The sequence below is a fragment of the Henckelia pumila genome, chromosome 4 (assembly GCF_033568475.1).
Source record: "Henckelia pumila isolate YLH828 chromosome 4, ASM3356847v2, whole genome shotgun sequence".
Lineage (NCBI taxonomy): Eukaryota > Viridiplantae > Streptophyta > Magnoliopsida > Lamiales > Gesneriaceae > Henckelia > Henckelia pumila.
The window spans coordinates 137457917-137594209 of record NC_133123.1 but is presented as its reverse complement, the minus strand read 5'-3'; the positions used below and the strand labels follow the sequence as shown (position 1 = coordinate 137594209).

Genomic DNA, 136293 nt, shown 5'->3' with positions numbered 1-136293 from the left:
AGCGGAGCAGGTCCTAGCCCGACTATCTTTAGAAAGTGTGGTGGTGTCCCGGTGGGATACCCCGGGTGGCTAGAACCCGCCGGGGTAGGGTACCCGAGCCGGAGGCCTTGGAAGCCCTGGAGATCCCGGGTGGTTGAAAGAAGCCCGGATAAAAATAGGGGAGCCAGGAATCTAGGAATAACCCTTCGGAGGGTAGAAAAGGAAGGAAAGTGGGTGGGGCCCGAGCTTTTCTATTCTTAGGGCCAGGGAACGGCCACGTTTACTTAGAGTATGTCAGGTTCAAAACACAGACCAAATCATTATTAACCACGTGCCAGCGGGATGGGCTCTTTTCGGAAGTGACGGGATGTCAAAATCACATGTGAAAAACATCCCATCCTCATGCAGGCTGTCAATAAACTCATACCCAATAATCATTAAAGACCCAGGCGGGCGACTATAAAAAGAAACCTAAGGAGAATCTCTCGAGGCATGATGATAATTCCGCACACACTCACTCTCTTAGATATCCGTATAAAATTTCATTTCCGAGGGGATAAGACATTCATCTATCTTCAGCACCCGGGTCCCCTGTCCATCATCCGGGTACTCATTTTATGATTATCGCATCAAATATATTTTTCATAAAACGAGCCAAATAAAATACATTTCTCACAAAATCGACTAATAAGATTGCTTATATGAGTTTTTGTGATCTTGAAAACACACAAAGTTGGGTTTCCGGGACACGAAGGTCCTAAATAAGATCGATAAAAATTTCTTGACAAATAAAAAAAATTAAAAAAAGGAGGCTGCTATTAAAATTCTGAGCTTGAATAATTAGTTTATTTACCAAACTAATTACAGTCTGAGCCTATAATCAGTACTTAAATCACTAAAAATTGAAATCTATGGAAGACTTTACCACAATCAGTGTCGCATGTTAAGCAGTAAAGGAAACGTCACCGAAAACGTGGGGCAATTTTGCAATTATAAACAGAAAAAAGGGGTGTTGTTTCTGTACAACAAAATGACCTGTCCTGCCCCTTTCACTGTCTGGAAAATTATCAAATCTCGTGTCTTAACTGTTTATAGCTCATCCTTGGGGTCAGGGGTATGTTTGCCAAATTGTATGTTCACATCGATCCGGCATGGGCTGAGTTCGAGGGGAGATGAGGTTAATAGGTTATATTTCGAGGATATCGATTTCAAGTTAAATATTCACTTTTAGACCTATAATTAGGTATTATTCTAAAAATATCATGAAATTTATCGTTTATGATATATTAGCTCCAAACTTTCTGATAATGCTCATATATGTAACTTTAAACTTAATGAAGTAAGAGATAACTTAAAAAGATTATATAATATCTCATGTGTATCTTGCTTTAATTTTTTAAAAAATAACGAGTAATGTGCGATAAGTGCTCTTCGGTAGTGTGTTGGATGCATATATATTCTTTTAATAATTGCTATGAATATAATCTACACGAAATCATCTTAATGATGCAAGATTGAATTATATCATTTCAATAATTTTAGCATTTAAAAACAAGTAAATTTTTTTATTATAAGTAATATATTTTTCATAAAATATAATAGATGTGATAAATAAATATATGTATGTAGTGATGCTATACGCCATGCCAATTGTATCATTCGAGGACAAATCAATTTTGTTTATATTTATCATAAATAATAATAATTTTTATATAAAAAATAATATTTTTTTACGGATGATCAAAATAATATATACATCTGTTTAAAAATTGAGTTGTAAGACCGATTTGTTGAACAAGTAATTGACATAAAAATAATTAATAACATATCATTTTCTCAAAATTTTAAATTTGTGCATGTAAAAGTTGCTAAATAATCAATGAATTGAAACAGGTAATAAGAGGGTGTTTGGGAGAGCTTAAAAGCTCTTGCAAACAGCTTATAAGCTGTTTTAAAGTTTTTAAGCTCTCAAATTTTGTTTCGCAAAAATTTTTAAAAACTGCTTATAAGCTGTCAAAATAAGCTGTTTGACAGCTTATAAGTTGTTTTTAAAAAAGTAAGGGGAAGATACTTTTTTCAAAAAGATCTTATTTTAATATTTTATCTCTCTAAAATATCCTTGATTATTTTCATAAATCTCCATCATATCCTCCACCCATTAAATATTAAATATTATTTTTAAAAAAATTGCAAATCACATAAATTTTTCTAAAATAAAATATTAAAATAATTTTATTTTTTTAATATATGTTTATTCTAAAATTATTTTCGTATGTGTATAACTCAAAATTTTATGTTCATAGAATTATACCATTTTTTGGTAATTTTGACAATAAAAAGATCTTATAATACCAAACATATCAACATCTTAAAGTTATTTAAAATAAGTTTACTCAAACACTTTAACAGTTTTTTTTTAAATAAGTTCTAACAGCTTATAAGCTCGTAAAACAGCTTTTAAACACTAGGAGCTTATAAGCTTTTTTTTAATAAGATTAGCCAAACACCCTCTAAGTTATATTTAAAAAAAGGTAACAAATTAAAACAGCTTCTTGATGTTTCTAAAAAATTTCAATACAAGTTAGGGAATACACCCAAATTGAATTAAATAAATCAAGAAGAATACTCGCAAAATAAACGAAAATTATATCTGAGGCTTCAATCTTAATCATTGAGCTAAGATCTGATCCGAAATATCTCAAATTTTCAATACAAGTAATTATATTTTCAATTAAATTATTTACTTCTACAATTTTCATTTTCATATTAAAAAAAAAATAAAAATTTTGTCACGCATTCACGCAGTGTCATTTATTCCCACATTTTCTATTTCTCACCAATCTTTTCTCCACTCCTTCATCGCCTCGCCCTTTTCAGATTCCTCTTATTCATTTCTTTCTTCTGTCTTTATCTCTCTCTACAAACCTTCCCTCTACACTACTGTTTACTGGATTCCCCAGCTTATTCTCTCCCATCACAAGTTACTCAAACTATTCTTCTTCGTCTCTTGGATTCAAGAAAAAATGGGTATGAACTAGTCCGGGAAATGCTGCCGGAGCTGGGTTTCCTCGCTTTTCGTCAAATTTCCCGTTCACGAAGCTGAGTGCAACGACCCAGCGGAGAGTTGTTGAATATCATGCAGGAAACCTTATTGTTTTGCTTGCCAGAAGAGAAAAAAATAATGCCAGAGCCGCTGTTATGCATAAAGCTTATAGAAAATGACAAGAAGAAAATGAGTGGGGAGACTTTAGATGCCGACTCGGATAAATTCCTTGATAATACTAGCACAACCATTACGCCGAGATCAGTTGTCATTATTCCAAGAAGCAAATCGCAAGGCACCTGCCGCAGGGTAACTCCCACCTCCATTTCAGAGAGCAACGCAGCTAATATCGTCGAGAAACATCTCCCAAATGGAGATCTGTATATTGGAACATTCTCCAACAATACGCCACATGGATCCGGGAAGTACTTGTGGAAAGACGGGTGTATGTATGAAGGCGAGTGGAAGAAGGGGAAAGCGAGCGGGAAGGGAAAGTTTTCCTGGCCTTCTGGAGCCACCTTTGAAGGTGAATTCAAGTCGGGTCGGATGGAGGGTACCGGTACTTTTATCGGATCCGATGGAGATATGTACAAAGGCTCGTGGTCCGGGGATCGGAAGCATGGCTACGGGGTGAAGCATTACAGTAATGGGGATTATTACGAAGGGCAGTGGAAGAAGAATCTGCAAGACGGCCAAGGGAGGTATGCTTGGAGGAACGGGAATGAGTATATCGGGGAGTGGAAGAACGGGATGATTAATGGGAGAGGCGTTTTAGTCTGGAGCAACGGGAATAGGTACGATGGAAATTGGGAAAATGGGATTCCAAAAGGGCACGGAGTTTTCACTTGGCCTGATGGAAGTTGCTACATTGGATGCTGGTCTGCTGATTATAGTAAGAATAGTAATAGAACCCAGGTTTTGAACGGTACTTTTTACCCAGCTCACAATTCCAAGAACAGGAATAGGACCGAAGAAGGTTTACAAGGGTATTTTGGCAGGAAGCTATCCGCTCCTTTGCTGATGGTGGGGGATGAGAGCGTAAATGTGGTGATTGGGGGCGGCGGTGGGAAGAAGAGGTCGTCTGTGGACGGTGGAGTTGTGACGGAGAGAGCTTTTCCGAGGATTTGTATCTGGGAATCGGATGGCGAAGCTGGGGATATAACTTGTGATATCATGGATGATGTGGAGGCATCAATGTTGTATAGAGAAGGGTTTGCGTTGGATCGAGATTTGATTAAACAGTTTCGTAAAAATCCGTGTTTTGGGGGCGGGGAAGTGAAGAAGCCCGGACAGACGATATCCAAAGGGCATAAGAATTATGATTTGATGCTCAATCTCCAGTTGGGTATAAGGTAAGAATTAAGCTAATAATTAATGAATTTCGTGTTTGGCTGCTGGTGTATCAATATTGGCGCAATGGCTTGAGTTTAATTGACCTTGTGATCAAAATTTTTTTTTAGATATTCTGTGGGAAAGCATGCTTCCTCTGTGCGAGATCTTAAGTTGAGTGATTTTGATCCTAAGGAGAAGTTTTGGACTAGGTTCCCTCCTGAAGGATCCAAATTGACTCCGCCCCATCAGTCGGTGGAGTTCCGATGGAAAGATTACTGTCCCGTGGTGTTTAGGTATTCGATCGTCTTCAAATTTAGTTTTTGGATTCGTGTGTAAATTGCAGTTCTTTCTATTACCATGAGAAGTTCAATTTATTTCCTCATTTGCATTTTTTTGTTATAGTTATGGTTATTTTGGAACGCTTTACTGTTTCTGCATCCTAAAATGGAGAATTCTATTTTGAATCATCAGACATTTAAGAGAATTGTTCCAAGTAGATACCGCCGATTACATGTTAGCCATTTGTGGGAATGATGCTCTAAGGGAGCTTTCTTCTCCAGGGAAAAGTGGAAGTTTCTTTTACCTGACACAAGATGATAGGTTTATGATCAAAACGGTGAAAAAATCAGAAGTCAAGGTTAGTTTCCTAAACCCTTGACTTGTTAAAAGTTCATAACTACGTTTATTCAGCATGCAAATTGTTTTTTTTTTATTCCATCATATTCTGGTTAATCATCACTGCAAATTTGAAGTTGGGTTATTTCTTTATTTAGGTGCTTGTTAAGATGCTTCCCAGTTATTATCAGCATGTATGTCGCTACGAAAATTCCTTGGTCACAAAGTTCTATGGAGTCCATTGCGTAAAACCTGTTGGTGGCGTCAAGGTACATATAGTTTTGAGGAAAATCATCTCTCTGTTTTTTGACCGAGTGTTTTGTCAAAAAGCTCACTTATCTCAAATTTTGGTCAATTAGACTCGGTTCATCGTGATGGGAAACTTGTTCTGCTCTGAGTACCGAATACATAGAAGGTTCGACTTGAAAGGATCATCCCATGGACGCTCAACAGAGAAGCCTGAGGGTGAGAGAGATGAAACCACAACTCTCAAAGATCTTGACCTGAACTTTGTATTTAGGCTTCAGACCAACTGGTATCAAGAAGTTATCAAGTATGGTACAATATCTTTTTGTTGCCGCAACATTATTCTATTTCACAATATAGTTTTTTTAACACGATAAATGATTTCTTCAGGCAAATCGAATGTGATTGTGAATTCTTGGAGGCGGAGGGGATAATGGATTACAGTCTTTTAGTTGGTCTTCATTTCCGTGACAATAATACTGCAGAAAAAATTGGTTTGTCACCTTTTTTGTTGCGCACAGGTAAACGTTCATAATTTTTTTGCTGTACCTAGAAAATGCCTTGGTAATTATTATTCACCATTTCTTGGATTTAAAGATTGCTCATATAAGCATCTGTGCTTCTCAGGTAACAATGGCTCTTATCAAAACGAGAAATTCATACGTGGCTGTAGATTCCTCGAAGCAGAACTTCAAGACATGGATCGGGTTTTAGCCGGCAGGTCTGCATGGTCGACATATTTCAATACATATTGGGGTCTTCATTGTGTGTTAACTTCGTCACGAGTACTTGGATACTTCATATTTTTCGTCTCGGATATTTATCTATAGTGTGAACCACCACCCCACGTCCCCACCCCAAAAAAAATCAAAATAAAATATTCTTCTAATATAATCGGGAAAACTGCAGATATGAATGTTTTAAATAGCAATATTCTTGTCATTTAATTTTCTTTCAATTATTTTAGCATGGTAGTTGGAATAATTGCAAGGTCATCTTGCTGTGGTGGCAATATTGTTAAGGCATTTTATTAGTAGACAGTTGTTTGTGGGGCACCTTATTATTGCCTTCTGGGATAAGAGCAAGATCTCAGTCGAGTCCTTTTAGTTTTGTTTTGACTCCATTTATAGCAAATATTGATGGAAATGACCCAGGATTTTGGTTTGAGGGTGGCGTGGCTATTATGCAACTTTTGGGGCAAATTTACATTTGTTGGCATATTTTTTTGTTTCTGTATATATATCTTTCATGACTGAGTTCTGAAGTTATGTTCGATTTTGCTCTTGATCAGGAAGCCATTGATCAGACTTGGAGCCAACATGCCAGCACGGGCAGAACGAGTGGTTCGGAGGAGTGATTTTGATCAGTACACACCGGGTGGATTCAACAACTTGAGACCTTCCCGGAGCGGTGAAATCTATGAAGTTGTCCTCTATTTTGGAATCATAGACATTTTACAAGACTACGATATTAGCAAGAAACTCGAGCACATGTACAAGTCCTTACATGTCAACTCTACTTCAATTTCAGCAGTTGACCCAAAACTATATTCCAAGAGGTTTCGAGATTTTATTGGGAGAATATTCATCAAGGATAGGTGACACTACGTAAGGCAATTCCAAGACGGATATCTAAAGATTCTTGGTTGAATCTCAGCTACCGGAGGACTTTTGCCATCACCTCAGGGATCGGGCGGAGAAGAATTGAGGTCTAAATTTGGCTGAATTTTGTGGATCAGCCGTAATTGGAAATAGGTCTGTTTTGCGCATCAAAACTCTTGCAAGAAAATTGGTCTTTTGGGACCTATTTTGTTGGTGTTGTCATCAAAGATAAGGTATAGTGAACAGAGCAAGTTCTTGCCCCAAAGAAAAAGATTCAAATTATGGGAGTGGGGATTTGAATAAATTAAAGTGTACAGTTTATAGAGGGAACAAAAAAAGAAAGTAGTGGAAATTATGAGATTTTTTTGTGAGATTTCCAAGCTTTTGTTTGTGAGAGTCCCCTCCCCCACTAGTCTTCTTGTCTGCCTCTTTTTTTTTGTTGTGAAATTGGCATTATTTTTGAAAAAAAAAAAAAAAAAAAGTTGTACAAAATTTACCAACAAATATATTGATCATGTACTTGATTTTTTACTATTCCATCATTCAAACCTCTTTGTTTTACTTGAATTGTGAAACTATATTGTTCCGACAATAAAAATTGGTAAATTGAAGTTTGTGTACTAAGCTAAGCTTTTGAACCCGCATTTGCTTTTTTCTTTTGAATACGACAGAAGAAGAGTTGTAAACACATAAAAAGAAGAGAAAGCAAATGTTAAAGAAACGATTGATAGCCACCCTTCTTCTTTTTACCGTACTTGATTGATTTTTTTGATAATTATATAATTCAAAATTGTAACTTAAAATAAAATAAGATCATGTAATCAGTAATTTCTCTTCTTTTGAAAAATATCCGATAGGCCCCTTAAATTATTCATGCCAAAAGCAGATGCACGGTATTGACTCACAGTCACATGCTGCTCTTGCTGAACACATACACACCACACCAAGAAGTGTTTAATTTTAGAGGGATGTATGTTTAATTGTGGGAAATTAAATAATTTTACCTAATTTTTTCCACTTCCTTTTACAATATATAAATTTAAAAGTGAATTGTGAATAAATTCCTAAACTCAAACCTAATTTCTTTATAAATCCCTACAATAAAAATTCTTTCTTAAAACTCCCTAGGACCACCAAACTTGGTCAAATCCAATGTTTAATTCTTGTACCCAATTTATGCATTTATATACTTCATTTATGCTATTTTTGTGCTCAATTATGGTACTTGAATCATCCGCAAAAATGGTATCTGGTTCAAAAACCTTTAACTGATGATGAAAGGATGATTAATCTTATAAAAGCAGTATCAGAGAAAAACACTATCTGATGACTACTTTAGAAAGATTAAATCTCGAGGATCTACAAGATCTTGCGGATTCTTTTGCGAATCTCAAAGTAGTAGATCTAAAAATGAATTTTCCTGAGGGTGAACAACCCACAGGGAATCCCACAAGATATGTGGTTAAAACAGAAGAACCACATAGTGAGTTTCAGATTGGAGAAAATTCACATCCAGCAGAAACCAGATCAAGAAGGAGTAAAATTCCACTCCATCAAACTCCTTACGGAAAAACTGTTTTAGATCCAATACATCCTTACGGGGTTATGCTAAACCTTGATGTTTTGGACTTCAAAAACAGAGAAGATCTTATAGATGATTGGATGTCAGCTATGAGAATTGCAGCAGGGACATTAGATCTCAATAAAGAAGAATTCATTAAACTTCTAGAAATGAGTCTAATGGGATCTGTCAAGATTGCATGGGAGATGACTATGCCAGATACGAAGGAATCAATCTTAGCAGGAGAATCCCTCAGCGAGATTGGAGAAAGAATGGCCACCCTATTTAAAGCACAATTCATAGGGGTAGACTATTTCAATAATCAAGATACAGAGAAAAAGAGAAGATATACTCAATCTCTGTATAGCCTCGAGTTACATGATATTTGTTTAGTTTATGAATACATTATGTTATTCACCAAATACAGATGGAATTCAGGAGTCGAGGAAAATATAGCTATTCAGCTATTTTTCGCAAAAATGTCAAGTCCCTGGAGAGAAATGCTGGTTAAAGAATACGTTCCAGGTCATCTTGATACATTGGCAAGACGCGCGTCTTTTTTGAAAGGAAAATTGGCAGAATGGTGCCATATGACAGCATTACAGAAGAACTACAAGAAAATAAGGGGTATAGATAAACGTACGCATTTATGTTGTAGAGAAAATGATCTTCCAACGATCATTGGAAACAGATCACAGAGATTTAAAAGGAAGAAATTCAGAAATAATCCCTATAATAAAAGAATGAGAAGTTCTTGGAAACCAAGAACATTTTGGTCCAAACAAAAGGCCAGATCTTATAGATCAGGAAGAAGAAGTGGACCTACAAAAACTTCCCCAGTAACAAGCTCATCACAAAGCAGGGGAAGAACACCATCAAGAAGAACTTTCAGAAGAACTCATACAAGAGCAAGTGAAAGTTTCAAGGATTGCAACTGCTGGACATGTGGAGCAAGAGGACATATATCTACAAATTGTCCAGAAAACGAGAAAAAAGGAGTTAAACTCTTTGAAGCAACACCAGATATGGATGATGCGGTCTTCTTTCAAGATCTAGTCCAAGTATATCAATTTGAGGATATCCCCTCAGATGAAAGCATATATGAAGAAGAGATATTGTTTAGTCAAGAAGATTTTGAGGATGAATCAGAATCAGAATCAGAATCAGAATCAGAATAAAGAAGAAGTGTTTCGGCAGGAAACACATGAAAGTTTGGCTGGATTCTTTAGCCAAACCACGATATCTCATAATATGGTCCAAAGGATTATGAGAGAAAATCCAACATTACAAAAGTACCAGGGATTTTCGGCAGGACAAGTAGAAAGAGTCTTAGGCAACCTAGGGCTTAGACAAAGAAGACATAATTTGATTTATAAAGTATCCAGAAGGGAAATGGCAATCCCCATGGAGTTAACAAGTAATCAAATAGAGATGCAGTTAATTCATTTTGAAGAAATAAGAGAGGAATTGCAAAAATTGAAAAGTGAGGTAGCAAGGACGATGTCTTGGATTCATATTGGAGCAATCCAAATAATGATTAAGGCAACTTTTAAAGAATGAATAGATTCACCTATAGATATCGTAGTATGCGATAAAAGAATGGGGAATATTCAAGATGCTGTCCTGGGTACTATCTCAAGAAATCTTTGTGCAGAAAAAATTGTAGGAGTTATTTATCCAAGAATAGCCTACAATTTAGCTGACAGGGTTTTTAGTCGAGCCTTGACGTTGCATCAAAACTTCAAGGAAAAAAGACTAATGAAGGAAGGTAATAGGCCATATTCTATTACATATCAAATTTCATATGCTCTTTCTAATACTCACCATTCTGAATTATTTATTAGAAATGAGTTCATTGAAATTCCAGAGATCTTTGGAAAAGTTGCTCATGCGATATACCCAGAAAGAATCGAGTTTTCTTTAATTCAGGAAACAGACATTCAAATTCAAGACAGACCAGTTCTATACAGAGACCTTAAAATAGAACCTCGAAGGTTATCTTTCCAAGGAAACCGAATGACAAGTAGGAGATGGAAAAAATCTCCTATTCAAGAAATTCCACCAGAAGAAAAAAAGTTTTCTATAATAGGAAAACTTAGATCTCCAGAAGGATGGAAAGAAATAAAAATAGTATTCGAAATTACAAGTCATCGAAACCAGTTCCCTTGTAACTCGATTTACTATTTGGAACAACAGGAAAAAGGAACTTACCAAGGATTGATAAATATTGGAGAATTGGAAGTTCAAATCTGTGGAATTCCAGGAAAAGAAGTGGATCAGCTCATTCTTGGCCTAGAGTTTTTGGAGGACCATAAACCATGGAAATGCCTTGAAAAAGGAATAGAGTTCATGGAAAAAGAAAAGATTTGGAGGATTCAATAAGAATCCTACGAAATGGAAAACCAAGAGAATTGGATAAGGAACAATCCCTTAATCAGATTCGAAAACTCTGTTTACAAACAGAGGAAGAAGCAATTGTTGAAATTAGTAAGTCATGAACATGATTTACTAGAACGCATTGAAGAGCTAGAAAGGAGTAACCATACTCTACCTTCTGAAGCCTTAGGAAGACTAAAGGTGAATACTCTTAATCGGATTACTGAGTTACAACACATGCTGTTAAAAATGGCAGGGCCATTTTGTAGCGCCCCACTGTATCAAGACGGGTCTTTTTAGCGTGCTTATGTTCTCACTCACACGCAACCTGGAAAACTTCCCAGGGGGTCATCCATCCTATAATTGCCCCAAGTCAAGCACACTTAACTTTGGAGTTCTTATGTGATGAGCTTCCGAAAAGAAGATGCACCTTCTTGATATGAATAGTACATATGAAATCTTTTAAGCTCTCCTCAACCATGTAGTCTCATACCTACACAGTCTCAGAATCCCTCTCATTCCGGCACGGGATCGGTTCATTCATGTCTCCCTCCGCCTAGAATCCTACCAGGAGCCGCTCATTGTCCGTGCAACCTCTTGGCACCGGCGATCACTCCCTGCCTCTTCAGCCCCGGGCGTCACATGCCCACCAGCTTCCGCTTGGTTCGTCCCCGAACCATACCGTACTAAGAGAGGTCGGCTCTGATACCATTTGTAGCGCCCCACTGTATCAAGACGGGTCTTTTCAGCGTGCTTATGTCCTCACTCACACGCAACCTGGAAAACTTTTCAGGGGGTCACCCATCCTATAATTGCCCCAAGTCAAGCACGCTTAACTTTGGAGTTCTTATGTGATGAGCTTCCGAAAAAAAGATGCACCTTCTTGATATGAATAGTACATATGAAATCTTTTAAGCTCTCCTCAACCATGTAGTCTCATACCTACACAGTCTCAGAATCCCTCTCATTCCGGCACGGGATCGGTTCATTCATGTCTCCCTCCGCCTAGAAGCCTACCAGGAGCCGCTCATTGTCCGTGCAACCTCTTGGCACCGGCGATCACTCCTTGCCTCTTCAGCCCCGGGCGTCACACATTTAGTAATCCCTTTAAAAAAAAGACAACAAGTCCATTCTCCATATACATTCCGATAGGGATGTTGTATGAACAATATAAGGCTGAATACTTTGCAGCTTATATTGATTCGGGAGCAGGAATTTGTGCAGCAAAAAGAGGAGTCTTCCCTGAAGAATGTGAAGAAGAATTACCAAAAATTGCTGGACGAGATTTCTCTAGAAGAATTTTAATTCTTTGTAAAGGAATAAAACAAGCAGAGATCCTTATGGAAGGAGCAGGTCAGACACCTTGGTACAAGGTAAAGACACCACCAATCTATTTCCATGATACAGGAGCTGATATCCTGTTGGGAAATAACTTCTTACAAATGTTTAAGAAGTACACACAAGACAAAGAGTCAAGAAGGCTTATGTTCACTACAATTTGTGATCATAAAATTATCGTTCAAAGACTCAAGGTTGCTTTTTATCGACAATTGCCGATAATATTTCGCAGCCAGCGTGGTGATAAAGGACAACTTTTTCACCCAAAAATGAAAGATCCAAGAAGGTTTGGAGAAACCATGTTGAAAATAACAACAGAACAAGAACTCCAAACAGAGGATATGGAGCTTCTCAAGGTAACTCTACATCACAGAGATATAGAGTTAGAAAATATGGTATCCCTTGAAGATGTCAAAAAGAGGCTCAAAGAAATTTATAACGAACATCCTTTGGCATGGTGGGATAGAAATCAACTCAAAGCCAGTCTTATTCCAAAGGAAGGCAAAGAGTATGAATTCGTCAGATATAAGCCTATCCCGATGAACTTAACAGATCAAAGGGATATGAGAATGATTATCAAGGAACATTTGGACCTTGGTCTAATCAAAGAAGGAGTTTCACCATATAGCAGCCCAGGATTTTTGGTCAGAAATCATGGTGAAATAAAAAAAAAAAAACCTAGGTTAGTTATTAATTACCAAGGTATTAATAAAATCCTGGAGTTTGATGGGTACTTCATACCCAGTAGAGAACATCTAATTAGTTGTGTACGAAATGCTAGAGTGTTCTCAAAATTTGATTGTAAGTCTGAATTCTACCAGATAAGAATGGAAGAAGGCAGTAAGAAATTCACAGCCTTCTCTACTCCACAAGGACACTATATTTGGAAAGTTATGCCTATGAGATTGGCTAATGCACCCCAGATATTTCAAAAAAAAATGGATAACCTTTTTAAGGATTATTTCAACTTTATGTTTGTTTATATTGATGATATTCTTATAGCATCAAAAAACATCGACGAACACGTTAAACATTTAGAGATTTTCTCTAAAATTTGCAAACAAGAGGGATTGGTCTTATCTGAAATGTAGTGACCCTTACCCGGATCACCTACTAAACAGAACTTATGCATGCAATTAACTTAATAAAACAGATATCAGAATAAAACTGCGAAAACCAATAACATTATACAATCCCAAGTAAAGGAATCTGTAATTATCCAAAAATATACAACCAAATCGAATAGCTGTATAAACCCAAACATCAGTAATAAAACCTAGACGAAGCTCCAGCTGGCCAACCACTGACTAGCCCCTTCTGGATCCACCCTCCTCGTCCAATCGCAAACCTGCCCCATGGAATAGGGTGTCCAGAAAATACAGAGTACGAGACGTGAGCATAAAACGCTCAGTGCGAGAGTATGAGTATACATGCATGCAAAGTGAACTCCCTATAGACTCGAGGTCAAGGATCAGATAACAGAGACAGACCGGGCCCTGGTATGTAGCACGCTGTGCCGTCGCTTCAGGAGGTGGCTCCCATACCGAGATAACTGTGGATACGCCGGACCCAAATCGATGGAAGTCCATCCACTAACAGGATAGGGTACAACCCTACTAACAGACATCTCGAAGGAGATACAGCAAGATGCAAATGAATGCAGCATAATATCATGGCATATAAATCATGCAGTCACATAATACATGCATACTCAGTCAGGATATCTCGAACAGTACTTTCGTACCTCAAATACCAGGTAGGCACTACCAGCTCTAAGTCCAAGCCTAAAGTCCGCCTACACAGCGAAATGATACTACTATCATTATAGCGCCCTAAAAGCCTTAACTAAGCTATAGCATACTCCTAAATATTTTTAGGAGCTCAAAGCTATACCTGCGTCCGTCGTTAGCCCTTTGATGTCGATGCCTCCAGAACTTGGGCACAACTCCGCTACGACTATCGAACGTCTAGACGACTCCCGGTTCAAGCCTAGGAAGGCTAGAACAACTCGAATATGACTAGAAATAGAGAGGAAATCCGAAATTGGCAAGGAGAAATGAAGCCTCGGCCTTCTATTTATAGACAACGATCGGAGCCTCCGATCCTTGATCGGAACGTCCGAACCTCGATCGGAACGTCCGATCCTGCCATCGGAGCTTCCGAAGATCCTGATCTGCCACGTGTCAAAATATCACTTGATGACTCCGGATAGGGGTGATCGGAACGTCCGATCCTGATCGGAGCTTCCGATCCAGCCACACGTCATGGATGACGTAATATCATCGGTGCCTCCGATCCTCATCGGAGCTTCCGATCCCGATCGGAGCTTCCGATCGTCCCTTCGGAGCTTCCGATCCGTCCGATGCCCAATTCAATTAATTAGCATTAATCCTTTAATTACTCAATTAGGGCACGGGCTACTACATTCTCCCCCACTTAAGATATTTTGTCCTCGAAATCAGATCTTAAGTACCGAATGCAAATACAGAAATCAGAAACATTCTTTATTCAATCAAACGTTTACAGAGTTTGCAACTGAATACAACTTAAAGAATGAAATCAAAACAACTCAGGATGGTCTTTACGCATCCTGTCCTCAAGCTCCCAAGTAGCTTCCTCAGTGCCTCGGCGCTGCCACTGAACTAAAACCAAAGGAATGACTTTGTTCCGTAAAACCTTATCCTTATAATCATGGATGCGAAGAGGTTTCTCAACATAAGTCAAATCCTTGTCTACCTGAACCTCAGATCGCTGCAGAATATGAGATTCATCCGCCACATACCGTCGCAACAGAGATACGTGGAACACGTCGTGAATGCTGGATAGATGCGGTGGCAATGCTAGTCGATAAGCCAAATCGCCAATACTCTCCAAGATCTCAAACGGACCGATAAATCTGGGAGACAACTTGCCTTTAAGGCCAAATCTGAGAATCTTGCGGAAAGGTGACACTCTCAGAAACACTTTCTCCCCGACCTCGAACTGCAAAGGCCTACGCTTGATATTAGCATAACTGGCCTGACGATCCTGTGCAGTCTTAATCCGTTTCTTGATTTGATCAACAATGTCTATCGCCTGCTGGATAAACTCCGGTCCTTCAGCCTGTCTCTCCCCCACTTCTTCCCAGAAGAGTGGAGTACGACAACGTCGCCCATACAACGCCTCAAAAGGTGCCATCCCAATACTAGTGTGATAGCTGTTGTTGTAAGCGAACTCGATCAACGGCAAATGATCCTGCCAGGCTGACCCAAAATCCATGACGCACGCTCTAAGCATATCCTCTAACGTACGGATAGTGCGCTCTGACTGACCATCAGTCTCTGGATGATAGGCTGTACTCAAACTGAGAGTAGTACCCATCGCACGCTGAACACTCCCCCAGAATCTAGAAGTAAACCTGGGGTCCCGATCGCTGACAATGCTCACAGGCACTCCATGAAGTCGAACGATCTCCTGAATGTACAACCGAGTCATACGATCCACATTGTACTCCCGGCTATAGGCAATGAAATGCGCTGACTTGGTGAGTCGGTCCACCACAACCCAGATAGCATCATAGTTCCTCGGGGATACCGGCAAATGGGTCACAAAGTCCATAGTGATAAACTCCCATTTCCATTCAGGAATAGGCAGACTGTGAAGCAATCCTCCAGGTCGTCGGTGCTCTGCCTTGACCTGTTGACACACCAAACATCTCGAAACAAACTGATAAACACTGCGTTTCATTCCCTTCCACCAGAAACGAGTACGTAGATCCTTGTACATCTTGTTGCTCCCAGGATGAATACTCAACTTAGTGCGATGTGCCTGAGACAAAATCTCCTCTCGCAACTCTTCATCCTGTGGAATCACAAGCCTACCAGACAAACACAGAAAGCCATCTGACTGATAATGAAATCCAGACGAGCTACCCTCGTTAGCTAGACGAGCTAAACGCTGGGTCTTCGAATCAGACATCTGAGCATCTCGGATCCGCGAGTACAAAGCTGGCTCAGATAATATCGCAAACATCTGGATACTCTGCATACCTTTCTTATGCTTGAAGGTAAAACCTGAAGTACAACAGTCACTGATCGCACTAGACATCGAACAAGTCTGAAGTGCGGATAGTCGCACCTTGCGACTCAAAGCATCAGCGGTGAGATTAGCAGCTCCCGGATGGTACTTAATCTCGCAATCATAGTCCTTAAGCAAATCCATCCAACGTCTCTGCCTCATGTTCAATTCTGCCTGAGTGAACAAATACTTAAGACTCTTATGGTCGGTGAAGATCTCAAATTTCTCGCCATACAGATAATGACGCCAGATCTTCAAAGCGAACACAATGGCTGCTAACTCCAAATCATGGACTGGGTAGTTGTCCTCGTGAAGCTTCAGCTGTCTAGAAGCGTATGCGATCACATGCCCATTCTGAGTCAGGACACAACCTAACCCCTGAAGAGAAGCATCCGTGTAAACTACATACCCTCCAGATCCTGACGGTAATGCTAACACCGGCGCAGAAGTCAACCACCGTCGAAGCTCACGGAAATTCTCCTCACACTCGGAGGACCACTCAAAATCCACACCCTTGCGGGTAAGCTGCGTCAATGGTCGAGCTAACTGAGAGAAGTTCAGAATGAAGCGACGATAATACCCTGCTAGACCCAGAAAACTACGGATCTCAGCAACTGTCGTCGGACGCGACCAATTAAGTACCGCTTCAATCTTGCTTGGATCAACAGAAATCCCCTCCCTGGATATGATATGGCCAAGAAAAACCACTCTATCCATCCAGAACTCACACTTGCTCAACTTGGCATACAACTGCTCATCTCGAAGAGTCTGTAGTACCAACCGCAAGTGAGAAACATGCTCTTCCGTATTACGCGAATAAACCAGGATGTCGTCAATAAAGACCACGACAAACTTGTCCAAATACTCCCTGAAGACACGGTTCATCAAATCCATGAATATAGTCGGCGCATTAGTCAAACCAAATGGCATCACTAGGAACTCGTAATTCCCATAGCGAGTACGGAATGCAGTCTTGGCTACGTCCTGATCACGGACTCTCAACTGATGATACCCAGATCTCAAGTCAATCTTGGAGTAAATTGATGTGCCCTGCAGCTGGTCAAACAAGTCATCAACACGAGGCAACGGATACTTGTTCTTCACAGTCACTCGATTCAGCTGCCGATAGTCAATGCACAGCCGCATCGACCCATCCTTCTTCTTCACGAAGAGAACAGGAGCTCCCCAAGGAGATACACTAGGACGAATGTACCCCTTGTCTAAAAGATCCTGTAGCTGATTCTTCAACTCACGCATCTCTGACGGAGCCAGACGATACGGTGCTCTAGAAATAGGCGAAGTACCCGGCATCAACTCTATGCCAAACTCGACTTCCCTAGCAGGAGGAAAACCCGGAATCTCATCAGGAAACATATCTGGAAATTCATCCACAACAGGAATGCTCTCTATCCCAATACTCTCAGCGGACAAATCAACTGCATAGATAAGGTAGCCTTCCCCGCCAGACTCCAGAGCTCGACAGGCTCTCAAAGCTGATACCAAAGGCATCGGGGGTCGCGCTCCCTCACCATAGAAAAACCAACTCTCACTCCCTTCCGGATGAAAGCGTACTAATCTCTGATAGAAGTCCACTGAAGCTCGATAGGTAGTCAGCACATCTATTCCCAGAATGCAATCAAAGTCGTCCATCGTCAGGACCATGAGATTCGCCAACAGAACGTTCCCTTCGACCTCTAAAGGGCAACCCATCACTAGACGCTTAGCCAAAGCAGATTGGCCCGTCGGAGTAGAAACAGACATCACTACGTCTAGTGCAATGCATGGTAACTTATGCCTCTTAACAAAACGTGCAGAAATGAAGGAATGAGATGCACCAGTGTCAATAAGTACAAGAGCAGGTATACCATAAAGCATAAATGTACCTGCGATGACTTTCTCATTCTCCTCCACAGCCTGATCATGTCTCAGGGCAAACACCTGGCCAGAAGCTCGTGGCCTCAAATGAGAACTCCCAGCAGACTGTCCCTGCGACCTCTGCTGAACGGTAGCCTGAGAACCCGATCCTGTACCTGAACCAGAACCACCTCCCCCAGACAGTGGACAATCCCTCCGGATATGACCAGTCTCTCCACAACGAAAACAAGCTCCAGAAGCTCTGCGGCACTTGTCGGATGGATGGTTCTTCCCACAGTGATCACACTTGTCCTTCTTACCATAACGGACAATACCTCCAGAACCAGAGGAAGAAGAAGATCCAGACTTCTTGAAAGTTTGGGCACGGGGACCCAAAGAACTAGCAGGTCTCGACTGAGAGAAAGACCTGTTCCGCCGAATGCTGTCCTCCGCCTGGTGACAACGGCTCACCAAACCCTCGTAGGACATGTCGTCGCCAACCGCCACACGGTCATGGATCTCAGGGTTAAGGCCCTGAAGAAACAGATTATACTTCATCTCTGAGCTATCAGCAATCTCGGGGCAATAGGATAGCAGATCAAAGAACCTCTGCTGATACTCATCGATAGACATGGTTCCCTGTCGCAGACTCAGTAGCTCGCCTGCCTTCGACTGTCGGAGTGCAGGAGGAAAATACCGCTTTTGGAAAGCTGTGCGGAACTCGGCCCAGGTGGCCACTCCTCTCGCCGTAACAAAAGGTGCAGAAGTAAACCTCCACCACCTGCGCGCACGCCCATCCAGAAGATAGCCAAGGGTCTCCACCTTCTGCTCATCGGTGCATTGGAAAGTCTGAAAAGTCGTCTCCATGCGGTCTAACCAGTTCTCCGCATCCTCCGGAGACTCACCTCCAACTAAGGGCTTAGGACCCATAGCTAAGAATCGACGCACAGTGAAACGCTCGTCGTCATGGTGACGATGACGCCGTTCTCGACGAGGCTCCCGGTCGGCATCACCCCAACGCCCACCAACACTGCCATGAGAACTCTGGTCGTCACGATTTGACATCTACAAAAATACCTCAAGATGAGACTAAATCCCAAGAAATCTTTTGCATGCTCTGATACCATAAATGTAGTGACCCTTACCCGGATCACCTACTAAACAGAACTTATGCATGCAATTAACTTAATAAAACAGATATCAGAATAAAACTGCGGAAACCAATAACATTATACAATCCCAAGTAAAGGAATCTGTAATTATCCAAAAATATACAACCAAATCGAATAGCTGTATAAACCCAAACATCAGTAATAAAACCTAGACGAAGCTCCAGCTGGCCAACCACTGACTAGCCCCTCCTGGATCCACCCTCCTCGTCCAATCGCAAACCTGCCCCATGGAATAGGGTGTCCAGAAAATACAGAGTACGAGACGTGAGCATAAAACGCTCAGTGCGAGAGTATGAGTATACATGCATGCAAAGTGAACTCCCTATAGACTCGAGGTCAAGGATCAGATAACAGAGACAGACCGGGCCCTGGTATGTAGCACGCTGTGCCGTCGCTTCAGGAGGTGGCTCCCATACCGAGATAACTGTGGATACGCCGGACCCAAATCGATGGAAGTCCATCCACTAACAGGATAGGGTACAACCCTACTAACAGACATCTCGAAGGAGATACAGCAAGATGCAAATGAATGCAGCATAATATCATGGCATATAAATCATGCAGTCACATAATACATGCATACTCAGTCAGGATATCTCGAACAGTACTTTCGTACCTCAAATACCAGGTAGGCACTACCAGCTCTAAGTCCAAGCCTAAAGTCCGCCTACACAGCGAAATGATACTACTATCATTATAGCGCCCTAAAAGCCTTAACTAAGCTATAGCATACTCCTAAATATTTTTAGGAGCTCAAAGCTATACCTGCGTCCGTCGTTAGCCCTTTGATGTCGATGCCTCCAGAACTTGGGCACAACTCCGCTACGACTATCGAACGTCTAGACGACTCCCGGTTCAAGCCTAGGAAGGCTAGAACAACTCGAATATGACTAGAAATAGAGAGGAAATCCGAAATTGGCAAGGAGAAATGAAGCCTCGGACTTCTATTTATAGACAACGATCGGAGCCTCCGATCCTTGATCGGAACGTCCGAACCTCGATCGGAACGTCCGATCCTGCCATCGGAGCTTCCGAAGATCCTGATCTGCCACGTGTCAAAATATCACTTGATGACTCCGGATAGGGGTGATCGGAACGTCCGATCCTGATCGGAGCTTCCGATCCAGCCACACGTCATGGATGACGTAATATCATCGGTGCCTCCGATCCTCATCGGAGCTTCCGATCCCGATCGGAGCTTCCGATCGTCCCTTCGGAGCTTCCGATCCGTCCGATGCCCAATTCAATTAATTATCATTAATCCTTTAATTACTCAATTAGGGCACGGGCTACTACATGAAAAGAAAGCAGTAATAGCAACAAGAAAAATTGAATTCCTTGGTATTGAGATTGATGAATCCGGAATAATTCTACAACCCCATATTGTGGAAAAGGTAAAGAATTTTCCAGATAAACTCAAAGACGTAAAACAACTCCAGAGTTTTCTTGGAGTAGTTAATTTTGCAGGGATGTTCATTAACAACCTAGCAATGTACAGAAAGGTGTTCAGTCCTTTGTTAAAAAATGATGCTAAGTTTATATGGACCGATGACCATACTAAAGGGGTAAACCAATTAAAGGAGATATGTAAGAATCTCCCAAAAATGGTTATACCCGTAGATGAAGATGATCTGGTGTTATTCACGGATGCCGGTGACGAATGGTGGACAACAGTCCTTACTAAGATCACCCCAGATAGAGAAATACCATGCAGATACTGTAGCGGTCTTTTTTCAGAATCAGAGCCATCAGATGGCATATCAACGAGAAGGAATTTTATGCAGATAAAAGGGCTTTCGAAAAATGGCCATTATTTTTACTTGCTAAAAAATTCACACTCAAGGTTGATAACACCCAGGTAAAAGCTTTCCTAAGAAATAAGATTGAATCTAAACCTGAGAAAGCTAGGTTATTAAGATGGCAAGCATTATGTCAAAATTATATTTTTGATATTGTTATTATTAAATCTCCTGAAAATATTCTTGCAGATTTCTTAACAAGAGATGGAAGGTAGTGACGTGGATTCCATCATGAAAATGCAGAGGCATCTCAGGGAACACCTTGGGTTGCTTCAAACCGAGTTCAACCAGTTAGCCATTAATGCTGAAATGGCCGGCAGGTTACAACAAGCTGATCGGATCAAAGTATCTAATCGAATTACAGGATGTATGCAGGCTCAAACACAACTTTGGGCTGCTATTCAAGGGCCAATTGTGAAGGCTATAGATAAACCATTGGTTTCTCATAAACAAGATATGCTAAAACCACTGGTTTTACAAAAACAAGAAATACAACCACCGGTTGTGAAACAAGATGTTGAGGGATCTAAAACTCAAGAAACAAGTGTGAATCTATCACCAGCCTTTGATGATTTGGATGAAGCAACAATTGATGAGGATAACTCATCAAGTCAACTCTCCGCCTCTGGGGTAAAAGAGAAAGAGATCAATCTTAGGCCCAACACAGACAAGGGTAAATCTAAGATCGATACTAACCCAGCTATTATTTCTCCATTTCAAGTTTATCAACAGAGGTGGGAGAAATTAAGTACAAGAAGTGAAATTAACCCTAACACTTGCAGGGTTGATGTAGCAGGGATATATCCAAGGGTTTGGCTAAAAAACAATGTCAATCCTAAGGATGTAAAGCTCTGATATGAATTTGGGGCTTTGGCATCAGTTTATACAACGTCACCAAGCTATCCGGAGATATCACAGTTACCAAAATGGATTCAGGAAGCAGTCCAAGAAACATGGGCAAATAACGACTATTTGTCCAGAGGAGATGTGCTTGAATTATATTTCTTTAGTGCAGCTCCAGAACCAACCGGGAAAGGATTACACGAGCCCTTTCATTTCATCAAGCTGAGGAGACCTGACATGAATAATCAAAAATTCATCAAGGATCCCCTATCTGAAGAAATATCATTGGTGTCCACTTTTGGAAAAGATGAAATTTCAACCAGAAGGGCATGGGGTATTTGGGTTTGTCTCACCGAGATGGACAAGGTTAAGTTTTCGTTCAAATTTTATCAGAATTCTGTGAACGGATCATTCCTGTTAAATACAATAACAGGAAAAACTACGGCTTTTGCGGAAGAACTCTTCGAAAAGAAGAGAAACTTTTTGTGGAACAACAAGGTGCCGGGGAGTAAAGAGACTCGCCGAAAATTTTGTAACATGACTCATATCGGAAGATGGTCAGAAAACATCTGCCCAGAGTGTCCAAACCAGAAGGAGCCAAAATTCGAAAAAAAACTTCAGACCCCGAACGGATCGAAAAGAATTTTCCGAGACAAGCAAAGGTGGACAGGGACCACCAAAGATGCATTTTTTTAGGGGACCACTGCAAAAGCAGAAGATGCCCCGATAACAATAAAAAGGGCATGTGAGGAAGATAGAGCCAAAAGAAAAAGGACAGCATGTGACTCCTCCACCAAAAGATGCCATCAATAATGGCATAACAGGACAAGGTGGATAACGGGTGACTCATCCACTAGCTAAAGATGCCATTAATAATGACATAAAAGGACAAGACAAAATAGCTGTAAGATTCCCTGAAATTTTTCGGTGAAACGAGTGGAACCTCAGCTATAAATACAAGCGTTCAAGAAAGCTGAAGATATCGAGCATTCCCTTCAGTTTTCTTACAAATAAATTGTTGTAATATTTCTCTTTCTATTGTAATAAGTTTTCTGTTTATGTACTTCAAGAAAAAAGCTACTATGAGTAGCTAAACAAGTTGTCTTCTCCTCTTCAAAGGAGTTGATTTATGTAATAATATTATGTCTGAATAATTTTTCTAAAGTCTCTTGTTCTTTCATGCTCATATTTTATAATTAAATTCATATACCATACGCCTTAAGGTAGAAAACGAATTAAGGCTGTAATGGGTGTCGTTGAAGGAGCTTGTGCAGAAACCATCTGTTGCGACTACATGGTTGGAGTGTGAGGAGCACTTAGTAAAACTCGGCAGGTATGACCCGACGACACTATGGTCAAAGAGGTATTTGAATTTAATTCATCTTACGAAAGCATGTTGGACCCTAATCCAGAGTATATCGGCTGGAAACCTTGCGTAACCGATAGTTCTGCTTGGCCTGAACTGGTTCGATAGGTAAAACAATGTCACGTACAAAGGATTAAATGCTAAACACTTTGTTAAGACAAATTTGGGGACCACTAGGGAGTTGAAACAAAGAAATTTGAGTGTATGGAGTTAAGAGAAAGAAATGTTTGGGTTTGGGGGTTTTAAAACAATTTGCCCTAAATTTAACCATATTTACGAAAATATAACAATTTTCAAACTCATTTTATAATTTATTATGTGTGTGTTTTGGAGGTTTTTAATTTTTATTTATTTATTTCCAAATATATTAATTAATATTAATATACATGTATAGATGGGGGCAGTAGAGTTTTCGAGGTCAAAGTTTTTGAAGTGGTCAAGGTTAGTGAGGCCCACCTATTTGCGTTTTTGACCTTTGATGCTCTTTTTTCAGGGGATCTTCTTTCTTCTGTTACCTCAGATCCTACTGTCTCACTCACTCCACTACTTTTTTTACTTGCACAACTCCCCACTACTTTTATAAATAAATAAATATAGTAAGTAAATTGTCAATAATTATATTATTAATAATCATAATCACACAACATTATGTTGCGCACTTTAATCTCCATCATATTCATGATTGCCTTTTGGGATCATTATTACCCTCTCATCCCCCACAACTACTTAACTGAGATATGCAACCCTCATTCCATTGGATACATTTCATTATTTATTTTAATAATATAATATACGTGTATCGGTATACATATATATATATATAATATCTTGTATTTTAGTTTCAGGTTGCTCCTTTAAGTCAATTTGGCGTCCTATATACAAATATGAAACATTATTTTGACGTCCAAGCATTGTGTATATATAAAAACCATTTTTTTAGTTAATAAAATAAATTTTACATTAAAAAATAATGTAGTGGAATTAAACAATTAGTGCAACGTGTTTCGCACTTTCTTGCTTAAGCCAACAATTTTCATATAAATATATATATTTGTTTGTTTGTATCGATAGAAATTTATCAACCACATCGTACTATTTTATTAACATTAATTAATGTGTTTTATTATTATTATTATTTAGAAAGGCATGCAATTAATATATATATATATATATATATATATATATATATATATATATAATATATATATACTAATGTCTATTTGTCAAATTACTCTAAACAGTTTTATGATGACCGAATGGAGATGGGCTTGGATTTTCTAGGACCAGTTACATTGGAGTAAGACAATTCATTGTATAGTTCAATAATATATCTAATTATTGGAATTGATGATGAAAATGGATTAATAGGCTCGGGTCCAATATTTTGTTGAAAGAGCCAATTCATGAGCCGAACGAACTCTTTCAGCCAGGAATTTGGCTCTTCTATATATGTGCTACTTGGCTGATGTTATTTAAACTATATAATCCAGAAAATATACAAAAAACTTAATTTGAGGTTCTTTTTCAATGGAGGCAGGGGTAACCCTACAGAGTTGAATGATGTGTGGCCAAAATGTTGGCAGAATTTATTCATATGTAACAAACATAAGGATTATCCAAGGTGGACAAAGCCACCATCAACATTTGAAACGAATCTTCAATTCATGACAATGCATTTAGTCTTTGCATGAAAATCGTTTTAGATATAATCTTTGTGTTCATAGTCATGAAACATTGGTTTATATTGGATTTTAGTCTTATTTCATCGAAATACTAATATGACATGGGAACATTACTTACGTTTTTTACAAGGCCAAAACCAATTTTTATAATCTAGAATACGAAAAGACCAAATCGATTGTTTTCACTTCTTTCTTAACAAAGACACTTAAAAGATGTTTGTTTTTTAATGAGAAAATTTACATCCTCTAAAAAATATGCATTTATTCTTATCTACCTCTGGATTATGATGATTCATCAACCAACCCTCCAAAACCTTTTGACATAATTAAATTCTAGATCAGCTCCAATGGCGAGTATACTTCTTTATTTATATATATATATTTTTTTTATCAATTGAATTTGAATAGGTGTATTTTGGACCACTAAATCCTTCTTATAAATGTCAATTTCAAGCCTGAAAGAGAGTTATCTACACGTAAGTGATTTGGAAATGAGGTTTAAAATGAGAATTATGGGGTACCATATCTCGCATCTGTTTCTTGTGGAGCTGCTTTGTTTTGACTTTTTCGTGATGATACTACTATGACATCTTGCAAATTGTTGGCTTCCACTCCTACTTGGCTATCTAGAATCTGGTCATATAATTCACAATTAAATGTAGAAACAAAAAAATGAAATATAAAAAATGTACGTGTTAATCTAGGATAATTTTTTTCGGAGTTGTGGGGAAGAAATTATTATTTTTTTAATAATGGGAAGAAATTATTATTGAAATTAGGCCTTGAGGAAAAAAAATCTTCTGTTATAAATTAGTGTAACATTGTCTGTTACACCAATTATTTCTTGACATATGTTTGGTGGAGAGAAAAAATAAACTTTGATGTAAAAAGGTAAGAGGCACATGTCAAAAAGTGATTAATAATGTTACACCAATTTGTAACCGAAGATTTTTTTCTCCTCGAACAGTAGAACTCGTCTTATACTTCGAATCTTTTTGTTCTAAATAAACTACACGTCATCAACATGTACTTGGGGAATTTTATATCTTGAATTTGTGGCTTCACACAGTGTGTATCAGTCCTTGGCCATCGAGTTTATACCAAATAGTCCATTTAAAGGGAGACCATTGGGCTTTCTAATTGAACCCATTCTTCAGCAGGTTTGTATATGGATTCCAGGGGCAGGCACATATCACTAGTATATCGAACGAGAACATTTGAGAAAGAGAGACCAAGCTAGGCCCAAATCAACAACTACATTTTAATTGAGTTGAACTAGCCCAAATTTAAGGTATTAATGCATTGTCTAACTTAACTTTTATAATAAGTAATTATTAATTTTCATCTAACTTTTTTACCGAAATATTCCATTAGAATATCAAAATCTCTTTCAAAAATATATATTACTAAAATTTTATTGCTCGTAAAACAAAGTTTATAAAATAGTAAGAACATAATCAACAACATTAGACGCAATATGTTAAACAATAAATTTAAAAAGTTCCTCTATGAATTGATGAGCACCACACCCTAACTAAACAGAACTTGTATGTCAAAAACTTGCTGCCCGAAAATATAGGCAAACAAAATATCAACAAGCAAATCTATTGCAATATCAACTTGTATGTGTTATTTGCACTAAACACCCCTGTGAAATAATGAAAATGTACAATTCTTTTTTGTCAAATAATAACCATTTTCAACCCTAATATTTTAAAAAATTAGCACACTCGTCCCTTCATATGAGTGATTGTTGCGCACGCGCCCCTCATGGGACTGAAGAAAGATTTTGATATTTGTTTTGCACCAAATACCCCTATGAAATATTAAAAATTCATATTTGACACATGTGGAAATAATTTTTAAATCTATTCAACCCATAATACACAATTTTTATTAAGATCTAATTATAAAATATTTAGCAAATATTTTTTTTATTAATTTTTTTTAATTTTATTATGATTATATAATTATTTTCTAAAAATTATTATTATTTTATCTTGTTATCATTATTTTATTAAACTTTTTTTTTGTTTCTAACTTTTCCATTAAACATGAATTTATAAACAAGTATTTAAATAATTTCAAGTACCAAAATATTAAACTAAACCGATAAATTCAAACATATTGCTTTTTCGATTCAGGACTATATATTATTGAACCAAAATTTAAATTTTTCGAGAATATGCATTGCACAATTTGTAATAAATAATAAAAAAAATAACATTCTTATATAATTATAAATCTAAAAAGTAACATTCATGAACTTATCATTTGGTTCAATATTTTTGTATTTTTAGATATTTAAATTCTTATTTATGAATCATGTTTAATGAAAAAGTTGAAAACAAGAAGTGATTTGATAAAATAATGATAATGAGATAAAGTAATAATTTTTTTAGAAATAAATTAGTTTAAAATTATAAATAAAAAATAAAAAATAAAAATAAATGAAATTAAAAATGTTTAAAAAATATTTTATAATTAGATTTTAATAAATATTGTGTATTATTATTTAATGCAAATTCTACAATGCATTTTAAAAAATTTAGATTTTAGTTCAAAAATCTATAATCCTAAATTGAAAAGTAATATGCAATAAATTATCATTTTGATTTAATATTTTGGTACTTTTAGGTATTTAAATCTTGTTTATGAATGCATTTTTAATTGAAAAGTTGGAAACAAGAAGAAAGTTTAATAAAATAATAATAACAAGATAAAATAATAATATTTTTTAGAAAATAATTATATAATCATAATAAATTTAAAATTAAAAATAAAATTAATAAAACAAAAAATGTTTGCTAAATATTTTATAATTATATTTTAATAAAAATTATGTATTATGAGTTGAATATATTTAAAAATTATTTTTACATGGGTCAAATATGCATTTTTAATATTTCATAGGGGTATTTGGTGCAAAAAAAAATCAAAATTTTTGCCCAGTCGCATGAGGGACGCATGCTCAACAACCACTCATCTGATAGGGCGAGTGTGCTAATTTTTTAAAAGGTTAGGGTTAAAGATGCCTATTAAAATTTCAAAGAGGAGAAGTGTGTATTTTCAATATTTCAAAGGGATGTTTGGTTCAAATAACTCCATAAAGTATATATCCAAACACACGCAACAATATATCTTTTCCGTCGCAAATAGTTATTAGGGCATGTTTAGACTAGTATTTATAATTTTGTTTTAATAAAATTCTATTTACAAAATTTGTGTTAAAGATATTAAAAGTTGATTTCTCGCATTGTCCGATATATAGTTGAACTTAGGAAATCATCCACTACCCCATTCTCAATTATATATATAGGTCATATTTTTTCTTCCTTTGTCTCAAATATTATAGCTAGGTTTGTACTATATTTACTAATATTTTTTCCATTCTTTTATTAATGTACCTCTAATCACGTCTTCAAAAACACGCAATTGAATGAATTAGATATGTATAAAATAAAAAATTTGTATATAATTTATTTTTGCAATTATTCTCTTTATGTGTAAGAAAATACAATCAAGATCACCTACAAGATACACCTAGCTATCACGTACATCTTAAAATTCGTGTCTCATTCCGAATGTCTATGCAATAGCTAAGATGTATGTATAATCAAGACAATGGAGTCACAAGTATGTGTAGTGAAAGGACAGACACTTTATTGCCTTAATTATGCAAAATTGCATTGCATCCTCTATAGTCGTGTACGGTGTATCTATGCTATACAATATTTGCAGCTCTATATAATTTGATATTTCAAAACATCAACATTTTCCTTAATTTTTTCTCTATAATATTTTAAATTTTAGGTCAAATAACCTTAAATGGGCACTTAGGAAATTATACAAGTAAAAGGCATTTACAGGTATACATTTCAACTGCACACATTGCCTTTATTCAGTTTCCAAATGCTTAAACTGAAATAGGAAACAGTCAAAACCCTGGACATGCATGCAGTCACATTTTGTTTATCATAAAATTTCACACAAATTTTAAAATCTTTGAGAAATTGCTTAACATTAAATTGAAATTTGATAACAGTGATCTGGTTGCATTTCATGAAATTAACCTTAAAAAATCCTCTATTTTTTCAATGTAAAAGATCCTCTTGATTTTTGAGTTTATATATTATTGTTATTTCATTGAAGTCGATATTTTTTCATAGATAATTTAATTCAATATAATATCAAAAGTTTGCATAGGCATTTATATTATATTTGTTTGTTTTTTTTAAAAAAGAAAAATATAAACAAAGCTCGGCCAAATAAAATCGAAAATCATTCAATAACTTTAAAGGTCAAAACAGCTCATGGAAATAATACTACATAAGATGTTTTTAACACATAAAATATATACCTGCGCATTGTTTTCTAAGTTAAGAAAGTCTATGCCGGATAACAATCGACGCCATTGATATTTGTTCAATAACAACGTAGATGACAACTATCGAAAATTCTGTTGTTTACAATTACCGCAATTATTCGACTCATTTTCGAGTTACTAGCTCGGAATCCATGATCGAGTAGACCCATTTACGATAGTCGATCTGCTTAATTTACGTAATATATTTAGGGAGTGTTTGCAATTACTAAAAAAAGTGATTGTTAGCTTTTGGCTTAAAAAAATCATTTTTGTGTGTTTTTTAAACCTAGATTATATGTGTTAACTTATGCTTAACTTAATTGAAATCCAAAAGCTAGTCATGCGGTGATTGTGATTCTCCAAAAGTGATTCTAATAAGAAGGTCCTTGTTAAAATCACTTTAATCACTTATTTATCAAACATTACCCAACTTTGATTTTTAGATTTTCACATTTGTTTTCAAACATTACCAACTTTTGATTTTTCTTAATTTTTTTATAATTTATAAATTAATTACTTCAACAAAATCACAGTCTATTCCAAACATTCTCTTAATATAATAATTAATTTTTTTGGCAACTCAGAGATAAATATATGTGCATGACAATGTCCATGTGACATAAGTACATGTATATTATTATTATTATTATTATTATATACACGAGTATAATGTATGCGTTTTCCAAAAAGCTGGTGCTACATATATACGTGAAAAATATATATTCGCCGCCAAGATTTCTTGAATTGTCTGGTAGCATTTAATGGAGTGCTATAATTAGATACTATCCAATCCGATCTTCCTAATTGTACAACATCCATTTTACTACAATACTGTGGCAGGTCCTTTTCACCAAATTTTTTATTATTAAATCTTATTATTAATTTTACCCCAAGACCAATATATTAAATAAAAATGTTTATAATAATTATATGACATAAAAAGGAAGCTTGATTATATTTTGTGTCGTGTGATTAATCTGTGAGATGAAAAAGATTTGCGCGCTTATGTTATAATTTTTTGAGGGATAGTTTTTATTGTGTAAAATCATTCAACATCTTGTATTATTGTGTAAAATATCTGTAAGCATTATAAAGTAATGTATATTAATGCGATGTTTTCAAGAAAAAATATGAAAACAGCTAGAAGAATGTAAAATATTATAGCGTTGAGATGTGAAATGAACGAGAGGAAAAACATATCTCAGAGAACGAGAAAAAAAATATTATAACAACATTTATTTTTTTCAGAACTAAAAAACATAATAGTGAATATGAGTGGAAAGTCTATGCTACCCCAAGAACACTGTCCTTGGGGTGGCGTGGCAGAGTAATTAGTACGTAACTTTCATGATTACTAGTTACGGAGCACACGCTTTGCGTGTATAATATAATGCATTATATTAAAATTTGTGCTCCAAAAATACATGTGTGTGATAAGTTAGATTTTTAATTGAATAGAAAATGGGAGAAACTGATGCAAAATGAAAATTTGGCTGCAATAAAAGGGCAAAACTGAAAGAAATTTTGGTGTTATCACACCATATCAAAAACAGTTTTTATAATGGTCTCAAACATTATAAGATAGTATAGATTAGTACTAGGAGGCACACGACTCTTCATTTTTTTAATTGAAAATAAAAATGAAAATAATAAACAATATTGAAATAAAAAAATGACATTATTATAAATAAATAAATATCCATAAAAAGACAAAAAAAAATATAGTAGAAGCGACATTTCTGTAAATAATTAGTCATCAATGGACAAAACAAAATGGTATTTTGGTAATTAAATATATACTAAAGGGCAAACAAATTAAGAGGTTGGTCTCTCAACTTTAATAAAATGAGTAATATCCAAATCATGCATCCAATGGTTGCTATATTTATATATAGGCGTAATTAATGATATATTGTTAACGTGAAAAATCATGAGATATTAGATCTATCATTAAGATAATACCCATAAGATAGATTGAACTCCACGAGATAGCTTGTAATAGTATAGATAGTATAGATTTAAAATAGATATGTAATATAAATTAATATTTCGACACAGGCTTTACATATTTGTACAGGTTTTTTTTAAAAAAAAATCAAAAAATCAATCAAATAAAATAAATATTAAAAGAAAAAATGCAAAAACTATGAAATTTTCGTAAAGAAATAATCATCTATCTAAATCTAAAAACAATAAATGCCCATCAATTTTACAAAAAACAGAATGTATTTTTTTGTAAATTAAAAACCTTAAAAAGAGAAAACACACGTTTTGGAAAAATAAATAATATATACAGGGAAGAGATATAGATATCGGCCATGGTTTCTTTCCACGCTGCGACATTTTTCTGCGACTTCCACCATGTGCATCAAACTCCCCAAACAACTCAACCCCTACGCAGAATCATGGAGTCCTCCGCCACCTAGTCCGCCGCCGCAACCTCCGATCACGGTGTTGCGTTACCCTTCTGCAATCGCCGCTTATCCCATCTCCATGTACAAAATGAGCCAACATTATTACTGGCCGCCACCCACAAGTCCCCGTCTTGTCCCGACGGGGAATGGGCGTCGCGAAAACCCCACGAAACCCACTTCCGATGAGATCAGTATTCCAACGAAGAACTCGAAAAGTCATGTGCAAAAATGTCCTCCGGGACTCGGAGGTTTCAAGAATGGCTTCCCAAGACATCGCCCCCCTCGAGTGAGGTCTGTTTCAGAGGATCATAAGAAGCCATCCAAGCTTCGCTGGAGGCCGAAAAAGTTGGTGGAGCCCGTGAATGAGACTGCCGTCGACGGCGGCGCTGTTGACTTGACGCAGCCTGTTCCGCTTCCTGTGGCTCCGGCAAGTGGCCAGGGCTGGAACACGACGGTGATGATAAAGAACATTCCAAATCGTTTAAGGTACCCCTATAGTTCGATACATATTATATATTCTCATGCGAAATTTCATAAAAAAAATAGTCGATTAATTTATCAATTTCAATCATCAGTTTATGATACCATTCCAGCATTTGCTGTCTTTTAGGAATTAGTTACTTGGGTAAAGTTTTATATTTTTTGACATCTCTTCTTGTGGAAACTATTTTGTTTTCTTGTCAACTCCATTTTCCTAAATGCAAGATCTGATTTTTTTTATTTTAAAGATGATTTCTTTTTTTATCTGGTTTTAAAGTTACCCTTGTGTGTGCAATAGATTGTTTTTTAGAAGTGATTAATTTATAAATTATAAAAAGTATAGAAAAATCAAAAGTTGGTAGTGTTTAGAAACTTTATATTAAAATTTAAAAATCAAAGTTGGGTAGTGTTTGATAAATAAGTAATTAGAGTGCTTTTAAGAATGATCTTATTAAAATCACTTTTTGGAGAATCATAATCACGCTTGCTTTTGGATTTCAATTAGCTTAAACATAAGCTAACACATAATCTAGGTTTAAAAAGCATACAAAAATGATTTTTTTAAGTCAAAAGCTAACAATCACTTTTTTTAAAAAGCATACAAAAATGATTTTTTTAAGTCAAAAACTAACAATCACTTTTTTTTTTGGTGATTGCAAACAATCCCTTAATCGTTTTGCGAGTATGAAGTTTTTTTTGCAACATATGTACACACATAACAGTGTCATGCCATTGGATTTTTCCAGCTTGAATGGTCGGTAATTAAGGTATTACATAACAGTAAAAATTCTAAAAAATTATATGTATAAATGACCTGCAATGTTCATGAAATTATGAGATACTGATTGGAGCTCCGTTGTTTCTCTGGATTGGGAGTCTTTATTCTTTAAACCTGGAAGTACTATAGTTTACCTTTGTGAATGAATACTTTTAAGATTAAACAAAGAATGCATGTTTTGTCTCTGGTTCTCTGAACCCTGTTCCACTAACCGTGTCTGCGCATAATTCCAAACTCACTGTGATTTTTTTAAACGCCTTTTTGGGTTGTTTATTGTCTCGGAACTGAACAGACTGTTCAAAATATAAAAGAACGAAGAAATGGAAATCCTTTCAACTTTTACCCAAATGTATCTATCATCGTGTCTCTATCAGCATTTAATGCATTAAAGGCATGTTTCAATCTTCATGCCTCATAATACCATGCATCCACGTACTCACTGCCTCTGAGTTTTCGTCTAAAAGTGGACATTTATTAATAGGTTATCTTGTGTTTTATGAGTATTACTTCAATCATAGATCTAAATTCTAATGTTTGAATCGGTCGTATATCTTTGCAGGTCAATTGATTTGACCTGCAAAATTGATCTGGGCCATTGATTCTGGGCCAGCATCGACCTTTCCCTAATGTCTCCTGATTTTTCATGTCAACTATATATCATTAATTATGCTAATGTGAAGATATATGAAGGCATGATTTGGATATTACCCTCAGTGTAGATCTCATTAACCAAACAATACATATCAGATTTATTGATTTTTCAGTGGACATTAAATGTTCTAATCATTTAGTTAAAAAAAAAAAAGAAAAGAAGAAAGAGTTATGATCATTTAGTACATTTTCAGAAACGCATGCATGCAATGGAGCATTTATGAGCCCTCTTGATTTGATTTTTGAATGTATAATTTTCCAGAAGGGATGATATACTCGAGTTTCTGGATGGTTACTGCCGCGCATACTCTTTGGAGTATGATTTTCTGTATTTACCGATGGATTTTAGGTAATTTACCCAGACTGTCACGTTGGTAATTAATGCAAAATATTTAATTTTGAGCACTGATTCCATTTTTTTAAAATGTATATATAATAAAATTTAGAAAGAAGGGTAACTTGGGATATGCGTTTGTTAACTTTACGACTGGCGTTGCTGCGAACAAGTTCAAGAAAATTCTTCAAAATTTCAAGTGGGAAACCTTTAGGAGTGACGATGGGTCTTTCATTTCCAAGAAAATTTGTGAAATCACTTGGGCCAGAATCCAGGTAAAATTTCCGCTCTCCGAATTTATTTTATAATTTTCAAATTTTCTATTCGTTTTGATTTTATTTTTGGTTATTTTAGGGCAAAGAAGTGTACACGAGAAGATTTAAAAACTCGGAATTCGCTTGTGAGGAATTGGATTTTCTGCCAGTAGTTCTGGATCCGCCTCGAAATGGATCAGACCCGAATCCTTGCCCGCCGCTGGTTATTGGAAATGTGCTTCGACGCCGGTTTCCGAGCAAGAAATACTGATAATTCCGTACAAACTAGGTGCTGTGGGGTTGTACGATGTACATTAGAACTTGCATGATTATGCCTAAGAATTCTAGGTTTTCTTTTTACTGTTTTACATCTCGAGATTATACTGCAGATGCGCAGTTAATCTGGGATATTTTGCGTGTGGGTGCCTGTGTTTTCATTCTCCCCCTAGGGTTTATGGTTTCTTGACAAACTGGGGTGAAATGGAAACATAGGTTTTCTTTGATTTGATATGTTGTACTTTGATTAATGAGCCTTGTAGAATGTGATATATTTCCCACATTTCACGGCTAATGTAGTTGCGCACTATTTCCTCTCCCTCCCCATTTGTATGGAAGCTGAGGAGTTCTCCGATTTGGTTGATAACATCTCAACTTGTTAGTTGTTACTGTTATTGAAAAACTTATCTAATCATCAATGCATTATAAAATGGAAAACAATTTACAAATGCCATTTTATCAGGAAATGTTTCCACTTTCAATAGGCAGGGTAGCCTAATAATCTCACAACAGTTTAAAAGACTTTCAAATATATTCGAGTTCAATTGTTCCTCATATGTATTTATTGCTAAGGCGGCATCCAGGCTTCGGATGAGCTATAATATGCACATTAAATTCACAGATATCGCAAGAACGGCATTGGCATTACTTGCGAAGAATGTGAATCACGTTTTTTTTTTATGGTTGGTTTTCCATTCTTTTTCAAGGAATGGTTGTTTGTTTAGATGTTCTGACACTGCGGATTGCATGCAATCGCCTCCTGGTAGATCATCTCCTTTATCTGCTCTTCAGTCAAGTCTTTCTGCTCAAAATCGTCGTTAAAGGGCTTTGTGCAAACAGGCTCATCGTCGATGTCATGTAGAGACTTCAAGTATGGATGTTTCAATGCATTTTCAACTGGAATCCGCAACAAATACACACGCACGTCACAGAAATTTGATTACACTAATAAGATATAAATTGACAATCTGCGGAAGGATTAATAGAACAGACCAATATCTGATAAAGAACCATATCATAGGATACCATTCTCCCAAATTTAAAGAGATGGTATTTGGAACTACAGACAAATGATTTAACTTTATATCTGATCAAGGAAATGCTGCTCAGGTTGTCACAGAGGAGAGAGTTCCATACCTGTAATCCTTTTTCTAGGATCAAAAGCCAGCATCTTCTCGACGAGATCAAGAGCCAGCGGGGGTACATGAGGAAACTTTTCAGCAAATGATTGTCGTTTATATGGTGGGAGTTTCCTGATGTATTTTTTTCCGTTTTCGTGAAAGGATTCCAGATCGGACTCTGAAGGGGTGCCGATCAGCTGAAAAGCAAGGAAGTTCCATATCAACGCTGGGACTTGGTATCGTGTTCATAGCATTGCAATACATCACAATAAACACAATAAATGAAAGGAAATAGTGCATTTGTTTTACTATAGAGTTGCAGAATCAACTCAAGCACAAAACTACCAATATCAAAGTAATTTCCTTAGTCTTCACTCTCTGTTTCAAGTTCAAATAAGATAAACTTAAAACATGTAGATTTGCGTCGCCATAATCCAGGAGTTGCATCTAATTCCTCTTGTGGAGATTTTTCAGCAAAAGAGAATGTAACACATAAAGTATTGGCATGCTTATAGCTGATATTCTTTGAAACAAAACAGATAGAAAGCTTAGAACATTTTAATTGTCTTTGTTATTTGAAATTCAAATAGTACAATGAAAACAAAGGGAGACGCACACCTCCATGAGCAGACGTAACTGATGCACTTGATCTCTTCCAGGAAACAATGGCTTACGATTCACCATTTCCATATAAATGCAACCCACTGACCACACATCAATAGCCGAAGTATAACCATGTGAATTTAACAAAAGCTCTGGTGCACGATACCACCTTGTGACAACATATTCTGTCATGAAATCAGTTTCAGATGTAACACGGGCCAATCCAAAATCGCATATCTTTAGATCACAATTCGTATTCAAGATAAGATTGCTGGGCTTCATGTCCCTGTGCAGAACCTTCGCCGAGTGTACATACTTCAACCCACGAAGGATCTGATACAAGAAATACTGCACCCAACAGTATATATGGTTACTCTCACATAACAAATACAGTGGAGAAGCATGTTTTGGCAACAAATGGCAGATAAATAACAACATATACAATCCAGTTCATATAGAAGCAATTAAACATATGGAAGAGACCTATTTGACAATTTCGACTCAGCCCCAATGGCATAGAGAATATGCCACAAGTACAAAGGCTGAGATATTAGAAGGTCACATAAACATAAACAACTAAACATTCTATTGGATCATCTATTCATGCAGAATCTTTCCAAAGAAATTTTTTGGATTCGCCTGTTCTTACCTCCTGACACGATCATATTCACAACAAATCTCTCCTCAAAACACTGCGTCGACTCTGGCCTAACATCTCAAGATTTAAATTATGTTGGAAAATTATTGCAACCAATATTACGATATCAACCCACAGCTAAATCGTGTTACCTGACAACTTTATATCCTACATAACTGTCACGAGCAGATATGTTCATCAATCGTCTTATATCTAATTTCCCTTGGCTCTCATTGAGTAAATGCTAATGTCAAATTAACTAGAACTGTTGATAGGTGACTCAATTTTGAATGCACAAGAGTGTGTGTGTGCGAGAGAGAGATCCCCTTATCTGCACTTGACTTATCTGGTTGTCGTATGACCACCATGTTTTTTGAACATGAGAAAGCATACCACTTCAATGAACAAGATTCTTCAAACTACAAGGATTTTCCATTGACTACAAGTTTTTTAAAATTAAGAAATAAAAGCGTCCGCCAGAATTAAGCCAGTGTCAATCACAACAATAATTTATAGGTAGTCCAGATAAGTCATGAAACATAAAAGGCCTGGCCAGTTTGATACAGATCAACAGAGAAAATTTCGTGGTTTGGCACAAAGACAAAGACAAAGACAAAGAACCTGAATTATACACTCAAAGATGCAGCAACTTAGTCCTCTTTACATTTTCAAGTTCGTGCTTTAGAAACAAACCTGGCGATGCTGCTCCGACAAGGCTTGATTAGAATGGATAATTTGATGGAGATCAGTGTCCATAAGTTCATACACAAGATAGACATCATTAAATGTTCCCCTCTGCGGGGGAGGAATTATATCTCTAATCGCCACAACCTGCAACATATAAATTCGCATAAATACCGTATGGCATGTGTTTTAATGAATAAATCATTGTGTCAATAATATTATGAAGATGCATGTATCATCACGAAACACGATGTAGATTACACAAATTAGATGGCACGTGATGTGCTGCGAATATTTTACCAATCACATCCTCCTTTATTATTTTTTTTACAAAATTAACGGTTATTTGGGACCCTAGGAAAGTTCAAAGTCGACTAAGATTATTCAATTTCTTAATCCATTTGTCGTTCTAAGGCTACAATACAAAAATAAAGGTAGAAAACGAGCAAAAACGGTTCTTAAAGGATTAGAGGACAGAGTAGCACAACAGATTACTTAATTTGTCGAGCCAAGCAACTTCCTTATGCTCTGAGAAACCATGAGCCGAATAACTCCCTTGAGCTCCAAGAAACCAAAAACACACTCGGTAAAGCTTGCGATCATCCTCTCAAATGATATAACCAAATAAGATATACTCTATATAGCGCATTGCACGATAACACAAGCTACAACTGAACTATAAAATGTGCGGTCAGTGCCCCCTCACGCCCAAAACAAAACATCATAAAAAAATGAAAGAAATGTTAACAATTACGCGCATTTATTTCGTTTCATAGTTACTTGTATCGACTATTTGTAATCAACTTTGGACAAAAATCTTGATGCATTACAAAGTTGTTTCCGTTATCTGCCAATGTATAATTCCATAAAATTAAATGAATTTGGCAACCATAACCTACCTGTTCATCATTTTCTCTTTCAGCCACAATAAGGTACAAGATGATTAAAATAAGAGTTAGCCTCAGAGAGACACACATACATATACATTTGTGCATGTATGGAATACTTCCCCCAAAACTAAGATCACCGTTCTTGAAATTTAGAGAAGTTTGTTTAACCATGCATTAGGGACGACTTCACAAGTACATAAATAATCTGATCGCAGCTCATGTTTCCAATTTTGATCATTGTCGCTCATGAATAAGTAATAGTTAATATTGATCAAATCGATTCTGCATCTGCCACCCAAATATTATGTCTTCCAACTGTCTCGGACAAAACTCGATTCTTCTATCTATTTCACATATAAATAATATGTTATCGTGATATTAATACTAAGCATTTTCAAATGTAAGACATAAAAAAATTTCACAAGAAATTACGACTCCGACGGTAAATTCTTAAAATATGCAAGTTGAACAGTAAGAAAATAATCACATGTGCTCATCAATTCATGCAAAAACAATGAAGTCCGTAAGCAGCATGTACTCTACATGAGATTCGGATTTCCGTTCAAATTAGCACTTCATTAACAGCACCTTAGATATTTGCTGTGTAAGTTTCAATTTACTTCATGTTGGAGGCTGAGATTATAGATCTATTGGTTCATGCACGTAAACGAATTGCCTATTAAAAGGAGATCTCTGTTTGTAAAGATTAAATTTTAGAGTTTGCAATTTATATAAAATCTACTATTATCATGGATTTTTATGTTTGCAAGTCAGACTAACTCAGAGAAATCATACAGTGCCATTGCTCGAGTTTCCTCCTCGCTGTCAAATATGTCCTTTACTCTTGTGTGAAATAATCATTGCAATTGAGTGATAGAAGAACGAAAGGTTGATCTCTGTGATAAACGTCGCGTGTGAAACAAATATTCAGATCATGAATATCAATTCGTAATTAACATTAGACTTCCAGATTCTTAGATGACTCTATAAAAACCTCTAGATTCCTCGCGATACTTGTTTGCTGATAGGATATCACTCTAGGAAGAGTATATCAAATAAAAAACTTAAATGAATAAAATCATATATTTTTCCTTCATAGAACTATTAGCAGAATCATTCCCACAAAAGTAATTTCCAATGAGTGCACACACATCAAACTGTTTCACAACAATTCCATTTCCTATTTTATCGAAATGTTAGCCATAGGATATTAAATAAATCAGTATTCGCAATCCATGTATGAATGAATCTATTTGATGGTTAAACAAGACAATTAATTTACTCATTCAATCACAGACAAAAAAAAAATTGTAACTAATCGAGTACGTAGAACAAAGTCCCAACTTTCGGCTCTCGTGCACTACCATCAACACCATTCTGGATATACTCTAACATGGCTTAACAATCAACCAGATGTAATGCACATAAACAGAACAAAATAATTGAAATAATGAATTTTGAGAAGCTTTAAAAATTTCACACTCAATCCAGCCAACAAATATACAAACAAATCGTCAGAAATTTCCAATCTTAGAAAAAATGTTCATGATCTTCTTGTTATACAAATTAACTGATGACCCATTAAAGTGGCCAAAGAAAGATTAAAACTTGCAATAAAAAAACGAAAGAAAGATCAAACGAAAACTCGATAAACCCAAGAAAATACTCGAGTGAACAAAAAATAAAGAACAAATGGCTTCCTGATCCACAATTCCGCTACCAAGGAGAATGGTGTTTAATGTAAAAATAGCTAGCTACTACATACAATGCACATGCCAAACGCAAAAACATATTTACGCATAGAAATAATTCCACTGACGTTTTCATGTTCCATGTGGCGCAGAATCTTGATCTCCCGTAGAGTCCTCTTCGCGTCGATTTTATTAGCAAAAGCATTCGCTATCTTTTTTATAGCCACCAGCTGGTTCGTCTCCGAATTCACAGCCGAACTTTACAACCCCACAAAGAACAAAATTCAACACTCCATTAACGATGTAAGAATGTTATTTTAGCAGAATAAGCCCAAAAAAATTATTACCAGACGACCCCGTATGCCCCTTTACCGATGGGCGCTATAGGGGGCTTGTACTTCGCGGTCACCTCGAAGAAGTTACCCAAGATGTTATACTGGAGGAATCTACCGCCATGGGTCGGCGTGGGCGGTGCGGGTTCGGCGGCGGGAGAAGGCGGAGGTGGCGGCTGCTCCGCCGGCGCCGGAGTTTCCGGAGGCAGCGGGTCACTGTTCATTTTTTTCTGGTGATTCTTGTTAGTAACTGTACAACAAAACGAAACACACGAGTGTGTGTGTATGTATGTATTTCTCCCTCTCCCTCGTTTTGTGTCAAGTGTGTATGCAGACTCGTGGGACCCACTTCTTTCTTTTTAAGAAAATCTGATTATTTTTTTTCAAGATTTTGTTAATATCCAGCAAATATTTATTTTATATACTATTTTCACACTCTAAAATATTATAATAACGGTAACCTTTATTATTGTTATTATTATTATCATCTTTTTCCAAATTAAAATAATAAATGTATTTAATGCTTAATGATAACTAATAATTAATTAATAGGTGAGTATTGAGAAAATCCAGTGGGAATGCGGCTGCGCTGTCCCAATGCGTACATATAGATTTTGTTATGACCCACTCAGCTGACGGGGCACGGGCCGCACGGCTATATTTTTTAAAATATATATATACGAGGCCTCATAATTTATAATAATGAAATATTTATTTTTAAATATATATATATATATATATATATATATATATATAATTGGTAGAAATAGAATAACAGTGTTAAAGAATAAATTTGTAGTACTATTCCAATATAAACATTAAAACACAAAACAACATCAAAGTGGATTTTGATTTAGATAATATTAAAAGTGAGATTCTATTTTCGAAATTTATAAAATATGATGATGACATGAATATGATTTATCATTAAATTTCTCCGAATTCGGTCGTGAATTAGAATTCACATTTTGAACAATATTTGGTAAATATCTATAAATTGATTTGGTAAACCTGAATCTTGTTATATATCAACCAATGTCAGGCGATGGCATTCGATTTAGATATGATGGATTTCATTTTTGGTCTCGAGAATTCTAAATAATTTTATTCTCCTAAACTCGGTCTGGATAAATACTTATATATAAAAAAAAAATTGTAAAGTGTTTTTACAATTTCTTTTATAAAATATTTCAAAAGTTGTTTTAAGAATATATATAAGTTGGATAATTATTCTTAAAAAATATTTGTATAGTTGAAAATATGTTTGAAGTTGAACATTTATTTTAAAAACAGAATTTATAGTTTAAATTTTAGACAACTATTTTATAAAAACATTTCAATCTCTTTTGACCTATTTTTTTAATTCTAAAAACATCAAAAAGAAAATCTTAACTGTTCTTTAGAAATTATAATATGAGAACAAATTTTTTTAAAAAAAATAATAAAATAACAAAAATCTTTTTCAGACACATTTTTAAGTTTTATTCAATTGTAATACACTAAAAACATTTTTAAAATATTTTTCTGACATCCCAATAAAAAAAAAAATTCAACAATTTTTTTTTTTTTTGGAAAAGAACACCTTGTACTTATTAAAATGAAATGATTTTAAAGATTTTTTTTTATTTTTCAACTAGTTAATTAATATATATATTATACAAATACATGAATTCAAAATTCTTAATCAAATGTTGCTAAAAAAAAAAAAAAGAACATTTGTTCACGTATGAACCGTGTAGGAGAACTGGGTCGTGTCCCTAAGAAAATTCTATACGAGCTTTCCAATTTGGGTTTCTTTATGCTTATTGGGGCTTCAATTGGGCTAACACAGTTTTCAAATTTTAAAAAGGCCCAATAAATTAATGAAAGTCCATCAATCCATTTTGGAATATAATGAGCCAGTCCAATACAGTTATCCGAGCTTGTTATTTATTCTTCAGATATTTCGATTTGGCCCAATGAAATAAAAGGCTAATTATAATCACCAAATAAAAATTAATTTATATCGAGTTTTTTTTAAAAAAAATTATGAAACCGTCTAAATTATTAATTTTGTGGCATGGATCTGTTATTCTATTTGAGATATGAAAAGTATTATTATTAATATTATTATTATTATTCTTTAATAAAAATATTACTTTTTACTCGTCGGTTATGTGAGATCGTTTCAGAGAAGGTTTATCCGAATTTACTATTTTACATATTGTTAAAACTTTGATTCCATCAAAACCTAATTCTTTTCAACATCACCAACTTGTGATTTCGATTTTAAGTAAAGAAAATACGTGAAATAGTCAATATTTTGGAATCTGGATGGATTGAAAAAATGAAAAAGAAAATAAAGAAACAATAGAAAAATTGATAACTCGTAATTAATATAGTTTTAAATTGCAAAGTCAAACAGAATTTAATTACGATATCGAAAAATTAAAGGGAATATGACTAGAAAAAGAAGTTTGTATAACATGGCACTCCATTTCCCAAAGTCACTTGCTAAAATAATAAAATCAGTATGCAACTTGGCAGCAGAGACCAACTTGTACTCTACTTGTAGTTTTAAGACAAAAGAGTAAAACAAAAAAAAAATCATGCTTGCAAAATCCAATGACTTCGGAGGAATATTCCAAGTGGTTTGTAAAATAAACAATAAAAAAAAACTATTTAGTACCAATTCAATGGATAACCCTACCAACCAACCATGTTATTATATATTATTATTCTTTAATAATTAATTATTTTATTTTGCATCGGGGCTTATGACTCACGATCCATGTTACCCTCATTTAACTTCTCATTAGAAAAGTGATAGCTAATATTCGATCGAGATGCAATCTAATTATAAAGAATAATGTGTTTTTGAAGTTATTTAAAAAAGTATTCAAAGATTAATCGTGGTTGGGTTTAAGATAATTATAATAATTTATTTGAAATAGAAATACTAATAATTAATTTATAGTTGAGTCCAAATTCAGATTAAATTGATGATGTCTTGCATTATTATTTTTTAAATAAAGCTGTATAAAAAGGTATAGAAAATACATTGAAATGAAATGTACGGTCGGACTTGGTTTTCAAGCCTCGAGTCTTTGACTATTTATTAAGAGACCGACACGCAAAAGAATTACGGATTATTTTAACATATAATATTTGTTTAATTCGTGTGAGTGTTGGCAACTTGACACAGCCTGGCAAGTGAATTAGACGTTAATCAAAGTCTAATTATCAAGTACAACTTCTTTCATGAATTAAGCATACTAATTCAAAACAAATACAATACATGTATAATATGGAAATTCAAAATTCGGTTACTGTAGAAATATAATATTCATAACTTTGGAGAAATGAAAGAGATTAAACGCTTTATAAATTTCAAATTTCGCTCATATGTACCTTAAAGTCAAGTGCAATGACGATGGATGAGATAACTGCGTGAAAATTTGGTTGTATTGTGAATGAACATCGTTGCCCTTTGATGTGAAATAAAACAAACAGGCCGTGGTCAACAAATAAATTTCGCATTAATTTTTTCCTACCAAATCTTCCCGTACACGTATCCTGTGAATCAAAAAAACTCACGTAAATTGTTTCACAGTTCAATTTTATGAGATGAATATTTTATTTAAATCACTTATGAAAAAACATTATTTTTTTATTGTAAATATGGACAATTGGACATAGTTTATCGTATGATCACAAGAGACCTATACTTTACAAAACACTCATGTTTGTTTAATTGGCAAATCATGAATATGAACATGTGGGGTGGCACGAGTATAGGAACCATATATAGATCGAGAAAACTAGGCTTGGGGTACAGCAATAATAAAGACATATTTTCGCAAAAGAAAGATGTTGAATCTTTGTCTATGTTGTATAGCGGAAGTAACAATCTCTGTGTAGTTTTCAAAATATATTCACATTAAAATAAAAGAAATAGCTATAAATCTCACATATTTGTTTTTTTACTTTTCATGCAAGAATTTCAGTTTACTCTCGGAGTAAAACAGATGAATCTTAAACGAAAACCAAAATTTTCCAAGATTGCATGTATCTATACAAATAGTGGTGTGGAATAAGACAAAAAAGAAAAAAAGAAAGGACAAGGGGTCAAGGCGGATTGTGGTGCGGAGAATAGGTTGGATGGCCTTTGCCTGTTTAATTGGAAATTGGCCATTTTTTATGCGACTTTCGGAGGCCACAGCAGCCAACGACCATATATAGATTCCCTTTGGATTTTTGCTCCTTTAATTTAATTTAATTTAATTTCCTCTCCTGTTCGTGTTATCAACCTTTTACCCAAAATTAAAATACACTTTGTCTAAATATTGTCAGATATTTTGGAGCTTCGCGGGTCCCTCATTGCACAATAATATATATATATATATATATATATATATATATATATATATATATATATATATATATATAATCTTGTTCCCCTGTGCAGAAATTTTGTGTGCACCCCATGATGTTCGCGTGAATATCTAAGATTCAGATGTTCGCGTGAATATCACGCGGTACACACAAAATCTATGCACACTGGTGTACAGTGGATCATTATTTTATATATATATATATGTATATATATGTATATATATATGTATATGTATATGAATCTTGCTCAAGTACTTAATTCTAAAAAAAAATTATTCTTGCTCAATTTCATATTTAACATTTTGAAATCATCAAAGGTATATATGCAATATGAGAACAAAGGATTAACAGTAATATAATCTAACGTGACAGAATATTTATATTGCATGTATATTTGTTAAATAAGTTTACTTTTAGAAATTTTATTGTTATAGCAAAAATTACAAAATATTAATATTTTCGTGGGGGAAATATCAATTGGGTGCTATGTATGTGTGTGTGTCACATGCAATAAGACATGGATGCAATTCGGTTCTCTTTAACATCAACTTGTATTAATTTATTATTATCAATCCTTTAACTCGGTGATATAATTTATGGTAATGTTTGCATATGTTTATTTATAATCTTTTTTCAAAAAACTGCATGTATATTTTATAGTTACCAATCAATTAAGTCGCGCATTTTATTAAGATTTGAATCGTAAGTGTGATTGAGAAAAGGACTGAACTCCAATATATATCTCAAAGAGAAATATCTTTGATTGCGACCAAGGAAATAAAAAGAAAAATTGGTACAATTGCATCACTATTATTACGTTTACACCGTACCAATTTGATCATCCAAAGATGATAAAAAAAAAAAAACTAAAAATATCTATCGTAATTCTTGTCCAAAGAATAATATTAACAACTAGCATCACATGCATTTTCAAGAAAACACAAGCTTGGTTATTTACAAAGTCCGTTTATTATAGTTTCCAATCTCTTCTAATTAAAACACCAACAAATTCTCCTTGATATCATACCCCATCTTCTCCAAGTTGGGATTCACCGCAAACTGCAGCATCGGAGGCGGCCCGCAGGCCAACGCCAGAGTGTTTTCCGGCCCCGGAATATGTTCTCTCAATATGCTCTCTGTTACAAATCCCAAACTATATTTCCACCCTTCCTGCACGCTCTCCTGCACTACGTACCACACTTTAACCCTGTTTGGATATTTCTCCGCCCACTCATCCAGCTCGTCTCTCAGCAAGATGTCATCCTCCGTTCGATTCGCGTACACCACGTACATCTCTGTTTCATCCTCAGCATCCTTCAGAATCGCCTGCATGACTTGATAGATAGGGGTGATTCCAGTTCCACCCGCGATCATCGCGAGTTTCTTAGTGGACTTTTGCTTGCCATGCGCCGTGAAAACCCCTTTTCCGAGGTATTCGATGTGCCCTAAAGGCCCTTTCACGTCGATGAATGAACCCAAAGTCAGGGAATCCAGATGCTGCGACATTAACCCGCCGTTGGGGAATTTTGGATGCATCCCTTTGAAGTAAATCTTGACGACGAGCTCAAAATATCCGATTGCTTCGACCCCGCTCGATGGGGTGTACGCTCGCATGCAAAGCTTTTCATCGACGGTGGCACATACAAAAATGTGTTTCCCCACTGGTAAACCGAGCACATGCTCTTCGTTCGGCAGTGCGAACCGGAACAGTCTCACGTCGTGGGAGATGGAAGTTTTCTCCACGAGTTTGCATGGAATTTTTTCACGTGGCACAAGAGCCACACCTCTAAGCAGCGGCGTCAATTCTTTGATCGTGGTGAGTGGCAGGATGCCACCGCTGCTGGGGCCGTGGACCGAGTTATTCGGCGACGAATCAGCCGAGGCATAGCCGGTCTTGATCAACTCCCCTATCCTATAATCTTCAAGCATCTTCTTCGCTTTATCGGAATGTATGGCGTCGAATTCTTCCGTGCAGTCCATTCCAGCATTGATGAGAATGCTGTCCGTGCCTCCAGGATGATCTTTGAGGAAACGGGTGCAGTCATAGACATGGCCATGCACGATGATCCAGGCCGAATCGGCGGAGTTATGTTTCTTAACCTCAGACATGGATAGCATAGTGGAGGTTGTGTTCATGAATGGGGAGGACACACTCTTCTTCAAAGATGGATTTTCGTTCGACGATTTTTCGAGGTGGCGCTCCTTCGCCATCCATCCGCCGGGTTGGTTACCCGGTTGAGTTGGGTGCTCGAAAACGATCCCGATCTCCCCCCTGTGTGGCTTGCACATGTTGGTTTTAATTCGGAACCAACAGTTGTTCATCATACCCTGAACCAAGAAAATATAATAATTAGACGCATATGCATGATGGAACTATATATTGTTGTTACATACAGATTAACTGTATAATCTGTATACATACCATGACATTCCAAATAAGTTTCTCAGGCTGCGTGTTGAGTGTCTCGTCCCAAGCCCGGACCGCGATTTCCTTGGCTCCGAGAAGGTCGAGCACCTCGACCTCGAGCGACCAGAAGCACCAACACCAGTATTTACCGTACTTGTTAGGCTTCTCAGGGTGGTCCAACACGCAAACTTGCCATGTTTCACCGCCATCCATAGTCACCTCCACTCTTGTCACTTTCTTCCCACCACCTATTTCATTTAATTCCAAATTAATTCCCCACATACATCTTCATCAAGAAAAAGTGGCTTCAATAATTTCATGTTGACAAAAAAAAAAATTTCTATATAGGCTCATAAAAGTCAAGATCTATGCATGCCAACCTAAATTTCATTATCTGTCTTTTGAAATTCGACAGAAAAAAATATAGTGAAAATCACACATTTTTTTTTTATCCAATTAAACGACTTTTTAATCACTAGATCTAATAATTCATCTTATATATATGTAATGATATACAAATAATACAGAAGAAAACCCAGACAGTGTAATAAAAGTTTCCATTTATTTAATGTGCAATTTATTCCGTCACATATAGCTGTAAAGTATGACCCTAAGATGCTGGAAAGGTGAATATAAATACTAGTCAAATCTGATGGTCACTATCTATGAATATTCTCGTACACTCCCTACGTAGCAGTTGCTTAATCAATTCTTGTGCCGAAAGAGTGGATTCCACACATTTAAACAAATATCAAGTGTCCCATTTTTAAAACCCACTTGGAAACTATGTGCAACGCACCTAGGTTCGATTTCTTGTCATTAAAAAATAAACACGTCTTTTTTCAAATTTTTATTACCCAATGGGAACTACTGGCAACGCACCCTGGTTTTGATTCTTTTGAAAATAAATCTTTTTTTTTATTTTTTTCTTCTCGTCAAACAAAAGTATTAAATATTCCAAACATATTGACAATTAATTAATAACACTAATAAAATAAAGTTGTCTCATGCAATTATAGATGACGAAGTGTTGGACTATGTGTATGCTCGTGGCTTTGCCAGTGGGTTTTTGCAGTAACAGGCGAAAACAAACAGAAACCAGAGTCTAGTTGAATCATCGCTATCTATAATCTACGTATACATTTTTGCAGCACAAATGGTAAATAAATTGAACTTATTTTGTTTCCTACATTACATTCAAAATAGTACTTTTGAAATAAATAATAATAATAATAATAATATACGAAGCATCTCATACCGGAATATGCGTATCCCCTTAACGTGTAAGGCCTCTGAGTCGTCCACGAGTTGATGGGTAGGATTTCCTCGTGGCACGGTGTTGTAATCACAGAGTTTATGTTCAGATCATTGATTATGTACTCGGGCTTGTACCACCAAGCTGCAAACATAAATTCAAATATTTATCATATGATGCGATATTTATGTTTATTTGCAATCGTATAAATATTTATCATGTGACGATATTTTTGGTCGAAGCAAAGTTGCTGTATTATATTTAATGCGACGAGATGATACTGGTGGGCAGTATAACAGAAAATTACGTGTAAAGTTTGTTTTTTTGATAACTGACTTATATCAAACCATTATCTTTTTTTTTTTCCAAATTATTTTTCATGGTTCATATAAAAACCTGGGAAATTATTAATAATAATATTCCACAAATAAAAAAAAAAATACCTTCTGAATTAGCGAGTTCAGCGTCAACATGAGAAGGAAGAACTCTGTTATCCTTATAATGATAATAATTATCAGACTCCTTCGGAGTAACAACGATACGCTTCAACCATTTCACCATTCTTCCACCGATAAATCCGGGAATTATCATTCTCACGGGATACCCATGATCCGGAGCCAATCTTTCGCCGTTCTGCATGTAAGCCAATATGATATCCCTCGCCGGATCCATGGCGAGTTCCTTTCTTAAACTAGTTCCGTACTTAGATCCGCCGCCGCCGGGCAAATCCTCCGCCCCTTCGAAACAGACGTTGAGCGCGCCTTTTTTCTTGCTGAAAATCCCACAGCGTTTCAGGATGGCGCGTAGAGGCACGCCCCGCCACACGGAGGTGGAGACGCCAGCCGCTCCCCAGTTGAAGCCTATGGTTTGTTTGACCATGTTTTGTTCTTTGCGTCGGTTCCCGGCGCAGACCAGCGTGACCGGGAGTTCCCTGCTGCGGAACTCGGTTTCCAGCTGGTGCATGGTGAGCCGCATCGGTTTTTTGACCAGACCGGTGACTTCGACCGTCCATTCCTCCCAGGTCGCTTTGGGGACCGCGCCGTGGTTACGGACGTAGTGGAGTGGGACCGGGGTGATGAAGCCGTGGTGCATGAGCCGTGGCAGCGGCGCCTCCGCGTTGAAGGGGTGTTTTCCGGTGAGCCTGACCATGGACGGGTTGCGCTCCACCCAATTATCGGCGGTGAACTCGTCGCGTGAGTCGAGAACCGACGGCTCCAGCTCCACGTTGGCCTTTTTGATATGGAGGCCCCATTCATTTTCGTCGTCATCTTCGTCGCTGGAGGAATAATCGGCTACCAAATTGCCGTTACTCAATGTCATGCCCGAGAAAACGGGTTCCGGCGGCGGCGTAAAGGTGAATCCACGAACCGGGGAGTCGGACCGGCGGTGGGTCGTCGGCACAGGCTTGAAGGGGCGCGGCAGGCCCGGTTCAAGTGTGGTGAATTGCCGGTTCTCGACGGAGGCCGCCATGTGGGGGAACAGAGAAGGGAGAGAGAAATTTGTTCTACTTCTCTCACAACTTTACCCTTTTTTATATGGTTTATTTTTATTTTTATTTTCAATTGAAAGATTTGGAGTTGGATGTGGTCGTTTATATAGAGAGAAAATAGGAACTATTTCTCTTGGAAAATAAAAATAATGCCCAAGCTTTGGGGTAAAAACTAAAAAGGCCCCACATGCATGACCCACTTGCTTTATAGAAAGAGTGATGGGAGACCCTGATTTCAAATATTAATATCATTTATCTTCTTAAAATATATTTTGATTTTATATATTTTTCATTTTCGAAAGCAAATTAAAACAGAACGTACGTCTACACCTATATTTTCATTTTTTTATATTTTTTATTGTTTCTTGAAATTCAACATTGCAAATAAGCTGTCAAACAAAAACATTACAAATATATAATTTATTAACAAAACGAAATGAAATAAGTATAAAATGGTTAAGGAATTTTATAAACGACCACTAAAACATGATGACGTTTTTTAGATTAGCGTGTTTCGGTGGTTGTTCACAAATTCTTGCACATTAGGATACTGAAATCAATACTACATATATATATATATATATATATATATATATATATATATATATATAATATTTGTAGTTAGATGTATGTACTAATTATCGAATTGATATATCATAGAGCTATGTTTACACTGGGCATAGTTTGGTATACATGATAAGGGAGTGATTAATAAATTATCCTCCTACATCATATGTGTGACGCCCGGGGCTGAAGAGGCAGGGAGTGATCGCCGGTGCCAATAGGTTGCACGGACAATGAGCGGCTCCTGGTAGGCTTCTAGGCGGAGGAAGACATGAATGAACCGATCCCGTGCCGGAATGAGAGGGATTCTGAGACTGTGTAGGTATGGGACTACATGTTTGAGGAGGGCTTAAAAGATTTCATATGTACTATTCATATCGATAAGGTGTATCTTCTTTTCGGGAGCTCATCACATAAGAACTCCAAAGTTAAGTGTGCTTGACTTGGGGCAATTATAGGATGGGTGACCCCCTGGAAGTTTTCCAGGGTGCGTGTGAGTGAGGACATAAGCACGCTGAAAAGACCCGTCTTGATACAGTGGGGCGTTACAAATGGTATCAAAGCCGACCTCTTTTAGTACGGTATGGTTCGGGGACGAACCAAGCGGAAGCTGGTGGGCATGTGACTCCCGAGGCTGAAAAGGCAGGGAACAACTAAAAAAATACTACAAAAAGATTCGTTATGCTTGCACGAGTCTTTTCAGCGTGCTTCACTTGGGGCAATTATAGGATGGGTGACCCCCTGAGAAGTTTTTCAAGGTGCGTGTGAGTGAGGACATAAGCACGCTGAAAAGACCCGTCTTGATACAGTGGGGCGTTACAATATGCTTGGTATATTTTTAAAAAGCTCATGATAAGTCAATTAACCTTTGATAAATGATTTGACAAGAGGACTATGTATCCCTTTAATTTGGCGTGATAAATTTGATACAACTAAAAAAATACTACAAAAAGACATGATTACCCTCCACATATTAAAACATTTAAACTCTAAACACGCCTCATTGTCCTCCACATTACGGTAGGTTAATTTTGTCATTAAAATCGAACATATAAATTTAATCACTCTTATTAAAATCATACCAAGCATTCACTATTGTATCCTATCATTTTACTTAGCCTTAATTTATCCTTATATTATATATCTTATACTTATCCTATCATATGTACCAAACTATGTCTAGGTCTATTGTTATCATATGGCTAAAAAATGTAACAGATTTCGGATTTGAGATTCTATAAGTTATATTTTCATTTTTTTTAAAAAAAGAAATAAGTTGTTTGAGAAATACGATCACACTACAAGATCTTCTCATGAATTTTCGAATCGTGGATTAGGTTTATCTAGTAAATAGACAGGTATTAGTGTTTTTTTTTTTTTTTAGCAAAGAAAGGTATTAGTTTAAGAAGGTTATTTTACGATATGTAATTATTTTCGAATGCGGATGCGATGCATTGAGTAAAAACCAGTTTTAACAAAAAGTGTAGATTTTATACGTATGATCGGATTCATATTATATGAATCCGAAAAAATAACAAATTAATTCATGTTATAAATTACAGGTTTCGCATCCTTCTTGTTAACCAACATTCTCGCCATGCATGCACAGATTTTTTTTCACATTAATTATGATTCAGAAGAGTAAACCAGAGCCAAATCATCGATAATTTTTTTTTATCTTTTTCGTATCAATTCATATATTGTTTGGTTTTATGAGATGAATGAAGTATGTGTATGAATGTGATAAAATATTGATGAGTACGTAAAATATAAAGATGAATAATATGTTTTTTTTTTATGTTTTTAATTTTGTAAGATTATTATGTTTATTATCTATACTATTAATAAAGGGAGAGAGTCTACTATTAATAAAGGGAGAGAGCCTAATAATAACTACTTTTGGTGAAACTTTTTTTAATATTCCAAATATACCCTTAATTTGTTGTGGCTTTTGTTTTATTAATTCAAATTTGATTTACTTTTTTAATTTATTTATTTAAACTTTATTTTATTTTATTTAGTCAAAGAATGTTTAATGTGTTCCGCCACAATTATAAATAATTATATAATCATATTTGTTTATTAAAAAAATCGTTCATCTTTTATATTTTGTGTACACACATCGCGTATGCCAAAGTTACTAGCATTATATAATGTCTTAAATGTTCATGCATGTCAATTGCAAACAATTATAAAAAAAATGCTATATTTGTAGAATTCCACCCGCATCAAGTCTCATCCAACCGTATGCACTGACATCAAAGGTCATTAGATGTATTTAAATTAAAGTTAACAAAAATGAGACAAATATGAGATGAAAAATTGTGTCTCATCTCATTTTTATTTATTGTACCAAACGATACTGATATTTAAAAAAATATTTTATTACTTTTTTTATTTTTTGTCTTTTTTTTTGGGTAATAATTATCATATAACTTTAATAGTAAAACTATATAAAAGTGTGTGTAGTAGTAATAATAATTATTACCGTAAAAAAAATATTATTATTATAAATAAATAAATAAATAAACATCCGCGGGTTTGTACATGTAAGAGAGAACTCGTGGCATTATTCTGTCACACACAAAGCTTACTCTACTTTCTCTGCCTACACAAATCGAAATCACATTCTGCTATTAACACGCGTACACCATAAATTTTTGCTGGGAGCGAAAATATAATAATTTATGATTTTTTACTTTTAGGTAGTAACTTTTTATTTTATTTTATTTTATTTTATTTATATAGAAACTTCGTGACCCCTGCGGGTGGTGAAATCTGGTCTAGATGAAAACTTCCCCAGATTGCTATTGTAGATGATAACGAAATACGCCCAACGTTGCATGTGGTTTTAAAATTCGATTTTTAATCATTATTTTTTTTTTATTTAAAATGTATAACCAATATATTTTAACAAAAAGTTTTTAATTTATCTTATGCATGCATTTGATTATTTTCTATGATTTATATAATATTTATTTTGCTTTGATATTCCTATGGGCCGGGATTTACTTGCTCTTTTTCCTTTTCGAAATATCTGCCTCCGTGTGCGTGTTCCTTGCATAATGTATGGGGAACTTTCTCGTATATGATAATAATTACATGCATATGTTATCAAGGTGATTAATTCTATGTTATACCAGTTAAATGTTTTTGATATAGTGTTTTTTTGCAAGACGAGTGTTTCTCTCGATTTAGCATAAAACCACGTCATATATTTTAGATCTGAAGAGAAAACAAGTGAATGCATAACAGTAATCATAATTTTAGGAATCGAACAGTATTAAAAACTTGAAATTAGGAATACGACTATAGAATTGTTTGAAAAATGTTGGACTTTGGAGGAGCGTAATTATTATCATTATTTTTTTTAAAGAAAACGAGGAAACATTTAATTTTGATGAATATGTGAAGGGATATAATGTGAAAAAAGAACAAACAAAACATGAGAAGACAGTGGAAAAATAACCTATGGAGAGAGACGTTCTCTCCTCTGGTGGGGAGTTTTTGCCCTCCCCAGGATTCGAACATGCACTTTCAGGTCTTAAATGCAATGTTCCCTCAATCCTGGTACCATACATAGACATCGATGATTTGATTGACTGATATCTACATTTTGGCAGAATAAAACCTTTTCAATTTCTATATATTGTGTGGGCGTGATATTTTTACACCATTTATTTATACATCAAATAATAATAAAAAAACTTGATTAGTACTAATTAACACATTTCGTGCCCCTAAAAAATCCATATAATTTCGATTGAATCCTTAATTAGACCATCGTCAATTTTTATATTGCAAAAAAAATTGTCTGGTAACAGATATTGTACCTGTTTCAGAGACAAAGATTAAGCAGTCAATTATAACAAATCCAAGATCCCCATACTGAATTATATATATATTATTGGTTGGATTTGGTATTTAATCATAATCATCATGAAATATAATTGGGATTTAAAAAAAAAAGGGGGGTCATCTGAATCGAGTCCATGCCAATATATTATTAAATTAGAAAAATGAAAATAATAATAATAATAATAATATTATTATTATTATTAAATTAGAAAAATGAAAATAATAATAATAATAATAATAATAATAATAATAATAATAATAATAATAATAATAATAATAATAATAATAATAATAATAATAATAATAATAATAATAAAACTAGTTAGGGTCACATTTGAATGTACGTTGTGCATGAGATGTGGCGCCTGGGAAACCCAATCGCCAGTATAATTTTCAAAACATGGGGCGGGGTTAATTTGGAAGCAGACATGAAAGTAAGGGTAAATGTGGAATTTAGGTATATCAAAATTGGAAAGGGGCAGAATTCCAACTGGGCGCGGCGGGTGCGGACGGGGCCGAAGGGGTGGAAATTAAACCTTATTTGGCCCTTTGGTGAATCATGGAGACACTCAAGTATCTGGCCAGGAATCTTTTATCTTCTTCTTTCTATTTTATTTATTTATTTATAATTATATATGTGTATGCATGTATGCATTGTATTTCAGTTTCGTGATCACTAGATATTTTGTCATCTTTATATAAAGGATATGTAGATATTAATAAATCTCACTCTTATTTATACAAAGAGAAACTTTGTGTTGCGTTAAATTCAAGTGGGATCCGTGCATATTAATGACACATTCTATCACGGGATGATCAAAACTAGCATTACTTGCGTGTTATGTACAAATTTGATGTGTTTTATTTATCCAAAACATATGATTATGGGAGACGAGCTCTATTTTCCAGATGACAATAGATTGATCCGAGAATATTCTACGGGATACCAAATATATATTAATGACTATTTTACATGCCTCAAATTACACCAATGAAAAAGATATGAAATTGGTAGCCGTCGGATATGAAAAAGAATGCCTTTTTTCCATTATTTATGTTTATATTTTACAAACTTGATTCGTTACATTGCTAAATTTCAGCATTTTTTAGATGCAAATTTTTGCTTAACATTTCGCATGTCAATATCATGTCAGAATCATATCAACTGATGGTAGACAAATGACTAAAATTCAATTAAAGAAAAACATAAACTAAAATTTAATAACATGATATATATATATATATATTATAGTGAAATAATTTTCAAAATTAATTTTTAGTTCGCCGAGTATAAAAAAATAATATATAGTGAATAAAACCGATCGAAGATGATTATTTGTCGCAAGTCTTGGTTGATATAATTTTGATGTGCAGGAAGAACTATGCAAATTTTGCCGACTTGTCAAATCTTGAAAATGAATGACATCCACGGATTGCTGTGGGGGCGGAAATTCATAGCCTCTCCTCCGTATCAACATGATTGGAACATTAGTATGCCACGGCCTCCTCAAATTTTTGGGATGTGACGTTTTCTTATTCATATTCCACACGAATATTAAATACATGCGAATTAAATTATGTATATTTCTACGGTTATTTATTTATCCATTGAAGGAAGGATATTTGCACTTTTTTTGGCTTTTGACCCTTTTCACACGCGACAACATTTGTTTTTAGAATGATTTTTTTTTTCTTTGTAAACTGTAATTTTATGTTTTCGATTATCAAGTAAAAAATCAAGTATGATTGAGCACTTACACGACAATTTGATTGGCTAGAATTAACACGTCTAGGATTGGCATACCAAACCCAAAATATCGAATTTTTGGGATACCGTATCAAAATTTTTTTGATATACAAACATTTTTTCGGTATACGGAATTATTTTTCGGTATCTATACGGTATTAATATGAATTTTTTCTATATTAAAATTTCAGAATTTCAGCATCGATATCAGCATGAATTTTTTTTATACCGATATTTTTGATACGATATACCGAAAACCCACCCCTAAACACGTCTCTCAACTTGTTAACCTTTTTCATAGGAAATCAATTTCGAGTGGGGAAATGAATGTGCAGAAAATTTGTTCTTATTAAAATATTTTTCACAAGAAAATGAGGGCGATATGTATAAATATATATGGAGTAGATCTTTACTACGATGGTTTCACGTATTGATATTCGTGAGGTAGATCGATCTAACTCATATATATATATATATATATATATATATATATATATATATAATAAAAAATAATAATTTCAATTTAAAAAATAATATTTTTTCGTGTATCGGATCAAATAAAATATTAGTGTCAAAATTAAGTTGTTTTTTATTATATATAGACAGGTAAGGTGGATATTACAATTAATTTGAGATCAATAATCATTTTTTTTTTATTGATTGAGAATATTCAACAGAGAATCTATTCCACCAGCCAAATTAATGTTATTGTTTGCTACGGACTTAGGAATCAATGCACATGTAAAGTTATTTACTATACCTTACTATACTAAACCAATAGATAATTATAAAAACAACTAGAAAATGTGGGTAAAATTGACCCTAGCATCCAAAAACAAATTTTTTTATTTAAAAAAATCTAATTATTTACAATGTTGAGGTTTTGGCAGCAAAAATGATTGAGTGAATAAATGTATAAAGTTAGAGAAATATGTGTGTGTGATGTGTAAATGTGAGAAAACTTATAAAAGAAACGCAAAGAAATTTTCCAAAACAAATTTAATCCCTTCAATGGTCTCCGGTGATTACTCATGTTATACAAGTGATTTATCGGATTATTCCCTAATCCTCTCGCTCAACTCTCATTGAAGTTTCGGAATCACTATCCGTACCACGGTAGATTTCAACCTAGCATATGGGTAATACATCAATGATAGATCTAATGTCTCATGATTTGTCACGTCAGCAATTTATAATTAATTAAGTCTATGTGTAAAAATACGAATCGTTGGATACATGATTTGGGTATTACTCATATGCTAGGATCTCTCTCATCTACTACAACCTACAAATTCAAAGTATGTGTTTGGATATAATTTTTGTAAAATATTTTAGAAAAATATTTGTAAAAAAGTGTTATTTAAATATAGTGTTTAAAAGACACTTGAGAGGTGTTTTTATATGTTTTTAGAATATAACTATGAAAGGTAAAGATGAACAACATTATTTTTGAAATGTTAAAATATTTTTATATAATAGTTGTCCAAAAACATATTTATTCTTAAAATAAATTTTAAAATATTTTATAAAAAAATATTAAAAAACGCTTTTATAAAAACGTTTTATAAGTACATCTCCAAACGGAACCTAAATTGTTCCATTAATTCAGCCAATTATTTACAATTTTTATTCTTTCAAATACTTAAAAACCCATCTATCTTTCGACTAAACTGATTAATTAATCTCTTTGAATATATTCTCTATTAACTTAAGAAATTAAGTAAGGCCTATTGGAAAATTACTTTAACACAAAAATTCATATGAGATGATTGCACGATCGATCTTGTTAGACGAATATAAATACTACTTCTAATGTTAAATACAAAAATATAATTATGATAATTTTCATAGTAAATACGATTTGACTCGTTTCATTGTTCACGGATAATGGATAGAGAACGATTAAAAAGGGAAAACAAAGTTATAATTTACAGGCTGGAAGCTGAAGTGTTGCTTTGGATTTATGCTTGGGTTTATGAATTGCCAGTATCGTTCTGAAGTTCAAACAAAACTTTCAAATCCAAGAGTCAAAGTAGCGTAGCCCACTGATTGTCCTTATTTTCCCCATTGAATTTTCTTTTCTCTGGCACATTTTATACAGTAGGTAGAAATGTGACATTATTGCAGCAAAACTTTCAAAACGAATAAAATGCAACAATAGTGCACGTTCAGATATAAATATATCTTATATACTATTTCTAAAGTTTGATGTTTAGTGGCTCGAATTTATGATAACAATCACGCCCGGACTTGTAGTATGAATTTTGAGGCAATTGCTTTTTAGGGGCACTCAAATTTTAAAAAATTATTAGTATAGTATATAATTAATTCATGATCTCATCCTATGAATAATAATTAATGGATAATAGTCTCTGATGAAGACTTAAAGTCTCACTGTTCATTTATCTTATTTATCTCTCGTAAACATTCAGCAAGAAATGATAATCAATCCGAAATATCTATCTAACAAGTTCTCGCTAAAAATCAAATCTTCACTATTCTATGATAATCAAATTCGCTATCACTCGATTTTTATTTATCGATTCGTTTCAAGATATTTTTCAACACTTGACTGCATAATTTTTGTAATCCATCAGAAGTTATGCGAAACTCATCTCCGATCCGATCAATTATGTTATATGAAAGATAAATGACTTGACTATGCATCAATCAAGAAAATAAGTGTTTGAAAATACTTAGGCACCGTTTGGTTTGAGTGGTGGTATAAGTAATATAATGTAATAAAAAATAAATAAGAAATGATAGTTAAAATAGTATTGAATTTGATTGATAGATTATAGTTTATTTGATTTGATTGATTAAATTTTATATAAAAATGTTAATGACTATTTTGTCATTTTAACAATAAATAAAATAAAAATTATATTATTTATAAGGGGTAATATAATAATTTAAATTCAATGATTTGATTGATGTATTATAAATAATTAATGATTTGATTGATGTAAAATAAATAGTTAATATATGCATAAATAATATGATGAGAAGAACGTGAGATGTGATGTGATGAGATGAATTAGATATATATTAGTAATATGGTGAACAGAACGGTGTCTTATTATGCAAAATTAATCAATATTTTCGCTTCCAAAACTGATAGACGATTAATATTCAAGTGAATATGTACTAGTTCAAAACATCAATTTCACATTTTGTTTGGACGATCTTGGCTTTATTTTAGTATTTGTTTATGACATGTTTTTATCTATCTTTAATTTTATTTGTAGAAGTCATGTTATTTATACTATTATATTTATCGATAAAAAAATATATGAATTTTAAGCTTCAAGGTCATCAGTTTTTTATGCTAATCGCAGGCCTCAAAAAACTCAGGTTCGACACTGATAACAATTGAATTTTATAAAAATGTTTTTATCACGTTAAAATAATATTATATTCTCATTTATTAAAAATTATCATATATAAAACTTTAGGTTGTGTTTGGAAAGATTTTGTAAGATCAAACGCCCGACGCTTTACCAAAAACTATATAACTGGTGATATGGTGCAACTCAAATTTTTAGGTTGTGTTTGGAAGAATTTCAAATCTAAGAATTTTAAATATATTGAATTTTTTTTTAATTATGTAAGGGATTAAAGTCATAAGCTTCACATCTATCCATTACATGTTTTAATAGGATGAATTTCAAACTCATCTAATGATGTTATTTGAAATATATTGAACTTTATGTAACTAATAGATAAATAAGGAGCGTATGAATTTAGAATAATACAATCGAAATCTATATATTTGAAATCCTTCGACACAATAGTGAATTTTAATTTACCCATCCACTTCTAAAATGCATAAATTCAAATTAACACACAAACCAATACAAATTGCAACTACTCCCTTTGCCTCGATTATATAGACTTACTTTTCTTTTAATACAGATTAAGAAAAAATCATTGAGAATTTTTTTTTTTACTAACTTCCTGTTTTATCCCAATTTAATGCATATAAAAAAATGATCGCATAAATTTGAATATTTAGTTAATGAGGGTATACTAGTAAAAAAAGTGTAAAAAATATTACTAAATATGATATATGTTTTTATATTTAGTGTTGAGATAATCTTGATAATGCATAAACAACAATTATCAATTTACTACACGATCATGAATATATCAAATCCCAGTGAAATCCTAGCTCATTGAAATGATCTCGAAGAACAATTCGAAACAAGATAATCAGCAATCGAAGAACATGCAATCGAGAAGAAATTAACACGATGATTTATAGTGGTTCGGATATGAATTATCCTACATCCACTTTGGCCCAAAGCTCTTCACGATATCAATCACAAAGTGTAAAGATTACAATGTATCGACCTCAATTTCCAATGCTTATTGAACCCAAGAACATGAAGAGAAAATCAAGAAATACAATCACAAAGACTGATCCAATCACCCTCTATGCACACGAAGACTCTTAGCTAATTCCATAAAAAAAACTCGATCGAAGAATGGATCTCTCTTGTGTTGATTCCAACTGCTTCGATCTCCCTCCTTATCTCCAAGCCTCTTGCGGTTGGTTAGTTAGTTAGATAAGTTGAGATTGGAACTTATCTCCTGTGTCTCCACCTTGCATGGTATGGTGTACCTTCTTGATTCTCCATTCTCATTGGTTACACAAGCTTAATAAGAAAGCCAAATATTACAAAACTCCACCTTGGATTTTTTATGAGCTTTGGACCATTGTCACAGCAGCTAAGGACCAGGATCTATTTCTCCAACATTGATTGACTTGATACAAAGTTTGAATTTCACATTAGGAATAACTTTGGTCAGCATATCAGCTGGATTTTCTTCAGTGGCTATCTTCTCCATTCGAACCTTTCCATGCTCCACAAAATCTCTAACAAAATGCAATCTTATATCAATGTGCTTTGTTCTCTCATGGTGCATCGGGTTCTTAGTTAAGTGCAGAGCACTTTGACTATCAGAGAAGAGTTTGACATCCACCTTGTGTCTTGTTAACTCGGCCAAAATACCCTTTAACCAAATTCCTTCTTTAGCAGCTTCTGTGATTGCAACATATTCTGATTCTGTGGTTGACAGTGCCACTATCGGTTGTAAGTTTGCTTTCCAACTGATGGTGTTTCCATTATAAGTGAAAATGTATCCAATGGTTGATCTTCTCTTATCAAGATCACCAGCATAATCGACATCCATATACCCTGTCAGTCCTTCTTCCTTGCCATGCTGTTTGCCATAGAGCAAACCTGTCTTTAAAGTGGAGTTAAGATATCTTAATACCCACTTCACTGCCTCTCAGTGCTCTTTACCTGGTCTACTCATGAATCTACTCACCAGGCTTGTAGCATAAGCCAAATCAGGTCTTGTACATACCATAGCATACATTAGGCTACCAGTGGCATTAGCATATGGCACATTCTTCATAACAGACTCTTCATATGGTGTAGCAGGGCACTGATATACTGATAGCTTGAAATGAGCAGCCAAAGGTGTTGTAATGATCTTGGAATTCATCATTCCAAACTTGGATACAACCTTCTTAAGGTAATCTTCTTGACTTATGAATAAGATACCTTTGGCTCTATCACTTGTAATCTGCATTCCAAGTATCTTTTATGCTGGGCCAAGATATTTCATTTCAAACTCCCCTTTGAGTTTTTCTTTCAATTCCAGAATTGCATTCATGTTCTTACATGCCATGAGAATATCATCAACATAGAATAACAAATAAATGGTATATTCCTCTGAAGTCTTTTTGTGATAAACACAACTGTCATAACCACTTTTCTTGAACAAATGACAACTCATAAAGATGTCAAAACGTCTATACCATTGTCTTGATGACTGCTTCAAACCATACATGGATTTTTTGAGCAAACAAACCTTTGACTCATGTCCTGGAGCTCATAACCCTTTGGTTGTCTCATGTATATGGTTTCATCCAGGCTACCATGTAAGAAGGCTGTTCTTACATCCATCTGTTCCAGCTCCAAGTCTTGGTCTGCTGTCAAAGCCAACAAAATTCTAATCGATGTATGTTTTACCACATGAGAGAATACTTCATTAAAATTCATGCCCTCACTTTGAGTGAAGCCCTTTGCCACCAATCTTGCCTTGAACCTCTGTGGTTCAACTCCTGGAATTCCTTCCTTTATTTTGTAAATCCATTTACTCCCGATTATTTTTCTGCCCTTTGGAAGCTCCACCAATTCCCAGGTATTATTCTTATCAAGGGAATGTATTTCTTCAAGCATAGCTTCTTTCCATTTGAATTTATGCTTGCTATTTACAGCTTCTTTATATGAACTTGGTTCCTCATAGCTAAAGGTTTCAGAAACACTCAAAGCATATGCTATTAGATCAGCATATCCATATTTAGCAGGAGGTTTAATTTCCCTTCTGACCCTGTCTCTTGCTAGATGGTAATCTGTCAAGTCATCACCTTGCACAGTAGGAGTGATGTCTTGTATTTCTGGATGTGCATCCTTTTGTGATTCCACCACAATGTGATCACCTTATAGGTTTCCTTATCATTGTTATACACATTTTTAGATGATGTCTGCCTGAGCATACTTTCCTCTTCAAAAGTAATGTCCCTACTTACCACAGCCTTTCCATTTTCATTTTCAGAGAGCCAAACTCTATAACCTTTAACTCCCTCTGGATATCCAAGAAAGATGGACTTCTTGGCTCTTGGTTGCAGCTTTCCATCACTTGTGTGTATATAAGCAGTACATCCAAATACTCTTGGTGTTTCATAATTTCCTTGCTTACCAGACCAAACTTCGATTGGTGTTTTGAAGTTTAGAGCTACAGATGGACATCTGTTAATAAGGTAGCATGCTGTGGCTGCTGCCTTCCCCCAGAAACTAACAGTTAGCTTAGCATTTGAGAGCATGCATCTAACTCTTTCTAGCAAGGTTCGATTCATTCTCTCAGCAAGTCCATTTTGCTGAGCAGTATATCTTACTGTCAAGTGCCTTGCTATGCCATTCTTCTTACACAGTTCATCAAATTCATTATTCAAATACTCCAATCCATTGTCTTTTCTTAACCTTTTGATCTTCCTTCCTGTCTGGTTTTCAATCAATGATTTGCAATCAATGAATTTCTTTAGGGCTTTATTTTTATGCTTCATTGTGTACAACCATACTCTCCTTGAGTAGTCATCAATGAAGGTAATAAAATACCTAGATCCTCCATGTGTTTGATTCCTTGCTGGCTCCCATACATCAGAATGTATATAGTCCAGAGTATTCTTGGTTGTATGTTCAGCTCTTTTAAATTTGACTCTTGTTTGCTTTCCCAGAACACAATGCTCACAAAAATCCATTTTGCTGATTTGATCCTTACCAAAAGCACCTTGTTTGTGAAGTTCAATAAGCCCCCTTTCACTTATATGTCCCATCCTGGCATGCCATAACTTGGTTTTATCCAAGCTAATATGGGCATTCAAAATAGTAGGATCATTATGTGATCCTCCTTGCAAAACATATAAACCATTGCGTCTTATTCCTTTCATCTCAACCATTACTCCTTTAGTAACAGTAAGGACACCATCCTTAGCTTTAAACTCATTGCCGGATTGATCTAGCATTCCAATTGATATCAAGTTCCTTTTCAATCCTGGAACAAATCTAACTTCTGAGAGAGTTCTTGTTGTTCCATTATTCATTTTGAGCTTGATAGATCCAATGCCTTCAATCTTGCAAGCTACATTGTTTCCTATAAGGACATTTCCTTCATCAACCTTATCAAAATCACTGAACCAATGCCTGCAAGGAGTCATATGAAAAGAGCAGCCTGAATCTAATATCCAATCCAGTTCACATTTATCAACTGTGACCATCAAAACATCTGCGGAGTCATATGAAAAGAGCAGCCTGAATCTAATATCCAATCCAGTTCACATTTATCAACTGTGACCATCAAAACATCTGCACTTTCATAGCCATCTTGTGCTATAGCTGCATCTCCTGAATTAGATTCCTTTTCTGCTTGTTTCCTTTTTCTTTCTGGGCAATCTTTAATGAAGTGTCCTTCCTTATGACATGAGTAACACTTCCTCACAAACTTCTATCTGGATTTTGATCTGGATTTGCCTCTATATTTTGTTTCTCTCTTTTCTGATCTTCCTCTTGCATAGAGTCATACACTGTGATCATCATTTCCATTTCCCGATTTCTTATTTAACTCCTTAGACATTAGAGCAGCATGTACTTCTTCAAGAGACAAAGAATCCTTACCATAGATCATGGTATCCTTTAGATTCTCATAAGTATCCGGAAGAGATCTCAATAACAGCAGTGCTTGAGCTTCATCTTCTACTTTAATCTCTATGTTCTCAAGATCAAAGATGATCTTGTTGAAATCATCAACATGTTCTTCAATCGATTTTCCAGTAGAAATCTTGAAGGTATACAGTTTCTGCTTGAGAAAAAAGTCTGTTAGCCAAAGACTTTGTCATATACAAGTGCTCAAGCTTTAACCAAACCGCAGCAGCCGATCCCTCCTTGGATACCTCTCGCAAGACTCCGTCTCCAAGGCTCAAGATTATGACACTATGTGCCTTCGCAAGGATATCTTTCTTGTCCATACCCCTAACTTTATCAGGGACATTTTCTTCTCCAAGCAAAGCATCCTCGAGGCCATTCTGAACCAACAGAGCTCTCATCTTCAATCTCCATAACCCGAAATCATTTTTGCCTGTGAATTTCTCGATATCGAAACGTGTAGTCGTCATTTGAACCTAAGCTCTGATACCAATTTGTTGAGATAATCTTGATAATGCATACACAACAATTATCAATTTACTACACGATCATGAATATATCAAATCCCAGTGAAATCCTAGCTCATTGAAATGATCTCGAAGAACAATTCGAAACAAGATAATCAACAATCGAAGAACATGCAATCGAGAAAAAATTAACACGATGATCCTACATCCACTTTGGCCCAAAGCTCTTCACGATATCAATCACAAAGTGTAAAGATTACAATGTATCGACCTCAATTTCCAATGCTTATTGAACCAAAGAACATGAAGAGAAAATCAAGAAATACAATCACAAAGACTGATCCAATCACCCTCTATGCACACGAAAACTCTTAGCTAATTCCAGAAAAAAAAACTCGATCGACGAATGGATCTCTCTTGTGTTGATTCCAACTGCTTCGATCTCCCTCCTTATCTCCAAGCCTCTTGCGGTTGGTTAGTTAGTTAGATAAGTTGAGATTGAAACTTATCTCCTGTGTCTCCACCTGCATAGTATGGTGTACCTTCTTGATTCTCCATTCTCATTGGTTACACAAGCTTAATAAGAAAGCCAAACATTACATTTAGAACAAACAAAAATAGTAATGTGACCTATATAATTGAGACGGACGGAATATAATACTATCAAAACAATAATAATCACATATATTTTCAACCGTGATGACTCATAACTTCATGATTGAACTAAATTCCATCTTCCTTCAATTTTTTTGATTGACTATTTCTTTCTCCCACGTTGAAATTTTCGCCAGTCTTCATAGTTCTATGTAAAATAAATTAAATGAAATAATTTACTTGTCAAACATACAAGATGGTTGGATTCACTTCTCTTATATTTCATTGTATTAATTTTATATATTTTTATTACATTAAAACTCATATGAGAGTTGAATTTTGTGAGATGAATTTTCTATTTGATCCGACACACGAAAAAATATAATATTTTATGCCAAAAATATTACTTTTTATTATAAATATTGATCAGATCCCATCTCACTAATATAAATATATGAGACCAATTTACAGGAGATCTAATCCTCTTGTTAAATGTAAAAAATTATAACATGTCAAAGGAGCAAGTGCAAATACATAAAACGCAAGAGTGAGGACAGATTAGCATAAATTACCAAAGATTTTTTAATATATGGGACGACCAAACGGGCTTCAAAATAAAAAGACTCTGAAGCAGGCTTCAAATTAACTATCAAATGGGCTTTAGTCCATCGATCTCCATAATAAAATGTGATGGGCCCAAATAACTAAAGCAGACTTTGCTTGGAAATGGAATTATATATATTATCATCGCCAACCATTTAAAAATATAAAATATTGAATATATATATTTTAAAATTCTAATGAAATAGAAAATTAAAATTCTATAATAATAATTTAAATTTTTTTAAAAAATTGAAGAACTTCATAGCACATTAATTCCAAGTCAATTTACTCGACAGTTTTGAGCCAGAATATTATATTTTAAAAAAATTAACCTAGTTAATTTTAGAACAAAAATATATAATATGTATATTTTAGTTTAAGAATAATAATAATTTTTAGAGATTTTGTTACAATTCGTCTCAAATGATATTTTGACATAATATATCTAAACAATATTAATTTTTTCTTCTGACAACAAAAAAATATAAATTTTGAAGCTCGATCAAATAGTTTTTGTTTTTGTTTTTTTTTTTGCCTGGTAAATAAAATCAGAATTAAATGAGATTTATTTCAGAAGATTTGCAGTTTCGTTTAATGTTATAATTATCACTTTCACACAGAAGACGCAGACTGTTGACGTTTCTATCTGCGTATATGCCCTAATTGTTACACAGATCCTCGTCAAATTCGCCGCCTGCATTTTCTTGTTCTGAAACCGCGAATTACGCATCCAGGCAACGTATTAATTTTCACGTTCGTAATTTTCGTCTCCGGAAATATATAAAAAATTATCGAAGTTACATATAGACCGTTGATTGATTTTCATATTTATACAGTTTGGCGGTTTTTTTTTTGGTTGCGGTTAGGGTTCTCTTCGATCCCCCTTTTCGGTTTCTTCTATTGAGGTAGGGATACTCAGTTTCTCCTCTGTATCTTTATTTATTTGGAGTTTTGTTGATGCATTTTCAATTTATGGACAGGGAAATTTGGTTTTTGTGCTTGTCGTTGCTAATTGGCAGACCGTAGTTCGTGTGGGGAATTTTACTTAGAGGGTTTGGTTTTTTGTGGATTTGTCCTGCATTTCACTGTGTTTCATTTGTTTGTGATGGTGTGGTGCGATATTTAAAGAGAGGGAAGACATCTTGGCTCCTTTGTTTCAATTGTTGTTGTGGATATTTGACAAAATTCTCTTTCGGCTGGTATTGTCAGACAATTGGCCTGGGTGGAGTGAAATAGACGAAGGATTTTCTTCCACTCCTGAATGGAGGGGTTGTGAAAATTCTAAGGGAAGGGAATCCCCATATATGAATTAGGAAACTAGACACGTGCAAATTTGGCTTGTGAGTGGTGAAAATTTGTCTTTCTATTAGTTTTTAGTATCCCATCGAGGAAAGGGATCGTTTGGGTTGATAAAGGAGGTTTAATCAGTTGAGACTTCTTGTTTCTCTCTAGTTATAAGATCATGTTTGGCACTGATGGAAAGAACTGAACCTACATTAGTTCCTGAATGGCTGAGAAATACTGGAAATGTTGCTGGAGGTGGTGCCTTCGTCCACCACTCAGGTATTGTTGCTTGCTTGTTTGCTCATTTATCGATTATCCAATTCTCTCTGTGTGTTCATCAGTTTTAAAGTCGCATTTTCTTTGCATATGGTCAACTCAATTATGACTGGATTTTTTTTTTCTTTCCAATTTTGTGTTAGATGTTTCTTCTTCTTTGAACTCCATTCGAGGTAAGCCTTTTAGGAGCAACAGCGAGAAGGGTAGGCCAGATTTTGTGGATAGAAATGTTTCGTTCAATTCTAGACGTAGTTCAAGTAGCAATGGTTCTGGGAAACATCCATACAGTAGTTTCACAAGGAGTCGCCGTGATAAGAACTGTGACAGAGAAAAAGAGAAATTTCTTTCCATGGATATCTGGGATCACGATTCCTTAGCAAGTATATTAACCAGTAGAGTCGATAATAGTGCCTTGAAGCGATCGCATTCATTAGTTTCAAGAAAAGCTGGTGAAGTGTTACCTCACGGAGCAGACGATTCAAGAAACGGTATTAACCATTATGGTGTGCATTATACGGGCAGATATTCTCGTGGCATTCAGAAGAATACATTTGAAAAGGATTTTCCATCTCTCGGGACTGAGGAGAAGCATGACGTGCCTGGAAGTAGGAAAATTTTGTCTACTGGATTATGTTCTGCTTTTCAAAATTTGCCCATCGGCAATTCGGGGTTTCTTGGTGGTGAGAAATGGACTTCTGCTTTAGCGGAAGTGCCAGCCAGTCTTACCAGCAATGGCATGGATCACTCAACTCCTCAACAGAGCATGGGAACACTTGTGCCTTCAGCATCAGGAGCTTCTAGCACTGCTTCTCTTAACATGGCTGAGGCATTGTCCCAGTCTCCTGCACGAGTTAATGTCTCTCAGGTTTTACAATTTTTTCAATTCATTCCTTTTAAGTTTTGGCTGGAACCAGGCTTGAATTCTACATTCTATTCCATATTTGCAGCTACCTGATAAGAGCCAAAGGCTTGAGGAATTGGCCATCAAGCAGTCTAGACAATTGATCCCTATGACACCTTCAATGCCAAAACTGTTGGTAAAAGGACTTTTTGTATTGCTCAATTGCTTTTAACTGATGCCCATGTAAATAATGAGATTAATGTGTGTCAATGAACCAAGATGTTCCAATATACTGCTATTAGAATTTATGATGCAGGCCAACTCTTATTTTACCCAATATTTGTATCCAGCCAGTCTGTGAAAAGAGGATCGTGTGATTTCATATCTTTCCTATGTACTCATTTGTCTACTTTCTTGGAAATGAGTAATTACTGTGGCTTTCTGTTCTTTTTGGGAAAAACCAACTAATTGTACCTGATAGGAATTCCTCTTCAAGCCTTCTTTGATTATGGCTTTTGGTATTTATTATTTCGTTCGTTTGTCACACCATGTCTTAGGGCCCTCAAGTATGGCCAATGTATGTGACATACATTCCCAATGAATCAGTGGATATTTTGTGCGCTTTTGAGTTGGGAAACCGAATTGTAGTTTTTAAGAGCCTCTTATAGCATACTTCTGATATGAATGGGCCTGGCCATAATAAATATAGATGAACTGAGTTGTGAACAACACATTGAAGTTGTGATGAGTTAACCTTTTTTCTCTAGACTAGATATTCCTTTGTATCTAATTCTCTCCTTGCACGAATGTGACTGTGTTTGAATAATTTCATATTTTGGTTTAGTCTGGTGTGGAATAATGAGGGTTTGAAATGTTATTTTCAGGTTCCTAGTTCTGCGGATAAATTAAAACAACCAAAGGTTTGCATCAAAACTCATGAATCGATTGTGGCCTCAAAGGCTTTCCAGTTGCAGCCCCATTTGTCTCATCTTTCTGTTCAATTTCATGCTGGGCAGGTCAAATCTGATTCTTTAAGCACACCTCATGTTGGAAAGTACATGGTTCTCAAATCAGGACGTGATGGTGTTGTCAGCAGTGGGACAAAGGATGCATCTAGTCCTTGTGATTTGAATTGCAGGACAGCTAACGGGCAGGTTGCTATATCTCCATCTGCCCCAACTGCAACACTGAGTCGAAACAGTTCTGCGGTTTCGGTGCTTGAAAACAAGACTGCCACATTATCGCTTGGTTCTAGATCTATTGTGGACAAGAGACTGTCCCAATCAATGGCCAAAAGCAGAAGTGAATTTTTTAATCTCATGAGGAGAAAAACCTCTATTACTGCTCCAGCCATCCTATCAGATTCAAGTACGGTTGTTTCGCCTTCGAGTGCAGAGACATCTGGTGAGATATTTCAGGAAGGTCACACATTAATATGTCCTGGTGTATTTGAGAATGATGGTTCTGTAATTTGCAATGGTGATGGGCACGACCTTCCTGGGAAGAGTATCCATTTTTCTGGTGTTGGAGAGAAGAACATGTCAGGTGATGGAACAATTTTTCCAGATGAAGAAGAGGCAGCATTCCTTCGTTCACTTGGTTGGGAGGAAAATGGTGGAGAAGATGAAGGCCTCACGGAGGAAGAGATCAATTCTTTTTATCAGGAGGTGAGTGCTTATTGCAGTTTGCTATCTAACAACATCATTATCTATAAGTTGCTAGCAACTGAGCACCCATGTACTTGCACAATAAATTACATATTGCAATCTCTCATTTTACTTGTTTTTATCAGTTTAGACATGTAAAAACATAGATACTATTCCACGAGTTTTATTTTAGTACGGATAAGGTGGCACAACATATAGTTTCCGACAGTTTCTTGACACACGCTGATTAGATATGTGGATTAAAGGGTCTCAGGTTTTCATGACATTTTTTGTTGTCCTGCATGTGATCCATGTATCTTACTTGACCATTTTATCCGTATATCGAATTCAATAGTTTTCTATTTCAAGCTTATATGTGGATAAAAGGCCTTGTTTCAGATTAAGTTTGTTCTGCAGCCATCTTATTTCCTGTATTTGTCACAGTACATGAATAGAAGACCATCTTCCAAAGCGTGCATGAGTTCTATGCTGACAGAATTTCACCGTCCGACGGTAGGCATTGCTGGTTCTGACTCAAACTCCAAATCTGAGTCTGAAGCTTGAGTTCTGACATCATCTGAAGGCAATTGACCCATCAATTCCGGTTGAAGTTTCTGTTTTTTTTCGCGCTAGGATGATTTAACTTAGGGATGTCTGATAATGGGGTGGTATAAATTAGCATTGATGCTGGCAAGAAAAGGAAGTTCTTTGCGGGGTTGTGCTTTAAAGTTAGGTTACGATGCTAGGCTTCCATTTTTTAACTTTACACTTGTGGTATCACATCTTTTTGACATATTCTGACCCTTCGCATTACGAGATAGCTGAAGAATATGATATATGGTTTACTAGGTTCCGATCAATTTTTATGTCAAGGGAAAAAGGTTAACTTTTTTACTTTCTGTATGTTCCTGCCTTCGTAAGTGCTTTTGCTTTATACTCTTTTTGTTGATGTGTGCTTGGCACGATTTTTTGGGTTCTTTCGTAATGGTCCGAACTCCAAATAGGTAGCTAGATGTGTGTGTATTTATTTGCACATTGGAAAATATTCTATAATTATTTGAATATGCACGAAAGAAGACATTACAATAATATTTTAATCTTTTAGAATTGAAATGAAATTATTGTGTGTATTTTGAAAATTAGGAGCGTGGATTGATGGAATGACAATGCAAGCGAATAAACCTTCTTTCACTGCCGTCATTCAATCCTATTCATTTGATGTATAGTAAATTTCACAATGGAGTACACAAATCCATATGGATATTCAATTTTTAATAACTTTATGGAACAATTATCATTGTAATGATTCTATGCTATTTAAATCGGGATGCCACCTTTTGAAGTTATAGATATAGGTATTTGTGAACCTTCCAACCCCAATGACCACATCTAACTACAACTAATAACCAAAATTTTTCATCCATTTCCAGCAATTCAGATCAAAAGGAGTAATTATTAAATATTGGTGTCATTAATGAATAATTAAACAGAACATACCCACGCTTACAATTGCATACAGGTCAAACATTCATCATGTAACATTTCTTGACATTAGTAATCATATTCCAACATATTATTTTTTGGTACATAATCATATTTGATATTGATACGGTTGTTGAAATGACCATGAAAGCAGCATAAGTTCTAAGGGACATAACCACCGTGGCCGCCCCCTTCGCTGCCTCCATATCCGCCGCCGTGTTCACCCCCTGCATAACCACCAGCGTACCCTCCGCCGCCTCCAGCGCCACTACCAGTACCATATCCATTGCCTGTAGCACCACCAGCATAGCCGCTGCCGCCACCACCACCATGACCTCCCCCACCACCATATGGCCCATACCCTCCACCGGCAGCATAGCCACCTCCACTACCTCCTCCTTCACCTCCACCATACCCACCACCATGTGCCCCGCCATCACCAGCACCACCTCCACCTCCTCCACCACCACCGCCGCCTCCTCCGCCGCCATGTACTCCTCCAGCTCCATACCCTCCACCCCCTCCCTCACCACCTCCACTTCCATACCCAGCCCCATGTTCTCCCCCAGCAGCATAACCAGAGCCACCACCACTGCCACCTCCACCACCACCTCCATACCCTCCAACACCACCATAACCATAACCTTTTCCCGCACCACCACCACCACCACTCTCATAACCATGCTCAACGCCACCTCCACCATACCCTCCACCCGAACCTCCGCCGCCGCCATATCCTCCACCACCTGCATTACCACCATAGCCATAAGGCTCTAGGAGAATCCTGCCAGCAGAACATACCGCAAAGCACAATAAAACAAAGAATAACACACTAAAAAGTCGGGTTATAGCCATGCTAATCAAACTTGTTATGGTTTGTGAGACCTGCATGGAGAAACAGGGTATTTATAGGAGCATTCAAAACGCGTCTATGCACTTTCTTGAAGATCGAAGAACAAGTAAAGAGAAATTCCTTTAGAGTTTTTGTCCCACAAATGGTCCAGTGCACAAGCACTCCACAAGCATGCTGAAGTTGAACTAGTGTGCTTCTGCTGTCTCCCACCTTTGATCCATCAAATTATTTCAAACCAATATTTCCCATTTCTGGATGATGGCATATGTATAGTGCTCCATGTGCTTCGAGCCGTCATTTGATGGGGATAACTTATAGCCCGATACTTTTTTTCTATTATTTTTTTCATCTTTATACATCAAAATGAAAGTTTTATTATAGCTTCTCTCAGTGCTCTGAGTGAACACATAACCAAGAAATGGGTAGCACTGTGGCACAAGTGTAATGCGTGTATTATACAATGTTGAAAAGGATGAGAAATTTTTCAACAATGCTAACTAATTTTAAAGTGCATGAAACACCAAAGTGACTAAAATTTTAAACTCAGAGATGATATATCATTGATTGTGAACTATAGAATTTGAGTAAAATATTAAATGACATATTGTTTAAAATAAAAAATTGTTATATATAAACTATTGATAAAAAAATAATTATTTATAAGATATAACTTATAAGATTATATATAAATTATTTCAAGTGGTAGTTTAAAAGGTATTTATTTATATATATATGGGGAAAACTGCAATTTTGGTCCGATATGTTTGTCAATTTGCGATTTTGATCCTCTATGTTTTTATATTTCAGTTTTAGTCCTGCATGTTTTTATTTTTGGCAATTTCAGTCATTTTTCTTAAAAAATGCTTACATGTCACTGTACACGCCAGCTTCACATCAGCACTATTTCGGTGCCACATCAGCGCCACATCAGAAAAAAAAAGACTAAAACTGCCAAAAAAATAAAGATAGCGGACTAAAACTGAAATCTGAAAATATAGAGGACCGAAATCACAAAGTGACAAACATACCGGATCAAAAAAACAATTTTTTCATATATATATATATATATATATATATATATATATATATATATATCCATATCGACTCCTCTTTTCATCACTTGAGACATGATATATGGTTGCTGATTGGAATTTCAACTCAGCTTGATATAATTTTATTGACCTCTAATATGTGATGACTACTGTAGATGAACCCTATCAAACTGTACGTCACTAGCTAATTCTATATATGACTGATCACATGCTGTGTTGGTAAATCATAATTGACTAAAAAAGTACTTAATAATACATAATTCCGGGAACAAAACAATTAGTTATATGATACACACAAACTATTTTTTTAAAATTATTTTTAATGACATTTTATATTTGTATTCATGTTTACCTAACTTTATTTATCCCAACATACATTCTGGATATCAAGTACTAATTTTTTTCATCATACTTTAAAAAGAAATAAAGTAAATCGGATTAATAGAAGCTGAAAATGATCAAGAAATAGGGGCCGGGGCAAAAAAAATCTTATATATTTCTATCTTTAATTAATTGAAACAGGCCTCAAGGAGCATTAAAACTTTAGATTTTTGATCTTATATATGTTCGGGTAAATAAAATGAGAGGAAAAAGAGAAAAAGAAATAGAAAAACCTTACTATTGGCACAATTTATTTTCTTTAGTACCGAAACTTTGTTAGGTAATATTAAAACATATATTTCCTCGCCCATTTATCTAAGTAATTTCTTTTTTTACCTGCCTCAATTATTAGTCCAGTTTTCATTAACTATTTTTACAATTTTTTTATCATATTAAAATCTTCAATTAATAAATGCAAAATGGAAAATTACCTTATTAAATTTATCATTTCAAGAAATTTTTTTATATGCGAAAAACACACATAGAGCAGAATGAGTAAGATGCTTGGAGTAAAATATCATTTATTAGATACATGTGTATGATATAATCAGACAAAATATTATTTATAAGAAAATATTATGTACAAATTTGGTTACACGTTAGATTACATATTACACTTAAAATTACATAATAACTATTTTTAATATATTTTTGAAAGAGTTTTCAAAACGTGCGATGTGTAATCTAATTTTGTGTACATATAACATTAATTTCTTTAGAAAAATTTGTTCAGGTACAACTTAAATTTTCAGGATGCAATTCCTTTTATTATATAAAATTTCACAAAACATGGTTGCATTTTAAAATATATTAGCTATTATGACATATTTTATGTGTGTAATATAATCATATAAATATTATACATTGTGTATGATTTGTTCTTAAAATTCTTTATAATGTTTTTTTTTAATTTTTGTAAGTTTCAATTACTTCATTATTAATTAAATTAAAATTTAAAATATGTGAATGACAATTATGAGATTATAAAAAAAAATTCAACAAAACTATATTATATTAGGGAATTGTGTTGCATGTTTATAATAATAAATAAATAAAATAATAATAATATCATATACTTGTACTCGAAACCCAAACTCGGCGAAAAAAAATAAATAAATACAATCTTTTTAAATTAAAAAATATTATGTATAAATGTTAATTTTTTTAAAAAAAGTCCATACCAAAAAAAAAATGGTCTCGATTGATAACGGTGCAGCTCCGGCCACCGCAAACGGCCACACCGCCAAAGGTTCCGCATTTGCACAGGCGACCTCTGCCAGAGGTACTCTACCGGAGAATGAAGCATTCAGGAAGAGGAAAATGGCGAATTTACCCTTGGAGGTCGGATCACGTGTCAATTGCCGATGGCGCGACGGCAAACACCATCCTGTTAAGGTTATCGAACGGCGCAAGCTTTTCTCCGATGGAGCTAACGATTACGAGTATTATGTTCATTACACTGAATGTGAGACACGGTTTCTTTCTAATTACTTCTATGTTTGGTTGGTTGATTTTGATATGGTTGAAATTAGGGTTTCGTGGAGACAACAACTTCGCGTTTTGATACTCCATGGAAAAGTCTTACGGATTGTAAAGTGGAAATAGTTGTTAAATTTCAGTTAGATTTGTCAATCTGCTGTTCTCTTTTCAATGTAGAAATCTTTATTTTTTCTGATGGTAAATGTATGTTCGCTATATCAAACTTCTGGAACTTGGATTCGACGAATTGTTTATTTGACTTTGAACAAATTATCTCGATTTTTAATTTGGAAGCTTCTGTTCGTGTAGCAGCTTTTTTTACATGTCCTTTGTATTTCTCATCATTGCTCTTTGGTTCTGAAATTTTGAAAGAAAAGAGCTGGCAAGGTTATGGATGATGGTTGTTGTTCTGAAGGTGAAAATTAATTCCATACATAGTTTGTACCGTACCAAGTGGTGATTTTTCCATGGTGTTTATTTTATCTGACAGTCAACCGGAGACTAGATGAATGGGTAAAGCTTGAACAGCTTGATCTCAATACCGTGGAAACTGATGTGGATGAAAAGGTTGAGGACAAGGTAATATATATGAGCGTATTTTTGTTCTTGAGCTTTTCTCTACAGAAAGTTTCTCTTCTTGGTTATAGTTATTCATTGTTGCAATTTCATTCCCTAAATCAGTTTCTGTATTTTTTTTCTTGTTATTGGTGTGAAAGTGGTAACATTTGTAAATTTCAGGTAACAGGCTTGAAAATGACGCGACATCAAAAACGCAAGATTGATGAGACACATGTAGAGGTATTGTTGGCTTTCTCATTCTAATCAACATTCATATGAATGTCATTGCCGCGAACGATATTTTAACCTTGTTTTGAATAAGAGTATGGTGTCTGATGTTGGTGGTCCTCATATAAGGTTGGCAAATTTTTAATCTGCTAAGTCTGACTCTAGCATTTGCTTCAGTGGATTGGTGATAGCTGAGTAGTTTAATCCGTTTTCATTTATTTATTACAGTCAATTTTGTCCAATTTGATGGTCACAAAGAGTCGTGAAAAGTTTACAATTGCCCATCACCATAGTATAATTACTTTGTCTGTTGGAAAAAAACACGTTACTACACTTTCTGAATTTAGATATTTTGAATATCCTGAGTCTCCTTCAAGTTCTCTGTTGATGGATCTGGATCATAATACAATGGATTCGGGATATAAATAAATCGTTGATGTTATCTTCCCCAAGTTGCCTAGTTTTAAAACGGTCAAGTTAGATATAATTTTGGAAAATCTGCAGGGGCATGAGGAGCTTGATGCTGCTAGCTTACGCGAGCATGAGGAATTTACAAAAGTTAAAAACATTGCAACTATAGAACTCGGAAGATATGAGATAGAGACTTGGTACTTTTCCCCCTTTCCTCCAGAATATTACGACTGTGGGAAGCTGTTTTTTTGTGAGTTTTGCTTGAATTTCATGAAGCGGAAAGAACAGCTTCAGAGACACATGGTGAGCGTTGTTTCCGCCTCCTGTCATCCTTTCATTTAAATGGTCTTTTGACATTGGGTCACATACCTGAGCGGGCAACACATTTTATTTGCAAATGATAACTATCTAGTTAGAAGATTTACTTTCTGTTTGTTACATTTTCTGTACCACTTGCATACAAGTTGTGCTCATACTTTTTACTTTGTTGGTTTAATTTAAAATGAGTATTTGATGTAAACTTATTGTTTACCAGTACTTTACTCTTGTAATTGTAGAGGAAATGTGATCTTAAGCATCCCCCAGGTGATGAAATTTATCGAAATGGGACTTTGTCAATGTTTGAGGTAATATTTTACTTCATTAGTGTTGATTATCGCCTCATCTGTTCTATAGCTTATACCTCTATGGTTTTGCACCACTGTTTATATTACTGGCATTGAGACATATGCTAACATTTCGAGCTTAATTTAGCATTTTACTTCACATATCTGAGAATCATATTATGAAATTTGAGATGCATTGAAACAGGTTGATGGCAAAAAGAACAAGGTTTATGGGCAAAATCTTTGCTACCTGGCTAAATTGTTTCTCGACCACAAAACCTTGTACTATGATGTAGACCTTTTTCTTTTTTATGTGCTGTGTGAATGTGATGATCGAGGATGTCACATGGTTGGCTACTTTTCCAAGGTAATTTTTATTGTCACGACATTGCTTAGGTCACAGCCTGGCTATTTCTTTTTTTTTCAATGCCCTGGAAATTGTATGCTTGAAAGTGAGAGGGCATTTCCCTTCTAAGTGGATCCAAGATTAAATGTTAGTTACAAGTTTTCACCTGATGTGCAGGAGAAACATTCAGAGGAGTCCTACAATTTAGCTTGCATTCTCACTCTTCCTCCTTATCAGAGAAAAGGCTATGGAAAATTCCTCATTGCGTTTTGTAAGCTGATTTTCTATTATCCTCTCTTATGTTCTTTGCTTACCTTAGTTATAGTTCTAATAAATACTCTGAAATATCCCAAAATAACCTTGTATTGCATTCTTGCAATTGACGAAGCTTTGTCTTCAAACTTTTCTAGAATGGTGTTTCCTTTCTCTTTTCTTGCATTTTTGATTGAGTGTTTATAGGGAAGCTAACTTGTATTCCACATTTTTTTTTCTCATGGGCTGTCAAGTTTTAGGGGTAGATCCCCATTACGTGTTCATAAGATCTTTTCAACGATGTTTACAGTTGGACAATGTAGCTTTTGGTCCTGCTCCGAATTCTCTGCCTTCTTATTTGTACAAAAATTCAATCACTGATTGTAACCAATTGGCAGCGTATGAGCTTTCAAAGAAGGAAGTTAAAGTTGGAACACCAGAACGACCCCTCTCAGACCTGGGACTTTTGAGTTATCGAGGATATTGGACACGAATTCTTCTGGATATACTGAAAAAGCATAAAGGCAATATCTCCATTAAGGTTTGCATTAACGCTCATCGTTATCATCTGTATTTATGTGAACATAAATACGCTTTGGATTTTGTATCTTTAGTTTTGTCGACACGTGCGTATTTTGACTGCGACATCATCACCACTCGTTCACGATTCAGTTTGGTTTAAAAGTAATACTTGGTGTTCTGATCCAAGTCGTGCATTGCTTTAAGTGTTTTGGTAAAACCTCAACTTTGTTTCAATTGCTCGTTTCCAGGAGCTCAGTGACATGACAGCAATCAAGGCAGAGGACATTTTAACCACTCTACAAAACTTGGAGTTGATTCAATACCGTAAAGGGCAACATGTCATATGTGCGGATCCTAAGATCCTGGATCGTCATCTTAAAGCCGCGGGCCGTGGTGGCCTTGAAGTTGATGCCAGTAAATTGATTTGGACTCCTTACAAAGAGCAGGCCTGATCTTAGCTCTTACCTAGCTAGGCACTCTTCTTTCTCTCACCATCAATCGCACACCTCAGCTCGTTTCTCGAACCTGTATGTAGAAACTCGTGTTAGACACTGTTACTAGAATTTGTTGTACAATGTAACATGTAGCCTGACATTGAAATACAGCAGGCCTCTCCAAATTCTAACTACTGTTTTTGGAAATCAGTTGTGTACATTGCATCTTTTATTCTTGAACTCCATCAGTTGTTATCAACCATGGTTGACGAAGCGCGAATCATGTAGCTCATCTTCTAGCTCGTCAAAGTCCGAATACGGATTACAATGTTTATTTTTGTGATGCAATCTCACTATTTATTCGCTTTGGTGTGATTCATGACTTATTATCTGAATTATATCTATGATTTCACAAAATAAAAAAAAAAAATCATAAAGCTTCGGGAAAAGTGCCTAGATTTTCATATCCAGAGAACACCAAAAAATTTTCCCCCAAAATAACAACTCTAGTCCTTTTAACAAAAAAAAAAAAAATGATTTATCAGAATTTTTAATTTCCCCCCAAAATGCACTCCACAGTTTTAATAAATTATTGATCACATTTTATTTAACCATTAGCGGGTAATTTTTTTTACAGCTATTCTTATTTTTTTTTTTTTTCAAATTTTAAATTCTATTTTTATTTGACATTTAATGTCAACACACACACACACACACACACACACACACAAAACTATAGCATTAATTAAAATTAATTTGTACAAATATAGACGACTGAGTTCATAAATTTTTATTTTTAATGAAATTAATGTTTTAATTATTTTAATACACATCTTTTTGTTATAATAACTTCAGAATTAGTTTTGTTGAAGAATTTGTTAATACGGCGCTTTATGTGGAAGAATCAAGTTCAGATCTTGATAAGTTTCTGATTTTGTTAGTTAGATTGGCTAACAATACCATTGACTTGAGCTAGCTACTTGATTATTAGTCAAGAATATGACCTAACAACAAAATTAGTTAAACTTCAACTGAAGATAATTTAATATCTAATTAATTATTATTATTTATATTATATAAGTCTAAAGATTAAGCTAATTTGAAGCCGTGTGCCCCGCCACCAATTCCATAAACACGAGTTTCATTACGTGCTTGGACGCGTGCACTGTGATAATGATGTATAAAAGTAAAGTTGGGTTTGGACCAAATTCTCATACCACACACACGGCATTATATTTTGGTTCAATTCTCGTTCAACATACACTAAAATTTAATTTTTTCTAAAAATCATTTTTTATTAGTTTGGCACAATCCAATATGTATATAACATACGTTCTTGCTATTTCCAATCATATTGTTTGAAATACATAAATCCTTTTTTCGAAGTTCATGTTTTAATAATTATGTATGGATTAGAAATAACCTTTTGCTTGTCAAAGGCAATTGGTACATAAATGTTGTGTTTCCCCAAGCTTTTACACTTTGAATTCTACACTAAAACAAAACTGTATTTTTTATTTATTCTTTGTGATTATAATCCTCTCTGTTATTAAATATCAATTTTAATCCTATAATTTTTTTAACAATTTTAATAATTTTTTTATGGAGAGCATAAAAGCAATTAAAACGTTGTGCATATATATCTACTCAAAATTTACATATTGAAGCCATAAAAAAAATATTAAAATTTACATATTGAAATGTGTGATTATGGGAAGCATGACCACCATCGTTCTCAAATTGTCGTGTGAAAAAAGGCACAAAAATGGAGAAAAAAAGAATCAACAATTCTAATTCATTTACGATCAGTAAAGTGTACAAGCAAGAAGACGAAGATAGCTTAGGAGAATCCATTAATATTAATTTCAAACAGTGGGCGGTGGTTCGGAATTAATGATGTTGGGCAAATGTTCTTGTTTAATCTGCAAGCTTTTCAGCTCCGCCGCCCCTCTTAAACACCTCCTCCGCCAGAGATTCACCTCATCACGTGGTGGCGCCACCATCTTCACCACCGGAAGCGGCGGATCAAGTTCACCTATATCCACCACCACCTTCGCACAATCTCGACGATGGTCACGATGATCAGTACCATGCGCCGACTTTAGTCTTCTCGAGTTATAATCAGCAAGCGTGATCTCTTCTCTACTGGTTCTGCAGCTCCCGCTGACCCCACCACCGGCGCCACCGTTGGTGGTCTGGAGCAAAAGGGAACGCGGTTTTCTCGACTTGTGTTTGTGGTGGTTGGCCGTGGGCGGTGGCGGTGGTGGGGCAGCGACGGCGGTGATTCTGTTGTCTCTTTTGACTTGGCCGATGCAACTGACTCTGGGGGAAGAGGGTACGTCGAGCGACGGAATCCGGCGTCTGCGGTGGTGGTGGTTGGGCTCGACGTCTTTGATGGACAAACGGCAAATGATGGGCAAGAAGATGGGTTTTTGGAGGGGAAAGCTTTGATGATGATCATATCTGCTACTCATGATTTTGATCTTCGAAATTCCTGTATTGTGTGGGTTTCAGTGCGTGAAATATGAGGAGAAAAGTAATAATATTATTATAGACAGAGGAGGAAGACTCGTGAAAGAAGCCCGAAATACAGGAAAATTATTTTGTCAGGGCCTAAGCCATTTCTCCAACTATTATGTCACTTCATTTATATCATAGGAATTGTGCCCCACTTGCTTACGCATGAAAATTCAGCCATTCATACATAGTAAATAAGAGAATTTATGGGCTCTTTTTATGTTGGACCGGGTGGATTTCATCTCGTGCATCATCTATGTTCATGGAGGCCGAGTCTCATACAATTGTGTGGGATCATGAACGATCCACATCCATCGAATGTAATTCACTCGATGGATCATAACAAAAGTCGGATTTATGTTTTTCTTTTCATGATATTTGCCATTTCGAGTGATATTCATAGAATTTATATTGGGTGAATATGGTTTGTGTTGGTCAAATTTCTTTCCATTTCAGATGTTATCTAAAACAGGGCTCATCTTACATTTATCTCGTAAAATTAATTGGATTCGAGACAACGAGAATGTGTATATTTAATAAAATGATTTTGAACAATTTTTTTTTAAAAAAAATAACAACTCGCTCAAGTGTATATTTGACTAGAGTTACTTTTATTTTTTTTAAAAAAAGTAATAACAACCTGCTCAAATGCATATTTGAGAAGAGTTTCATTTTTTTAAAATAAAAAAAATTGACGGCATTATTTAATCCCAAAATTTCTCTCCTAATAGAACTAAGAACAATATCATTTATTCTAATGAGGGAAAACAATAAACAAACAAAAATTAATTAACGAAAGAAAGTAAAGGGGGAAAAAAGGGAGAAGAGAAGTGTAAGAAAGCAGAGGAACAGAGTCTGCTACATACATAGTGGCTACTTGTTACCTTTTTGTGTGATTGTGTTTTGCTTTGTACAAATTTTTTTATTTTTATAAATTAATTCCCTCTACCTCCATTTTCATTTTGTGAACGATTTTTATCATCTTAAAGCATAGGTAAAATTCATTTTATTTTTTTTTTGGAACAAATTTTTAGTGTTATTTCCGTCTAGATTATTTTACCAATAATTTTAATATGAATGTGAGTTGGAATTAAACTACTGAATTGTCATATATAACTTCTAATTTATCTTTCTATTTTTTTAGAAAGACACGTGACATGAATATAGCAAAATGTTTTGTTGGATTGTCAATAGAATCGCATCGACAAAATCCAAAAGTTAAATATCTAATCCAAGTCCTTTTTTGACAATATCATGTGCCCTTGCGAAAATACACGGATTGATATCATGTGTGACAATTTCACCCATGTATGTAATTATATTGTTTGAAATACTTTATAAAAAGATTCACTGTACATAAAAAAAATACATTTAAAAATAAGTGAGTGATCTTCATCGTTTTTAACGATCAAATTATATTCTCTATAATGATTAATCAAATAAAATTCATCTTATAAAACCAAACAACAATAAATTTCAATTTTATATAACCAAACAACAATATAATCACATTTTACTAAATTTTCCTAAATACAGTTATAATTTTAAAAAAATATTAATTTATGAAATTGACATAATTCATATAGAAATTTTTTTGAAAAACTATTATTTTATTAATTTACGAATATTATTAAATGATAATAGTATTATAATGGAAAAGTACAAAAGCGTGACATGCATCATGTCTCTGAGCAGGTGGGGCTTTACTTTGTCCATTCAACTGACATGTTTTATTCGCAATTTTTTACTGTGTTATATATTATTGTTGTGTCGTATAATATTTGAGGGTCATGCAACTTCTTTGCACGCGCTTATTGTTAAACAAAAATATTAGTTCCTTTTGAGTTCTTATTTCTTACCATCGGAAAAGACGATACAAAAATTACTACACATGATTAATTTTTATAAAATTCATCATCCCATTTTTCATGCATTAACTTTGGTTCCATAGAGTTATGGTCGTATTTAGATTTCCATTCTTACACTTTTTTTTTTTTTTTTTTATATAAAACGATGGAGCTAAGAGAGGCCGTGGTTGCTAACAACCTCGATCTCTAAATTTTGTTTTATTTACAATATATTATTCTTCAAATTTTTAATAAAAGTTTTTTTTTCGAATTATTATCCACACCGTCCCACTCGTCAAATAAAAAAAACATTTTCGTCAACGTTAAATTAATTTTTGACTCCATCAATAATACAAAAATAATATATTTTGTTGAGAACTTTATTTCCAAAAGGAATAGGTGAACAATAGACAATAAAAAAGATTTTTTTTTGTTTAAGACAGTTTTACGGGTTTCTATCTAACAGGTAAAAATTATTCATATTTTTAATTAAAAAAACAATAATTTTGTCATAAAAAGATAATAATTTTTCATGAGTGATCCAAATAAAAGATTTGTATCATAAAATTGACTAAGATCGTGAGATCGTCTTATAAGAGTTTTGTGTGAAAAAATTAGGAAAAAATTATTATATAATGGCGTGGATGATGGTATATAATATTTATGAGGAAGACGTGATTTACAATTATCGACGAATATCGATTTTGGTGTAACTTATTATTATAAAATGAGGCAAATTATAATTTGCGATAGAAAGATGAGTATTTCTTTTTGAGAATGCAAATACGAATTTCATCAAGCCAAGATATATTGTATATTGTCAGAGAATTATCGTGTTCGTATTTATTCAGACATATATCAATTGAAGAAAATTATACTTGTGTAAATTAAATTTCACATTATTATATTATTATTGTTGTTGTTTTAAAATAAGATAGTTTGTTGAATATCAATCTGGTTCAATCTGTGCTATAATTTTTTTAAATTTAAACTACAAATATTATATATTTATGAATATAATTGAAAATTTTGTTATTATCTCGAAATCAAAATTACAACAACATATCTTTGTGAAATGATTTACATATATATATATATATATATATATATATATATATAATATTCTTGGATTGTGGTTAGTTTAACCAGTTTATCTAGTATTTGGTTAGATTTTTAAATAATTTTACTCAATCCATTATGCAAAGGACTCAATCTATTTATTGAAGGAAACCAAACATATTTCGTTCTCTTGTACTAATTATCATTTTTTTAATCACCCCTTTTCCAATTTTACCCCTCTCCTTATTATTTATTTAAAAAAATGTAAAAAAATAATAATTTTAATATAAGCACAATGATAGTTTTGTCCAAAAATTTAAAAAAAAATTATTGATATATATATATGTAAATATATATATATATATATATATATATATATATACATATATATATATATATATATATATATATATATATATAATATTCTTGGATTGTGGTTAGTTTAACCAGTTTATCTAGTATTTGGTTAGATTTTTAAATAATTTTACTCAATCCATTATGCAAAGGACTCAATCTATTTATTGAAGGAAACCAAACATATTTCGTTCTCTTGTACTAATTATCATTTTTTTAATCACCCCTTTTCCAATTTTACCCCTCTCCTTATTATTTATTTAAAAAAATGTAAAAAAAAAATAATTTTAATATAAGCACAATGATAGTTTTGTCCAAAAATTTAAAAAAAAATTATTGATTTATCACTGTTTTTTTTAATTATCACCCAAATGTGATTTGGAAGGTGTATGACAAGCGCGAAGAAGCGCGTGGGTAATGTGATTTGCTAGAAGACAGTTATGACGTCCGTCTCCCACAGTCCATTAATTCCCGGACAAAGGCGAGGGTATTTTTGCAACATTATAAATATCCAAATAAATCCCTCACTCGCTCACTCACTTCCCGGCCTCTATACGTAACTATACATACACAAATACGTACAACGCCTCCCACCGCCGACGATGTCTAAACCCTCCACCGCCTCCGAGGTCGACGCCGGAGTTTGGCGCGCAATTGCCGGTGCTTCCGTCCAAATCCCCTCCCTTCACTCCTACGTCTACTACTTCCCCGAAGGTCATCTCGAGCATTCCCCTTCTCCCGCCACCGTGAATTCCACTATTCCTCTCAAAAGGCCATGGGTTTTCTGCCAAGTTCTATCTGTTCGTTTCCTCGCGAGCCATATCTCCGACCAGGTCTTCGCCAAAATTATCCTCCAGCCACTTCACCCCCACGTGCAACGCGTGGCGAATCACAATGGCGACGCCGCCGGTGACCTTCAAAACGTGGTGGTCTCGTTTGCGAAGATTTTGACTCCATCGGATGCGAATAATGGCGGAGGGTTTTCGGTCCCGAGATACTGCGCTGAATCGATTTTTCCACCACTCGACTTCGAGGCTGACCCCCCTGTCCAAAATTTGACGATGAAAGACACCAATAACAATGCATGGGAGTTTCGACACATCTATCGGGGCACACCACGCCGCCACTTGTTAACCACTGGTTGGAGCAAGTTTGTCAATGCCAAACGCCTCGTCGCCGGAGATTCCACTGTTTTTATGCGGAAAGAATCCACTGCTGAGCTCTTCATTGGAGTCAGGAGAGCTGTTCGATTTGGCGCAAAAAACGCTTGGACTTCTGCTGAAAACGCTGCCAATGGTAGCAAGGACGAGTCCATGGAGGCGATGGAGAATGCCGCCAAAGGAATGGCATTCGAGGTGGTGTATTATCCTAGGGCTGGATTGCTGGATTTTGTGGTAAGTGCCGAGAGGGTGGAAGATGCACTGCGGGTGTGCTGGAGCCCCGGAATGCAGGTGAAAATGGCAGTAGAGACGGAGGATTCGTCGAGGATGACATGGTATCAGGGAGCCATAACGGCTGCCGCGTCACCGGAGGCTGGGCCATGGCGTGGTTCTCCCTGGCGTATGCTTCAGGTATGAGACGATGAATCTGTTCATGCATGTAGATTTTATATCACATTCTTTAGTGGATATTTATCTTGATTATGTCATTGTATAATAGCAGGTTATAAATGTTTTTTTTTTCCTTTCTGGATTCTTTTGCTATAATTTGTGCGTTGAATGAGTTTTGGTGTTAGCTACAGTGAGCATTGTTTTGATGTTTAGGACAGTTCCACATCATGCATGTTGGATTTTGGATGCTGTATATATGTGCCCGGTATTGGCTTGAGCTGATAATGGGCTGTCCGGTCATTATTTTGTTTTTTTCTTTTTCCCAAAAACTTTTGGTCCTATACCTTATCTTCTTTAATAAAGTAAAAATTTTAAAAAGTTAAGTTCCTGTAGCTAGTTTTTAACTGTTCCTGACTAAATGTATTGAACAATGTTGATTGAAAGAAAGGTTCATAATCTATGTGTTTCCATTAGCGATGTTATGCAATTCAGGACTGCTGCATGTTATTGCAATAAATTGGATTTGTTTCACTGTACGTTCAGAAGATGGAGGAGGACAGGCGGTGATGCAATATTTAGAGCGTTGCCTTGAAACATGGATTGGTTTGTTTTGTTATGTTCGGGTCAATGATGTTGTCGTGTGCTTGATTTGGTTAGATGCTATATAATCAAGAATAATTTCAAGCTCTTGTATTTGGCATAGGTTGTAAAGTCAAACATTCTTAGTAAGATTTGCTGCATATGGAAATCAGTGTGTGTTGGCCTAGTGTGTTTAATTTGACTCTGTGTTCGGACCAGAAGAAAATGTTCTCAAATTGTCAAATGCATGTCTAGCAGTTTTCACGATGGGAAATTGAGAAATCGGCAACGTATTGGAAATGCCAAGAGATCCAAACTTCGAACTTGCATGGAATCATGTCTGCGTTTGTTTCTTCTTGCTGGTGATTGTGTTTTTCCTGTTCTTCATTAAGTCATCCTAGTACTTTCTAATACTGTACGAAAACACAACATTCAAAAGGTTTCTACCACTCTTGTTCTGGAGTTCTTTAATTTTCTCATGTAGGTCACATGGGATGACACTCAACCTCTGCAGAACATGAACAAGTTGAACCCTTGGCAAATTGAATATGTTCTGCCATCGCCACAGTTTCATTCTCCATTTCCTCATCATAAGAAATTGAAAGTTCTGCAGCATCATGGGAAGCTACCCGATGAAGAAGCAAATTGTTATGTCCCTATGAATGAGATAGCTATTGTAACGGCAGAGAATCTGAACTCGTCCATGTTCAATCATTCTTTTTTTCCTGCTAGCATGCAGGGAGCCAGGCGAGATCAGTGTAGTATATCCAGTTTGTCCAACTCCGAGAGCGATACATCCCTCCAGATTTCCACCAACCTAGTTACAAATGGTGCAGATTCAAACTCAAAACCTGTCTCTGCAGCTCCAAATCTTAAAAACTTACCTCTGGACAACTTATCATCAAGTAGTCAGAACAGCGACCAATTCTTTGGCATTGGGTCATCTGGACAGCAGGGACTTCCTTCTTCAAGTCCAACTGGTGGTGGTTCATTTCAGTTGTTTGGAAAGCTCATCCAGATACCCAAGCCTGTGGAATGTGGTTTGAGCAATGAAAGTTGTCGCACAGATGGTGAATGCCAAAAAAATATCATTAACAGCAACCGACCAAATCCTTCTCCTAGACAGTAGTGTTTGTAGGGCTGATCATCAATTCTAAAGAGCCTCAGCTTTAAAAGAAGCATGTTCTATATCACTAGAAACTCTCTGATGGCAATTTGAAGCTGTACAGGTAACTCCAAGGATTCCTTTTTTATGCTAAGAATAAGTTTTTGGGTAATGGTCAAGTGGGGAAGACTCTGAAAAAACTTGTTTCTCTCTGTTTTTTGCATTGCATTCTTTCTAAGACCTTTGTTCTTGCTAAGCTATCTTGATCTCGAGTTTCCATTTCTAAAGGTGTTTTCAATCTGGATCACAAGAAAGAGCGTCTTATCACTTCGTATGAACTGTTCTTGGCATTTGTCGCGGTTGATAACATCATTTTTTTATTTGATGGTTCTTTGTTTACAATTTCTGCAGGTACTTGACACAGGAATTTGACTGGAAATCCGACTCTTTCAACAGCACAAGAAAATTCTTCTCAATGCTTTTTGTAAATGTTTAGACTTGGTTACCAATATCGTGATTCGGACTCTGCTTGAGTGAGTTGCCATTTCAATGATAATTCTTAGAGTTGTGCAATTTAATCCGACATTTTGGTTTGAATGTGATTGAACGTAACATTTCTTTGTTCCAGTGCTTATTGTGAAATGCTGATCTTTAAACGATCATATTCGTAACCACTACTTGAGAGGGCAAACATATAAAAATATCTAAATATATCATATAACATATCAACTATCGTACAGAATTATGTATCCTTCAATCTAAACTGTAATGAAAAATGGATAGTCGCGAATTTTGTAGCATGTTGGCATGATTTGACCAACGTGTTTCTCTTTCCAAACACGATTACCCTTTTATTGTGGTTGAGGCCTCGACTGCACAATGTATACGTCCTTTCCAACCAAACAACCTTCTACATCCTGCGGACACCCAAACTTCTGCTCCAGGAAGAAACCAATGGCACCGAGTCGCTGTCCGAGCTGTTGTCTATAAACTGTGTCCACCGTCAAGGGTTTCTTGCTGTAATCAACGGTTAGCTGCATCACCTCTCCGTCGGCAGGGCCACTGCCTCCCACCACCAACTCATAGCTGAAATTGGCGAATGCCAATGTCTGCACCGCGCCAACAAACTTCCCGCATGAGAGACGCCAAGGAGTTCCTCTAGTACCTGAAGCCAGGGTTTCCCCGAGACCTGGAGCAATCTCAGCCTCCAGGAGATTATGATCCTTGTCTGTAGGGCTAAGAGTGTGTAGCACAAAAGACAGGTCTGGAGATAACATTTCTTGGACCAGAACAGCCATCACAGCATCAGCCTGTTGCAGGCCAGCAGCTCTGCGGCTTAGAACTGCCCTGCGTGTGTACAAAGACGCCCAAACACGGGCGACAGCATGCCCAAATGTGGTTGGATTCGAAAGACTGACGTTGGGAATGGATTCATAAAGCCCCGCAGCTGACATTCCGGCTAAGTCCTCCACGTTTGCACTTGAACGGACTATTAAGCGTGCGGTTGAGGGGAATATTTGTGATAAGCTGTCGATGATTGCTTTCGAAGGGTTTAAAGAAGATACAAGCTCCTGTAATTCGTCACAGAGTTTGTCGAGCTCTTTGTCCATTTTTGCTGTTTCTATGCTTTCAAGAAGGGATCTGTAGGTCTCTAATGATCCACTGTTTTCCAGAGTCATTTCCATCGAACCGAATGGTATTATTGCTCCCGCAGGGACTTTAAACGACGTCGGAACTCCTTGTTCATTGTACACTGTAATTTAAATGGAACATTGCCTTGTTAGTTTATCGAAACCAGAAATTTAGTTGACTGGAGCAGCGGAAACTTATTGCGTATGGAATTTTAATATATATACAGTTCCTAAGAAAGATGCCACTAGACTACTCAAGTACAGGTTATGTAACCTTTGTTTGAATCAACTGCTAATGCAGCCAGGCTTCTGCAAGCTGTTGCTTTTGCACCCGAGCTTTGTAGATCAGCATCTTCAAGCAGTATAATGCCTGCTTCAGCTGGTTGACCCTGAATGAAGTTTTCAACAAATCAGTGAAAACATCGCAGATAACAAATGCTGCATGTTAGACATAATGGTTTACATAGGATTTGATTGTTCGCGATGAATGACTCTTTTCTGTGGACTTCCCGGTGGATGTTAGTTTTTCCAATGTGATGTTGCCATTTCTGCTATCTGATAAAGATGGGGTCAAAGTGACACCAGTTGTTGACGCCTCTAACCTGAAAAAAAAAACATAAGGCTGTGGAGAATAAACAAATACATGAGAAAAAGATCGTCCAAAGGCCATGAGTCGACCTGAAATACATTAAATTGGAACGTAGAAATTAAAATTCTCTTAAAATAAATCCAAAATATTACTTGACAAATTTTCCATCCAACATTTTGATATCTGCAACTTTCTCATCATCTTCACAGGTCACAAATACAACCTTTTCCTGCAGTTAAAGGACCAACTTTGCATACCATTTTTCATTGAAAAACACATAAACCTGAAAGCCCAGACTTACTTGTCGAGCCCGAACACCAAGATGAGAGAGATGAGGCAGCTCCTGCATCAGTATAACTCCAGCAACATTGGCCCCAACAGATGTTACCTATCAAATTGGTCACCAGCAAGTAAAAGTAATCTTTCTTTTCTTTTTTGAACAAAAAATGTAACAGTAACATATCTGAACATCATCTTGCTACTTGTTTTTTTAACAATCAATCTACCTCTTCATCTCCATCAGCTTTTTTAACCACAAGAATAACCGGTCCTGTTATTGTCGATGGAACCGATCCGGGTTCAATGTTCTCCAACTGAGATGCAGTTTAAAAAAATGTAAGTCCTAACAATCACATGTGCACGTATATTTTGGAGTGTCCTTTTAGGCATGAGATATAGTACCTGCACAAGAGTTCCAAACGCATCTCCAGGAACAAGAACATCCCAACCCTCAGAACCAAGAACCTTTCTCACAGCCTTCAAAAGAAGAGTGCAGAATTTCGAAACCTGAAATATCACTCTGTTTTCCATTGAAAATTAGATGGCTATGACTTTGTGGGTTTGTTTTAGGGGACGGGAATGTGTTAAACTGGACTCAGTTTGAGAATCGTACCCGGCACGAATTTCGGCTTCCGCGTATGTCCTCACTGTATATTCAGGAATCCCTAAAGCTTTTCCTAGTATCTGCAAGAACCAAGAGTCATATATTAAGGTTCTTCTATTGTGAACCCGAAATTTAGAAGTCAAGCAAGGGTTGAAGATTTGATATTAGATTCATGGCATCAAAACATATATATTCAAACAAATCATATGGAGTTATTTACTAAAATCAAACAGGAATTATTAGAGCTCATGAGATGCCAAAATATTCATTTACCTGCACATTTTGAGGAAATATATTAAGAAGTTCCTCAGAATATTCTTCAGTCAATCTCTTAGCTCTATCAAGGGTAGCTTTAAGCCTCAATCCCCATATTCTCTTCCCATCCTCGATGCCTTTTGTACGGTTAACATGATCGATGGCAAAGAAAATCGGTATGAATAAAAACAAACAAATATTATGAACTCTTATGGAGAAACAAGATACCATTGTTTTCCAAAAGGAGTTTCTTTTGCCATGTCAGAAGTTCATTTCCGATGGCCATGCATTCTTTAGGCTTCCAGCCAGATAAGCCAACCTGATGGATACTGATGACTACAGCGTCAATTGGATCAGTCCAAGAATTAGCATTATTCTGCTCTATGTTTTCTGCAAGCCAAATTGCTCCTCCCCTAGCCTCAAGTGCATTTAGAAACCTATAAAACAGTCAGATGCACAGTAATAATTATTCCAAATTAATATTCTTAATATTTATTTAAAAATGCGGTGGTCTACCTGCTAACAAGAATAAAGGCATAGTCTTCGAGTCCAATCTCACAAAGACGCCACTGCAATGTGAAAACACGTTTATTAACAACACATTCGGATGTTATCGAGAAACAGGTAAGTTAAATTTGCCTTTTGGCGCATTGCTATTGCAGCATCAGGAGCATCGTTTCGAAGACCACTTTCGAGACCCTTTATAATTTCTTTGCGAAGATCATTCATAGCTTGTATCGTTTTCATCAACACACTTATCCATCCATTTTCTGCAATATTATCACTTCCTTCCATATTGTCCAAAACCTGAAAAAATAATCTCAAAAAATGAGGTGTGAATGAACATACCCAAAGCAATGAATCAAAAGATGTTCATATTGAAACAAATGAATAACTTTGGCCTAACATGCTTTCAAAAAAAAAAACTTTGGCCTAACACATTCAACCCATCAATGTTAGTTCCGCGGAACTATCAAACCATAATATTAAAAATCCGCTGAGAAGAAATACCTTTTTTGACTCTAGAAACAAAGGTAAAGCTGCTGAGCTCTGATCCAATGAATCTCTTATTGATTCCAGCTGTTCTTCAAGACTTCAATGAAATGAATCACAAGCAAAACATCAGAAGATGGTTAACCTACAATTCTACTATCCGAGAAACACCGATATTATAATGTATATACACATGATAACAACATAAATTCAAAAAAATTAACACCAGGTTACAGAAAAAAATTAATTTTGAACCTGAATAATTCAATACAACACGCTGAACTAGCAATATCCCATACATCACTTCTTTATTTGTATACGCTGTGATTTATAAAATAAAATGGGTCTTACTTTCCAGCATTGAAGAAATCTTTAAGTTCTCGATGAAATATCTTGAATTGCTCAATGAACGATTCACTATATTCTCCAGGTTTCTTGGTAATTCTTGCAAGCATTGCTTCTGTGGCAACTAAATCTTCAGGACCAGCATTTCTGTGAAGCTTGTTTTGTATTGTATGCTTAATTTCTTGCTGAAATGTTTATTTTATTATGTCAGAAACTCAAACTTTCAAAGCTTGATAAAAAAGAGCATTTCCAGTGAATAACCTTAAGATCGTGTGGGATATCATTCCTATGAGCAATATCCCTTATTCTAGTCAACGGAACTGATGCGGTGAACTCTGCCTTAAAAGATGGTAGACAAGGATGAATCTTGCGGATAACAAGTGTTTCCTGTGTATCACAAGATCGTTATGTGGACAGACAAGGGCATAAACAAGTAAAATCCAACAGAAAATGAAAAAAAATAATTTATCAATGTGATATTAGTTATCCTGACATATGAAACTAAATATATCATGCAAACCTGACAAAAGATAATGATAAGAGTCTACATTAGTTAAGACAGTAGGATTACTTTTGTATTTGAACTTGATAATATCACAGCCAAGGTGGTTCCAAACTAATTAATCAATTTCACAGAATCTATTATGATGGAGTTTAAGTTAAATTGCTTCTAAAAATTACGGAGGAGACCTGAGGTGAAACATCTTTCCTGGCGGAAATTCTTTCTAATTCGCGAAAGATAAGTTTTGAAATCTCAGCATGCTTGTTTGGCCGGTGATGACCACCATCTTCAAAGCAAGGAATTTGACCAGTATTTATCCACTACATAAAAATGAAATGATCAGGCAAAGGAACAGCTAGTTGTCCTAGAGAAACAAATTAAATACATAAAATAATAAAACCTTCAGATAAATTGCTGAATATATGAGAGCCTCCAACCGCTTTCGATTATCGATATTCTCAACCACGAGCTCTCGTATGACTTCAAGCTGAAAAAAAGAAATGCAAACAATAATACTCATAACAAGGTTACAAGAGACTACAAATTGACCAAATGAGATTCCAATAGAGTTCACAAGCTATAAGAGGCTCAAAATACCTTACGCCACCAGTTCCGAGCACTCTGATCACCTTCCACTAACTTCAACGGAATCCCTTCTAGCCCCGAGATGTCCCAGTTTCTCTTCTTTTCTGCATCCAAATGATCTTTTGAACGCACAAACGAAACATCCATACCTTGCCATTGCCCCACAAATGCACTTGGTGTAGCAACCTCTTCTAGTGCATCAATCATAACATTACCATTTCTATTTTCCTCCTCCACGATTCCTTCTTCATATTCCTCCTCCAAAGGTAGCACTTTTACTTGCTCGTTTGTCGTGTCCCACTTACAAATTATAATGAAACTTCCCCTTTCTGGCAGCTTTAGAGTGCGGTTACCACCGTTTTCCCAGATCAAGTCTTTATCCTTTCCTACTATCACAAACTTATATTCAAGGGGCTCTCCATTGAGTTCGAAATCACAAACCCAACCATTTTCCGTCCAGTCCATCATCACCATCTCCGTCCAACATCCTAATTCTTTGGTGGACCCCAAAATTGCAATATGTTCCCCAAATTCAACCTGATGATCTAACCTAACTTTTAGCTTAACTTTGTGACCACCAGATCTTTTGAGCTGATTTTCCTTTTCCATTTCCCTCTTCAGTTCTTCATCACTAAACACAAGAAGATGAAAAATAAGTGACCAGTTCGAGTTTTGACATAACTAAAATACATTATCATAAAAATAGTATTCAATTTTTTTTTATTTTTTATTTGCTTTAGCTTCAATCACGAGATTGAGTTTCAGGGTCATAAAGGAAAAAAGACTTGCCTTGTTCTCAGATTCAATACATATTTTCGTACTACATTTAAGCATACACAATTACTGACAAAAAAGTGAAAAAACTTTGCCTGGTTTCAACTGAAGAAACAGCAGAGACAGCCAGTTTAAGAAACTTCCTGCTGATGGGTCGAACAGAGCATGAGCGAAAATTTCTTCTAAGGGGCATGAAACTTGAAGGTTTCTGACGAAGAAATCTAATCGAAGAACAATTTTGAGGGAATCCATCTAATGAGGCCATATTTCGAGATAAATAACAAATTTTGCTGTGCAACACATAAGGACAGTCCATTTCCGCAGGTAAACAAATAAATTTCAAGAAATCTGCAACCTTTTAGCTGTATATATAAATACGTGTAATGACTGAATCGGAAAGATCTTGATTGAATTGGGAAGCGGAAAAATTTGCGGGCGGGCGAACACGTGGAGGGAGGAGAGCTTATGTTGATATTGATGATTAACGTAGTGCTCCTTGTGCAAAATTATTATAGTACATGTGTATGTGAATATCCCCATGAATGAACTTGGGGACTTGTAATAGAATCGAGGCTTTCATTGACAAAAAATCGAAGTTCAAGAGCAGATTTTTTTTCCCGATACTAGATTTTCGAACGCTTGAGATAATTTTCCTTAAAATGTGGATAATCCCGTGAATTATCACACGATTTTTGTATTCTGCCTTTTTTTTTTCCCTCTTTTTTATTGGATTTTTTTCTTCCCTTTCTTGACCTTTCTTTATCATGCCTCCCTCCTTTTCAAAAGAGGTTTAGTTTATGCTACTTCATTTGAACAGTGTCCAAATGGAGATCCAACGACCCATATTTCTTTGCATTTGAAATATTCACATAAAAATCTCAAATGCAAAAAAATTGAGTCTTTGATTGCAACACATGAACACTGCTCATATGCTAACATAGATTAAACTCCAAAGGAGCCGGCCATCAAAATATTTGTACATAAATAGTGCACTTTAATATATCTTATTTCTATGTATTTTGGATTATTTTACTTGATATCTGCTCACTAATATTAGATTATTTTATTTTTTTGAAGCCAAAGTAAAATTGGAGAGCATAAAGATTTTAATTGAGGGGTGGGTTGAATATGATCATGTGGCTTTTATAGGAGTATTTTGTTGATAAAGTGCAATGCAATTATTTATTATGATAATCACAATTGTAATAAAGCACAAAACAAATGGATGGCAATTAATCAACAATTAGCTTGGGGATGCTATGTCCTACGGGCTTTATAGTTCCATACTTCCATTCTCGTATTATTTATTATAATAATCACAATTGAATGCACATTTGTTATTATTTTCATTAGTATGGAATGAGGTGCAAATTAGTCTAGTCGAATATCATATTACTCAAGATCGATGTAAATATGATCAAATATTCAATTTGAAATTCGATTAATGAGATCGAGTTACTTGAGCTCATTTTTTAAAATCTCAAAAAAATTTATAACATTATTTTACCGTTCACAAAGATGATAACATACACAATCAATTAATAATGAGTAATGACATACTTCACGAGTGATTTAGTCACAAAATCACTTTTATTTGAAATTTTGCAGTCTTTCGTTTAGAGCCCGTTTGAATTTGGTAGACTTTTTTTTTTTAAAGTATTTTTTAAGCTATAATTTTTTACTTTTGAAAAAACTCTAATTTTGACTTTAAAAAGTGTTTTTTTAAGCATTTATTTTGCCATCCAAACACATTATTAACTAAAAAAACATTTTTTTTAATCTGACTTTTGATACCAAACGAGGCCTTACTAGTATAAGCCACAAATTATATAGGTATATTCCCCTGTCAAAATATATAAAAAAATGAAGATATAATCTTACTATATTTATTTATATATACAGAAAATGCATTGCTTTAGTGTTTATTATATGATGAATCAATAAAATGGATTTTAATCTTAAAAAAATAAAAAATAAAATGGATTCTAAATGGATTTTAATCTTAAAAAAATAAAAAATAAAATGGATTCTAAAATTTTATAGAGTAGAATATATTGCAAATTATTTTATCGATTTTTAATTTGCGCTCTCCCAATTCCACAAAATAAATATAAAAAAATTGCACTCTCCCTACATATAATCTATTTGCCTAGAATTCTTCTGCTCTCTTCAAACAAGAAAACCAATGGCAGCTTCAGCTTCTCTCTATACCACATTCTCCCTCAAGACACACCACCGGGTCTCTCTTCATTTTTCCACACCCACAAAGTTTTCGTGTATCCAACGGGATCAGCAACTTATTTTCCCTGGAAATCCTATTTCAAGAAATATCTTTTCATCGTTTTCTATACTGAATTCGAATGGAAAAAAGGGGGATTCAAAGATTGTTGAGCTTGAGACTAGAAAGCGCTCTTTTTTCAAGCCTTCTGTTTCATCCCAGCAAGAGTCTCAACCTTACCAGGTAACTTCTTACCTTTATCGCTAACTCGCGCGGACTTCTGATTTTTTTGTGGGTTGTGGAATTGAACCGTGTTGGTCTGCTGTATATGCTTCTGTTATTTATTTTATTTATTCAATCAGGGATTTTAAAAAGTTTTAGAATTTGGTTTATTGGTAAATCAAGGAGTTAAAAGGGATTTTGTGTATGATGGAACCTCGTTTTGTTGTACGAAAATTTTTATAGGTTTCAGAAGATTTTTGGCTTTTTGGTCAGATAAAGCTGCGGAAGTACCTATGTCAAATTTGAAATGGTTGGAGCATTGAAATTACATTTGCTGTATTTTGACAGTTGGCTAGAAATAATAACATTGGTCTGGTAGCTTTTTGCTGTCAATGAACTGAAAACCTCACCTGCATCATTGTTTGATAACTACTTAGTCCAGTTGTAAGGAAAAGCTCTGTTCTGGCCAACTTATTTGGGACCACTACACTTGGGATATACGAGGATCAAGTTATGTCAATGGTTCTCTGGCCAAAAAAACTACAGGTGGCTGCAGAGGTGGACCCAAAATTTTAGAGGAGAGGAGGGGCAACGTCTAACAAAGGGGGGGTGGCGGGGGGGTGATCCCTTCTTCCCCTGTCCTTGGGTGACTCTGTCTGTTGTGAGAGGGGACAGTTATAGGGAAAGACCATCACATGAACTTATATATACAGGAATTGCTAGTCTTATCTTCCGAGGCAACATAAAGGTCTGAGATGCAACTGGCAGTTGAAAAGATGGTTATGCAGAAGCCTTAAAAAACCAAAGCACCATGTTTTTAACTTCTATCATAACAAATGTTTTCTTGAAATTTTGATAGGTTTGATCCTGTAGCTTTAAATCTTGTTACCTGAAGTATTTTTACTTGGTATTAATCAAAACTGTATTTGTTGGATTGAGACTTTCTTTGAAACTAGTTGTTGAATGAATTGTTACGGCTCTCATTAATTGTATTATATCCAAATCGAACTTTCAGAGAAATGGCAAAGATAGTTCTAGCTCCAATGATTTCCATGAAGACAACAGTCTGTCCACACTGAAGTCCCTCATCAAGGCATACAAGGAAGCTGTTTCAGTTGGTGATGAAAAGACTATATATGAAATCGAAGATATGTTATTCATGGTGAATAAAGAAAATAAAGAGCTGGTAGAGAAAATGTCAGCTTTGTCTGCAGAGATATCTTCAGGAAAGGAAAAATACATTCGTTTGCAAGCAGATTTTGATAATTATAGAAAAAGAGCGGAAAAGGAAAGATTAACAGTTAGGAGTAATGCCCAAGGAGAAGTGATTGAGAGTTTGTTGCCCATGGTTGATAGTTTTGAGAGAGCCAAGCAACAGATAAAACTAGAGACTGAGAAAGAAAAGAAGATTGATACAAGTTACCAGGGCATATACAAGCAGTTTGTGGAAATTATGAGGAGCTTGCGCGTGACTGCTGTTCCAACTGTGGGGAAACCATTTGATCCCTTGGTAAAACTAAAGCATCCCTCTTTTTTTCCCTTGTTGAAGACGTGTTTACTTAATTTTATGCTATTCATGAGTTGGATTGTCTATGGACTGCAAAAAAACTGGAAAGCATATTTTTGCATAAGTTTCGTGCTTTTTGAAAAACATTGAATTTCTTCTGGACTTATCTGCAAATCCTATATAAATTACCTCTTAATAAAAGTAAACTGAAAAAATACGAATATATTTTAAATAAATTGTACATCGGGGGTGGGGTTAAATTTCTGCATTACGTGTATGCCAATCAGTGTGGTCAAGACTTATTTGAAGTTTGTTAGATTACTTGGTCTTCTTCATGGTGGAACATAAAATTAATAATATCCGATTTGCCGCTTAAAGCTTTTGTATGTTTCTTGTTTGCTAGTTTGGCACAATTTTGCTGCTGGAAGCATTGTCTACTCATTTCTTCATTGGTTTAAGATGTTACTTAATGTTATTGTCCCAGACAAGTTCATCTCTCTATATTGACACTTCAAACTGACTACCATTCTTAAAACATCAGTTGATTTTCCCAAATGAAAAAGGATTTCTTTGTCTTTTGGTTTTAGAAAAACAAAACTAAAGGCTCGTACCTTCTTTTTGTAGATTTCAATAAATATTGAGAAAGAGGGACATATATGAAGTTGCTTAAAGATCATTTGACCACTTTAGAACTACTGGTTGCCTTGAATTAGCCAAAAAAACCATTCGAGGGTTCTAATAAAGTTAGATAATAATATTGGTTGCCGAAACTGCTATTTTTACCAAGTGGCAGGTACCATTGTGCCTGCCCTTCTATACCTGACACCTGTTAATTTAGTTCACGAGACATCAGAAATCGTTATATTTTTGCCACATATTAGTGACAATACATCCCGAGGTCAATCTTAGGCTTCTTCACTCCGTTTTATGAGCACGCTGGATATCTCTTGATTCAATTTATTGTTAGATTGATGTGTAGAAGCATCTCGCATTTGATTTCTTTTATCTGAATCAAGATTTCAACTGTGCACAGATGCACGAGGCTATTGCCCGCGAGGAGTCACACGAATTCAAGGAAGGAATTGTGACCCAAGAATTCCGTCGCGGGTTCCTTCTTGGAGACCGGCTATTAAGACCTGCCATGGTTAAGGTTTCATCCGGACCTGGTAAAAGGAAACTCCCTGCAATGCAAGAGAGATTATCTGCACAGCCGCCCTCAGTTGTCGGTCTCGAAAACCCATAATTTACTCAAATAACAGCTATTATTCTCTATTTCTCTAGCTTGCAGAGGTAGGGGAGAAAGATCCCTGCTCCCGGTTTAGAGGCATATTTGCGTACAAATTAGTTATACTCCATGAAATGGTACGCCTTTTGTCATTATTAAGCCAACATTGAAATGTCAACCACTTAGATATCATTTAGTTAATTGACTGATTTAAGCTGGATTCGAATAGCTACTCGCTCGACTCGAGCTAATACGTTCCTTGTTGAGAGTCTACGCCAGTCAAAAACAGCAAAAAAACTCATCATCTGAACAAGCAGATGGCCTAGTGGTCGCTTGTTCTTCTTTTGGTTTAGTCCACTTGATTTTATACCATGAACTTGCAACAATGTATAAGCTAGAGCCCACCATTCATGATGACGGTTACAATCAAAATCCATTTTTTTTTTTAATAAAAAAAACACTTGACAAAATTGAGTTTATAAAAATCTTTCAAATTCTCATTATAGGCTGTTTTTCAATTACATATGACGAATTTACAATGCATTGAATCCATAAACAGTTCATGTCGCCTAAAATTTCTTTCAATTTGCATACTTCGACCCATAAAAATTAAATGCTTAATATGTGGATGATTGATATTAGTCCTACTGAAATATCGCATCATACCGAAAATTATATATTATATACCGTATATAAAAAAATTTTGTATCGATACTGTTCCGAAATTTTCGGCACAAATAATCAGCATCCCGAATATACCAAAATTTTATGATATACCAAGTACGGATACGATATTGGTATATACCATTTTATATTCAAAAAAACTTATATTTTTTAAAATTTTAAAATTTATTGTTTAAAAACATTATATATTTTAAAATTTTATTTATTGTTTAGATATTTAGGTATATATCGAAATTTTCAAAATTTATACCATTATTGTACCGAAAAACTCGGCATAGTTATCGTACGGTACCGAAATATTTGGTAAATTTAAAATTTTTTTGATACGATAACTTCGATACACCCAAACTCGATATTTTTTTCCTACTCCTATGCCTTAACTGAAATAACTAGAATTCTAGATGATAAAATGGCGAAGGAAATCGTGTGCAAATGCGCACACGCACATGAAAAATGGAAAAGAAAAATACCATTTTGCATTTGCTTGCAATAATGATAACGACCAGGGGCGGACTAGTGGGCAAAATTAATGCATTTCAATATTATTATACAAGTATATAAACATAAAAGAAAAACAAATATATGGTACATTAGATTAGGAAATAAAATAACTAAAATATATTAGAATCATGAATGTAAAAAAGGAGTTATTATTATTATTTTTTTAAAAAAAGATTTGACGAGAACATCAACACAAGCAGAAGATGGTGTAATCAGAACGATCTAAAGAAACCAACAAGGAAATATGATCATGATGCACTGGAAGTTTGGGCATACGCCATCGACCCATACGAAACAAAAATAACTAAAATATTAATAATAAATTGTATGAAGTTTTAAAAAATGAATATTAATCATGAACTTTCATTTGTATATATTTTTTTCCTAAAATTATATGTGTTATTGAGGTGTGGACATTAATACAAGAAATTGGCTGGGCTCTTTGGACAAGAAACCTGTCGGCAAATGCCAACTTTTGGCCATGAGCAATTAAAAAGCTCTGTCTATATAAATTTTACATCATGCATGCGCTAGCTTCCTCCAGGATCCAAAATGGCTCCACCTCCGATCAAATTCGGAATCCTGGGCTGCGCCGGGATAGCCCGGAAAGTTTCCCGTGCAATTATCCTCTCCCCGAATTCCACCCTGCAATCCGTTGGCAGCCGATCCATCGAAAAAGCCGCCAACTTCGCCAAACAAAACGGATTTCCAGAATCAGCCAAGGTGTACGGCTCCTATGACCCGGAAGTGGACGCGGTGTACCTTCCGCTGCCCACCAGCATGCACGCCGAGTGGGCAGTCCGAGCTGCCCGCGCCAAGAAGCACTTGCTGTTGGAGAAGCCTGTCGCGCTTAATGTCCAAGAGTTCGACTTGATACTCGACGAGTGCGAATCCAACGGGGTGCAGATCATGGATGGCACCATGTGGATGCATCATCCCAGAACAGCTGAGACCAAGGAGTTTTTGTCCGATCCGTCCTTGTTTGGTGAACTCAAATCCGTATGTTGATGTTCATTTCAAATTCAAAATTTCGTCTTTTGGGTTTTGGCCTCAACGAGATTGATCAGTTGAATCTTGTATTGTTATTGTGCAGGTGCATAGCTGCTTTACCTTTGGAGTTAGTGACGATTTTCTTGCAAACGACATTCGTGTGAAGCCCGAACTAGATGCTCTTGGTGCTCTAGGTGATACAGGGTGGTACTGCATCAGGTCGATCTTGTGGGCAGCTGATTATGAGCTCCCAAAGACCGTCCTTGCGTCGCCCACCACCACCATTTTCAACAGCGCAGGCGTCATTCTAGCGTGCACCGCCTCGCTGCAATGGCAAGATGGGAAATCAGCCACCTTTTATTGCTCTTTCTTAGAGGACATCAAAATGGATCTAACTGCCATCGGCACAAAGGGGACTGTGCATTTAAAGGACTTTGTCGTCCCGTTGGAGGAGAACAAGGCTTGTTTTTACACCACTGAGAAATCTGGATCCTGTGAGCTCCAGAGAGGAATGGGTCCAAAACCGAATGAGCATATAGTCACGACAGAGCTTCCTCAGGAAACTCTAATGGTGAGTGAGTTCTCTAGGTTGGTGGGATGTTTAAAATTTGAAGGCGCCAAACCGGAGAAGATGTGGCCGATCCTCAGTAGGAAGACGCAGCTTGTTCTGGATGCAGTTAAGGTTTCCATTGACAGAGGTCACCAGATTGTTGAGGTTGCAGTATGATGACAAAGTTTTAAGAACATCCAATTAGATCATGTGGCCTTATATATATGTAATCTCAATAAATGAGTGACGTTTTATTTATTTTAAGTTTTGCTATACAACAGAGTTTTGATCCCACGTACCTTAGGGTGCGCGGGGTTTCACGTGCACCCGTGCCCAAAACAACTCTGATTGTCTTGAAATTTTCACAGTAGGATCGTCTCGAAAATGCGAATACATCGATATATCATATAATAAAAAGTTCATCCTCAGTGTTCGGAAATAGGAAGATGACCGGAAATTGCATATTTCACCTAATTTTCGGTCATCTTCCCATTTCCGACTATCAAGATTGAAATTTGTATTATATGATATATCGTTGAATTTGCATTTTCGAGACGATCCTACCGTAAAATTTCAAGACAATCGGAGTTGTTTTGGGCACGGGTGCACGTGGAACCCATGCACCCTAGTGTGTGTGGGATCAAAACTCTTGCTATATATACATATTTGATATGAGTTAATGAGATCCTAACATATGGGGTAATATCCAAATCATGCATCCATGGGTCCACATCTCAACACATATGCATAATTAATATTATAGGATTGACACGACAATCATGGATTGTTAGATCTCAATATTAGAGTAATACCCTTAAGATAGGTTGAACTAAACCGTTGATATTGTATGAGCTGTCATTTCGACTTAATATGATCACTTTGATTACGTTAAGCCAAAAAATATCAAAATATATGAACTGGAAAAATTTTCAAGTTATTTTATTGTTTAAAAAATCTTACATTCACTTCAAAATTTTTAAAAATTTTCTCTATATATATATTTTATTTTCTTTTTCACAACACATTTTCCTCTCTCTCTCCACAGTCCACATATATATCCCAATCGTATCCATGCTACCAAGCTCCACAATTATAACACTCTTTCCCAACATGTGGATTTTGTGAAACTCAACTTCTCTTTATATAACACTCTTGAAATAAAAAGATAACTTGAACTTGAGTTATTGAATCTTGAAAAGGAGAATACAAGTCACCACAAAATTTAGCCTATCCACGACAAAATGTCAAGGGGGTCAAAACATTGTTGATATCTCATAATTTTATTTTATTTTTTTTGGAAAAGGATATATCTTAATTTGGATTCTAACAAGAATGCATTTGATGTTTGTGAAAGTCGTTGGGTAAATTTCCGAGATGGGAAGCGAAAGTACATGTCTTGGTTATTCTGAGTTTAATCAGCATGCACATTTTCTACATATAATCATTTTGATGGCTTCCCATTTCTAGATTCTCGAAGAAACAACATTAGTTGATTTATTAATTACTTTTTTAAGTGTGTTTTGTGATTATTTTTCCTGGTTTCGATTTGGTTTTGCAGATAGTATTAATTTCTGATGTTTATGGTCGAATCATACAGGGCTACTATGAGAAGAAGTTATGCAGTGATCATCTGGAATCTCTTCAAGCGATTGGAGAAGAACTATGCAGCTATATATTGACGCATACAAATTATATTATTAGTAATATATTACAAATGTATATTCATATTCCTATTTTCTTTCTTTCCTGATTTCATTAGGCACTCGATCGAGTGTCTAATGAATGCTGATAAATTCTGTCACGCCCCACTTCCAGAGCTTGTGACATCGGCGTGACTTTCAAATAAAATTCGAAAAAAACAAAATTCGTAGTACATAATTTATCTAGAAATCAATATATTAATTCATGCAAAAATCTATTCTTGTATCCCAAATTTCAAAATATAAGCTAAATATATTAGCATAAGCTAAAAATTCATAACAGTATGAGAGTGAAACGTAAACGACTATTCTAAGTTTCTCTTGCTGAGTAGCCTCAAAACTTGGATCTTGAATTACTCTTGATCACTGACCCCAAAATTTGCTCATCCTCCTCGACTTGTTCTTCGTTCTTATCTGGGGAAAGTAAGGGGGTTAGTGTCTCGGGGAAACATTCATCAAATGGAGACCGTTTAAAACATTATAACAAATATATACTTAATCATAGGTAACATATCGTGAACACATGACCATAAACGTGAGACATGAGCAACAGTTTGAAACATTTAATAACTCGATACATGAGCCATCAAGCCGAAACATAATCATGAAACATAAACTTTCGACCCAAGAACATAAGAACTGAAATTCATCTATTTTCCATGATTTACTGTCTCTTATATGTTAATTCTCAAAAGAGTAAGATCATGTCTTATATGTTAATCCTACAAGGAGTGAGGCCGTACAACTGTTACAATCCCACCATGTAAGGGTATCATTCTCATATCAATTCGAATCATATATAACAGTGCTTGATACATGATAAGACATAACCGAACATTACATAACTCAAATCAAAGAAAACATGCGGATGAAATTTTAAAAACAAAAGCATCTCATATTCAAATATATATTTTAAAACATAAACCCACTTTACAATACTCCCGAATACATTTCATCAAAACTTGCTCGTAACATCGAATTCTCAAGAGGTTAAAATCGTTCTATCCATTGGTTGGGTTTTCTCATGTTGAGATAGCCAAAACCCAATATGACACCCATATAGGATGAGACCATATGGAGAATAAAAACAATATATCTTACCCTAGTTTGATCCGTAACAAGCCGCCAAAGGAATACACAAAAGAAAGGATAGTTAAATAAATTTCTCGGATTTGCATATGCCTGCAAATCAGTCAACTTGAAGAAGCTTTTGCGACATATTGAACTATCGGATCGAGATAAAATTTGGTCATCACATTCATAACAAAGTAATATAAATTTTTGACGGTGGGGGATCGAGTTTCGAGATCATTGAAGCCATATCATGACAACTAACAGAAGATGTTTTCTCGAATAAAATCTGCACAGCTCGCTTGAAAATGTATTTACAAGAAACTAAAAGTTGGATCGAACTGAAATTTGAACAGCATATTCAAAATATCATGGGGTACATTTTGAACGGAGGAGATCTGATTCGGAATCATGCTACTTTGACGCGCAAGATTTAGTGGAAAATGTTCTCATGAAATGATCAGAGCTGTCAATAGTAACCCCGTATTGTCGAAACATCATCTATCCGATGCAAGCACTGAGATATGTCCGCAAAACATACATAGTTTTTTGCTCGCGAACTTGGGATAGAAAACTGTGTTGGTGATTAAATCAAAAGTTTTGGTGAATAAAAACAAATCAAACAAAATCAAGTACTAAATTAATAAGATCATTAATGACAAACGGAATTTGGATTTCAGATCAAACAAATCAATGAACTTATACAGATCGAATGTAACAAAATTGATCTTCACTAATCTCCAGATCAAGTTTTCGGTAAAATTGGACCAGTCCGGATAAAACAAGCATTTGATCTACGTAAACTCGCAATCTTTATTTTAACAGATCAAATGGTCATCCTCTAGAAGAACAACCCAGATCGATCAAATTCTCATGCCTTCTGCCAGATCGAGTTCAAATCTTACTTGGCTAAAATATATTCGGCCAAGATCAAAAATTTACTCATCACCCATATCAAGCTCGAACGTCTTCAGCCAGATCAGATCAAACAATCGGATGAAAGCATCAGTTGCCGCTATTTTTCAAAAGGTTGTTGAGTTAAAAGACAGTCATTTATTGAAAATTTGAACGTTGGCAAGGTTTTCTTAAATTCAAGATTTGTGAGCCAATTTATGAGATATGTTGGCGGCTTATTCTCAAAAAATGTTGGCGGCTCACTGGCTAGTTTTGAAAGATATAAATATGCGATGATGATGAAGATTCAAAAGGTGAAGCAAGAGTGAACAACATACAAAACCACGAATTCAAGATTTCATATCGACTCATCCGAAAAGTCAAAAAGTCTTCACTCTATACTCTAACTCAGAAACTCAGATTACAAGATCAAAAGTTTCGAAGCTCTGAGTTAGATAGCATATTAAGATCGATTGAGTTCAAAGCAATACATATCACATCAGATGATCCAGATCAAAGCTATTTTTAGCTTCCCAGATCAAGTTTTCGAAGCACATTCTTGTGAATTCCTTCTGTAACTCGAACAGAGTTTGATTTGGAGTTCCTTTCAAGGGTTGATTGGAATGGATTTGTACAAAGCGTTGTATAAATCAAATTCTTCCAATGAGAAATCGAATTCTAAAACTTCAAAGTCATCTTTCTCTAGTTTCAACCGTAGTCTCGATCCCAAATAACTATCAACCAAAACATAAACTTAATTTATAAGGGACCAAAAAACAAACCACACTCAAGAAATTTCAATAAAACACTCACGAAATTTCATTAATTGACCAAATTTTCATAGATAAAACAACATACCCCTCAAGCTGCAAGTATATTGATCATACCAAGCTTGGACATAAGAAAGTGATGCTGATTCAAACTCAAAGCCTTGGTTAAGATATTTGTGGACTTACATTATAGGGCTGTCCATTTTGACCGAACCTAAAATTTGGTCGGTTCGTCCGAAATCCGAACCAAATTTAACGGTTCAATTTTTGGTTTTACCCAAAATTCTATTTTTTAATTATTTTTTATATTTATTATTATTTATTTTATTAATAAAAAATAAAAAACGATTTAAATGAAAAATGATAAAAAAAATAAAAAGGAAAAAAATGGTTTTTCGTTGGGTTTGGTTAACCAGGAAAAAAACCCGAACCGAACCGAAAAACCTAAAATCCAAAAAACCAAAAACAGAAACGAATTACGGTTCGATTTTTGACGGTTAATCGATCCGTGAAAACCCCTAACTTACAATGAGTGGAAATAGATATGATAATTTTCCCCACGGGTAGGGGCCCTATGAGAAAAACCCTAAACAGGGCGGGTTCGGGGATAAGGTTTCGGGTTTGGAGATTTGAAAAATCTCCGAATCAAATTGAAGATCATAATGGATATTTTATCTCCATCCTCGAACCTAAGAGATGACAATTTTTTCTACAGGTTCGGGGCCTCGCAAGAACCCAAAACGAGGTGGGTTCAGGGATAATTTTTGGGTATGAGTTCGGATTTGAGATTTGAAAAATTCTCGAATCAAATTGGAGATATGTAATGGGAATGTTATCCCCATCCTCGAATTTACCCCGAACTCCCTAATAATATGATATTATTATTAATAATAATCATCATAATAATAACAACAACAATAATAATAGTGTTGATGACGCCTTTTCTAACAATTAACAAAAAGAAACTAAAATTCATAACTGAAAATCGTGTTCTCGATTCAACCCATTGTCCTAATTATAATGATGTGATTTCATATTTTTGTTTATTAAACTACTAGTGTCTCTTGCACGCGATGCGTATATACATAATTTTTTTTATATTAATTAATTTCATGTTATTTTTAGAACTCACATGATGGATTATATATTCAAAAGTTTTCAGAGTGATAACTATCTAACCTGAAAATTTTAAAATACAAAACAAAGATAACGATTGTCATTTTGGTAAATAAGATAAAATCTACTGGCAAAAAAAAGAGGTGACCATATAAAATGACTAATTTGTCTAATAATTTTGATTTTTTTGGAAATTAAGTTAGGATATAATTGTAATTTTATCTCAAACTTCATCAATTAATTGAAAGTTGGTTATAATAGATGTATTACCAATGTTTATGTGTTTAAATAATATTAATATTTATTTATATAATTGGATTCTTATATCAATATTTTTTAAAGTAAATTTGAAGAATTTTTTTTATTAACTCAACCAATATTTGAAGCAATGATGCGAAAATGATTTAATCCTCGCCTGATCAGGAATGCGAGTATGAGGATGATAAATCTGGTCTTCATCATTATCATTAACTATGATGGGTTTATTATTCACGGGTTCAAAAATGGGGTTTTCGAAACCTTTATTTGGCGCGAATGAGAATTTGATCCACAAGGGGATGAGGACATGGAATTCCGATATATAAGAAAAATGGAGAATGGGGAGGGGATGAGGATGAGGATGATGATGTATTTTAGATTCGAAGACGGGGATAAGAAAGATATCCCAATCCTCGGTTCGCCTCATTGCATCCCTAAGTGGAAACATGAGGAGTAGCACGTTCATGAATCTTTTCTCAAATAAAATGAATCACTTGATTTGAGATATTTGTCCACAAGAATTTACCATTTTTGGTTAATGGACATGAGATAAAAATCTAGTTAAGAATCAAATTCTAAAACTTCAAAGTCCTCTTATTGTAGTTGTTGCATTATTGTATTACGTATAGCCTCATACCCAAATCACTATCAATCAAGATACAAATAGATATTAACAAAAGAACAATAATGATACGCTCAAAAAATTTCAATGAAAAAAGAGAATTTTCAGAGACAAAGAACAAAAAATTGAAATTTGGATTTCTCTTATTACTCTAAGAATCTATTTTTTTTCCAAATCGCTATCAACCAAAATACAAACTGATGTTGACAAAAGATCGGCAATATTGACACACTCAAGAAATTTCAATGAAACATAGAGATTTTCAGAGACAAATTAAAACAAAAACTTGAAATTTATATTTTCTTGTTTGTCTTAGAATCTATACCTTTTTCCAGAGTCATTTGTCACGTGACAATTCTTTAGATTCGAGCACCGTGCATAATATTCTCCAAAAGATGTTTAAGTAAATTTAAGTTTTAACCAAATTAAACAAGAACAAAAGAGAAATCAAGAGAGGTTTGGAGAACAAATGTGTTGTTACTGTAACATGAGAAACTTGGGTGACTATTTACAAATGAAGTATCTAAACCTATTTATGTTACTCAGCTAAGTTTCTCGAGTATTCTATATTTATGTACTAGTAAGAAATATTATAGAGTGTTCTACTCTATTGTTTTACATATACATGATTCTAGTCAAGTTTCTAGTCATTTTAGATATTTATCTAAACACTAGCTAGTGATCATGTCTTTAATATTCCGAGACCTCTTTGAACAAGATTCAAAGATGTTAAAGATCTTTCACGAACAACCTATTCCACTCGCTTCTACCAAATCGTTTAATGTTCCGGAACTTGTGGATTTCCTTTCTTAATGTTAGACTATAACATGATGGAAGGCCCAAGAAATCAAAAGCTAGCTGAAGATCAATTTAGTAATATATATATTTGTTTTATAAATTATCTACGTTAGTGTTGAATTTTCAATTTTAATTTTGTACTTTAATAGATTGACAAATAAATATGAGGTAAGTATTTGTTATTAATTAGTTAATTCTCATATATATATATATATATATTCAATTTTAATTTTGTACTTTAATAGATTGACAAATAAATATGAGGTAAGTATTTGTTATTAATTAGTTAATTCTCATATATATATATATATATATATATATATATATATTACTTTTATAATTATAAGTTATTAATAGCATGTATATAATTTGAGATTCAGATGTAGATTTATTTTGTTTTAGCTCCACTCACTTTTTTATATTGATTATATATATTATGAGAAGTTAATATGAAACTTCCACTAGTATTGTGAATAATTTTGGACATACACGTCTACAATGAAAATTAATACCTTCGATAAAAAAAAAAATCGAGTCACATCGTCTTACATAAGTGATTGTGTTCATTGACATAGCATCCGACAAGACTTGTCCGAACTCAGGCATTCTCGATATAATCTAATTAAAATAGCAAAGAAAGGTTTAAAAAGGATAATATATCAAACATTAATCGTATCAAATGGCATATTCAATCCCGAATTCGTCAATGAACATACCTCAATTGTGTTAGGCGAGAGAAAGAGGCATTTAACTACACATATTTGTTGGAAAAGATGATCTAAAAATTCCCCGTTTAGCTCTCGGCATTCATGTACCACCGTACAAAGGTGCAAAGAAGGGCAGAACAAGTCGATGCACAATTCATCCAAACAAGCCAAACCCCCCTTAAAATTCACTCTCACAAGATGACCCACAAACTTGAAAAAACTAAGCCTAGGAGCCATCACATCGATCATACAACCATCCAAACAATCCCAAACACAACTCCAATACTCGATCTCCAGATTCTTGAGATTCGGCGAATTCAAATCTAAATCCGCCAACTTATCCCCGGGGTTGATCCAACACTTGCTCAGAACCAAAGTTTCAAGATTTGGGCACCCAGTCGATAACCACCCGTCGTATTTCTTATCGGAGAACTCGAATTTTTCGAGGCGCAGGACCTTCAGGTTGGGCAAAATAACAGATTTAGGCAGCTCCATACCACGTCCGTAGGCATTGTGCAGGTGTAAACTTATCAATGAAGTGGAGGTAAGCAACGATCTTGGCAACTTGGCTGGCTCGAGTTCTGTGAATCCATGGATTTTTAGGTCCTGCACGTTGTGTTGCGCCGCGTAAAAAGCACAGTCCTCGATGAGCTTGGATCCCGCATCCTGATCAGGTAAAGAAAGTTGAAACTTTGTGAGGGTTGTGTGTTCCCTTTGTTGCAACACATTATAAACACATGACTTGAAAGATTCAGCAGTACTCATGGCTTGCTCCAATTCTGTCATTATAACGTGGGAAAACTCAAAATGGAGACATGGTATAAGGGTCCAAGCTAGTTTAAAGCGTTTGGACAGAATTGATGTTCTAATGGCGGACTTTGTGTCAAGAAAAGAGAGTATATGACTCAGAATGCAGTCGGGTAGGCAACTGAACCCATCAAGATCGAATTTTTCTTGCTTTTTTTTTGTTCCCTTTGCATGATGCTTCATGTCTGATATGGGTTTTGTGATCTGAACTTGTGAAGATTGGATATTTATTTTCTTGCGAGAGTTGCTGAACTGGAGTTACATTTCCTGTATGTACGTAGTAGAAGTTGTCGTTCAGGAAATATTGGATTTTGAGAATCTTTTCCTTTTACACCTTTCGGAATCAGCTTGATAAGTGAAAATTCTATAAATAATTTTAAAAATGAAATAAATGACAAAAATAAGGCAACGTAATATATAGGTGGCAAAACTTCCATAAATGATAAAACGGCACCCCTAATGCTTGCGCTGCATTAGATTGCAGCATCCGCTGCATCCGCTTAGAGAGGATGCTGCAAATTTTGCAGCTATTTATATATACTAGTAAAACGAATGTGTGCACGTTGATATAAATTAAAAATAGGGAAAATTGCTTTTTTGGTCCTGTATGTTTGTCACTTTGCGATTTTGGTCCTTTATATTTTCAGATTGCAGTTTTAGTCCGCTATCTTTATTTTTTTGGCAATTTTAGTCCTTTTTCCGATGTGGCGCTGACGTGGCACCAATTCAATGCTGATGTGGAGCTGACGTGTACAGTGCCACGTCAGCATTTTCGAAGAAAAAGGACCGAAATTGCCAAAAATCGAAACATACAGGACTAAAACTGAAATGTAAAAACATAAAGGACCAAAATCGCAAAGTGACAAACATACAGGACTAAATTTGCAATTTTCCCTTAAAAATATTATGAATTAAAAACATATATATTGTTAAAAATTCAATTTCTAAACCTTGTGTTATTAGCAAATAATAATATAATAAGCATAACACAAATAGAACAATATGGATTGAAACAAATTTTTGAAAAATGTTTATTCATCCACACACCATACAAATATACAATAAAGAAAAAAAAAGTAACAAAACATAATCAATCAATAATTTAGATAGAGATATAATGACAACTAATGATGAGATTAATATGTATCAAAGTATAACCAATTAATATAATAAATAACGTCTATTAAAAAATTTGGACATATAACAATAAGTTAAATTATCTAGGATCTTGTTAATTTATTTTGTACATTTATACGGTGAGATAAATAAATTTTTTTTATTTGTTCATAATGATTGGTTCTTAATGTTATTCAAGTAGAAACTATTGGATATTAGACTAACTCTTTTATCGATTTAATTTAATATAATTTTTAATATACCATGATACTTGGTTTATTACCAATAAATTCGAATATTAATTAAAAAATTTGATCAAAATAAGTATTCATATTTTTTCATGATTTCCAAATTGTATCATTTTAGATAATGATCATAGAATATAATTAGGTGATATTCTTCTAACTACAATCATGGTGCTATTTTACGGAGTCCAATTAATAAATTCTAAATTAAATTAAGTTAATTATATATTCTATTGATACAATTAAGTTATGACACTTATATGATCACTTAGATTAATATGATATAATAAATTATAAAATGCGAAAATAGAATAAACCATTGAAAATATCGCATTAGTGTTACTTTTAATTGTTTATCAATTTTAATAGTTAATTATTTATCATTAGAGCTGTGTATATAATTTCACATTAAAATTATACATGACTACAAACTAAAATATAAATATAACTCAACTTTAATTTTTTTATATTTAATAATTTTCTTGAAGTCTAATGTAAATAAATAATTAAATTAATTTGAGGAAAATGTGGGTAATTTAGTTGGTAAATAATTAATTATCCATTACGTAACCGAAATTTTTAACCTCTCTTATTTTTAGCTCTCTAATGACAATTAAATATCCATACTGTGTATAATAATGAATATTTGTTTTTGACGGAAAAACTTGTAACTTTATTGATGAGAAGTAATATCATTCGTTACAAAACTTTGCAGCCAAAAAGGAAAATTCCCAGGCACCAAAGAGAAAGATGCGGGGGAAGAAACAACAAAATTAGCTAAGGAATGGGCCACAACATTTGCCGATCTCCTAGCATGGAAAAAAGAAACACTATCAAATACTGGACACAACGATAAAATTTCCAGGGCAAGAAGTCCAACATAAGCCAAATCACTACTAGGATCCGTGACTGCTTGCACGGCCAACAATGAGTCAGTAAAAACAAAAACCCGACAAAAACCTCTATCAAGAGCTACTCTAAGGCCTTCTCTGATTGCCATCATCTCACCTATGACGATGGAATTCGGCATCGGAAATATTCTTTATGTATTAAGAGTTAATTAGTTATAATAAGGGGATTTTGGAGAAAAATCCCCTTTTCAAAAATAAAGTTGTGATTCAGTACCTAAGGCAGAAAAATTTGTTCTGCACTCACTACTACATCCAATTTCTTTTTTATAACTCCCTGTTTTCATGTTTTGACTCAATTTTCCTTTTTATTTTATTTTTTCACCAATAATCTCATTTTTATTTTATTTATTAATTATTATTTTATTTATATTTCTCATCTCTCTTTCCTCCCTCTTACCTCCCTCTTAACTCTTCTCCCCTTTGATTATCACGAAAAAAATCTCTACCCCTAATCCATCGGCCGACTTTGCCCACAACCGACCGAATTGGCCAACGACCGGAGAACTTGAGTCTACTTGATTGCCTTTTTCCGGTTCAAACTCGGGATCGCGTCGCCCTGTCTCTCCTCCGTTCTCTGCTTCTCTTCGACCCCTGATGCCACCGTAGGTCGTCGCCGCCATATTACTCGCCATTAATACAGGAATACGCAACCTTCTTCATGTATTATTATCTGTTCCCATTCAATTTTTTCAAATTTTTCTTATGTTCGAAATTATTGTTCCCACAGGGGCCTTCCGCGAGCTATTTTTCTTCTACCCGATTTGTGCTCTTTATTAAATCTTACGTTTTTATGTGCTTGTGCGCTTATTAATCTGTGAAGTAGAATTTTGGATTGAAATTTGTTCTAGAAAATGGTATCTAGGGTTACGATATTGGTATTTGAGGTATCTAGTGGCTTGTTTGGTTTTGATTAAATTATTTGGATGCAATTTTTTGTTCCAATTGCCGCTGTATTGTAATTGATTTTTGCATGTTTTTTTTTTTCAATTTTTCGTTTTTATTTTGCTACTTTTTTCCCCTTTGCACTTTGTTAAGTGTGCAATAGTTGATTTAATATTGTTTTGTGTCTCTTTGTTTTTGTTGATCTTAATTTCTTCTTGATTTCATTGTCGAACAAACTCTCTCGATGATTGGGGTTTGCTTTGTTTCTTAATTGGTATTGATTGTTCAATTGTTTGTTCGGATTAAATTTCTTGAATTTCTATTATTTGTTCGCTATTTTTTTAGTTTGTCAAATCTCATTTGAGGAAAAAAATAATAAAAAGTAGTGTCTAAATGGGGATGAATGAAATTGAAAGTACTGTGGTTTGCAAGATTAATACTTTTTATCTGCATTAAAATTGTTTGCTTGATTCTCTTGAATTTTTTTCGTAAGCCTGAACTTCTATGATATTTGTGTATGAAACTATTTTTTTAAAAAATGTTTACATTTGCAAGGTAAATGATTTTATTTTTAAGCATAGTGTCAAGTTAACCTTGGTTTTAGTTCGTAGAAAGATAAGGAGATTTGGTGACCTTCAAATCGCTAAAATATCATAGATATTATGGTTGTATGATGCGCATGTTTTAGAATGAGAAATGTGTGTTTTTCAGGTTGTGGCATGGATTTCTAATAAGTTTCAAAACAGTGCATTTGATATTAAAACGATGCTTATTCAGATTTTGTTATCGATATAATTTCTGTTATGATGTACACGTTCAAAATGACTCGAAGATCCAAGTGGGTTATTAAAAACAGTTAATTCCTTTGATAATTACCTACCTTTATGAATTTATCACCACCGGATATGCTCATTTTGTATCTGACAATGCTTATAACTATATGAAATGTTTACCTTTCCAGAAATTCATCGTTTACCATTTTCGTTATAGTAAAATTTATTAATGTTCATGCATGTAGTTTTCACTTTTTGATTTTAGTTTAGTTTTTTCTTTTACCTAAATTATTTGTTCATAACATTTATCTCCTTTTATTTAAAATTTCATTTGAAAACAAATTTTAGTTTGTTTACTTAGTTTTATGAAATTATTCTTATTCTGTTTAAGATGTGAGTGAATTTCCAAATTCATGAATGTTTATAACAATCAAGTTTTTAAAAAACAACCAAGTATATATCTAATTCATGAACTTCAATTTCTCCATTGAAGAATCATTGAGAAAATTTGTTTACAAACAACGCAAAATAAAATCCCAGATTATGATTTTGTTGTGCGCAACACATACAATTTAAATTAAGAATATGTCAAATTGGAAATAAATCCCCAATTATCACTGATTTTTTCTTGTGTGGAATAATGAAAAAAGGGAATTTGTTATGAGAAACTCAATAAACAGCCCATATGACAGGACAAGTGTGAGGCAGTTTGTAAGTAATGCATTATTTTACCAGCTTCCTCATTATGTGATGCAATTAGTTTACTATTACAATAATTCGATTTGTGTCCAGGTTGAATTTCTATTAGGATACTTGAGGATTTTCAAGGATTTTGAGCTTGCCAATTGCAACGTGGGATTCCCAAAATGTAGAGTCCAAGGGCCTAATCCAGATTGTGGTGTGTTTACTTGCCTATGGGAGGAGTGATATGCTCGTGATGACCCTTTTACATGGACTACTTAGACTGATTGCAACATAGGCGGTACAATGGCACACGTTGCTGCAGCCATCCTAAACGACGAATATGGTTTGATGGGGAAGGACTAAGGAAAATGAGAATGGAATGAACAATTTTGTTGGTATATTCTGTACTATACTTTGATCGGATAGATAACTATGTTGATTACGTTGATACTATATTTTGGTATAATTGATGTTTAATTTCTATTTATAACTATGTTGCTGAAGGTGGTACTTTATTTTGGTGAAATGGATGTTTAATTTCCATTTATAACTATGTCGATGAAGTTGGTGTTTAATTCTGGTAGAATGGATGTTTAATTCTCATATCACAATTAGACGTATTATACTTCATTTTCAAGAAAATGTACTAAGTATTGTTATAAATGATACTGCATTTTTGACTAAGCACCAACACCACGATATAAAACATGTATGAAAGATGTACCAAATTTAATAAATTCTCATACTACAATTAGACATTATTATACTTCATTTTTAAGAAAACGTACTATGTATCAATACAAATGGTACTACGTTTTTTTTATCACACACCAACACAATGTAAAACATGTATGGAAGATGTACCAAATTTAACACATTCTCATAACACAATTAGAGAATATTATACTTTATTTTCAAGTAAAAATACTACGTATAAATACAAATGGTATTGCATTTCTGAACCACGCACCAACACCACAATGTAAAACATGTATGGAAGATGTACCAATTTTAAAAAATTTCCATATCACAATCAGACGTTATTATACTTTATTTTCTTGCTAAAGTACTACGTATAGATGTAAATGGTACTGCATTGCTGACCACTTAATTTTCAAGCTAAATTATTTTGATTCATACTGCAAAATTAGACATTTGATGTGTAAACATGTGTTAATCACCATTGATGATACAAAATTAGGACATTGGATGCATAAATAAAGTTGTTTTAACCATAGATGTTACAAACATATACATTTGTTAGTTAATCATCATATTTGCTACTATATTACACATTAGAATGCATAAACATGTATAATCATGATTGATACTAAAATTTTAGAATTTTATGAGTGAAAATGTTTTCATCACCATTGATGTTACAAAATTAGGACATTTGATGCATATATAAAATTGTTTTAACCATAGATGTTACAAACCTAAACGATGTATACATATACATGTGTTTGTTAATCACCATATATGCTACCAAAATTAGAAGTTATATTCATAAACATGTGCGAATCATCTTCAATTTCATGTAATCATGCACTTGATGCATAAACATGTGTTAATTACTAGTCATTGATCTCTTTTCTTGTAATGTACGTATATACGTAGTACAATCAAATATGTGCCAAATTTAACAAATTCTCATACCACAATTAGACGTTATTATACTTCATTTTTAAATACATAGTACTGCATTTCTGACCACGCACCAACACTAATGTATAACATTTATGGAAGATGTACCAAATTTAACAAATTCTCATATCAAAATCAGACGTTATTATACTTCATTTTTAAGAAAACGTACTACGTATCAATACAAATGATATTACGTTTTTTTATCACACACCAACACAATGTAAAACATGTATGAAAATTGGAAAATGTACCAAATTTAACACATTCTCATACCACAATTAGAGAATATTATACTTCATTTTTAAGTAAACATACTACTTATCAATACAAATGGTACTGCATTTGTGAATCATGCACCAACACCACAATGTAAAACATGTATGAAAGATGTACCAATTTTAACAAATTCTCATACCACAATCAGATGTTATTATACTTTATTTTTAAGAAAACGTAGTACGTATCAATACAAATGGTACTACGTTTTTTATCACACCAACACAATGTAAAACATGTATGGAAGATGTACCAAATTTAACACATTCTCATACCACAATTAGAGAATATTATACTTCATTTTCAAGTAAAGATACTACGTATCAATAAAAATGGTACTGCATTTCTAAACCACGCACCAAAATCACAATATAAAACATGTATGAAAGATATACCAAATTTAACAAATTCTCATACCACAATTAGAGGTTGTTATACTTTATTTTCTAGCTAATGTACTATGTATAGATGTAAATGGTACTGCATTGTTGACCACTTCATTTTCATGCTAAAGTATTTTGATTTATACTGCAAAATTAGACATTTGATGTGTAAATATGTGTTAATCACCATTTATTATACAAAATTAAGACATTGGATGCATAGATAAAGTTGTTTTTAACCATAGATGTTACAAACATATACATGTGTTTGTTAATCATTATATTTGCTACTAAATTACACATTAGAATGCATAAACATGTATAATCATGATTGATACTAAAATTTTAGAATTTTATGAGTGAAAATGTTTTCATCACCATTGATGTTACAAAATTAGGACATTGGATGCATATGTAAAGTTGTTTTAAACATAGATGTTACAAACATAAACGATGTATACATATACATGTGTTTGTTAATCACCATATATGCTACCAAATTTAACACATTCTCATACCACAATTAGAGAATATTATACTTTATTTTCAAGTAAACATACTAAGTATCAATACAAATGGTACTGAATTTCTAAACCACGCACCAAAACCAATGTAAAACATGTAGGAAAGATGTAACAAATTTAACACATTCTCATACCACAATTAGATGTGTAAACATGTGTTAATCACCATTGATATAAAATCCGCATGAATATATGGTACTATTTCATACAATATGTGGTGTAATGTAACCAAAGATTTGGTATAATAAAATCTGCTTCGTGGTACAATAAACACCAGCATGTGCTACATCTCATATATATCATTTGTTCCAAATATGATACTGTAACACTTACACCGGCATGTGCAACATCATCATAGTTTGTTAAATAATAATAATAATAACTGGTGAAAACTACAACTGTAAGGCCCGAAAATATTAAGTGATTAATTATGAAATTTAAGATTGAAATTCTGTAATTTGAGAAAATATTGATTTGAGGATCGAAGGAAATTATATATTTAATGTACGAGCCGAAAATATTTAATTTGAGAATTTACGGGTTTTGAGAATTAAATTCCGGGAATTCTTAAATTAAAAGATTTAATATTCGAATTGAATATTTATGGAATTTGAGATTGAATTCTGAGTTTTGAAAATGAATAGGACGTTATTCGAAGTTGAAACCCGAGCGGGGACTAATTTGAAAATATCGAGAATTCGAGGGCTAAAGTGCAAAAAGGCCGGGATTATTGAATTTAATTCGAATTTATTTAATTTTGATTCGAGATTATTTAATTTGAGAATATTTATAGTTTTGAGTTAAATTCTATTATTCTTAAATTATTTGGATCGAAATTGAATTAAATAGAAGGCCGATGACTGAATTGCAACTTTTGGAAGAGGCCAGGGGCCATAGTGCAATTTATGCATGCATATCCAACTTTATATATATATATTAGATGGGATACGTGTAAGGATATAACCAATTCATAATTCAGAAATGAGAGCCAAGAACAGGGGAGCCGATCCCTCCATCTTTGTTGCTTCGACGATTTTCAAAATGCCGTAACTTTTGCGTCGGTCGTTCGATTTTGATTCCGAAAAGTGTTCTGGAATTCTTGCAATGAGACCTTCGATTTGACGTAAGTATTTTTTTATCTTAACATGGTTTTAAAAACGAAATATGGTAGAGATTGCTGTTGAAGTTATGAATGTATTCTTGATCTTGTATGCATCCCGGTATCAAAACCGAATCGAAGATTGATTATGAAATGAACTCGTTACAATTTCCAGAATATATGTTGATGATTATAGCTGTTGGTATGAAGAGTTGAATGATAATGAACGGATATGAAGAGTCGCATGAATGAAGTTGAAATTAGAAATGAATTTGATATCGTAACGATTCCCGATTGTCAATCGCTATGATGCTCGGTTATGTTTTGAAACCATATTGATAGTCTAAGATTGAGTCAATGATCTTGGGATTGTATACTGATTTTGTTAGATGGTAATCTTTAAATTTCAGACGTGCTACGAGCTCAATCAACTCAAGAGGTCGGATTGTGAACCGAGGAAGTTCGTTTGAGGTTTGAAATGAATTTGATTGATGATGTGTTGATGATTTTGATTCGATTCTGAAATGAATGAATTGAACGAAGCTTGATGTGAATGTTTTGAGGTTGTATTTCAGATTTTAAGAATTCAGAACAGAAGAAATATGAAGGTAAAAGTGGACTATTACTTGAATGGGATTAAAACTCGAGATGGTTTGTATCGAGTTCCCTAAATCACATACTTATTTGATTACTTGCTCTTATATTAATTCTTGAATGAGACTATGATGTGAATGAATGCTATATTGATTTTATAAGTTGCATTCATCTTGAAACTGATTCCTTGATTTTGAAATGAACGGAAGCGTTCGATTAGACGATTTGAGGGATTGTATATGTATGGTGTGAGACCTCGATTCTAATCATCTAATCTCAGAATAAACAATAATTACGCATACAAGATCTAAGATTAAAAGAAAAGTTTTTTTTTTTTTTTTTTTACACAGGGTGACGCGCGGGCGCGCCACCCGAGGTGCGGGCGCGCATACAGACCTGCCCGGGCCTCCGAGAAAGGGAGCAGAACGCGCGGACGCTCCTCACCAGGCGCGGGCGCGCATGGCCTGCTGTTTTAGCTCAAAATAAGGCTCCAAAAGTGCAATCCAACACCCGGAAAGGCTCCGACATGATCCAACTAACACTTTTCAACAACGAAGTATTCAATTACAAGAAAGAGTTCGAATACAAAACATATCAAGTTCGAGTTCTAACATGCTCCAATCTTAAACTAGATAAACATGCTAATTCGACTTCTAAACCGAGTCTCACTTCTACTACTTGCCCTCGAAGCTAACCATGCCTCTTCTGACTTGTTCCTGCCCCACCTGTTGCCAAGTACACATACAAAACAAAGCAACAGCCGGATAACTGGTGAGAACGACATTCCCAGTAAAAGCAACATAACAAGTAATACAAGTAACAAACATGCTTTCAATACAATAACGAAATCAGTAACATCGTAATGAATGCATGTCTTTAAACAGGGATATTAAATCTGATAACGAGGGATTGCAGCTGTGCCTTTGGGATCCCGAGGGTAAGATCACGTAACAACTCACCGACTCTCCCAATCGAGGTGGTGCCACGTATCTCACTCCTCTAGACTTTGAGCAACTATAATGAGTATGCTAGCACCAGACGAAACGACTACGACCTGGGCCACTCAATCATAGTTTCCAAACGTCTAAACAAAAAGGGCGGTTCTGCCCGCTGAAAACAAGATTGGCTCAAGATGAATGCATAACAGAAACATAAAACATAAGCCAAAACAATCAAACAAAACACAAGTTCCTCATGCTAGAACAAGTGTAGATGCAAGTACGTGATTTCAAAAGGGAAAACTCGAGAACCACAGTCCCGAGTATGCTATCCCGCTGCGATGACTGCTTTTACCTTTCAATGCAGTAGCTCCAACTCTGGATAAGCTACAAAAGAGATTGTATAAACAACTACACAATCTAACAACAACAAGGCAACGGTTCAAGGAAAACTCTTTATACCGTTCTTCGTCCAACTCTCGACGAACAATGCTGCTAACACAGGGCTCGACAAACTCCAACGAATCTGTAAGAATTCAAGAGTTGATCAACAACCACGATCACTCACACACCAAGACTTCAATCAATACAAAAACGATTCGAAAACCCAAAACTCAAACCAACGGCATAACGGCTATAAACTGAACAAACCGAAAATGCAGACAGCAGTTCAATACCGATATCAACTCATATCAATGCCCAAAACAACAATAACAAAGCAAACCCACCAATCTAAAAATCCACATTTTCGAAAATGGCTTCCAAAAATCATAACAAATCCGAACGTCGCTCTAATTCAAAACCGACAGATAATAAACGATCAGAAAAGAAGATTGATACAAGTTACCAGGGCATATACAAGCAGTTTGTGGAAATTATGAGGAGCTTGCGCGTGACTGCTGTTCCAACTGTGGGGAAACCATTTGATCCCTTGGTAAAACTAAAGCATCCCTCTTTTTTTCCCTTGTTGAAGACGTGTTTACTTAATTTTATGCTATTCATGAGTTGGATTGTCTATGGACTGCAAAAAAACTGGAAAGCATATTTTTGCATAAGTTTCGTGCTTTTTGAAAAACATTGAATTTCTTCTGGACTTATCTGCAAATCCTATATAAATTACCTCTTAATAAAAGTAAACTGAAAAAATACGAATATATTTTAAATAAATTGTACATCGGGGGTGGGGTTAAATTTCTGCATTACGTGTATGCCAATCAGTGTGGTCAAGACTTATTTGAAGTTTGTTAGATTACTTGGTCTTCTTCATGGTGGAACATAAAATTAATAATATCCGATTTGCCGCTTAAAGCTTTTGTATGTTTCTTGTTTGCTAGTTTGGCACAATTTTGCTGCTGGAAGCATTGTCTACTCATTTCTTCATTGGTTTAAGATGTTACTTAATGTTATTGTCCCAGACAAGTTCATCTCTCTATATTGACACTTCAAACTGACTACCATTCTTAAAACATCAGTTGATTTTCCCAAATGAAAAAGGATTTCTTTGTCTTTTGGTTTTAGAAAAACAAAACTAAAGGCTCGTACCTTCTTTTTGTAGATTTCAATAAATATTGAGAAAGAGGGACATATATGAAGTTGCTTAAAGATCATTTGACCACTTTAGAACTACTGGTTGCCTTGAATTAGCCAAAAAACCATTCGAGGGTTCTAATAAAGTTAGATAATAATATTGGTTGCCGAAACTGCTATTTTTACCAAGTGGCAGGTACCATTGTGCCTGCCCTTCTATACCTGACACCTGTTAATTTAGTTCACGAGACATCAGAAATCGTTATATTTTTGCCACATATTAGTGACAATACATCCCGAGGTCAATCTTAGGCTTCTTCACTCCGTTTTATGAGCACGCTGGATATCTCTTGATTCAATTTATTGTTAGATTGATGTGTAGAAGCATCTCGCATTTGATTTCTTTTATCTGAATCAAGATTTCAACTGTGCACAGATGCACGAGGCTATTGCCCGCGAGGAGTCACACGAATTCAAGGAAGGAATTGTGACCCAAGAATTCCGTCGCGGGTTCCTTCTTGGAGACCGGCTATTAAGACCTGCCATGGTTAAGGTTTCATCCGGACCTGGTAAAAGGAAACTCCCTGCAATGCAAGAGAGATTATCTGCACAGCCGCCCTCAGTTGTCGGTCTCGAAAACCCATAATTTACTCAAATAACAGCTATTATTCTCTATTTCTCTAGCTTGCAGAGGTAGGGGAGAAAGATCCCTGCTCCCGGTTTAGAGGCATATTTGCGTACAAATTAGTTATACTCCATGAAATGGTACGCCTTTTGTCATTATTAAGCCAACATTGAAATGTCAACCACTTAGATATCATTTAGTTAATTGACTGATTTAAGCTGGATTCGAATAGCTACTCGCTCGACTCGAGCTAATACGTTCCTTGTTGAGAGTCTACGCCAGTCAAAAACAGCAAAAAAACTCATCTGAACAAGCAGATGGCCTAGTGGTCGCTTGTTCTTCTTTTGGTTTAGTCCACTTGATTTTATACCATGAACTTGCAACAATGTATAAGCTAGAGCCCACCATTCATGATGACGGTTACAATCAAAATCCATTTTTTTTTTAATAAAAAAAACACTTGACAAAATTGAGTTTATAAAAATCTTTCAAATTCTCATTATAGGCTGTTTTTCAATTACATATGACGAATTTACAATGCATTGAATCCATAAACAGTTCATGTCGCCTAAAATTTCTTTCAATTTGCATACTTCGACCCATAAAAATTAAATGCTTAATATGTGGATGATTGATATTAGTCCTACTGAAATATCGCATCATACCGAAAATTATATATTATATACCGTATATAAAAAAATTTTGTATCGATACTGTTCCGAAATTTTCGGCACAAATAATCAGCATCCCGAATATACCAAAATTTTATGATATACCAAGTACGGATACGATATTGGTATATACCATTTTATATTCAAAAAAACTTATATTTTTTAAAATTTTAAAATTTATTGTTTAAAAACATTATATATTTTAAAATTTTATTTATTGTTTAGATATTTAGGTATATATCGAAATTTTCAAAATTTATACCATTATTGTACCGAAAAACTCGGCATAGTTATCGTACGGTACCGAAATATTTGGTAAATTTGAAATTTTTTTGATACGATAACTTCGATACACCCAAACTCGATATTTTTTTCCTACTCCTATGCCTTAACTGAAATAACTAGAATTCTAGATGATAAAATGGCGAAGGAAATCGTGTGCAAATGCGCACACGCACATGAAAAATGGAAAAGAAAAATACCATTTTGCATTTGCTTGCAATAATGATAACGACCAGGGGCGGACTAGTGGGCAAAATTAATGCATTTCAATATTATTATACAAGTATATAAACATAAAAGAAAAACAAATATATGGTACATTAGATTAGGAAATAAAATAACTAAAATATATTAGAATCATGAATGTAAAAAAGGAGTTATTATTATTATTTTTTTAAAAAAAGATTTGACGAGAACATCAACACAAGCAGAAGATGGTGTAATCAGAACGATCTAAAGAAACCAACAAGGAAATATGATCATGATACACTGGAAGTTTGGGCATACGCCATCGACCCATACGAAACAAAAATAACTAAAATATTAATAATAAATTGTATGAAGTTTTAAAAAATGAATATTAATCATGAACTTTCATTTGTATATATTTTTTTCCTAAAATTATATGTGTTATTGAGGTGTGGACATTAATACAAGAAATTGGCTGGGCTCTTTGGACAAGAAACCTGTCGGCAAATGCCAACTTTTGGCCATGAGCAATTAAAAAGCTCTGTCTATATAAATTTTACATCATGCATGCGCTAGCTTCCTCCAGGATCCAAAATGGCTCCACCTCCGATCAAATTCGGAATCCTGGGCTGCGCCGGGATAGCCCGGAAAGTTTCCCGTGCAATTATCCTCTCCCCGAATTCCACCCTGCAATCCGTTGGCAGCCGATCCATCGAAAAAGCCGCCAACTTCGCCAAACAAAACGGATTTCCAGAATCAGCCAAGGTGTACGGCTCCTATGACCGGAAGTGGACGCGGTGTACCTTCCGCTGCCCACCAGCATGCACGCCGAGTGGGCAGTCCGAGCTGCCCGCGCCAAGAAGCACTTGCTGTTGGAGAAGCCTGTCGCGCTTAATGTCCAAGAGTTCGACTTGATACTCGACGAGTGCGAATCCAACGGGGTGCAGATCATGGATGGCACCATGTGGATGCATCATCCCAGAACAGCTGAGACCAAGGAGTTTTTGTCCGATCCGTCCTTGTTTGGTGAACTCAAATCCGTATGTTGATGTTCATTTCAAATTCAAAATTTCGTCTTTTGGGTTTTGGCCTCAACGAGATTGATCAGTTGAATCTTGTATTGTTATTGTGCAGGTGCATAGCTGCTTTACCTTTGGAGTTAGTGACGATTTTCTTGCAAACGACATTCGTGTGAAGCCCGAACTAGATGCTCTTGGTGCTCTAGGTGATACAGGGTGGTACTGCATCAGGTCGATCTTGTGGGCAGCTGATTATGAGCTCCCAAAGACCGTCCTTGCGTCGCCCACCACCACCATTTTCAACAGCGCAGGCGTCATTCTAGCGTGCACCGCCTCGCTGCAATGGCAAGATGGGAAATCAGCCACCTTTTATTGCTCTTTCTTAGAGGACATCAAAATGGATCTAACTGCCATCGGCACAAAGGGGACTGTGCATTTAAAGGACTTTGTCGTCCCGTTGGAGGAGAACAAGGCTTGTTTTTACACCACTGAGAAATCTGGATCCTGTGAGCTCCAGAGAGGAATGGGTCCAAAACCGAATGAGCATATAGTCACGACAGAGCTTCCTCAGGAAACTCTAATGGTGAGTGAGTTCTCTAGGTTGGTGGGATGTTTAAAATTTGAAGGCGCCAAACCGGAGAAGATGTGGCCGATCCTCAGTAGGAAGACGCAGCTTGTTCTGGATGCAGTTAAGGTTTCCATTGACAGAGGTCACCAGATTGTTGAGGTTGCAGTATGATGACAAAGTTTTAAGAACATCCAATTAGATCATGTGGCCTTATATATATGTAATCTCAATAAATGAGTGACGTTTTATTTATTTTAAGTTTTGCTATACAACAGAGTTTTGATCCCACGTACCTTAGGGTGCGCGGGGTTTCACGTGCACCCGTGCCCAAAACAACTCTGATTGTCTTGAAATTTTCACAGTAGGATCGTCTCGAAAATGCGAATACATCGATATATCATATAATAAAAAGTTCATCCTCAGTGTTCGGAAATAGGAAGATGACCGGAAATTGCATATTTCACCTAATTTTCGGTCATCTTCCCATTTCCGACTATCAAGATTGAAATTTGTATTATATGATATATCGTTGAATTTGCATTTTCGAGACGATCCTACCGTAAAATTTCAAGACAATCGGAGTTGTTTTGGGCACGGGTGCACGTGGAACCCATGCACCCTAGTGTGTGTGGGATCAAAACTCTTGCTATATATACATATTTGATATGGGTTAATGAGATCCTAACATATGGGGTAATATCCAAATCATGCATCCATGGGTCCACATCTCAACACATATGCATAATTAATATTATAGGATTGACACGACAATCATGGATTGTTAGATCTCAATATTAGAGTAATACCCTTAAGATAGGTTGAACTAAACCGTTGATATTGTATGAGCTGTCATTTCGACTTAATATGATCACTTTGATTACGTTAAGCCAAAAAATATCAAAATATATGAACTGGAAAAATTTTCAAGTTATTTTATTGTTTAAAAAATCTTACATTCACTTCAAAATTTTTAAAAATTTTCTCTATATATATATTTTATTTTCTTTTTCACAACACATTTTCCTCTCTCTCTCCACAGTCCACATATATATCCCAATCGTATCCATGCTACCAAGCTCCACAATTATAACACTCTTTCCCAACATGTGGATTTTGTGAAACTCAACTTCTCTTTATATAACACTCTTGAAATAAAAAGATAACTTGAACTTGAGTTATTGAATCTTGAAAAGGAGAATACAAGTCACCACAAAATTTAGCCTATCCACGACAAAATGTCAAGGGGGTCAAAACATTGTTGATATCTCATAATTTTATTTTATTTTTTTTGGAAAAGGATATATCTTAATTTGGATTCTAACAAGAATGCATTTGATGTTTGTGAAAGTCGTTGGGTAAATTTCCGAGATGGGAAGCGAAAGTACATGTCTTGGTTATTCTGAGTTTAATCAGCATGCACATTTTCTACATATAATCATTTTGATGGCTTCCCATTTCTAGATTCTCGAAGAAACAACATTAGTTGATTTATTAATTACTTTTTTAAGTGTGTTTTGTGATTATTTTTCCTGGTTTCGATTTGGTTTTGCAGATAGTATTAATTTCTGATGTTTATGGTCGAATCATACAGGGCTACTATGAGAAGAAGTTATGCAGTGATCATCTGGAATCTCTTCAAGCGATTGGAGAAGAACTATGCAGCTATATATTGACGCATACAAATTATATTATTAGTAATATATTACAAATGTATATTCATATTCCTATTTTCTTTCTTTCCTGATTTCATTAGGCACTCGATCGAGTGTCTAATGAATGCTGATAAATTCTGTCACGCCCCACTTCCAGAGCTTGTGACATCGGCGTGACTTTCAAATAAAATTCGAAAAAAACAAAATTCGTAGTACATAATTTATCTAGAAATCAATATATTAATTCATGCAAAAATCTATTCTTGTATCCCAAATTTCAAAATATAAGCTAAATATATTAGCATAAGCTAAAAATTCATAACAGTATGAGAGTGAAACGTAAACGACTATTCTAAGTTTCTCTTGCTGAGTAGCCTCAAAACTTGGATCTTGAATTACTCTTGATCACTGACCCCAAAATTTGCTCATCCTCCTCGACTTGTTCTTCGTTCTTATCTGGGGAAAGTAAGGGGGTTAGTGTCTCGGGGAAACATTCATCAAATGGAGACCGTTTAAAAACATTATAACAAATATATACTTAATCATAGGTAACATATCGTGAACACATGACCATAAACGTGAGACATGAGCAACAGTTTGAAACATTTAATAACTCGATACATGAGCCATCAAGCCGAAACATAATCATGAAACATAAACTTTCGACCCAAGAACATAAGAACTGAAATTCATCTATTTTCCATGATTTACTGTCTCTTATATGTTAATTCTCAAAAGAGTAAGATCATGTCTTATATGTTAATCCTACAAGGAGTGAGGCCGTACAACTGTTACAATCCCACCATGTAAGGATATCATTCTCATATCAATTCGAATCATATATAACAGTGCTTGATACATGATAAGACATAACCGAACATTACATAACTCAAATCAAAGAAAACATGCGGATGAAATTTTAAAAACAAAAGCATCTCATATTCAAATATATATTTTAAAACATAAACCCACTTTACAATACTCCCGAATACATTTCATCAAAACTTGCTCGTAACATCGAATTCTCAAGAGGTTAAAATCGTTCTATCCATTGGTTGGGTTTTCTCATGTTGAGATAGCCAAAACCCAATGAATATGACACCCATATAGGATGAGACCATATGGAGAATAAAAACAATATATCTTACCCTAGTTTGATCCGTAACAAGCCGCCAAAGGAATACACAAAAGAAAGGATAGTTAAATAAATTTCTCGGATTTGCATATGCCTGCAAATCAATCAACTTGAAGAAGCTTTTGCGACATATTGAACTATCGGATCGAGATAAAATTTGGTCATCACATTCATAACAAAGTAATATAAATTTTTGACGGTGGGGGATCGAGTTTCGAGATCATTGAAGCCATATCATGACAACTAACAGAAGATGTTTTCTCGAATAAAATCTGCACAGCTCGCTTGAAAATGTATTTACAAGAAACTAAAAGTTGGATCGAACTGAAATTTGAACAGCATATTCAAAATATCATGGGGTACATTTTGAACGGAGGAGATCTGATTCGGAATCATGCTACTTTGACGCGCAAGATTTAGTGGAAAATGTTCTCATGAAATGATCAGAGCTGTCAATAGTAACCCCGTATTGTCGAAACATCATCTATCCGATGCAAGCACTGAGATATGTCCGCAAAACATACATAGTTTTTTGCTCGCGAACTTGGGATAGAAAACTGTGTTGGTGATTAAATCAAAAGTTTTGGTGAATAAAAACAAATCAAACAAAATCAAGTACTAAATTAATAAGATCATTAATGACAAACGGAATTTGGATTTCAGATCAAACAAATCAATGAACTTATACAGATCGAATGTAACAAAATTGATCTTCACTAATCTCCAGATCAAGTTTTCGGTAAAATTGGACCAGTCCGGATAAAACAAGCATTTGATCTACGTAAACTCGCAATCTTTATTTTAACAGATCAAATGGTCATCCTCTAGAAGAACAACCCAGATCGATCAAATTCTCATGCCTTCTGCCAGATCGAGTTCAAATCTTACTTGGCTAAAATATATTCGGCCAAGATCAAAAATTTACTCATCACCCATATCAAGCTCGAACGTCTTCAGCCAGATCAGATCAAACAATCGGATGAAAGCATCAGTTGCCGCTATTTTTCAAAAGGTTGTTGAGCTAAAAGACAGTCATTTATTGAAAATTTGAACGTTGGCAAGGTTTTCTTAAATTCAAGATTTGTGAGCCAATTTATGAGATATGTTGGCGGCTTATTCTCAAAAAATGTTGGCGGCTCACTGGCTAGTTTTGAAAGATATAAATATGCGATGATGATGAAGATTCAAAAGGTGAAGCAAGAGTGAACAACATACAAAACCACGAATTCAAGATTTCATATCGACTCATCCGAAAAGTCAAAAAGTCTTCACTCTATACTCTAACTCAGAAACTCAGATTACAAGATCAAAAGTTTCGAAGCTCTGAGTTAGATAGCATATTAAGATCGATTGAGTTCAAAGCAATACATATCACATCAGATGATCCAGATCAAAGCTATTTTTAGCTTCCCAGATCAAGTTTTCGAAGCACATTCTTGTGAATTCCTTCTGTAACTCGAACAGAGTTTGATTTGGAGTTCCTTTCAAGGGTTGATTGGAATGGATTTGTACAAAGCGTTGTATAAATCAAATTCTTCCAATGAGAAATCGAATTCTAAAACTTCAAAGTCATCTTTCTCTAGTTTCAACCGTAGTCTCGATCCCAAATAACTATCAACCAAAACATAAACTTAATTTATAAGGGACCAAAAAACAAACCACACTCAAGAAATTTCAATAAAACACTCACGAAATTTCATTAATTGACCAAATTTTCATAGATAAAACAACATACCCCTCAAGCTGCAAGTATATTGATCATACCAAGCTTGGACATAAGAAAGTGATGCTGATTCAAACTCAAAGCCTTGGTTAAGATATTTGTGGACTTACATTATAGGGCTGTCCATTTTGACCGAACCTAAAATTTGGTCGGTTCGTCCGAAATCCGAACCAAATTTAACGGTTCAATTTTTGGTTTTACCCAAAATTCTATTTTTTAATTATTTTTTATATTTATTATTATTTATTTTATTAATAAAAAATAAAAAACGATTTAAATGAAAAATGATAAAAAAAATAAAAAGGAAAAAAATGGTTTTTCGTTGGGTTTGGTTAACCAGGAAAAAAACCCGAACCGAACCGAAAAACCTAAAATCCAAAAAACCAAAAACAGAAACGAATTACGGTTCGATTTTTGACGGTTAATCGATCCGTGAAAACCCCTAACTTACAATGAGTGGAAATAGATATGATAATTTTCCCCACGGGTAGGGGCCCTATGAGAAAAACCCTAAACAGGGCGGGTTCGGGGATAAGGTTTCGGGTTTGGAGATTTGAAAAATCTCCGAATCAAATTGAAGATCATAATGGATATTTTATCTCCATCCTCGAACCTAAGAGATGACAATTTTTTCTACAGGTTCGGGGCCTCGCAAGAACCCAAAACGAGGTGGGTTCAGGGATAATTTTTGGGTATGAGTTCGGATTTGAGATTTGAAAAATTCTCGAATCAAATTGGAGATATGTAATGGGAATGTTATCCCCATCCTCGAATTTACCCCGAACTCCCTAATAATATGATATTATTATTAATAATAATCATCATCATAATAATAACAACAACAATAATAATAGTGTTGATGACGCCTTTTCTAACAATTAACAAAAAGAAACTAAAATTCATAACTGAAAATCGTGTTCTCGATTCAACCCATTGTCCTAATTATAATGATGTGATTTCATATTTTTGTTTATTAAACTACTAGTGTCTCTTGCACGCGATGCGTATATACATAATTTTTTTTATATTAATTAATTTCATGTTATTTTTAGAACTCACATGATGGATTATATATTCAAAAGTTTTCAGAGTGATAACTATCTAACCTGAAAATTTTAAAATACAAAACAAAGATAACGATTGTCATTTTGGTAAATAAGATAAAATCTACTGGCAAAAAAAAGAGGTGACCATATAAAATGACTAATTTGTCTAATAATTTTGATTTTTTTGGAAATTAAGTTAGGATATAATTGTAATTTTATCTCAAACTTCATCAATTAATTGAAAGTTGGTTATAATAGATGTATTACCAATGTTTATGTGTTTAAATAATATTAATATTTATTTATATAATTGGATTCTTATATCAATATTTTTTAAAGTAAATTTGAAGAATTTTTTTTATTAACTCAACCAATATTTGAAGCAATGATGCGAAAATGATTTAATCCTCGCCTGATCAGGAATGCGAGTATGAGGATGATAAATCTGGTCTTCATCATTATCATTAACTATGATGGGTTTATTATTCACGGGTTCAAAAATGGGGTTTTCGAAACCTTTATTTGGCGCGAATGAGAATTTGATCCACAAGGGGATGAGGACATGGAATTCCGATATATAAGAAAAATGGAGAATGGGGAGGGGATGAGGATGAGGATGATGATGTATTTTAGATTCGAAGACGGGGATAAGAAAGATATCCCAATCCTCGGTTCGCCTCATTGCATCCCTAAGTGGAAACATGAGGAGTAGCACGTTCATGAATCTTTTCTCAAATAAAATGAATCACTTGATTTGAGATATTTGTCCACAAGAATTTACCATTTTTGGTTAATGGACATGAGATAAAAATCTAGTTAAGAATCAAATTCTAAAACTTCAAAGTCCTCTTATTGTAGTTGTTGCATTATTGTATTACGTATAGCCTCATACCCAAATCACTATCAATCAAGATACAAATAGATATTAACAAAAGAACAATAATGATACGCTCAAAAAATTTCAATGAAAAAAGAGAATTTTCAAAGACAAAGAACAAAAAATTGAAATTTGGATTTCTCTTATTACTCTAAGAATCTATTTTTTTTCCAAATCGCTATCAACCAAAATACAAACTGATGTTGACAAAAGATCGGCAATATTGACACACTCAAGAAATTTCAATGAAACATAGAGATTTTCAGAGACAAATTAAAACAAGAACTTGAAATTTATATTTTCTTGTTTGTCTTAGAATCTATACCTTTTTCCAGAGTCATTTGTCACGTGACAATTCTTTAGATTCGAGCACCGTGCGTAATATTCTCCAAAAGATGTTTAAGTAAATTTAAGTTTTAACCAAATTAAACAAGAACAAAAGAGAAATCAAGAGAGGTTTGGAGAACAAATGTGTTGTTACTGTAACATGAGAAACTTGGGTGACTATTTACAAATGAAGTATCTAAACCTATTTATGTTACTCAGCTAAGTTTCTCGAGTATTCTATATTTATGTACTAGTAAGAAATATTATAGAGTGTTCTACTCTATTGTTTTACATATACATGATTCTAGTCAAGTTTCTAGTCATTTTAGATATTTATCTAAACACTAGCTAGTGATCATGTCTTTAATATTCCGAGACCTCTTTGAACAAGATTCAAAGATGTTAAAGATCTTTCACGAACAACCTATTCCACTCGCTTCTACCAAATCGTTTAATGTTCCGGAACTTGTGGATTTCCTTTCTTAATGTTAGACTATAACATGATGGAAGGCCCAAGAAATCAAAAGCTAGCTGAAGATCAATTTAGTAATATATATATTTGTTTTATAAATTATCTACGTTAGTGTTGAATTTTCAATTTTAATTTTGTACTTTAATAGATTGACAAATAAATATGAGGTAAGTATTTGTTATTAATTAGTTAATTCTCATATATATATATATATATATTCAATTTTAATTTTGTACTTTAATAGATTGACAAATAAATATGAGGTAAGTATTTGTTATTAATTAGTTAATTCTCATATATATATATATATATATATATATATATATATATATATATTACTTTTATAATTATAAGTTATTAATAGCATGTATATAATTTGAGATTCAGATGTAGATTTATTTTGTTTTAGCTCCACTCACTTTTTTATATTGATTATATATATTATGAGAAGTTAATATGAAACTTCCACTAGTATTGTGAATAATTTTGGACATACACGTCTACAATGAAAATTAATACCTTCGATAAAAAAAAAAATCGAGTCACATCGTCTTACATAAGTGATTGTGTTCATTGACATAGCATCCGACAAGACTTGTCCGAACTCAGGCATTCTCGATATAATCTAATTAAAATAGCAAAGAAAGGTTTAAAAAGGATAATATATCAAACATTAATCGTATCAAATGGCATATTCAATCCCGAATTCGTCAATGAACATACCTCAATTGTGTTAGGCGAGAGAAAGAGGCATTTAACTACACATATTTGTTGGAAAAGATGATCTAAAAATTCCCCGTTTAGCTCTCGGCATTCATGTACCACCGTACAAAGGTGCAAAGAAGGGCAGAACAAGTCGATGCACAATTCATCCAAACAAGCCAAACCCCCCTTAAAATTCACTCTCACAAGATGACCCACAAACTTGAAAAAACTAAGCCTAGGAGCCATCACATCGATCATACAACCATCCAAACAATCCCAAACACAACTCCAATACTCGATCTCCAGATTCTTGAGATTCGGCGAATTCAAATCTAAATCCGCCAACTTATCCCCGGGGTTGATCCAACACTTGCTCAGAACCAAAGTTTCAAGATTTGGGCACCCAGTCGATAACCACCCGTCGTATTTCTTATCGGAGAACTCGAATTTTTCGAGGCGCAGGACCTTCAGGTTGGGCAAAATAACAGATTTAGGCAGCTCCATACCACGTCCGTAGGCATTGTGCAGGTGTAAACTTATCAATGAAGTGGAGGTAAGCAACGATCTTGGCAACTTGGCTGGCTCGAGTTCTGTGAATCCATGGATTTTTAGGTCCTGCACGTTGTGTTGCGCCGCGTAAAAAGCACAGTCCTCGATGAGCTTGGATCCCGCATCCTGATCAGGTAAAGAAAGTTGAAACTTTGTGAGGGTTGTGTGTTCCCTTTGTTGCAACACATTATAAACACATGACTTGAAAGATTCAGCAGTACTCATGGCTTGCTCCAATTCTGTCATTATAACGTGGGAAAACTCAAAATGGAGACATGGTATAAGGGTCCAAGCTAGTTTAAAGCGTTTGGACAGAATTGATGTTCTAATGGCGGACTTTGTGTCAAGAAAAGAGAGTATATGACTCAGAATGCAGTCGGGTAGGCAACTGAACCCATCAAGATCGAATTTTTCTTGCTTTTTTTTTGTTCCCTTTGCATGATGCTTCATGTCTGATATGGGTTTTGTGATCTGAACTTGTGAAGATTGGATATTTATTTTCTTGCGAGAGTTGCTGAACTGGAGTTACATTTCCTGTATGTACGTAGTAGAAGTTGTCGTTCAGGAAATATTGGATTTTGAGAATCTTTTCCTTTTACACCTTTCGGAATCAGCTTGATAAGTGAAAATTCTATAAATAATTTTAAAAATGAAATAAATGACAAAAATAAGGCAACGTAATATATAGGTGGCAAAACTTCCATAAATGATAAAACGGCACCCCTAATGCTTGCGCTGCATTAGATTGCAGCATCCGCTGCATCCGCTTAGAGAGGATGCTGCAAATTTTGCAGCTATTTATATATACTAGTAAAACGAATGTGTGCACGTTGATATAAATTAAAAATAGGGAAAATTGCTTTTTTGGTCCTGTATGTTTGTCACTTTGCGATTTTGGTCCTTTATATTTTCAGATTGCAGTTTTAGTCCGCTATCTTTATTTTTTTGGCAATTTTAGTCCTTTTTTCCGATGTGGCGCTGACGTGGCACCAATTCAATGCTGATGTGGAGCTGACGTGTACAGTGCCACGTCAGCATTTTCGAAGAAAAAGGACCGAAATTGCCAAAAATCGAAACATACAGGACTAAAACTGAAATGTAAAAACATAAAGGACCAAAATCGCAAAGTGACAAACATACAGGACTAAATTTGCAATTTTCCCTTAAAAATATTATGAATTAAAAACATATATATTGTTAAAAATTCAATTTCTAAACCTTGTGTTATTAGCAAATAATAATATAATAAGCATAACACAAATAGAACAATATGGATTGAAACAAATTTTTGAAAAATGTTTATTCATCCACACACCATACAAATATACAATAAAGAAAAAAAAAGTAACAAAACATAATCAATCAATAATTTAGATAGAGATATAATGACAACTAATGATGAGATTAATATGTATCAAAGTATAACCAATTAATATAATAAATAACGTCTATTAAAAAATTTGGACATATAACAATAAGTTAAATTATCTAGGATCTTGTTAATTTATTTTGTACATTTATACGGTGAGATAAATAAATTTTTTTTATTTGTTCATAATGATTGGTTCTTAATGTTATTCAAGTAGAAACTATTGGATATTAGACTAACTCTTTTATCGATTTAATTTAATATAATTTTTAATATACCATGATACTTGGTTTATTACCAATAAATTCGAATATTAATTAAAAAATTTGATCAAAATAAGTATTCATATTTTTTCATGATTTCCAAATTGTATCATTTTAGATAATGATCATAGAATATAATTAGGTGATATTCTTCTAACTACAATCATGGTGCTATTTTACGGAGTCCAATTAATAAATTCTAAATTAAATTAAGTTAATTATATATTCTATTGATACAATTAAGTTATGACACTTATATGATCACTTAGATTAATATGATATAATAAATTATAAAATGCGAAAATAGAATAAACCATTGAAAATATCGCATTAGTGTTACTTTTAATTGTTTATCA

The 136293-nt window shown here is 34.8% G+C and overlaps 13 protein-coding genes and 1 pseudogene across 15 annotated transcripts; 8 read left to right on the top strand and 6 right to left on the bottom strand.

The window, feature by feature from the left end:
• The first annotated feature begins 3024 nt into the window (after positions 1-3024).
• On the top strand, positions 3025-7313 carry LOC140894640 (phosphatidylinositol 4-phosphate 5-kinase 1-like). Its single transcript, XM_073303201.1, has 8 exons — positions 3025-4374; positions 4483-4647; positions 4826-4991; positions 5128-5238; positions 5329-5522; positions 5606-5736; positions 5843-5936; positions 6507-7313. Exons 1-8 carry the CDS (start codon positions 3116-3118, stop codon positions 6814-6816), a joined length of 2430 nt encoding a protein of 809 aa, XP_073159302.1. The 5' UTR covers positions 3025-3115; the 3' UTR covers positions 6817-7313.
• Positions 7314-31590: 24277 nt separating this feature from the next.
• LOC140861848 (protein MEI2-like 7) lies at positions 31591-34655 on the top strand. The gene is made up of 4 exons (XM_073264847.1): positions 31591-32129; positions 33815-33901; positions 33999-34161; positions 34241-34655. Exons 1-4 carry the CDS (start codon positions 31591-31593, stop codon positions 34409-34411), a joined length of 960 nt encoding a protein of 319 aa, XP_073120948.1. The 3' UTR covers positions 34412-34655.
• Positions 34656-35022: 367 nt separating this feature from the next.
• Positions 35023-40598, bottom strand: LOC140864768 (mitogen-activated protein kinase homolog MMK1-like). Its single transcript, XM_073269114.1, has 6 exons — positions 40390-40598; positions 40171-40300; positions 37471-37608; positions 36156-36488; positions 35554-35734; positions 35023-35313 (listed from the first exon to the last, which is right to left on the bottom strand). The coding sequence occupies exons 1-6, from the start codon at positions 40596-40598 to the stop codon at positions 35138-35140; spliced, it is 1167 nt and encodes a 388-aa protein (XP_073125215.1). The 3' UTR covers positions 35023-35137.
• Positions 40599-45526: 4928 nt separating this feature from the next.
• On the bottom strand, positions 45527-49979 carry LOC140864767 (nitrate reductase [NADH] 1-like). The gene is made up of 4 exons (XM_073269113.1): positions 48854-49979; positions 48414-48554; positions 47171-47403; positions 45527-47076 (listed from the first exon to the last, which is right to left on the bottom strand). The coding sequence occupies exons 1-4, from the start codon at positions 49878-49880 to the stop codon at positions 45742-45744; spliced, it is 2736 nt and encodes a 911-aa protein (XP_073125214.1). The 5' UTR covers positions 49881-49979; the 3' UTR covers positions 45527-45741.
• A 16621-nt stretch (positions 49980-66600) lies between these two features.
• Positions 66601-70912, top strand: LOC140863476 (uncharacterized). Of its 3 annotated transcripts, none has more exons than XM_073266934.1 (8): positions 66601-66739; positions 66842-66910; positions 66986-67568; positions 67709-68430; positions 68513-68602; positions 69291-69326; positions 69423-70073; positions 70497-70912. In XM_073266934.1, exons 3-8 carry the CDS (start codon positions 67481-67483, stop codon positions 70614-70616), a joined length of 1707 nt encoding a protein of 568 aa, XP_073123035.1. In that variant the 5' UTR covers positions 66601-66739; positions 66842-66910; positions 66986-67480; the 3' UTR covers positions 70617-70912. The 3 variants fall into 3 exon arrangements, with proteins under 3 accessions (XP_073123035.1, XP_073123034.1, XP_073123033.1); XM_073266933.1 differs by having other exon boundaries at positions 66601-66744; XM_073266932.1 differs by having other exon boundaries at positions 66601-66758.
• Positions 70913-71485: 573 nt separating this feature from the next.
• On the bottom strand, positions 71486-72546 carry LOC140866749 (uncharacterized). Its single transcript, XM_073271783.1, has one exon. It carries the CDS (start codon positions 72423-72425, stop codon positions 71697-71699), a length of 729 nt encoding a protein of 242 aa, XP_073127884.1. The 5' UTR covers positions 72426-72546; the 3' UTR covers positions 71486-71696.
• Positions 72547-75011: 2465 nt separating this feature from the next.
• Positions 75012-78887, top strand: LOC140864149 (histone acetyltransferase of the MYST family 1-like). Its single transcript, XM_073268094.1, has 9 exons — positions 75012-75285; positions 75790-75878; positions 76038-76097; positions 76590-76799; positions 77054-77122; positions 77307-77468; positions 77625-77718; positions 78098-78240; positions 78470-78887. The coding sequence occupies exons 1-9, from the start codon at positions 75012-75014 to the stop codon at positions 78671-78673; spliced, it is 1305 nt and encodes a 434-aa protein (XP_073124195.1). The 3' UTR covers positions 78674-78887.
• A 6122-nt stretch (positions 78888-85009) lies between these two features.
• Positions 85010-88245, top strand: LOC140859928 (auxin response factor 17). Its single transcript, XM_073262555.1, has 3 exons — positions 85010-86003; positions 87046-87790; positions 88078-88245. The coding sequence occupies exons 1-2, from the start codon at positions 85035-85037 to the stop codon at positions 87688-87690; spliced, it is 1614 nt and encodes a 537-aa protein (XP_073118656.1). The 5' UTR covers positions 85010-85034; the 3' UTR covers positions 87691-87790; positions 88078-88245.
• A 114-nt stretch (positions 88246-88359) lies between these two features.
• Positions 88360-94886, bottom strand: LOC140859927 (phosphoglucan, water dikinase, chloroplastic). The gene is made up of 19 exons (XM_073262554.1): positions 94319-94886; positions 93462-94080; positions 93265-93351; positions 93053-93184; positions 92624-92749; positions 92369-92547; positions 92036-92117; positions 91664-91831; positions 91541-91593; positions 91253-91461; positions 91043-91161; positions 90779-90849; positions 90568-90685; positions 90393-90479; positions 90188-90274; positions 90039-90115; positions 89761-89899; positions 89572-89686; positions 88360-89419 (listed from the first exon to the last, which is right to left on the bottom strand). Exons 1-19 carry the CDS (start codon positions 94537-94539, stop codon positions 88518-88520), a joined length of 3591 nt encoding a protein of 1196 aa, XP_073118655.1. The 5' UTR covers positions 94540-94886; the 3' UTR covers positions 88360-88517.
• A 1495-nt stretch (positions 94887-96381) lies between these two features.
• On the top strand, positions 96382-99774 carry LOC140865956 (uncharacterized). Its single transcript, XM_073270799.1, has 3 exons — positions 96382-96684; positions 97679-98173; positions 99204-99774. Exons 1-3 carry the CDS (start codon positions 96409-96411, stop codon positions 99411-99413), a joined length of 981 nt encoding a protein of 326 aa, XP_073126900.1. The 5' UTR covers positions 96382-96408; the 3' UTR covers positions 99414-99774.
• Positions 99775-101105: 1331 nt separating this feature from the next.
• On the top strand, positions 101106-102438 carry LOC140866968 (uncharacterized oxidoreductase At4g09670-like). Its single transcript, XM_073272035.1, has 2 exons — positions 101106-101579; positions 101674-102438. Exons 1-2 carry the CDS (start codon positions 101133-101135, stop codon positions 102295-102297), a joined length of 1071 nt encoding a protein of 356 aa, XP_073128136.1. The 5' UTR covers positions 101106-101132; the 3' UTR covers positions 102298-102438.
• A 7570-nt stretch (positions 102439-110008) lies between these two features.
• LOC140861846 (F-box/LRR-repeat protein 25-like) lies at positions 110009-111046 on the bottom strand. Its single transcript, XM_073264844.1, has one exon. It carries the CDS (start codon positions 111044-111046, stop codon positions 110009-110011), a length of 1038 nt encoding a protein of 345 aa, XP_073120945.1.
• A 13753-nt stretch (positions 111047-124799) lies between these two features.
• LOC140867129 (uncharacterized oxidoreductase At4g09670-like) lies at positions 124800-126131 on the top strand (annotated as a pseudogene).
• Positions 126132-128776: 2645 nt separating this feature from the next.
• On the bottom strand, positions 128777-134755 carry LOC140861845 (F-box/LRR-repeat protein 25-like). Its single transcript, XM_073264843.1, has 4 exons — positions 133775-134755; positions 133608-133676; positions 129827-129879; positions 128777-128930 (listed from the first exon to the last, which is right to left on the bottom strand). The coding sequence occupies exons 1-4, from the start codon at positions 134753-134755 to the stop codon at positions 128777-128779; spliced, it is 1257 nt and encodes a 418-aa protein (XP_073120944.1).
• Between the last annotated feature and the right edge of the window lie 1538 nt (positions 134756-136293).

Coding starts and splice junctions, on each gene's coding strand:
- LOC140861848 (XM_073264847.1), top strand. CDS start 31,591: ATGTGCATCAAACTCCCCAAACAACTCAACCCCTACGCAGAATCATGG. Junction 32,130..33,814: donor AACATTCCAAATCGTTTAAG/GTACCCCTATAG, acceptor ATAATTTTCCAG/AAGGGATGATATACTCGAGT. Junction 33,902..33,998: donor TATTTACCGATGGATTTTAG/GTAATTTACCCA, acceptor AATAAAATTTAG/AAAGAAGGGTAACTTGGGAT.
- LOC140894640 (XM_073303201.1), top strand. CDS start 3,116: ATGCAGGAAACCTTATTGTTTTGCTTGCCAGAAGAGAAAAAAATAATG. Junction 5,239..5,328: donor AACCTGTTGGTGGCGTCAAG/GTACATATAGTT, acceptor TTGGTCAATTAG/ACTCGGTTCATCGTGATGGG. Junction 5,937..6,506: donor GATCGGGTTTTAGCCGGCAG/GTCTGCATGGTC, acceptor GCTCTTGATCAG/GAAGCCATTGATCAGACTTG.
- LOC140864149 (XM_073268094.1), top strand. CDS start 75,012: ATGGTCTCGATTGATAACGGTGCAGCTCCGGCCACCGCAAACGGCCAC. Junction 76,098..76,589: donor TTGATGAGACACATGTAGAG/GTATTGTTGGCT, acceptor GAAAATCTGCAG/GGGCATGAGGAGCTTGATGC. Junction 78,241..78,469: donor AAGGCAATATCTCCATTAAG/GTTTGCATTAAC, acceptor GCTCGTTTCCAG/GAGCTCAGTGACATGACAGC.
- LOC140859928 (XM_073262555.1), top strand. CDS start 85,035: ATGTCTAAACCCTCCACCGCCTCCGAGGTCGACGCCGGAGTTTGGCGC. Junction 86,004..87,045: donor CTCCCTGGCGTATGCTTCAG/GTATGAGACGAT, acceptor TTTCTCATGTAG/GTCACATGGGATGACACTCA.
- LOC140859927 (XM_073262554.1), bottom strand. CDS start 94,539: ATGGACTGTCCTTATGTGTTGCACAGCAAAATTTGTTATTTATCTCGA. Junction 93,185..93,264: donor ATTCAGCAATTTATCTGAAG/GTTTTATTATTT, acceptor ATTTTTATGTAG/TGGATAAATACTGGTCAAAT. Junction 89,900..90,038: donor TTGGATGGAAAATTTGTCAA/GTAATATTTTGG, acceptor TTTTTTTTTCAG/GTTAGAGGCGTCAACAACTG.
- LOC140863476 (XM_073266934.1), top strand. CDS start 67,481: ATGGAAAGAACTGAACCTACATTAGTTCCTGAATGGCTGAGAAATACT. Junction 67,569..67,708: donor TGCCTTCGTCCACCACTCAG/GTATTGTTGCTT, acceptor ATTTTGTGTTAG/ATGTTTCTTCTTCTTTGAAC. Junction 68,603..69,290: donor CTTCAATGCCAAAACTGTTG/GTAAAAGGACTT, acceptor TGTTATTTTCAG/GTTCCTAGTTCTGCGGATAA.
- LOC140865956 (XM_073270799.1), top strand. CDS start 96,409: ATGGCAGCTTCAGCTTCTCTCTATACCACATTCTCCCTCAAGACACAC. Junction 96,685..97,678: donor AAGAGTCTCAACCTTACCAG/GTAACTTCTTAC, acceptor TCGAACTTTCAG/AGAAATGGCAAAGATAGTTC. Junction 98,174..99,203: donor GGAAACCATTTGATCCCTTG/GTAAAACTAAAG, acceptor AACTGTGCACAG/ATGCACGAGGCTATTGCCCG.
- LOC140861846 (XM_073264844.1), bottom strand. CDS start 111,046: ATGAAGCATCATGCAAAGGGAACAAAAAAAAAGCAAGAAAAATTCGAT.
- LOC140864768 (XM_073269114.1), bottom strand. CDS start 40,598: ATGAACAGTGACCCGCTGCCTCCGGAAACTCCGGCGCCGGCGGAGCAG. Junction 40,301..40,389: donor GGGGCATACGGGGTCGTCTG/GTAATAATTTTT, acceptor GGGGTTGTAAAG/TTCGGCTGTGAATTCGGAGA. Junction 35,735..36,155: donor AGTTACGTCTGCTCATGGAG/GTGTGCGTCTCC, acceptor CTTGCTTTTCAG/CTGATCGGCACCCCTTCAGA.
- LOC140861845 (XM_073264843.1), bottom strand. CDS start 134,755: ATGAAGCATCATGCAAAGGGAACAAAAAAAAAGCAAGAAAAATTCGAT. Junction 129,880..133,607: donor CAATGAACACAATCACTTAT/GTAAGACGATGT, acceptor GTTAGAGTATAG/AGTGAAGACTTTTTGACTTT. Junction 128,931..129,826: donor TATGAAATCTTGAATTCGTG/GTTTTGTATGTT, acceptor TTCAAATTTCAG/TTCGATCCAACTTTTAGTTT.
- LOC140864767 (XM_073269113.1), bottom strand. CDS start 49,880: ATGGCGGCCTCCGTCGAGAACCGGCAATTCACCACACTTGAACCGGGC. Junction 47,404..48,413: donor AAGGGGATACGCATATTCCG/GTATGAGATGCT, acceptor TAAATGAAATAG/GTGGTGGGAAGAAAGTGACA. Junction 47,077..47,170: donor AACTTATTTGGAATGTCATG/GTATGTATACAG, acceptor TTCTTGGTTCAG/GGTATGATGAACAACTGTTG.
- LOC140866968 (XM_073272035.1), top strand. CDS start 101,133: ATGGCTCCACCTCCGATCAAATTCGGAATCCTGGGCTGCGCCGGGATA. Junction 101,580..101,673: donor TGTTTGGTGAACTCAAATCC/GTATGTTGATGT, acceptor GTTATTGTGCAG/GTGCATAGCTGCTTTACCTT.
- LOC140866749 (XM_073271783.1), bottom strand. CDS start 72,425: ATGCAGGTCTCACAAACCATAACAAGTTTGATTAGCATGGCTATAACC.